The sequence below is a fragment of the Molothrus aeneus genome, chromosome 1 (assembly GCF_037042795.1).
Source record: "Molothrus aeneus isolate 106 chromosome 1, BPBGC_Maene_1.0, whole genome shotgun sequence".
Classification (NCBI taxonomy): Eukaryota; Metazoa; Chordata; class Aves; order Passeriformes; family Icteridae; genus Molothrus; species Molothrus aeneus.
In genome coordinates, this window is record NC_089646.1 from 41371707 (window position 1) to 41493602 (window position 121896).

Genomic DNA, 121896 nt, shown 5'->3' on the forward strand with positions numbered 1-121896 from the left:
CCCAAAATGCAGATGAAAATAGCAGAATCCCTTGCTCATATAAGCAATGCAAATGCAGCTGATGGTTGCTTCACTTTCCGAGTTCTTAATCTTTTACACCGGTGCACTTAATTGGAGATTTGAAAGCTTCAGCACCTTTGAAACAGCTGCAGTTTGTCCTTACGTCAGAAGATAAAAATATTCCACTCTAAATGTCTAATTCTGTTCAGTTACAGTAACACTGGTGCCACATTTAGGGATTCTGTCTTTCAGGTTACCTAAAATAAAAATTAAAAAAAAAATCTGATAAAGTTACATCAACTATGACTTTTCTAGAGTCAAAATAAACATACTTGAATGGCAGAAAGTGACACATTTTCCTTTAAAAGGTTTTTCTGGAATTCACCTTCTGTTCACACAGTCTGCCACACAGCATATACATCTCTTCCTGTTCATGACTTCTGTGGTTTACATGTGCATTGGTTAAAGGAGTATCTTAAATAGCTTTTTATTTGTGTACTGAACTCCACGTGGGACCATATGCAGCAAATCGTAAATGAAGTAATGGCAAAGTTTGTATACGCTTTCCCCCTGCTTCTCTGTCTCTGTCATAAAACAGCTTATTTTTGTTCAGGTTTACATGGCTACCATTAAAATCATCATGTAAAAATCAATTTTCAAAGAATTTACAAATTACTAACCATTTGTAAAAGCAGACACTAAGGATTCACTAATTATACCTCTAATTAAAAAGAAATCTCTCTCATGGAGCTGCAAATAATTCATTTTATGTAATACACCTGGGAAGAGTAGACTCTCCATTTTAGGGAAAAGGATTCAGAGTTTTCTCTAAATGTTACCAAGTCAAGGATAGAAAATACAATTAAAAATGACATTTTGATCATAATCCTCTTTTCTGATATGGTATATAAAAGAAAAGATGCATTTAATAATGGATCATTTCACAGAAAGGCTTAAAATGTCAATGCTGCTCATATTTTCTACCTCTGCTCTGTGTGTGTTGATAAGCACTTGTTCCATTTGCCACCTACACACTGATAAAGCTTTAAGCCCCCTTCTTGGGGTGAAAGGATAATCCAGTGGTAAGACTGAAATTTGAATTTGATGAGCAGCTTTGCCATGAACCTATATCTGGTCACCTGCTGCAAATCTCTTATCGCCATATGCAAACAAAAGGCAGTAAATTTTGCAAGTTTAGCTTTTTTCTGTTGCTGTCTGGCAGACTTACCAGACCTAACTGGGTTGGTGAGATACCTTGCCTGGAGAGAGCCACCTTGAAAGGTGGGACCACTCAGTCTGGGGAACCAGGCTAACTCAAGTATGAGATAAAACACATTAAATGTCTTGCACAGGATCCTTTGCAGCACCTGATTGATCTTCTATCATTTCACTGTGCTCATTAGTGGGACTGACTCCTGAATGTTTCAGCATCTCACCTTCTTTACTGTACCATACTCTCTTCTTGCTAGACCAATCCTGAGATTTTAGCTGGAATGGGATAACTAGGTCTCTGTCTGGATAAAATTAGCAGCTATGTAGGATTTGAACAAAGTGGAATTTGAAATTCCACTGGGCAGGAGGGTCTTCTGGTACTGGTACTTCAACCAGTCTGGTCAGTCACTCACTGCCATTGCAGAAAACAACAGATGGGGACATTGCCTCCTGCAACAGCATGCAGAGACTCCTGCTTAGAGAAGCTTTAAAATGTATTTAAGATGTCTCAACCCAAAAGAGGGACCGTAAGGGACCTGGAGGAAAGATGGGATATTTATACCAATATTCCTAAAGCTATATCCCACAAGTCAGGAGAGTTCACGACTTTGATATTGATCACCCATAGGGGTGTGGAGTGGCTTCATCTGGAGGGGTTTAAAACCAGCATTGAAACTATCAACTAACTGTATAGTGATCTATCCTAAGGTTCAAGGCAGGAAACTGACATACTGAGCACAGGACAGGCAAATGCTTTGCATGCAATGAGCCATGGGCTAGAAATGCCTTTGACAGAGGAAAACTGGAGGTGTGTGGGACAGCTGTGGAGCCCGGATTTGCAGTAAGAGGTGTGTATTGTGGAACTGACTGGGTGATGCTGGGTGTGGATAGGCAAAGCAGTGACAACATGGGCTACTCTGGACACCTTGGCTAAGGCAAAGCACCCACCCATGGGTGGAAACGGCAAAATGAGAAACTTACACACTTCAGTTCCCCAGTGCCAGAATGAATATTTCATTAGCATGTGTGTTGTGAAATGAATATTTCAGAGACACTTGGACATTATTAATGAGATTTGTGTAAGCAAGAGCTAGATATGCAGTGGATAACTATTGGCCCTTGAGTTAGCAACATTTATACATTCTGCTAAACCAGGAAGGATTTAAACAGCACAAGGTCAGAGTCCCTGTTTTGTTGCTTTTTTCTCTTGGATTTAGACCTAACAGCATCTGCTGCACTGCATCATCCTGCTAAAGACATCAAAATAGTCAAGAAACACTTCTGAAAAGCTGGTTGTCATTTCATACTAATTTCCTGACAGGAATAAGGCTAAATTGGTTAGACCTTTTTTTTTTTAAGGAGCATCAGCGTTTGGCAAATAAGGATGCATTAAACTAATTGAATACACTATACATTTCAGTAGAACAGGCTTGACTAGTTCCTGCACTAAATTACATATGTGGATCCCACTGTTTCATCTGAGATCATCTCAGCAGGGATGACTATGGAAATGCAAATTTACACTGCTGCTGAGCCCTTGCAGATTTTACACTGTGTGTCAATGATTCGCTTAAGGATCTTGGCATGGTTTGTATTCTTTCTTAACATTCAGCAACTCAAACATTCTGCTCTCCAAATTAGATAAAATTATTTTAAAAATAATAGCATTTTCAATATATGATCTGGACCTCTTTTTGTTTGAAGCAAGAAGTTCCACATTTCCCTACCTCTCCTTTGTGCAAGGTATGAGTATGCCCATCACTTCATCTAAAGTATAGAGGGGAGTTTATGACAATGATCTTTCATAAAATTTCAAAACATTAATTTTTATTATGATTTTCTAATTTCCCAAAAATCAGAGTCAACATGGTTGACAATTTTGCTTTTTGCACAAAATCCTACACTTCTTCTGCCATCTATTGTTTTTACAAAGTTTCCTTCAAATTCACTGGAAGCTATGCCAAGGTAATGACTGATGGAGCATTCCCTGTATGGAGGTGTTAGGTATCTTGTTAGACTGGCTGATAGAATTGTTAAAAGATATCCAAGTTCTTGCCTGCACAAGCTGTTTTCACATAGTCTCACACAGACTATCACAGCCAGTCTGACTCCAAGTCTGTAACTATCCAAAACTGGCAAACTCCTAATTGCATCAACCCTTGTACTAACGAGGGAACAATGACCAAGTAAATGACCAAGTAAATGACCAAGACTGGCTTGCTGAAGTTAGGAAAGAAAATACATCTCCTAATGACATCATTTTACTTTCTTCCATTAGGAAAAAAACTTTCTGTACTGTGAGCATCAAAAGGAAGAAAACTTACTTTATTGTGAATTTCTTTGGTTCTTGACTTCACAGCCTAAGTTGGGAGGTTTTGCTTAAGCCTTACCAACAGTGGAGTCATTAAGAGGAATTTTTGATATTGCAGACTTTCTGGTATCCTATAAAAAATGCACTTTTTTTTTTCCCTCGTGGGAGGCACTGATAGCCTGACTGTGCCCAGCCTTGATGGCACTGGTAGGAACTCCATGTCTCTAAAGCTGCCGTCACTCTGCCACGCTCGCTCGAGCGTCTTATTGGGGACTGAGTGGGCAGGTAGGCACAGCATTTAACAAGCCTCAGGAGGGTAGGTACCTTACTAACAAGTGTAGAAAACTGTGTGGAGAACTTGTAGCTAGGCTAGTCAAACTCATATTTTGGGACGTACCTGATCGTCAGGGGATTGTTAACTTTCTTCCAGGTTACAGTAAGACTCTGATACATGCTTCTCCAGCTGCTAAAATTCACTTGTGGGACAAATTTAGGGATGTCTAAAACAAAGAAAACCTCAGTCATTCTGAAAAGTCAACTGCATTTGGAAGAATTCTCAGTATAAACTGGTCTTTCTGTTACCTGTGTTCTTTAGTGCTGTTTCTGAGAGCAAAGGTTTTTTGGCAGACACAGTGAAAGGGATAGCACACTTGTGTGGCAGTGCTGAAGGTGCTTTTAGCTTGAAACTCCTGGTATTCCTTGGCATGGGAGATTTGTGGGAAATGTGCTTGGAGGCCTCACTGACTGGAGCATGCTGCTCTGGTCTCCTTAGCTCAAGGGCTGTGTTTTCTTGTAGGTCAAAGAACAGGTGTAAGTCTAGCACGAGAGAATTTCTAGCCATCCCAAGAATAGAATGGGTTGGATATTCTCCAGTCAAACCATCCTTTTTCCCTTTCCCCCTTTTCCTTTTTTTTCCCTTTCTTTTTTTTTTCTTTTTTTTTTCTTTTTTTTTTTTCTTTGTCAGAAAATGGCGACTCATAACATCTGGAATGATTTGTGGAACTCTGTCAGTTTAGCAAACTGACAGAGAACTGTAAGGAGGTTTTCATCATTGCACGCTGTTTCCTGGCAGGAGGTTGTAGAGCCCAGCAAGTCATTTCTTCAGCCCCACAGGGCTTCTCTGGGTTTTTACGGCTGTCAGGATCTCTCACAGGCATTTGGAGGCCAAAAGCCCAAGGAACTTATGGTCCCACTTGGAGTTTGGCCCACTGGTGTGCAGCAGCCGAGAGATCATGCTGGGAAACCCTCTCAGGGCTTTCATGCAGACACTGCTGAAATTTCCCAGAAATAAACTGCTTTTTTTTTCCCCCCTAAAGAAAAAAATAGCTGTTTATTTCTACACAAGAAACTTACAGATAATTTGGGTGGAAAAGAGAGTCAATACATTTGTTTCTTAAAATTACCTAAAATTAAATTTTTAAAAGACCAAAACCCACCACAAATCCTTAAACTACAGCATTTCATTCTGCCCAGAACAATCTTGCTTTCATGTTTGGAAGAAAAAGAGGCTGAGATATTGTTTTCTAGTTTTTGATGGTGGTTCATGTAGAAAGCAGGACTTAAATAAGCCAATTTAAAGTCCTGCTCTGTGTGAGGACCCTGCTCTGGGCACTTTAGCCAATGAGCTGGAATGTTGAATCTTGTATTCCTCATCTGCTGCCTCACTTGTGGAGTCTCAGGGCCCTGACTCCCTGTTGCTACACAAGAAGCTGGGCATTAAGCAAGAGACTGTCACAGTCTCCAGTTTCAGTGTCATTTTAGCTATTTTGAAACAAAATATTTAGGAATTTCTCACTTCCGTAGGAAACTCTTGACAAATGTCTGTATTTTTGTTCCAAAGAGGGAAAAAAGAAGTCTAGAATTTCCTACAAAGAAGAAATTCCAGCTCTTAATATGTTCTCTTCAGGAATATCCTTGCTAGAGGCACTGCAGATTTAGGAGCAATAGAAGCTGGGCAAACTAGCTGGAGGCAATCTGAAATGTCCATTTGGTGTAATGTCATTTTATATATATATCCAGGAACAGTAGAGTGCTAATGCTTTGACAGCCACAATCACCATAATCTCTAGCTCTAATGAGTGTAGGGATGCAGGCTTGCCTGCAAATCATAAGAGGTGTGAGTTTTGAATGCAGTCATCTGTACTGCCAAACCTTACCCACATGTTGTTCTGTTCTCTCATTGGGACTTTTCTACTGTTGCTTCTATTAAGACATAGCATTGCTCTCAGAAACTGCAGAAAATGGTGCCTGACGCCCCCTCCCCAACATCCCATTGTCACCTTTTCCTTCCATAAATGTCTTGGAATAATTAGAGCTTTTTTAACAAATTTTTTTGTCAGTGAGTGAGGCTAGAGCCCTTCAAAAGCAATTATTAGCAGGGGGACATTGATTAGCCAATCACCCAGAGATTTCTTTCCTTTCTTGAGCTTGGAAAATGTTCGTGGTGAGAATAAAATTACATTGAGTATGCTGTTTGCTAAAGAACACCCTTTTGGCTCCATGGAATGAGAGAAGCCTCTTTGACTGTGCTGTCAAAGCTTGTCCTCTACACTCCTAAATTAGTATGAGTCATTTCTGAGAGCATTGAATATTTGTCTGCTAGTGAGGCTGCAGGTGTTGGGTGTTATTCCCAAAGTCCTCTTCACGTTCCATGCTTGCTGTTGTGCTCCACAGAACTGCCCTTCACTCTTTGCTTGTTTAACTGAAACATCCATTCAATTCCTTGCTTGGCCTTTGTTGCAGGGAAGCGTTGATCCAGGTTTTTTACAGTAACTTCTGACACCAGAGATATCCGCATGCTCTTTTTGAAAGCAACCACAAACTTGAAGGGAGAGGCTGTTGTGTGCATTAGACCAGCTGAAACACTTGGAGAACAGAGACAAGTCTTCACACATGCAAATGTTTCCTCTAGCCTGAAGGAAAAGCATCAGGCAGACTCAAACTAAATAGTATTGCTCATGGCTACAACACCACCACATTATCATATTGTAATATTGTTTGTAAAGATGCCAGAGAAACAGAAAATTGAAAGCCGGGGAAGGGTACTTTAAATTTTTTGTGTTCTGCATGAGAAACTGTTCTTCAAACTGAAATAATTTTGCTTGGCATTTTTCCTAGTTTGTACTTGCACAAATCTAACTCTTGAGTGAATATAATCACTTAACAGAGTCCCAACAATATTTATTGGCTGGCATTTTTAGGATTGTCTTCCTCTCTTTTGCCTTCTTTCAGTCATCGGGACACTCCCTCAGCCCTGCAGTGCTTCATTTTCCTTCCAGCCTGAAGGACAGTTCTCAGGTGTTTATTCACATGCAAAATAATGTCATATGTCTCAAAATATCAGGACCAAGAATGACACTTTTCAGTTTGTAAATAAGAGCAAAATCTATTAGGTATACAAGGAAGCAAGAATTCATCATTTAAACAATGGATTAGAAACAGTGGGTACAAAAAGATGCTTGAAACTGTATCCTGCATTTAAAAGAAAATAGACCCTGTAATTTACTCACCAGAATTTAATCTTCTTTTTTTCTCTCATGCAAGGAGTGGGCTTCAGCATAAGGATCATACTAATTATATCTTAAACTTGTCTATCTTAAATATCACCCTTTAATCTATGTGAATTATCATAGTCCTCTCTGGAGATGGAGGAACAGAGACAGGCAGCTCCTGAGACTCATTCAACCCAACTCTCTTAAGAGAGAATGAGTAGTCCCGTGTGACTGGCTTGGATTGCCTGTCTTCAAGATAGCTAAAGCTAGCTGAGATGAGCCCAATTTCCCAAAATGGAACCCTAGATTTTTCCCCATCCCCTCATCCTACTAATTGATATGTTTTTCTCAGAAGCACTAAAGGAAAAAAAGAGTAGATATCGAGTCAGCTGGCAGGATCCCCACAGGATGATGCTTCTCTTCTAATCATATATATATTAAAAAAAACAGAAAAAAAAGCTGCAGTTAATATTGTACTATCTATAAAGAGTTCTCTACATTTAGCAGAAATAAAATGTAAAACATTCATCCTTATATTGAAAAGGCCCCTGGAGCTGCAGCAATCAACACTGAACAGCTGAAGTGGTGTTGTAGGAGATGTGCTGTAAAGCAGAGCCAGACTCTTGGCTATGCAATCCCACGTCTGTGGTGACTTTGATAAAGAACGAAAAGTGGAGATTGTTGTTCCACAAGGAGGTTCGGAGGGCTTAATCCTGGGAATCCAAGTGGTAAATGAAATTTGGTTGGAGAAATTTATATTTGTATTAAAGCCTAGAGAGCACTCTCCATGCTGATGGAACTGGTGGGACACAAGGAAGCTTGTATTTTGCAGAATCAATCCCTCATTTATTGTTCTACTTTTTAAAGAAAATGTTATGAGAGAAAATTCATTTTCAATACCAGTGAAAATGAGCAGAACAGTCCACTTTGAGGGGAGTCTTTAAGTTCCCAAAAGCAATTACCACAGCCTGGCCTGAGTGCAAAGTGAGCAGTGGGGCAGCAGCCCTTCAAAGAGTGTGGGGATCCCCCATGTAGGGCTCCTGTGTGATCTCTCCCAAGTGGATCTCATTGCAACCTATCCGAGGGACTCTGCAAAAATGTTTCCAGTCAATACACAATAACAACATTTGTTGGAGACAGGTGAAGTTTTCTGGATTCCATCAGAAGGCTCTTTCCTTTATCAGAACTGGGGACTGACTCATTTCAGTACTTGAGTGGAGCCTACTCTGCCGTCCCACAGGTATTTAACCACTTTCCAGGAGCCTCAAAACCCACAACATTGATTTCTGGGTAAACCTTAATCCTGAGGTTTTGAAGCAGCTGAGCTTTTTCCAGGGAAAAAAAAAAAAATTAAAAATTGGTTATTCTACTCCGCCTTTGCATTTCTCTTTTCCTTAGGAAAAATTTGTAACTTCAACAATTACACTGAGGCTTTTAAGAATAAATTCACCTAAAGCCACTTCTACAAATAGGAAGTAATTAGACTGTGGTCTTTGCTTCAGACTTTGCTAGACAGCCACTTCATACAGTCATCTCCAGGCAGGCAACCCCAAAACTGTCATATAGACATGTTCTGCAGCTGGATGGAGTGCTTGAACCATTTATGAGTTTTTGGCCAAATCTCATATTCAGTGGTTACCCCATGTCCCTCCATTCTAATGACTTTGATGTGGAAAGAAATGGAAAACCTGTGCTTTCAAGCCAAGAATGCAGGCAATAAATCCAAAATACTTTGATTTAATGCATACTGATAAAGCAAATGTCTTGGTCCCAAAAATAAGTAGTGTGCTTAAATGAGCAAGACTAATAGGCTAAATTCTGTGTAGTTCATTAGAAACAATTGCACCTTATATTGGCAAAGCATGACTTGTAGGAATAAGAAATTCAAATTCTGGTAAGTAGACACCAATTTTATACTCTGATTATATAGCAACAGAAAAGGAAGAAAAATGCTACGCCCTGATATGTTCAGCACTAGTCCTGCTAAATTTCAAGCACTCTGATCCCACAGAATAGACAAATAAAATTAGTTCCAAGTCTGTGGGTAGTCACATGGAATTAATTACCACCATTACATTTCTTTCAAATGGATAATCAAACTGAAAGTTGCAGCTTCTTTTCTGAGACATTGCACCTACTTAAGGGTCAGCCTGTGGAGGTGCTCAAGGTCTTCCAGAAGGCCAGTCACCTAATACAGGTAGTGAATATGCTTCTAATTCTGATCTTCACTTAAATGCCTGGATTTCAGTGGAAATAAAACCAGCTATAGCCTTTTCAGGAGGATATCAAAAGCCAACTGCATATATATATATATATTTTTTTTTTTTTTTTCAAGAGGCAAATCTCATGGCGTCCAAAGTAGGTGTAGAAAGCACAGTGACAGTTCATGAGTGTATGTGACATGCCCTTGAAATTTCTCATCTAGAAACATGATCTGTTTCTGAAGAGGGGAATGGTGCTGGGCAGCAAGGCTGCAAAACTACATGGCTGAAAGAAGCAGTTAAGCTGTCCTGTTGACTGAAGGGCATTTGGGAAAGAATGAAATGGGAATGCCTGAGTGTTAAGTGTGAAGTTTTACAATTGTAAGAGGAAGGAAAATAGACTCTGTAAATCTCTCCACTATGAGGGAAACACATGTAAGAGGAGGTCAGTTTTCTGGAAGACGGTCATTTGAAGCTCATTCTCTTCTCATTTGAACTTTACCTCCCCTTTGCTTCCTGAAATGAGTGAAGATAGTTTCCAAAATCAAAGATGGGGAAAAAGGGTTCTGAAAATCTCATGTCACTTGAGTGTTTTCACTGGTAGATCTATTGTTATATAATCACTATAGGAACAGAGAAAAAAAATCAAACAGGGAAGACACCCTCGGAAGTATTCTGATTAAACTATTGCTCCTAAAAGGCTAGCAAAAAATTTCAGAATTTCTAACTTCAGAATCTTTGTTGGCAGTAGTATAAACTGTGTTCTTTGATTTTGGTCACTGTGGTTTGTGTAGAAACTGAAGAGAGAGATTTTTTAAAAAACTCTTTGATTTTCCTGTATTTTTGTGCTCTGACTGGCTCCCACTGTAAATTGAGACCTCTCTAAAGTGTGTTTTGTTAATGGGCCATGAGAAAGAAAATACAGATTTAGCACTCCCTTCTCTGCCTGTGGCTTTTGTTCCCATTTTAGAGGACTGACATTTCAGAGGGAGCTGAGGAAAGAGCTGTAATAGGGTCATCCCCATAACCCGTGCTGATGGGGGAGGCTCCTTCGCCTTGTCCCGCAGTACCTTTCATGCTGAAAGATAAAAAGTAAACCTTTTTCATGTCTTTTGCTGTACTCCGTGAGACAATACAAAGGACCCATATGTTTAGGTTTTGAATACCTTTCATGCTGAAAGGTAAAAAGTAAACCTTTTTCATGTCTTTTGCTGTACTCCGTGAGACAATACAAAGGACCCATATGTTTAGGTTTCAAATAACTGTGTTTGCTAATACACAGGGCCCAGCTGCATACAAACCTCTGATCTTTGGGGAGAGTTGGAATATACCCACTTCTACTGAATTTCAAATTGGCACTTCATGTATCTCTCAGAAAAGCAATAAGAGGAACATAAAGAAATAAGATATATGTTCCACATCAGAATTTCCCTGTAATTAGGAATATTTCAAGTCCTCTTGTTCTGTATCGCTTATATAGAGTGGAAAAACTCATCATAAGCAAAAGGCAAGAGATTTTCTATCTGCATGCAAGACATTTATCATTAGGAGCTATGAGAGCATGAACATTAATTTTTTATCAAGTCTTTCATATCTTGTGATTTCTAACTCACTTTTGTATTACGTTTTTGGATAATAGTGTTCAATTTGCTACTTAGGGATTGTTCTTGAACTCTTTAATATAATCCACATCCATACAATATTGAAGGATCTGACTTATATTAAATCTGCAGAAGAAGGGATATTCAAAGTTCTCTATTTTTTGAGTGTATCATTCATCTGTTGCATCAGTGTTGCTCAGTACTGTAAGACTGTGCACTTGTCGTGTCCATTCTGAATTACTTACATATCCTTGAAAAGCAAGAAGAAAAGATCAGAAGCAGTGAGCATTTTGTCGTCAACTTCATGGAACCCAGAATTCAGCTTTTAAAAAACAGAGTCCTACTTTTCAGGAAATCTTTGTTCAGTCACCACAGAAGATTAAGTATCACATGAGAGAAGCTATGGAAATGATGCTTTCATTAGTTACACAAATGTTGATCAAAACTATTTTGATTTAATGGATGACTTAACTCCCTGGATTTAAATGGAGGTGCAGTAAGGTCAACCATCTGCCAGACAAGAACCAGGTTCATTAAGTCTTAAGGGAGTCACTTCCACCAATTTTCCAGACATTCTCCCATATCATTGCAGGGTGAATGAAAATCTATAGGCAGCAGTAAATAATAGAAGAGAATATGATAAAGTAGAGGGAAGGTTAAGGGTAACCTTCCTGTGAGTTGTTTTCCTGCCATGCATTGCTTTACCCCATTGGTTTGCCAGTCCCAGAATGTCAAGCTGTTGCAAGGCTGTTTCAGGCACATCTGGCAATTCTCCAACCAGTGTTTGCTGGATCCATGGTGTATGTGCAACCTGGCTCCCAGGTTGCACTGTCTAACAAGGCACAACTGCATATGAACCTGGAATGTTGTTCATAGAGACCTTCAGTGGTGTGGCACCCTTGGGAGCCCAGTAAATCATCTCATATCCATGCACCACTTGTGTAGGAATTTGCTTCTGAGAACGCTTTTGGTGCTGGAGTTTCAGTTTTAAAATTTATGCCGGATCAGAAGTGGGTTGTGCAGTGTATATTCTCCAGAGAACATTTGCATGCTTTTGGTGTAGTTTAAAAACAGATTTGCAGAACAAAATATGATCCAGTATAACTCAGCAGTAGCAACCTGGCTAATTTTTAGAACTTAAATACTTTTTCTATTTCTTAAAGTGAAAAGGCTTGACTTGCTTCACTATGCCTTCTCTCGTGGAGAAATGCTATCATGCATAGGTGATGATGTCTCTTAAGAGCTCTTTTAAATTTATTTATTACTATTTTTCATAGGCATTGCAATTATTAGAATATTTTATTGAGCATTTTTTTACTTTTTACTAATTTAAATAAAAAGACAGAATTTTCTTCTTGTTTGTGCTGCTGTAGCTCCATTGTTTTTAGTGCTTCAGAAGCACTAAAATTTAGAGGATAATTGGACTTTTTTATATATATAAGTTCATAATGAAGTTAATATAAAATTTCATTTCCATTTCCCTTATTCCCAAATAGGCTGTCATAAGAAAATGCACTTCAGAGGAATATAATTTGGTCATGGCATATCTTAGTAATTCAAAATCTTGGCTTTAAAGGGAAAAATAGTAACTGGAGGTGAGGTTTTTTTACTATTCCCCAGTATGTCGCTGTTCTGCACTGGACACATGTGGGTTTTTAACATTCTAGTCTGGACACCTGCAGCTATTTTCTCTGTTAACAACTTTGAAGGCTCCAAAGCCTCAGCAAGCAGAAATGCCTGGCTGCTAAACTGTGTCCTTGCTGCCCAGCTGGGAAAAACTCTGCTTGACTTTCCCATCTGCCTCCCTCCAGCACTTCTGAGAACACCGTGCAGTGGGGTGGAGCGCTCTTCTGGGAAGAGTTAGCACAAAATACAAGGAACCTGAAAAGAATGAACTCACTGTGCGGCTGGGGGAATGTGTGTGCATGAAATTCAAACCAAATGTCTTACGGAATTAAGACTGGTTTGCAGAGAGACCTCCTGTGTTAATATTGTAAGCTGAGTGTGTTCTGCCAACAGAAAGATAAAAAATTAATGTCATGGACCCTGCAGATTTGCAGTCACCTGGGAACTTGGGCATGTGTGAAGCTTCTGACACATAAGCAGCCACATTAAAGTCAGTGCCCACAATTAAACTTCTTCCTGAACTGGGACATGGTTATGAATTATTGGGTTAGTTCTAATTTTTTCCCCACAGGACTGCCTTTAATTCTGAATTCATTCATTAATGTTTATAAGGTGCACTGAGATCTTCCAACATGCATGGCACTATTGAAATGTTAAGTGTTGTTACAACTCATGCTTGCAAAAGCAGCTGAAGATGAATTTACTTTAGGTGGCAGTCAGTAATGGCTCACTTGGAACAGTTGTACATTCTATGGGATAAATAACAGGACTGTTATAAATTGGAGCAGTGCTATGTTTGCATAATAGACAGTAACCACTCCAGAGGTACCATAAGAGTCAGCTTGATAATAGGCATTTTGGAAATTATGTAAATACATTTATATGTGAGGAAGCAAAATGGCTGTAGGAGATAGAAAGCTGACAGTTACTAGTAAATACTGCATGCTTGCAATGTTTTCAGCATTTTAATCTTTTTATGCAAACACATCCCTCTGTTAACCCAACATGATGGCAGAGCAGAAAAGGGGTTGAGTTCCACAGGCTGCGACTAATGTATACACCAGAGCTATTAGATGCACTAGAGATGGACTGAACAGTGTGCTGCTGAGTTTGCAAGTCAGGCAGTGCTGCTAAAAGCTTTCAGGCACATTTGTTCCTCAGGACAACTTCCTTCATCTTCTTATTCCCCTTTTGGCTGTGTACCTTCACGTAAGCTTCCTCCCACACTTTAAAAAATGCAGCCACTTCTTTTCTGCCAAGCACGTTGCCTGTCCTCCAACTGCCCTGCGCATCAGCGGGAAAAGTCCTCCCAGCTTTGTTCCCTGTCTCTACAGCAGTTACCTGGTTGCTTCTCCCTTGTTTTGCCTTATCTCTAATATTCTGGATAGTAAAGTTCTGGTAAGGAATGCTGCTTTATGAGGCAGTGTGAAACTGCCTCATAAGTCTGCCATATGCCATAACCACGCTGTTAATGGCTGTACTCACTATGGAAATAATACCACAGTACCAGCTGTAAGAATGAAACTCTGTTCTTGACTGGAACTGTTCTGTGGGTGATTGCAAAACCCTTTTTCAACAAAAGCATTGGAAAAGCATATTTTGATAAAGATCATTCATTTTGGAAAAGGAAAAGAGGGACCCTATGAAAAAAGCATAATTTAAAAAAAAATACTAGAAAAATTATTATACAACTTTTTATTCCCCAAAATATCCCATCCAAAATTGTCATATCTGTGTTATTCCATAGCCTTGATAATACCCCTACCTTTACATATTTCATATCAGACATTTCCCCATAATTCTTCCACCGTTGTAAGAAAAATCACTCTGTATCACTCTCTTTTGTTTCTCTGACTGTTAAAAAAATCTCTAATAAATTTTTAAGGATTGACTATTAAGGATAAGCTAAAAACATCTAAAAACTTTTTTTTTAATTAAAATAATTTTTAGTATCCAAAAATTACAAGCCCAAAGGTAGGAAAATTTGCCATCTAGGAATTCTGTTAAACCTCTGCTGCAATGGCTGTATGACAGTCCAGGAGAACGGTATTCTTAGTAAGAGTCATTCTAGTCTTTCCATATTTATCTGGCTTCTGTTTCTTCATAAGGCTGTGCAATTTGGACCCTCATGACAGGTTTCCAGTGGGGCAAGCCACATGAGGTGCAGAAATCAAGCTTCCTTTTCAAATCTAAGTAGCACTGTGCAGGGACACAGCCTGCTTGTGTGGCTGCTGAGCTGCATAGGTCGCTTGGTGTGTGCCCACCCTTCAGCCCAGCTCATGCTGTGGGGGCACAGCAGGAAATCCTGTCGCTGGCAGAGGTGTCCTCTCATCCTCCTTGCCCCAGCTGACACAGAGAATGTGATTCCTCCCACTGGGTCATCTGGGGTGACACTTGAGGGGAAAGAAGTCTGGTGGAGCTGGAGTAAGGCACTTTGGAAGTGTAGCCCATTGACAAACTGGGTAAGTGAGTTAATTTTTTTTTTTTTTTAGCTGTAAAAAATTGAAACATTTTATTGAGGAGATTGGGCTGGAGAAATGCTTCACTCCACCAGAGCTCTTATACATCCAGTTTATTCATTAGGCATCCAATCAGAGGATGAACCTGGACTGCAGTTTGAATACACTCTTGCAGCTCAGTCTCAGGATGTGCTCCTTGCTTGCTCCTCTCAGCCATGAAGCTCTCAAGACTCTTCCTCTGCATCTAGAAGCCAGAAAAGCTCTGGAACAAAAAGATCTGGGCATAACCCCAGTGTCAAAGCTAAGCAAGTGGAGAAGCTTTGAAGATGATATGGCTTTCCATGTTCCTAATAAGGATTATTCAGATTTAGACTAAAACTTACTGTAGGGATTTGATTTGGTTTTTAACTTATTGTCCTTCAATAGTATCTACCAGCTAAAAAAAATTTCTACTATTACCTAACTCAGTTGACTGTTTTAAAATCTGAGATAATACTTTGATCCACATTTATCCACAGTTTTATAAATATTTTACATCCTTGAGAATTCTGTTACCAATTTGCAAGTAATATCTCAGTGTTAGAGTACATGGCAGATCTAGAGGTTTACAGTCAATGAGATGAAGCCCAGGGGAGGTGGGGAGTCTGGATTTCATTCTTATCTGTGTGTACAGAAACTGGGTTAAGATGAGGACATGCTCGTAAGATTGATTTTCTTTTCCTGTAAATACAATGGAGGGATGAGTCTTTACAACTACAGAGAAACACACCCTGCCATAACAGGATCCCCACCCTGTCTCTGCTCAGTCCTTTTGATAAAAGCCCCATGCTGTGGGCAATCCAGATTAGTTTTAGATGAAGCAAATTGGAAAGGCTAAGGGGGGTGGGGATGTGCGTGTCCTCTGACTTACAAAGCTGTCCATTCTGGTTTTCTAGGAAAATGCCTAGGACACACATCTCATCTCATCCCAGCAATTGCTAAAATCTCTGTGTCTCATCGATATCCAGTCCAGCTGTGGGACTGGGACAGTTTCACTTTTCATTTGGAATGGTCCGTCTCTTCTCAGAAACATGATTTTAACTGAAATGTGGTGTTTACGGTATATCATTTTCTCATTTTTTGCAACATCAACTGTCATTAAAAGAAGACATTTACAGGAAACATTAGGGGAAAAGGCAAAAGTACAAGAATTTCCATCAGCAAGACACTCACTGGGAAAGTGAGAGACACACAGGCCAAAAAGAAAAAGAGATATTACCAAGCAAACCTAGATAACAGGGGCTGACATTATTCTCTCTAAAGTCAAAATGTCATGGGAGTAGAAAGGAATGATATGTATAGCATGATATTTTAACTGGGCTGATTTATGGTTGACTCACAAGAATTGCACAGAAACAACCCCAGTGACAGATAAATTTTAATCAAGATATAGGTCTTTCTCTTTCCCTCTTTATCCTTAAGACACATCATTAGCTGAAAGAGTGAGTTTTGCTTTCTTTTTCTTCTACAAGCAGTAAGAGAAGCTGGATAGGAGGAAAAATATCTATCTATAGAACAGGCAAAGTTCTTAAAATTTAGATTTTGGAAAATATATTTGGAAGTGCTAACTGGGGGACAAACTGTTGAGAGTTTTTTCTTGCAAGTCCTTTAAGGTCCAATCCAGCAAGATTCTCTGAAGAACAGTTTCTCATAACCAGAGAATCTCAGTATCCAGTGAGGACTGGAATTGGCTTATGCATATTGCTTTAACAATTCATCTGAATTTTTAGAAAAGAAATTTCTCTTTGCTCTCTTCCTAATACCCTTTTGTGATGATGACCTGATTGTAGCCCAAATTTTGCTTGTACCATTTTTAGTTGGGGGCTTCAAACAGCCCAGGCAAGTCTGACATTTCTTGCTACTGCAGAGCAGGGTTAACTGGGAATCATAACTATTTTTATTAGCTTCAAAAACCTGATCTTTTATTTTTCCATCTGTTATTAATTTTTTAAAGAGATTTCATTTTTTGAGGTGTGAAAAAGGCAAACAGATTTTATTGGCTTTTTTTCTTCCGTGCAAAACCTGATTAAAAAATATCTTTCTGCGCAGAATACTCAGAATACTCAGCCTTTGACACTGTGAGTGTGGAACTCTTCAAATCATGATGCAACAGGAGATAGATTTAGTATATAATTCACATTTTAGTAGGGAATATACTTTTATTTCCAAACTACAACTCCTTCTGATAATTTTGGTGACAGCATTTGTCATCAAAAGAAGTGTATGCATATATGTATGTAATTCTGCTGTGCTTGAGAGCATGGTGCTTTATACTGTCTAAAGGTACTGATGTCTGCATTGTAAAATCTAAAAAGAAAGTAAGTTAGCCATTGTGACACAGAGGGGGCAGCTAAGTAACTATTTTCTTGCCTGCCAACCTGCATAAAGGCAGCAGGGCTGGTGTGCTGTGAGACTGGGTAGGACCCTGTGGTGGTGCTGCTTAGTTCCTCAGGTATCCCCATCTCTCATTCCCTTCGCTTCTTTCTGTGTTGAGTACATCAGTTTCAAGTTTGGATATTTTGTCGTCTTCCTTGCAATTTTTACAGGCATTTAAATAAGTGCATTTTGAAGAAGCTCTTTGGCCTGGCTGCAGGAATTGTTCCTTAGAGGAAGACAGCCAGTAAAATACACTAGAAACAAAAGCAGAAAATGAGAAAACCAGCTCTGATGGGAATGATTTACAGGCAATCTCGGTGAGATTAGCAAAAGGAATAAAAGCCAAGTCCACAAAAGGAGAAATGAAATACTGATCTCTTTGCAAGAAACACTGTCCCAGAATTTAGGTCAGTTCAACTGAGCAGCAATAAACAAACAAACAAAAGCCAAGAGAGCTTACAATATTTGGGATCACATCACAAAAAGCTTAAAACTATTCTGAAAGTCGTATTAATACTAAGCCAACAGGAGAAACAGAAAAACTCTTGAGTAAGCTACAGCACACCTCTTAAAAGAATTGTCTTGCATGCCCCTGAAGATCCAACATGAATATACATTATAGGATTTACTTAGCACTAGTTGACCATATCTTGGTATTTTGCAAAGTACTTTACATGCTGTGCCTTGTTTCTGTTAGATTATTTCTACTAGTCAATGCCTATATCTGCTCACCATCCTCATCCCTTCCTGAGAAATTTGTCCTCCAAGTCCACACACTCAGTTCTGTTCTTGCAAGGTAGTTTGAATCTTCCACCACTTTTTTTTTCTTTTTGGTAAAATTAAAACTTCTAAGGACATTTATGACAAAATTTGAATTGGAAAATATTTTTCAGTTCCAGGAACTTGTGGTCCAAGTGTGAGAATAATATTGTTTCAGGGTAGGTTTCAGTATCTCCCACTAGAAAGAGATCCCTGGTTTTCCACAATTCAGGCATGACATCAGTTTTGTTGTCCTGATCTGTTAAAAGAATCTGACAATGGCATAGGAATAACAGGGAACATACTTTAGGCCTCTTTGTGTAAACTGTGAAGATGAATTAATTACATATTAACAAAATACAGTCAAGTCATCTAAAACAGTATTTGGTGCAGCACCGTGATGGATATTTCTGAACTGCCTTGTTCTGCTCCAAATCTGGGCCCTCTTTGCTGCAGCAGACATATGACAAGTTCAGGCTTTGTAGATTTTTCCAGGGTCCACATCTATTATGATCCAGATCAGATTTCTGGATCAGATTTCCACACTAATAGCCACTGCCCACTGATTAGTACTGCAGCCAACTCTTGAAGATTTCTAGTAGTTTGCCCAGTCCCTATTCATATCATGTAGGCAAATGCTCCTTAGTTATGTACAAATAAAACAGATCCCCACTTTACAATCAGCACATCCATTTTATGTTTTAAGAACAGATTGTTCAGTGCAGCAAAGTGCTATTCATCATGGAGGCATTTCCCACACTACAAGCCAGAATCTTTTAATTAGACTCCAGGGATTGTTGCTCCCTGGCCCGCATTTCTAGCTTGAGGGTATGGTGGAGAGAAATTCAGCCTAAGAAACCTTTGTGGCACCTCACGTTCACTGGCAGATCTGAAAGCTTCACCTTCAGGGCCAAAACCTGCACTGTCTTTGAGGCAGTTCTTACTCCTCAGTTGTCTGAGTGCTTGAGTTAGTTCAAAGAGAGTTACGACATAAGGCATAAACGGACTCAAAAATCCAGCTTTTTCTGGTCAAGTTGGAAAGGACTTTAGAGAACATCTGGTTCCAACCCGCCTTTCATGGGTAGGGAAAGCTCTTCCATGTAGTGGGGAAGAAGAAAATGGAACTGCATAAAGGTTAATTAAAAATTATTTGCAGTTATATAATGTCCTAAAATATAATATGGATAAAAAATCAAGACATGGAGTTCTTATATGTTCAGGATGAAACACTTACTGCTCTCCAGTAGCTGGAATTGCTGTGAATCCATTTTGGGTTGAGATTATTTAAAAACAATGGGAAAAGGATAAAAATCAATGTAATACAACAGTTTGGAAAGATTTTTCCTGAAGGAGAGATACACCTTTGTGGAAGTTTCAATCGCAAAATCAACACAACCTTTTAGGGTATTCATGACCCAGTGTTAATTCTACTGCTCTGACAAATGACCTTTTTTTGCTGCTTCAGAGTGAAAGGGAGAGCCACTTTCTGGAGTGAATGGAGCTGGGTGAATCACATGGTCTATGGCAAGCTCTGGAGTGCTTAGCAAATGAAGTCATCCAGACAGGATTAAACACAGTTATGTCTCCGTAGCAGAGCCTTGTTTATGGAAAATGAGTTTGGGCAATTGGCTTAGCCTAAGCACATACTGTTCTTTTTTACCTAGGCACATAAGACTTTCTTCTGTCCCAGGCAGAAAATGTTCCTGAGTTTAATTCATAGAGATGGAGCTTGGAAGAAGGAGGCTGGCCTATCTGCTCCTCTGATTTCCCATAGGCTTGGCAAGCTCCTCAATGTATACAACAGCCTGTGCTGCTTTTTTTTTTCTAATGAAATCCTACACTTTTTGAGGTTCCTGTGTCTTTTCCAAATGAAGCCGCCAAGAAATACATGAAGCATATATCAGCTGCAATTGGTTTAAAATTATGTTGATATTTTAAAGCAAAAATATTCCGATTCATATGCATCTAAAATGCAAAAATGCACCAGCTGTGAGGTCTTTCCTTTACTTCAGCTTATGAAAAACTCCAGGGGATCAGGAAATTTAGAGCACAAGAATGGTTTATTTTTATACCTATTTCCCTTGTCATTTCCTTTTCCCATTCCAGTCCCTCTGAGAGGAACCAATTAACTTGAGACATTTTCCACATTCATTAGTATCTTCATTAAAAAAAGGGCAGAATTGTTTCAAGACTTGTATCTTGTGCCCTCTAAACTGGGATAACATTGCCTGACAGAGTGTAGTGAATAGCAAAACTGTTTGAGATATAAAATCTGTGAATTACTAAGCTGTTACATTTTGCATCTGCACTTGTATCAAAATGGAACAGAGACCACTACAAAACAGCAGGTTAATAAATAAAATGAACTTTAAGAAAGCAGGGTAGTGGCCATAAATTAAAAGGGGATTGTCAATGCAGTTGGAGTTAGTTGCTGGAAAATAACCTGATTAGCACTTTTCAATAGAAGAGCAAGGTGTTGTGACTCCAGCAAAAGGTTTTAACACCATCAGGCAAATAAAAAGTCACCAGAATGTTACCTGGGCTACATGCCACAGTCAGAGAGATGGGGCAGCCCCATCTCGATGCTTCCTGGGGAGTCCTGGACCCACAGATCCCCTGCTGCTGGTACTGGTACATATTTACTCTCCTCTCTGCCTCTCCTCTCTTTTCTCCTGCCATTTAGTGGCACCACAGCTGCCCTGCCATGACCACAACCAGAAGCACAGCCAGGGGATGGGGAGAAGCACAGTACATGGAGGTGCAGGGAGAGCTGGTCCCTTAATATGTGTGGTCTTCTCACCTGATCTGGCTGGTTGGGGATATTACTCTTGTCCCAGAAGGCTTCTTACATGTCTGCTCTGATTTGGGCCTGGTGCTGTTCCCTTGCTTCTTGGCCTCAATAGAAAAACAAGAGGTTAGTAATAGAGCAGAAGAAAATGACTTTTGCTGATATATATCATTCCCTGCTGTTCATCACTGTATTTCTATGGCCATACCATTCCTTTTTGCATACCACCACATCATTGCATACCACTTTTTTATTATTGTTATTTCTAGGGAATACACTAGCAGGTTCTTTTCTGCTGCTCTTTTTTATTTTTTACTACTGAGGGAGCTGGAATTGGCTCAAACTGTCCAGCCAAAATTGCATATAATATTCAGAAGTCCTCAGATTTCACAAGACCAAGGTAGATGGTTCTTATAACCACTTTTCTTCTTTGCTATGGAGACATAAAATCCAGTGCAGATTTTTCCCATCCTTCAAAAATCAAATGTTGTAGGGTCAACATCAGGAACTGAACAATAGCATACCTTGGAGCAACTCCAACAAATTTTCATTTTAGGATTAGGAATTCCTGTGTATCAGCAACACTTCATGCTGCTCTCCATACTCTCTGCTTTTTGCCATGCTGAGCAAGTTGTCACAGAGTTATCAGTTCTCACTAGCAACCCTTCTCTGACCCATTTACCACAAAGAACTCTACAGTCTCTTGCAGTGACAGTTTCCCAGCACACACACGTCTGACACTATTTTTGGTGAAGTTCCAGCAACTTGCTCTGTAATTCCTAGCTGAATCTTTTTTCTTATTACTAGGGTTTTAAAGTTGCCAGGCACAGCCAGCATTTAAGGCCTAGATTTTGTGGCTAAAGGCAAATACAGTCAATTCTGAAAGCAGCTAGGGTCTAGTTGCTGCTTGAATGAAATGACTGAGTCTTTGTCGTTCCATCTCAACTATTAAAATTAGAGAAAGAAAGAAGATGGAAGGAAAATTTAAGGATTTCTCATGAAGCAAAACTGTCAACCCCAAAATAAAATGAAGGAACTTTTCATAGTTCTTAATCTGATCCCCCAAACCTGTGGTAAGATTAGAGAGGCTTTTTGGTTAGAAGTCCTTAGTATCCAAGCTCCTGTGTCTTCAAGACTTCACTCCAAAAATTCAATGTGCTGCTAGGTGAAGGATTAAAGTTTTCCTGAATAAATTGTCAAGATTGCAGCTGCATTCAGCAACTGCTTGCAAATTATTGTTTCTCTGGGGAAAAAAAAATTCCCTCAGTTTTAGGGAAAGGCCTTGCATATGCATAGCAGTCTGTAGGTTCAGATATAGAAAAGAGATTTCTAAAAGCAAAATTTAGTATGGGAAATATAATAACTGAGTTCTTGATAAACACAATATGACATCACAAACAGCCCTGAATATAACCTCCACCTCTCACTCATATCTGCTGCTGTAATTTAGTATCTGTTATCATGTTGCTTTATAGGCTTCATTACACATAGAAGATAAAGCTGAGCCAAGTATCTCAAGCAACTTTCAGAGTATGCAAGCACAATACCTTGTAATAGAAAGTATTTCAGTTTCAGAGTGCTGAAAAATTCTCAAGTTTAAGAATGCTATGTATAGGACAGTTCACCTCAAAAATTATGTTTAGCTTTTTAAAATAACATTTTTCTGATTTTAATCAGCTTAATTCTTCAGTCTCCTGTACTTAAAATACAGGAAGCAAGAATTAGACAATGGATAAAAGAGTTCATAATAACTAAAACAAAATTTCCTTCCATGAAGTTGGAGATCTGAACCTTGAAGGAATATCAAAGTGCTGCATTTATTTTCTGTGCACTCAACATTTTTAAATACCATAAGGCCTTTAAAAAGAAACTTAGAGCACTATTTGTCCTAAAAATATTTTGAACTGACACAATTTTGGTTTTGGTTTCTATATTTTTGAAAAGAAGAAAATTAATTCTGATGTAGTGGAAACTAGAAAACAAAGCAAATGCTGCAGCATTCCTGCAGAAAAGTAAACAAACAAACAAAAAATACTGTAGGCAAAGATGTACTGAGCTATCAGATTGTAATGGCAGTGAAGGGAATCACAGCACACTAGAAAAGGGAAAATACATATAAAGCCAAGTCAATCTCACTACAGAAAATAAAAAAGATAACTAAAGCATGTGCATTGGCTTTACTTGTCCCTGCCACACATCTATGGATTTCAGTTGTTGAGTGGGGATATGGGAGGTTTTTACATTTTCATGTGTCTGCTACTGGCTAGAGGATATAAACTCTCTCCTTAACAGCAAACTGCACATGAGAGATGGAAGCTTGCAAAAACAAATGCTAAGGGTCCTCAAGCCAAGCTCAGAACTGTGCATTTCAGAGTTTTCTGTGGAGCTGGTTGTGCAGTACTCAGTCTGCTCTAGTCATTAGGGATACCTCTGCCTATTCCACAGCTTAAGATGGAGTGATAGAGCCAGAGCACTTTATGTGATGAAAAGTTGGATAATAATATTTGTGGATGTTTTCAAAACTGTTGAATAACAGCTGGGACTGTTCTGACGGCACAGGTGCCTTTGCAGGTGAAAGGTCAGCAAAATTTTTATCCACTGATTACTGACAGAGTAGCTGCAGCTAAATTTTGTGAGCCTTTTGTCTAATGAATTATGACTTCAATGATATGATCATTGGTCCAGCTCCTACTGAAGTCAACAAGAATCTTTCCATTGATATTCAAGAGAAGCTGGACATAAATAGTCCTACAAAGTCAGTAGTCTTTGGGAAATATTTCTTTGGCTTCAGATGGAGAAAGATGCAGCCCAATAAGGCTGTAAATATTTCAGGATAGGGTTATATACGTCTGCTGGCACAGCAGAGACTTTCTTTTTGTCGGACATAAAGAGCACTTCAGACAGCTTCTTGATTTTAGCTGGTTAGAACAGTTTTAAAGTTCACAAAATATTGCATTTTAAGTGGCAGATGTATTCCTCACTGCTGCGGGTCAACAGTGGGAAATTTTTGAGAGAGCTTGAAAGAACTCGCTGTTTGCCATGTTGATGGACATTCATTGATTTGCTGCATATTCTTGGGGGTTAATTGCAACTTTAGATGTAAGCATTTTGACACATCCATGGATCAGCAAAAACTCTGATGCAGCCCTCCTTGGAGTTATTGCAGGACTGAACTTGCGTAGTGTGGATGATTGAGTCAGAGAGGCTGAGCCTCCTCCTTGTGCCTAAGATGATCCTTTAGAGAGCCATTTGCCATGTTTGCTGAAGTTCCCTGAAGAGATTAAATTTATGGACTAAGACTATTAATAGAAGTAGTGAAAGGGGGGTGGAAGAACCTCACAGACCTTCACATCCAGGAAGTTGCTATGGGATTCAAGTTCTCCATCACAAGAACGTGTTAGGAGTGGGCCAAGAAGAAAGACGTGAACAAATCTCTGAAATCGTCAAAGAGACCAGAGAGAATTTAAATAAATGGACACTGGCTACCTACATCCGAAAATAAGCACACTGTATGGGGATATAGAAGTGTGTGCATAGTGGGGATGGAAGGAAATTCAGTTTCCTCCATTATAAGTTCTGTCAATATGTCTTGCACTGACCAATGTTAATGAAGCAGACTGTATTTTCATCACTACCTGGTAACTCTGGCCATGCCAGTGTGTTTGTGTGCATGCTAAGTCTGTGTGTGTGTGGAAAAGGACATTTTTTCTATCTGTCTGCACCTCCTCTTCCCTTCAGTAGACAAATCTGGAAAGAGGCTACTCTCTTTGCTTCTGCATGACCTCCCCTAAGAACAAACACTGTACACTAAAGCTTTGCCCTGAAAATTTTTATAGCTCCTCTAAAAATATTGTACACACACTTTAAAAGACATCTTATCAGAAAACAATTACATAGAAGCCCTTTTAGAGTAAATTACTGCAGGAAAAACATATCCTTCCTCTCCTCACACAGCATCAACACATACCATTATTATGTATGTGTTCCTGTCAGGAGTCCAACCATGTATACAGCTGCATAGTGAAATGTCTGTACATTAGACAGTTACATACTTTGAGCAGCTTCAGAAACTGCAAGCAGATTTTAAGCACATTCTGTGCTTCATCCTTATGGCCCAGTTCCTGTTATCCATCAAGCCTGTTTTAAAATAGGACGCATTTTTGGTACTGCAAAGTCAACAGTGCTGGAAAGTTGGCAGGTAGGCTTGTTTAAACAACATTCCCAAGTAGTCTCCTGGCAGGTGTTTCCAGAGTACTTTGAGCACAATTCTTGGGATGGGAGATCTGCCAAAGTACATAGCAACAGGGAAAGAAGTGTTTTCCTTTTACCACAGTTGGGACAGTGCAGTGTTTTAGATGCTGCGCTGTGCATCCATTTCGGGAGCTTATTTTGGCACTGAGTCAGAACCTATACAATGGCAAAATACACAGCATCTTCCTGCCTGTTTAATGCAAGTGACTTCCAGAATATCGACTGGTAGGTTATCTTCCTGGCCATGGGCCAGCCTCTGACATGCCTCTTGCTCCAAGCTAGTCTGTCCAGCTACATAGAAACCTTTCACATTGGAACTGCTTTCCATAGAGCATCATGCTGCAAGGGTTTGTGCAAGTTCAGAGCAAATGTTCATCTCATAGCTGGCCAAAAGCACAAAATGGGAAGGGTGGATAGGGCAGGAAAGGGATTAGAGAAGCCTTGTCTACCTGGCACTGATTTCTGTTACAGCCAAACCTAACTTTGCTTAATTGAAACCTGTCCTTTGGATTTGAAAAACACACGACTGGTTTTATAATGCTTCTGGCAGCCTGTCCACTTCTCAGTATGTGTCCTGGACCTAAAATTACCTTCTATAATATCCCTGCAGAAACAGTCTCTTAGATATGTGTACTCTTACCTACATACAAATGGCCTCTGACCTAAAGTAGAAACAGGTATGGGGAAGAGTAAACAGACATCAAAGGCTAAAGGAAACATTAACTGAGGGATATGCTGGTTTGAAATTTAACCTTTAATGCTGTACTGAAATAAGCCCTGTTCAAAGACATGGTCACAGCATGTTTGGTTGTTAAGCAAGTTCTTAGAAGTCTAATACCAGAGCTGCAGCTACAGGTGACCTGCACTCATGCAGCCTTGATACAGGCTATGGAGTGTGCTCTATAGCACAAAACTGTTTTCCAAAGTAAGGGCTTAAATCTAAAATCCAATTCTAGTTCTTAGTTGTAAAGGGAAAAAAAAAGAAAAATCTGGGTCAAATCAAAACACCTGTATTTTCCTGGATATGTAGGCAGCCTAATGAAAATGTGCAGATGTGACCTATTCTGATCCCTTGAGAACCTTCCCCCATTGAGGCAATTCAATGTCAGCATCCATACTGCCAGTTATTTCACTTGAGCTGTTGCTGGGCATGTGACACCACTCCATACTGCCTCTGTACCCACCCCCTTACTCTTCCCCATGCTCACCCACCCAACTGGCTAACAACAATGAGTTAACAACACCTTCACCTCTCTCATTCCTAACTCTGCAAGCTGCCACAGGGACAGAAACCTGCAGTACTCTGTAAGCTACAAATGACAATGCTGTGTGCTAAAGTCTGTAGGAAGACAAGTAGAGTGGGTGGTAACTTTTTTCTGTTTCATTTCGTAAAAATCTTCATTTCCTGATTGAAATTGTCTGGCACAGAATTTTCAGGTTTGGAGTGGTCTGCATCAAATCCAGCTGGCCTGGCTACAAAACATGTGGACTGGCAAGGACCTTTCTTTGTCCTCTGTAACTGTCAACCTTCCTGTTTCACTGGGCCTGTCCTGTTTCCCACCCAAAATTCACCTTGGCCTGAGCTAGCAGCAGGCTCTTCTCTAGGGACTTGGCTTCTCCAGTGAGTTGTGACTCCTCCTGTCTTCAAAACTAACTTCAAAGCTCTCATCTTATTAATATTTTATATGTGACTACTTCTATTATTTTTCTTTGTCTTTTATGTGTAAGTAAAAGGGGAATTTTTTTTTAATATTGTATCTTATATAAGTTAGAGAGCTTAGGTATGTGCTTACAGACAGGGACTCCATGGGGTCAGGCCCTGTGCAAACACAACACAAACAGAGGCAACCTGGCATAAGACACCTCCTTGTCCAGAGGTAGAGGGTGAATGAGCAGGAGAGCACAAGGACACAACGGAACATTGAATGGTGACATGGTAGATCTGAGCAGCCCTGCTCTTATTGCACTGTGACATCCTGAGCATTGCAGCAAATGGAAGTTTTCGGCAGAATTCATGATAAAAACTGCCCAAAACAAAGCACAAGGGATTACTTCAAGGAAGCCCAGCCCAGCAAGATAGTTAAATACTATATTTTAGGGGAGAGCCTGCAGTATCTTCTTCCTAATAAGTTCTTAATAAATTGTTCTCCATTACTTTGTGTAATAACTTTTTAATTAATGAAACAAAGAAACATGAAACAAAGAAAATGTGCAATGGATCCAGGGGAATCAGCTATTCCATTTCTAGTTTTGGTGTCTGACTTACAAAACTACTTCTCAGTGGTACACATTGATATTAGAGTAATACTGAGGCATTACAGTGCAAGTTTCTAAGTTTCCTTTTCTCTTTTTTTTTTTAGAATAACCTAGTTATCAATCATTTAATATTCTCAGGGGGTGACATTTACTCTGATGTTGGCTCTGTCCCCAGGGAAGAGAGTAATCCAAGAAAATAAATGCCAATGCTTTAAGTCTGGATGAAGCAAAATTTCAGTGACTATTTCCAGAAATGTTTATAAGTACTTGCCAGTCTACGTTGCTCAGATAAAAAATACAGTGAATAATACCAGTATGGTTTGTAAAAAAAAAGCTATATTCTGAGATGTTATTGGAATCCTAAGCATTTCCAGGTGTTGTGCGTGGCTTACAATAGTAAGGATATAAATTTTCCCAGCCTCTTTTTCCTTTTTTGTTTTGACTTTTTCTGATGTTGTGAAGGATACTAGACTCACAAGCCTAGAGAATATTCATTCGTCCTGAGACAGATTGTGTATGCTCCTTGGACTTTTCCATTCTGATCTATGATCATATTTCTTCTTTGACTTCATTCTTTTATGTTGGAGTTGTCTACCTTCTCCAGATAATGGAGCAAGACCATCACCATTTTCTAACAAAAAAACAAAAACAAAACAAAAAACAAAACAAAAACAAAAACAACAAAAAACCAAAACAAACAAACAAACAAAAAAAAAAAACCCCAAAAAACCAAAAAACCTTGGTTCATTCAAGTTGCATAAACCACCACAGACACCAATGTGAACACAACACCACTTGCAGTGATGATAACACTTTTTAGTCATTACCAAAGTCCAAAGTAGGACAGATGTGTAGTCTAGTGATCTAAAAATCTCAGATTTACTTTATAAATCCTATAAATCTCTGGATTCCTCAACCAGAAGTTGGATCTGTTGCATCTAAGTGATTGTCATAGTGATATACATGCCCGTTCACAGGAATAAAGAAATTTTATTTTGTGACTGGGCATATATTTTCAAACAACTTGCCTTTAATTTCTGGAGTTTGCTGATAATTGTTATTCTTAGCTAGGAAATGCTCCTGTTGGGGAAGGTGCAGTATGCCTGTCACTTTTTAAAGGAAAATATTTAAACCTATGTGATCTCAGAGATCTGCATCAGTCAAACAGGCTCTTGGAAATGGAGCTTTGGAAACAGAAACAGAAATTTTCAGAGCTTTTCTAAAACTCAGGGGACATTGCCTGTCATTCTCACCAGTAGCTTTTGAAAGAGGAATGTTCCTGGATGTTTTACTTCCCTTACAGTTCTGGATGTAATTTTACTCCAATGCTGGCATAGCTTTCTCTAGTGTGGGCAAAGGTCTTGCAACAAAATGGAATTTCTGTGAGTGTGGTTGCAAAATGCTTCTTCTAGAGAACCTGAAAAATAAAACACAGAAGAATGTGCTGAGTTATCAGTTTGGGGGTTTTTTTTGCAGAGCATTCTAATGCTTGTCACCCTCTTTGAACAGTCACTTCTGAAATTTTTGAGAGTTTGTCTGTACCAATGCCAAATTACCAACTAGGATTCTGTATTAAATCAACTTTACAGAATGCAAAGAAAACACATATTTTCCTCTGTTGGGTGAAAGGTGCACAACAGTAATTCAGTGGAGATTTTCCTGCAGAAAATAGAAAGCACTTAAATCCTTGGAACAAAATATTTTCTAAGACTAGCTGAATGGTTACCAGGCTGTTGATTTGGAGCCAGCTTTCAGATCCTTGTTTGTTTGGACCTGTATCTAGGCACAGCAGCTAAATCAGCTTACCAGCACACCTCTGTGGAACAGATCCTCCATCTAGTAACTCTCAGCAGTGTGTGCTGCTGTAGCATTTAGCTGCCAGAGACCAGAGTATCAGTTCTGACACATCCCATTTCCTTTACTCACCTCAATAATTGAAATGTGTCCAATGCTCTACTCTTTGGATTTTGTGACCAATTAATAAAGAGGATAGAGAATGTTAGCTGGCTGATTAGTTTGTTCCATTGCACAGAAGACAGTTTAGGAAATCCCAGCCCATGCAGGAGAGGAATATGGAATAACAAAATTTAAATATAGAAGAACAAGAAAGAAGTAGCACATTAGAATTTCCTGTTGGAAGGCAACTCACCTTCTAGCAAGACATGAGGACAAGGCTAGGAAGGCAAAAGAGATTCCAGATTCTTTGGAAGGGTGCTGTTTCCAGGACTCTTGGGGAAGGATTCTCAGTGGAGATAGTCAGAGAAGACCATGGATGTAACACAGGCTGTTTTATTACAGGATGTTGTCTGCTAAGCTTTGTCAATAGGACATCTCATTTTAAACAGCTATTGTGTATGTGTTCTGTTCTGTGACACCACCCAGTTCTAACTATTCCAGGCCTGTTTTAAAAATAACTAGCAGAACTCAAGGATTTGTTTCCCAAATAAAAATCTGAGATTATCTTCAGATTTCAATATGCAAGTGAGAATAGCTATATTTGAAATGATCTTTCCCTCATAACATCTTTTATACCAGAGACAACCAAACAATTTTCACCACTTTGTTTGAGCAGAAATATAATGGGAATAGCAATGCAACCTTTCCTTTTTATTTTTCTAACCTGGTGTTAGCTCTGTGCCAATGCTCAGCTTCTAACTTGCTGAACAAAAGTATCGACTGTATTTCCAATGCATCATTCTGTTCTACATAATTTTTTCAGGAATATTGCAGCAAATAAATTCACTAATAGTATTCTTAGAAACTATGAATTTTAAATGCTCATTAGGGTTCATCCACAGAAAATATATTTTCAGCTCATAAAGCTTAATTTTTAGACAAGATAATTTCTATCATATTTCAGCATCTTAAATAATTCCATCTCAGCTCAAAATTAATGCCATGCAACTGAGTCATTCTAACAGACCACTGCCATGCTTTTAAACCAGTACCAAGGAGTCAAATTAGTTATTGCAAATAACCTCTAGTTGTATGCTGCCACAGAACAGGGGAAATACTCTGTGGTGAATGAATCCAAACCAGACTAACTCTCAACCTTAGAATTTTAATTATTGAATATTCTTACCCAACTGTCTATAAAAGATGCCGTCACTAAATTTTGAAAAGCATATGCATTGAAAGAAAACGGGGAGGTGTTCACTATTTATTTCCTAAATTTTCATTTCATTGAAGTACATGATTTGTTGCAAATTATTTACCAGTTCCATTAATGAGAGAGAGAAAAAAAAAAGCCATACAACAGCTTCAAAATAGAATATGGAGGTAATGTTGACTGTCTTAGACTGAAGGATAAAGACGACATTTCTCCTTCAGAGCAGGCTTCAACTGGTACAGGAAACCATGTACAATTGAATTTGTGTCATATCACTTCAGTCATCTGGAAAGAAGATGTTTAATTTAGTCACTGCCTCAGTATGCTCTGTAGCCAGCGGCAAGTAGGCACCTCCTGAAAATCCTCATGCACTTCAGATGGGTTGAATACTCCTCCCCAGTGATTACAGAGGAAGCATCAGTAACCCAATAGCACAGACAGCTGCCTTTCAGTAGGTCAATGTCAAGTGAGATGAATCCTCCTTAGGGAAAGGCTAAAATTACAGGTCAAAGTTTATTGTGTGCACGTTTGTATTTTGTCACAAGGGCCTTTGGCTGGTGAGGGACAAATGTATCCATGACATTGTTGTCCTGCTCCTAGAGTGGTTCTCACTCTGAAACAAAACAGCCCTGGGGCTGGCAGCACTGGGAAAGAGCAGCTCAAGGAACAATGGGCTCACAGCTGAGCTGTGCGCAAATGAGGAAAGGAAGCCATTTGTCATCTGTAGGCCTTAATGGAGAGCCACTTCCTATTAATTAGAGAAACACAGAAATTGAAAAAAAAAAGAAAACAAGAAACTTACGTAATATGATCTCAGAGCTGGCTGATTCGCTAATGTAAAACACAGGGTGGAAAAAAAAAAGGCTGATAATGTGGAACAGTAGGGCATGACTGCTGATCTCATAGAAAAAACATGCGGAAAATACTATTCAAAACACTGGCAAAATGACTTCATGTGAAAGGCAGATTTCTTCTCTTCCAGTGGGCAGAATGTTCCAAAGGAACCTGCATGCGTCTGCATGTGTGCTTTTTCCATTAGCAGGCGTGCAGGAGGCTTGGGTATGGCAGAGTTAAATGGGCAGTGTTTGGTTCACACAGTGTGTGTGTTTTTGTCCTGGATTAGGGCGCTGTTAGATTGTATCTGAGACTTTTCCTGCTTCAGCCCCACATGTAAGGCTAGGAGAATTTTCTGAGGTTTCAACAAATTGGGGAGCAAAAGAAAGTTTCTTACCAGATGCAGTCATTCACCTTTAGCTCTCCAGACCCAAATGGTTAGGAAAGCAGAATTAGCAGCAGGACATGCTCAGTCCCTGATTTTTAAAACTGGACTCTGGAGCATGGGCAAATGACCCAAGACACTCCCCACTACTCTCATTTAAACATGTAACAGGTACACTTTTTATTATTTCATCAGTTGTGAATGACTGGAAAAACAGGCATTTGTTCACACAGAACAAAAAAAAACCTAAAACCCTCCCTTCATAATACTATTAAAAAATTAAAATTTACCAGGAAAAACTTCCCTTCTCTTTCACATACTGCAAAAAGGGTTTAATAGTGACTGTTTCAGGAAGAGATAGTTTGCTGTGCTGAAAATAGAAGATGTCCAGTACTTTGCATGAAACGTAGTGTTCAAATTTTTTAGTATTTACTAAAATTTTAGGAGGGATTTCTCTAAATGTTTATGAATTCCGACTCCCCCTATTACACACTCAAGCACTACACTCTTTTGCTTTTATTGGCAGGAAAAGGAGTTTGACAGGGGCTGATCAGAGACTTGGGAAACAAAATTGTTGGCCTCTGTTTCTCATGCTGTTTTTCCTTCCGTCACAAAATCTATAATAAGCCTGGGCATTGAATGAGATTCCACACATGCTGAAAAATGAACCCAGATGTCCATTTGGAGTTGAGCATGGTCCTCTCCCGAACAGACATCTCTCCATCACTTCCCTGGAGGTAAATGTGCCATATCAGCGCTACTTGTGTGAGCACAGTCTCTGTCACCCCCTTCCTTCCTAGCAAACCTATGTTTCTTGTCTGTGTATTTTTGGAAACATCTGAGTGAAGACAAATCTGAAGTATTATGACACCTTTTAATTCTTTGACAAGTGCAGTGGCAAAATTAGTTATTTTATTGCTCATAACTGTTGCATGCACTGTCTTGCCTAGTGTTATTGTCTGGATTAAACTAGTCTGCTTCAGGTAAAATCTACTAGGAGTGCCCATTTTTAGGCAACAGTATTTTTGTTAGGTCAGGCACTGATCTGACTCAGATGTAGCTTACACTGGCTTTGGGTTCTTTTTGAAGAGCTGTGCAGATGCCATGGCAACTGACCCAGGCTAAGAGAGGCAGGCAGGGCATTTCTCAATGGGGCTTTGAGATTTTCAGCGCAGTTCACTGCAGAATAACCTGAAATCCATATATATATATGTGGCACTCAACTGGGATTTTGAAGTGTTTTTTCATTAAGAAAATGTTTTTGCATAATTTCTGACCTTAGGTAAAATAGCCTTGGCATTTGCAAAGGCTCTGAAGATTATATGTATTTGACTAGCCCCTATAACTTCAGCAAATCAAGTATCATGTGCCATAAGGGAGAGTAACAGGAGTTTGTCTTTTTGTTATTCACGTAGGAAACATACATTATTCTGAGTCATTGCATTTCCCAAGAATAGATCTAAGAGCTGCAGTAGTCCACAACAGAGGGTAAAAAGAAGGGTAGGAAAAAAAGATGGCACACAGGTATTCTGTCATGCTGTGTGGTCTAGAGGTAGAAGCAACATCATAGAAGAAAGAGAGATCTGTAAAAGGCAACACCTCCCTGTTTCTGTTTGAATGTAAACTGCACTGGAAACCATTGTCTCATAAAGAATTGAAATAACCATCAGTAAAACATTCTATCTTGGAGGTGCAACACATCCTGGATTTCTGGTGATCTTTTTTTACTAGGCAGGTTTTAATCTCTATTTCGGGGGAAGAAAATTACTTCCTGATGCAACCCTTTCGGATAGGCTGCTGCCACTGGGCAAAAGACTACATTACCTAGATGAGGGGAGTTTTGTAATGTAAATTGTGTCCCACATTTTCTTCTAATAAAATGTCCTTCACTCTCTCTCTCTCTCATTTTCAAAACAGCTGAAAATTTCTCATGTGCCTTAACATAGAGCTGAAATCTTAATCCCAGTTTTATGAGGTCTATTAAACTGATATGTACTGTGCTATGTGGAAATAAATCCCAGGTAGCCTCCAGGAAAGCCTGGTGTCTCCATTTCTGAAGTGATTTTCTCCTGTGCATGTGATCTGTGTGTTTTCCAGGGTGTACAGTGCATTGTGTATTACAATTTAATGAGATAAAGACAAGTGGAACGTGCGCACTTGATCAGTTCAAATGATAGTATTTCCTAACCCATATCACCAAGAAAGGCTCGCAGCTGTTCAGGCTCATTCCAGTGAGTAATAGCTTTCAAAAAAAACGAACCATAAAAAACAATAGAAATCAAAATGTAATTAGAGTTAACTAGTAATCTTTCTGTCTTAATTACAGCATTGTAATTGTCCTTACTTCAGAGAGAGAACTCCTGAGAGAATTTTGCCCACTGGATTGTTTAGAGAAAAAAATCAAAACCCTGTAATTTTTTTCTCTCTTGTGTGGTTTCTTCCTTTATCCTATAAACTGTCAGGTTCATGTATTTTTAATTTCATTGTCTGGGAACATGTTAGCTGTGGTATGGAAGTGACAAAGAAAAACTGAGTATTTCTGAAGGCATATGGAAAAACTGGGCAAAGTTTAAAAAGATCATCGTCCACATTGCTGCAGAAATTAGTGATTGGTTTTCTTCAAGGAAAACTGCTGAAAAAGTACTGGAAACTACTTCCATGAAACAGGGTGTATTACTTCATGTATTTTGAACTTGGTGGATTGTACGTGTTCCTCCAAATTAGTTCTACCTTCCTCTTTGCTCCTCACCCTTCATATCCCCTTAGCAGGACATGTTTCTCTAATGCCTGTTTTTGCCCCTTGTTAGACTGTCCATATTCTGAACAAAGTTCTTCTTTTACTTCCCTTTTCATCTTCTCCCCTCTTATCTTGTCTTCCCTACAATGAGCTGTTTAATCCCATAGGTTTAAACAACATTCTCTCCCATAGAAGAGGATGTTGTGGGTATACTCTGACTGTCTTCTCAAGGCCTTGTCCTTCCACCTCAGATGTCCCTTTGCTCACCAGAACCCTTCTGCTGCTTCATTTGATTGTCAGATAAACATCAGTGTCCAAAGACCTTCCAATGCTTAGGGTATTCCCTAAGGCTTTCAGTTGTCTGTCTTGAAATCTATTATAGGGCCTGTGTCATTTGAGGCTGCCACAACTATGTTTAGGTAACTGAATTGTTCTCTCTTAAACCCTCTTGCTCTTCTCTGGCACAGCAACTTGTTCTCTGTGACAAATGCACAGTGTGTAGGCACAAGACAGCTTGTCAAACGTCTCCACTCTGGCATATCTATTTCCTGGGAAGCTCCAGCTGTTGGGTCCCCTTGAAACTTTTTTCACAGTATCAACTTCCAATATTGAAAGAATTCTAGAAAATGAGGAAGTCATTTAGTCACATCAAGGTTTATCCCTTGATAAACAACATTTGCCAGCAGGATATTGAAGAAAGACAGACAAATTATCACCCATACTTGAATCTACATCCTGATTTATATCACTATATATTATTATAGGAGGTTTGACAGAAGGAAATGCATTCAGGATTTTATCCCACTTGTAGCACTAAATCCTAATTTCTCAGATTATGATTTTCCCTTGCTGGTCTCTGATAACCCTTCTTTTTATGTCTCCCACATGAGTTCCTGTGAAAATGTAGCTCAGTCAGGTGTTTTGGGTGAAAGTCTGAAAGACTGAACAAGTGCAACATGGGCCCAGAGTCTGATACCCTTTTATTTTCCCAAACCATTGCTCCATACAGAGCCTGAAGAGTAACTGTGAAGCTCAGCAATACTTCAGACAAACAGAACTTTGAAAATGGCGGCAGTAGCTTCATTTCCCACCCACTAATATCTTTTAAAACCCCACTTAACATTCTTCCACGAATTTGGCTAAATATTTGACCTTATGTGTCAGATTATGAAACAAATTACAGAAAATGCAATGTTTTTCTAAGAAATTAATGAAATGTAATCATAGAATGTGTCTAATCAGTCTAGAATCTTGTCATCCTGGGATTTTATTACATGTGCAAGTATTACTGGAAGAAGTCTAAAGAACTGACCCTTGGGAACACTTTTTTTATGGGGGAAAACAAAGCCAGAAAATATCAGTTTGCTGATAGGGTTGAATGAGTTTTCTTAAAGACGTTCTTCAGTGAGGTGGGAAAGCATCTATCTGAAAATCAGTTCTTTTGTCAAATTTTGAATCTCCTCCTCAACATCTTTGCAATGACAGGCTGGGAAATCTGTGGGCTGTTGTTACCGGCAGTAGTTTTGCCTTATTTCCTCTCAAAAAAAAAAACCACCAAAAAACAAAACAAAAAAACCCAAAAAACCAAAAAAAAACCAAAAAAACAAAAAACAAAACAAACAAACAAACAAAAAAACCACACCCCACTGTCCCTTTTAGCCTTTCCTGCTTTCAGACACAGTCAACAATTTTATGTAAGTTAAGATCATGAGCACTGACAGGTATTTAATGTCGTTAGCCAGCTATGTACACTTAGCTGGATATGTAACATTGTTCTTGTACTCGCATGTGTGACAAGATTCCCTCTTGATCTCTCCTGAAGACTGACTGAAGTAACATTTAGGGGTCACAGTCTGATCTCAAGGGGCAGTATCATAAGATGGTACAAAACACTTGGCTGTGGACAAATCCTTGTATCAGTACAGGCTGGGGATGAACAGATCAAGAGCAGCCCGGGTGAGAAGGACTCAGGGGTGCTGTGGGTGAGAGGACAAGACCCAGCCATGGGCACTCACAGCACAGAAAGCCATGGGCTCATCCAAAGCAGCATGGGCAGCAGGGCCAGGGAGGGGATTCTGCCCCTCTGCTTCCTTCTGGTGAGACCCCACCAGGAACCCTGCATCCAGCTCGGGGGTCCCAGCACAGGGAAAACATGGACCTGTTGGAGCAAGTCCAGAGGAGGCCACCAAGATGATCAGAGGGATGGAGCACCTCTCCTGTGAGGAAAGGCTGAGAGAATTGGGTTTATTCAGCCTGGAGAAGAGAAAGTTTCAGGGGAACCTAACTGAGATCTTTTAGTACCTGAAGGGAGCTCACAAGAAAGGCTGGAGAGAGAGTATCTACAAAGGCTTGGATCAGATATTAGGGAGAAATTCTTTACTGTGAGGTTGGTGAGCCTCCCTCCCTCTATCCCTCACCCTCCTGCAGATCACTGGTTTTACTTGGCAGCTCAGTGACACTTACTATTGTGGAGCATCTCCCCACTTTGTCAGGTGGCCAGCAGTCAGTCAGCCCTGTCTGAGAAATGGCAGAATTGTGTCTCTGCAGGGTTTGATAACTGAGACATTTTGCAATAGTACTCAGAACCATCAAGGGAAGTATTTATAAAGCAATTGGAATAACTTCCCTGTAGTGCTTTCCCAGACTTTTCCAGCCTCACAGGTCTCTTAGATAACTTTTCCCCCTCATCCATTTTCATTTTCTAGGGTACTTGGGTAGCCACTTCTAAAGTCTATTGCGCAAAAAAATTCTTTCTGATTTGCAGGGGGTTTATCCCTGCACATAGTTCAGAGTCAGAAATCAGTCTCCAGTGATGGATAAAGTCTCTCCCTTAATTGCCTTTTAACCCTTTCCTTAACTTGGGCTTAAGTGTGTAGAGGAGATACGAAGAACCAAGTTGTAAACTCTTAAAAGAGTAAGGAATGCAACTTTTCTGGGAAAATACATTCCAAACACATCAGCTGTAAATACAATGATTAAGAACCAACATTTTTTTTATCCACTCTGACACTGAGTTAGCTAATACAATTTAGTAGGAACTTCTATGTTATTGATTGTTGAGTCAAAATATTTTCTGTGACAGGTCACAAAATGGTTTTGCAGTATTTCCACACAGCTGGAGAAATAAAGAAATAATCATACAAGCAAAAGGGCAGCAGCTGTGACATTTCAAAGTCTTACCAGGAATGGAATTCTGGAAATGTAACAGATGTTTAAAAGTCCCCATCATCTGCCCAGTCCCTCCCCCCCCCGCCCCCCCCCCACCTCCTTCTCTTTCTTGCCTACATATGTATTAAATAACAAGTAAAAGAAATTACTGATACAGTATAGTTCTGGTTTCCAATTTATATTATCTGATATTTTAAAGAAAATATATACATATTTAAAAAAAGTACAGATATTTGTCTTAGGGGTTGGATGCCTCAGCTTTAAGTATTAAATTGTGCTTTAAGAATGAATGAATTGTTGACATCCATTTGAATCAAGTAATTCAAGGCTCTGCTGAGGAAAAAAGGCTGAAAGGAAATCTCCAAAACTGTAAGTTCACAGCAGTAATTGACTAACTTTCAGCCCACCAGACAACTGAATAGACAGCTTGCTTTTTCCAGCATTTATCCGAGTCTCACTCACCATACTGCTTGCATCCACTGTGAAAATTATTATCCTGAGATTGCAAGTTTGAAGACTATGGATGAATTGCAGGAAGAGAAAATTACATAGTAGTCAAGTGTAATCAGCATAGTGATTTTTAGAGCAAATTTTTTAGTGACTTGCTTTCTGCCTATGGAAATAGTTTGTGTTTGCACAGATTTTCTTGAACAATTCTATTTTAGAGCGTTTTTCCTCATGCAAAAGGGACATTATTTTCAGTTTACAATTCTTCAGCTAAAGCAAAAGGTCAATTTATTTAGCATTACTAAATGTTGGTATATAATGTTGGTATATGTATTTCACGTAACAGAATTCGTATTTCTTCCTCTCAGTATATTGCAGCATATTTTTAGCTGTTTTTAAAGATTGATTTTCTTCTTTGATTCATTATGAAACATCTTTGCATTATGGGTATTCACTTTACTAACTTCTGCAGGTAGTTTCTCCATGGTCACCTTTAACAATAAACTCTCCTTGACTTCAATAGCATCAAGAATGTGTGCTAGGCAGAACCAAAAAAGAGCACACAAGCACTCAGAAAGCTGGAACACTGAGCTGATGGCCGTTTCAGACTTGCAATCTGAGAATCATTAATATAATCTAAAAATAGCTAAAGGCATTTATTAGTGATTTTTCTGTACCAAAGTATGAGGCTGCAACAATGAAGGATGTATTCTGAAGGACTTAGCTGCCATGTGCAGGGCTCCGGGTCCTGGAGCTCAGTTCCTTTAGGCCATCTCAGTCACAGACTGTCCAAGGTTCCTATTGCTCTCATTTGCATCAGAGTGGGTTTTGGTTTATTCAGTTTGGAAAACTTCTTTCTGGTTCCTGTGTGAGTGTTTTTGAAACTGTGGTCATTTATTTGAGATGTTCAGACCTTCTGAATGGCAAGTCTGTACTTGCATGCAGTGATTTGCACGCATGTTTATAAGGGGACAGAAGTGTGTGTGGGGAATCTTGCACAGCCTGTTTATAACCTACTGACAACACAGGGTAGACATAGCTATGCTGAAGTAAAGGGAGCCTTCTGATGTACCTTGTGTCACAAGGCCTTGTCCAAAAGGGCTCCAGTAGGAGGCTCTGCCAGTTGATCCCCATTAGCACAACTCAGTCCAGTCTGGACAAGGGAGCTCCTACCAGGAGACAGGGGTTGGCAACTTTTCCTAAGTGCTCAGAGTGCATGGTGAGGCTGTTGGTGTTGCTAAGGTGTTAATTAAATACCTAGAAGGGAATTCTGTCTTAATATAAGTTATCTCACAGTTACCATGTCCACTCAAACTTAAATTGTCTTCTTTGCCCTCCTGTACACCCCCTGTTGAACAATGCAACCACCACCACTTGCACCACATCAAAATGCCCACAGGGAAGTGTGTAGATGAAACACAGTCAGCTCAGGCTGAACCCAGGCAAGACTGAAGTGTGTCTGGCTGAAAGGAGAAACACTTTGAAGAGCTGGCCAAAACATTGTCACCACCTTTCCTCAAAGATATATAGCCTTTATTCATCAAAGTTATGGCTGACTCCTCGTTAGACAGGGATGATCAAATTTGCAGCAATTCCCAGAAATACTTTCTCTCACTTTCAGCTGACTAGGAAACTCCGTCATTTCCTTGTCGATGGACGTGTCGTCCCAGTGATTCATGCAGTTGTCACCTCCATCCTGAGTTCTTGTAGCAGAAGTGGAATCAGAAACCTGTGAATAGATCCAGAAAGTAACTGCTGACTTTTTCCATAGTGTAAGGTGATTTAGCACTGAATGTCTGAACTCAAGTCCCTCAGCTGGCTTCCACTTTCTCTCAGTACCTGTTTACAGCCTGGGCCATAATTTTCAAAGGAATTGAAGAAATGTCAGAATAACCTGGGTACTTCTGATGTGCTTTAGATCATGGGGTTCAGGAAAAAACATGGGAGAACTATTTGCAAAATCAATCTAGTTTTGCTTTGTGATACCTGTACCTCTTGCCAAGGTAATGCTGCTGTGGAATTCTCTTCTGGATTCTGATCATCTTGATGAAATATTGGTATTTTTCCTATGTGATTGTGTGGGTGAGGAAAGGTGCTTATTACCACCTATGACACAATTCAACAGCTGTTTTTATTCCATAATCCCCCCTTCCTTTCACTCCCAAAAAAGAAAAGAAAACAAAACAAAACCAACCTCCCAAAAGCACCCATAACTTAGTAAATATTGATCCCACAAACCATATGCAGAGGTAACCAAGGACTTTACTATTGCTTTTGATTGTTCTGTGAAAGAAATTCAGACAGTGCCTTGTTCTGTTTAGGATTTTAGGCTTAGAAGCTCATTTTTTTTCACCTTCAGGCTCTTTCTAGCTTCAGTTACTTTTATTTCAAGGGAGGCCATAAAGCTTTTCAAATACTCTGGGGTCTAAAAAAATTTGAATTCTAAAGTTCCATGAGTGAGACCTTCTGAGTGCAAAAGTCAGTTCACGTGATTTATTCATGTGGAACAGAATTTGTTTCTGCTTAAATACTGAGAAGTTCTCTGCTGCTTCATACTCAATTTGAGGTTGTTAAGGCAGTGTATTTCTTAAGCAATAACAAAAATGTTGGAATTAGTCAAGTAAATCAACAGTTTCATTCAGAATGAAAACACAGGAGGGTGGAAGGAGGTTGTATTTAGAAACTGCTTTTAGAACAGTGAAACTGTTTAATATTTAGGTTTATTATGACAAGTGAATAAATACAAGGGGATACAGGTTAAACCACTGTAGAGAGGGTGGTTTTCATATGATGGTAAAGAATGTGAATAAAAGTAAATTAAACTGAAAGGAATATTCCATCAAAATGCATGTTTTTATTTGGAAAAGCAGAATAATAAAGGTTGACATACAAAGCTTAGGTGAAAGTGAGGATACACACACTGTTACTGCACTGAAGTCAAAAGGCTTGGAAGGGTGAGTAGATTGCATAGGAAAAATGCTTTTGGTCTTCAAAATATAAATCACCCTTGAGTTAGTATATGTGTCACAAGGAGAATTCATGGGCAAACTGGCTTTCCTGCAACCTTTTTCATTCTAGAACATCTAACAGAGCTAAGAGGCCAATGACCATATGTTTTACCTGGCTGTAAGGACCAGACTCAGGTCTCAGAGATGTGCTTGATCCTAAGTTGTGAAGCACCCGCTGGGAAATGGGCTGCTGCTTTGAATTAAACAGAACAGCAGACCTGACTGGAATTCATGACAGAAAGTCAGCTGTAAATCTGTGGTAGCACAGATTTCTGTGGAGAAGAAGATTGAAAGTTCATTTGCACCAATCATGGATTGTTGTCTTGGTTGTTCATATGACCAAGAGGGCAGTTGTGTGTCTATAAAGTTCTTCCCCAATTTTCTTTTCCACCGCCATTCTGGCTGCATGCATTGCTGACTGAGAGACATACATTGGACAAACAAATCCTTGCTGTGCTTTGAGACAACCTTGCAGCCTATACTGCACATGTGATGAATGAAACTAGTTCACTGAGTAGAAGAAAAGAGGCTGGCAGAAAATGTGTATTTATATATGACTGTCAATCTTTTGGGAATAGAGACTGCCTTTTGCCTCTGCATTCAGCGAGTTGGGCTAGATGATCTTTCAAGGTCCCTTCCAGCCCAGGATGTTCTGTGACTCTATAATGAAATGAATGGTTCACTCCATCTCCTGTATGCAACAACTGCAAAAAAAAAATGGAGAAATTATCGTTCCAAACTGCCATTCTTGTAGCAAAACTGGGGAGGCAGGCAGCCAGGCAGAAACATCTAACACAGATGTTACTGGTGGGAGCCACTCATGGGAAGAGCCATTTTCTCATTCAGAGTGACCACTGCTGGGGAAATTAGGCACCCCAGAGTGCATAGACAGGGCATTAGATGTGCAGTTAATAAATTCACACAAATACTTCAGCATAAATTTCCACATTCCTGTCAGACTGAAGGCAGGGATGCTTGTCCCCAATAGACCCCATGAAGGTGAAGCCATGATTCTTCCCTTCTGCCATACATGAAGGAACTTCTACAAGAAATCCAAATTTATCCATGTAAAAAGAGCCTGGTAGAAACAGCAGAGAAGCTCAGAGAGAAAGACAGATTATTTCAAAACAAAAAAGCTAAAGGATCTCACTTTCTTAGTTGCCATGGATTAGAGAAGTGTTTTGTCCTGAGCCCATAGCCAGTGAGAGGAAGCAGCTGGAACTAGACAGCGAGAGCTGCTGCCAATACTTTTCCTATGATTTTCATACTTTTTTGAAGATTGCTGTAATTTATGGTCAGGAAATAGGATTAGTCTGGCCCATGTTTTCTTTAATTCTGGCTTAGTCCAGTAACTTGTCTTTAGTTGCAACACATTTCCCCAATCTGAAGACGTCAAGAAATACAGAATCTATCACCAACTGGACCACGGTTTTTTTTCCAATGATCAGTCATCCTTCCAATTTTCAAAGGAATGTATGCCATTTCACAAGCATCTCCCTTAAGCTTGTGAAGCTCCCTAAGCATCTCTGGTCATTTATTACATATGATTTTTTTTTTCTGGTATTTTCTCTAGATAAGCATAATTAATGGAGACATCTCAATCTTATTCTTCCCAGCTGAATTAACCTCTGGCAACATAAACCAGGAGTAAATCTGTCTAACAGTGTCCATGGAGAAACAGCAGTGGTTTAACTCAAATAATTCATTTTAGTGTTGCATTTTACTAAGCACAGGAGACTCTCTACCATCACCACCCTTCTTTAGGGACTCGAGGCAGTCACCATAATTATTGCCCAGTGCTAAGACCCAAAAAGGTAATAAAAAAATAGATTGCATATTTCCTTTAATGATAAAGTTGCATTATTTTGAAGATTATATTTTTATTATTACTGTTCAGATCTGGAGAAGATTCATCAGAGTAGTCTGAAATGAAAATTTAGTGGTTTTTTAATTATCCCTTAATTTGATTATTTTAGTGACAAACTGGGGTGTACCAGGGGAAGAGGAGTGGCAGTAAAAACAGCAAGATAAACACTTGTGAAAATTCTAAATATTTTTAAAATATTTTAACAGAATTGGCTTAGGGAATGAAATGTCATTCCCTTTCAAAGCTTACAAAACATGTATTTCTTTAGATTTTCTGAGAAGACTTCACCAAACCTTAGTCTTTTCTAATGTCATGAATAAGGAGAACTCCTGGGAAATATGGAACTAAGCTGGTTTACCCAACAGATCCTCTTAGGGATATCATAAAGAATGTTTCTTGTGCAATTTCCTCAAATCAGGGAAAGCTGCTATATTTGCTGCTTCCCTCTTTTCCCTCCTTTGTGGGGCAGTAACACAGTGGAGTCATTTCTCAGGGATGTCACAAAAAATGAATACATGGATCTAATGGCTATAGCTCACACTGAAGAAAAACAACATTCCTGATCAGCTGAGCAATATGAATTGTTTAAGCTCAGCATGAGAAGAGTTCTTACTACCCAATAAGACTTCAGTACTTTAGAAACAGTTACATCAGAAATTAGAAAAGCACTCAGAGTAAATAGCAGTAATATAATTATAGCCCCTGGGGAAGGGTTTAGAATTTTGCCTTAATCTTAAAAACTGGACCTTGTTAGGTGAGCAAAAGGAATACTAATGCCTTTATCCTTTCCAGATGATTCACACTGAATCCTGATTGTCCAATGCTGTTTGACATTAATGAAGGCAAATAAATCCACAGATATCTCTCTCACTGATTTCATCTAATTGGCTCTGATTGCAAATCAACAGCCTCTGAGAATGCCATCATTTGTTCAAGGAAGAAGGTTGGACACCTTTGAATTTCACTGCCTATATTTTATTCTTGGCCACAGCTCAGAGGTAGACCCAGTCACCTATGCTAACTATTTTGCAAAAGTGCTTGATCTTGAACATTAACCCCATTGCAAATATCACTCAGCTTTAAACAAGGCATTTGTGCAGGGCTCCACCTGAACAAGGAACACATGTGCTGCACTCTTGTCCTTCAAAGGAAGGACAGGTGGCACTGTTGCAAAAATACTTGCTCACTCTGTCAACCTATGTGTAAACTGGTAGGCCTTGAAGAGCTGCTTCTTGTCACTTGTGAGGCATTGTCTTATAAATCTCCTCAGTGAAAATTGCTTTCCTTGCTTTAATCTCTCTGCAAAACCCTTGTAGGTAGGTTTGCTGTCCCAGCAATCGCACAAAATACTGTACAATGCCAAGATACTATGCTACACATGAATTCTTACCACATTATTCTCCAAGAACTTCTTTCCACCCAGTTAAAAAGGTGTGTCACTTTTTCCTTTCATTTCCCTTCAACAGTCTCTTCAGCAACTACTTAAAATAATTCCATTGGGGATTATTTTGCCTAAAATTACTTTACGGAAAATCTTAAATCTCTTGCCTATACTCATACGGTAAGAGCAGTAACAGAACTGAGATGGGACCATAAGTGACCACAGGAATTTTTCCCTCTTTCCTTCCTTATACAGCCTAACCTACATGAATAGTAGCTTGACATGACAGGTGCTGCTACAACTGTAGATTTTCCCAGGGCTCTGTTCTGACCTCTAATGTCTGATAGAGTCTTTTTGCTCTTGCTGGTTTTCTAAGCACTTTAAAAACAGCTGCCATTATCAGCTGCAATGAAAGTCACATAGACGAAGATTTCCTTCCAGCACAATGAAGTTTCACACAGAGACTGAGCTGGTGTGTTTGAGAGGCTGACAAGAGCCCAGGTTAGTATGCAGTGCTAGGTTAGTAATCTAAGGTCACTGAGACTGCTTAGCTGTGACCACAACCACCCCCTGCTACTGTTTCTTTGTACACTGCTGGAGAAGCAATTGTTTATACAAATAAACTTTATCACACTTTTACGAGAAAATTGCCCAACATATCAGAAGATGAGGGTTTTCAACTCAAGCTCATTTCATTTCAAGCCAACTGCTGTTTTGTGCTGCTCAGTGAGCACAACCCATTCAATTTTAATTTTGTTACAAACAAACAAACAAAGATAACTAATAACATGCGCTTTAGAAAGACTCTTTTTCCTAGGGCGAGATGTTTGCTAAAACCCTTCGCAGCAAAGAGCTAAGAGCAAAAACTGTTCTAAAAACTCATGGGTGTCCCTGAGTGCTTCTGAGCCACTCAGTGCACCATCAGCTCTCACCTACCCAGCTCCAACCTGGGTTTTATACAATGGCCAGAATATAACAATCATTTCATTGGAATGGCTTGATAGTCCACTCCAATCTGTTATCCTATCTCTGCACTAAATCTCTTAGAGGAAACAGCCCAGCCCTCCAGAAGCAATGATTGGAAGGTAAAAGGTCAAACTAAACAAGGACTGTCTTTTGGACACATTTCTTGAGTTAATATTAAATAGACGTGTCTATGCATGTAATGTAATACAATGAGATCACAAAATGGAGAATTCTACAGGCCTAGAGTGGCTGATTCCCAACCAAATGTTAGACTTGTTGGAAAAAATTTTAAACATTCTAGTTAGTATTGATCTTACCTATATGGCCTAAGTGCCCTTTTTCAATCTGTGTCAAGAAAGCAAGACTCTACTGACTTCAATGGGACAAACGTCTGGCTTTAAATTTTCTACATATAGAGTTTTCTAAACTAGGTAGAATTGGAGCTAAACCAAAGCTGCAACCCCAGACCCCAAAACTTGGAGGAAGTTTTGGTTGGAATACAAGTTTTGCAGCTGGTCTTTGATCTGAAAGTAGCAAGCCCAAACCTAGGATAAGATCTCCTGTGAATGCTGAAGAAAATTGTGTTTGGATCCAGATTCTGACTTTACAAAGTGAGGCCCATCTCCTAATGGTGCAGGTGAAGGCCAGAAATGGCTGCCTGCTGCAGAGGTAGGCAGGAAGCCCCCAGCATCTGCATGCTCTGAACAGCTGCCTGTGTTCAAGAGCACCAGCACGGCAGGGGTGAGCCCACAAAGAAGTGTCTATGATAAACGGCTTTGCAAAAGCTGGAAGTGGTGTGCACCCTTTGTAGAGAAACAGCAGAAGGTTATCCTGTGGGTGCTGCAACACAACCTCTAATTCCTGTCAAGGGCTGCAAATGCTGCCTTTGAAAAATGTGTGTTAGTCTTTGAAACCAAAGTTCACACTGGTGGCTGCTTATCACATATTGGCTTGCACACTCTATCAACGCCTGCAGTTCTCACTTGTCACCACTCTTTCACACCTGGAAGCTCATGTTGTTAGTCTATGATTGGTACTCAGCTATAAGTAGTAAGTGTATAACTAATAAGTATAATTTATAAGTTAGCAAGCCTTAGATGGATCCCTTTTGGTACTACAGATGTCTTGTTAAGAGTCATCAACATGAACAATGGAAAGAGATGGATGCTTGCACCTGAAAGGCCATGTAGAAGAAAACACAGAGTTATGAAGTACATATATCATTTATGGTGTTTTACACCTGTGAAGTGAATTCTGCCCTATAAATCCTAATAGATAAATCCTATCCACACTGTGGGGTAGTAGTTATTACTTGAGTGTTGCACAGAAAAAAAAGCATGTCCACAGAATTATGAGTTATCCCAATTTTGTCTGCTCATGTCCCATACACAAAAGTAAACAACAGAAATAAGAATAAATATACTTTGTTTAAAAACCCGTTCAGTGCTGTAGGCAAAGCAAATAATTTTTTAGGTCATAATGTTCACTCATGAGAAAAGAAATGTACCCGTTCTTCCTTGGAGCCTCTTTCTCCATGCATTCCAGCTGAGCATCCTTGAGCACTTTGTTGGAAGCAGTGTATTATCTCCTCATGTATAAAAATTAGTGTGTTTCCTCTGAGTCTTAGAAAACATTTATGGCTCCCTGAAGAGAGGAAGAGACTGTGGTCATGAATGGTGCAATTGTGATCCCCTCCAGTGGAAGGTTAAGTCATATTTACATTTGCTTCACCAGCAGTTTGAAGGAGGTCTACATTTCCATGTAGAAGAATCAAAATTGTGCCTTGCTCCCTTCATCACCTCCATGACCTGCCTGCCTTCAAAGGTGTGGCTTCCTTTGCCTTGACATGGGTATACAATGAGCAGAAAACAGGAAGGCCATGGAGCTTGGTGCTATGCTCCAAGCATCATGCAATACGAACTGGCACCATTTGTCATGGCACATGGAAGGGATTGTGACTTTCAGGGAAAGCTCTGTAGGACTGGAGACTTTTGGAGCCTGTGTTCTAAATGATTGGGCTGACAGCCATGTCTGGCTTAGTGTGGGCAAGGAAAGGAAAGGAACTGAAATGTCTGTGTAAAATTTGGTCCTTGACAGATTCTCATTGTTCTCATCAACACCCAAGAGGAGGAACAACATCAAAACTACTCAATAAGCAACAGCTAGATACCCGAGTTCTTAAAGAGTCTAAGATAGCACTTCACATTTTTATGGGTAGAAATTCAGAGATAAAAACTGCCTTGTCAATCATTATTGACTGTATGACTCTGACACCAGCAAATCACACCATTGAAGTGCTAAAAATCCTGTTTACCCTTTAAATTCTCTTGCCCACTGCAGCTAAGTAAGGAAAGAAATTAAGCAGTGACCTAGTAGGTGTTTCAGATAGCATTTTTCCTTTAATGTTTATTGGGTTTAAGAAACTTTACAGGAAATACCACGTAAAATCTTTTACAAGAGCCATGGAGTGTGACCCACACAGGGTAGACAAAGGCATGTACCCCAGCATTTCTTTGAAGGGCACAACAACCCAAAGCAACAATGTCAAACCATGCCAGCCCTGGGGGCTGCTGCCTAGCAAACCATGCAGTGTGCTGAGTGGGCTGAGCAGGAAATGGCAGGTGGCAGGAACTCAGAGGGGCTAGAAATAGCTGCAGGGAGACTCTGAGAGAGGACTCAGCAACTGGAAGGACCAGGTGAGAGAATGCAGTTCGTGTGATCACTGCAAATTAGACACCTCTTTACCATGAAAATAGGAACTGTACTCCCCAACATGCCACTAAGATCCATAAGTAGATCAGACAGGAGTGGAAACAGGTTCTGTACAGGAGACCAAGCTCATTCTGCTACACCAACCCCAGCTCAGGTGCCAGCACCACACACACATATATGATTGCACTGCTAGAAAAGGTGAGACCTCGTGCCATGGTGTTTTTACAGGACATTACATATCAGCTTATCAGCACATCTGAAAATAGCTAGAAACTTTTGAGGGTGGTAATCTGTTGCAGTGACGTGCAGTAATGAAATGGAGACCAGCTTGGGCTGGGACTCTTTATTGTGGTTAAGAGGGCAAGTAAATGAGCTGTGAAGTCTATTATGCTACTCTCATTTCCCTGTGCCCTTTATTCAGGGTTTTGACTAAAAAACACTATGTGAGGCCCAAAGGTTTTACCACTGCTTAATGAAGAGAGTGTGGTAGTTGCTAATTGCAAAACTAATAGTCATTATTTTTTTAGATGAAATATTAATGTGCACACACAAGCAAAGACAGTTTTGAAAAAGCAGTTTGTAAGTCTAACATTAGCATTGTTTGACAGACACAGTAGTAATAGCAAAGATGTTAAAAAATTTAATTTTACATAGTAGTCTCTCATTGACCCCCAAAGGAAACATCAGTGGGGATGGATTATAACGCTTAGAACAAATTAACTGAAAGAAACAAAGGAAAGATTTAATAGAGAATAGGAGAAATGGGAGAAAGAAACCAAAAGAATGGAGGCAAAAATAGGCAACAAAATGAAGAAAAGAAAGACATGCCAATTCAGAACAGCATGCCCTTTAAAGGAAAAACACTGAAATCATATAAGAGCAATGTCATGCAGACAGCTGTAAATTATTTTTCATTTGTGAGGGAGATTATTGAAGTTGATTTTTCCATCTTTTCTTATTTCTGAAACATTAGTATGTTTCAGAAATCATCAAAGAAAGGTAGAGATGAAAACCAGGCTAGTATTTATGGCAAGCACATGCATGCATCAAATAAATAGCCAGAACTACAAAAGTTCTTCAGAAAATTCAGTCTGACTTCAACAGGATATTTTCTCTCCCTAAGGAGCATCACTACACTTCTCTGCACAACATCCCACTCTGCTGCCTGGCTGTCTTGTTTTACTCACCATAAAGCCAACAAACTCCTCAATTTCTGAGCATTTTTTTGATATAAGATTGGCAGAGGTCCTTCAGGACAGGAAGGCTCCAGCTGCTGCACGATTCAGAGATCAAACTATGGTAGCACTGGACAAGATGTTTCCTTATCTATACTTCAAAGCATGTGAAGAGACATCAAATATTCACTAACACTCTCATCCTTCATCGTTGTCAATTGCACCTCCATTTGTAGTAGGCAGAAGAACTACCAAACAGCTTTCTCCAAAGACAGAAATATCCTTACAGACAGGGCTAAGTTGAGCAAGAAATGTGGTACATGTTTTTATGGAAGGGAAAACTGACTTTGAACCAGCAATGTGCATTTGTTCTTGTTCCCTCACTGGAGTCAATATCTGGGCATAGAATTTGGGAAATTGACACTCCAGATAGCCAAATTGACAGAAAATACTGTGTTATTTCTCCATTGACAGTGGAGTCAATATGAATCTTTTACTGACTTCAAAGCATTTAATTCTCTGTTAAGGATTATCTATAACACTTTAATATTGAAAAAGGTAACAAAATGGGTGCAAATTACATTAAAGCTTTCTCTAATACCCCCTGTGTTGTTCTAGTGATGAAGGGAGTGTTGAGTATCACTGAAGCTGTGGTTTAACAATCTTTGCCTCATCCTTGCAGAGGCCTTTAATGCCCCAATGTTTGTCCCAGCTTAGCAGACAGAGTCGGTATCCTTCACATCTGAGAATTTGATGTGAGCATGGTGTAATTTTCACTGCTCAGTGTTAAACTGCTACAGCCAGGAGTTGAAACCACTGGTGGTAGCCTGGCCACTCTGGCCTGAGATGTGACTGGAAATGCTTGCCCAACATTCAAGGCTGATAGGATTGCATGGAGATAATCATCTAACTGGGGAGATGTCACACCAGTTGGAAGATGTGGAAGACTGTGTGCACAGCCTGAAAATGGAGCTTGCAAGCTAGTTTGATGAAGATCTTAGTCACAGAAGAGGAAAATAGCAAAAGTGAATTTTATTAGCTAAGTTATTTGCAAGCCACAGTTAGCTCATTTGTTATGGGGTCAGCTCTGTTGGAACAATATCCAACTCCCAAGGCATTCTGGATCCTCCTGAACTGCTTGCTTTTGACCTCTAAAGCACAGTAGCCACCTCCTGTGACTGCAGATCATAAAGTTGCCTTGCAGATAAAAATTATGGAAGCGTGCATTTCCTTCCTGAGAGGAACAGCTGTGCTATCGCAAATAAATTTGTTTAAAGATCGCGGTCAAATGAGCCACTTTAACATCATCAGTGTGCTGCATTCCTGAACAACACAGACACGATCTTCTGCTTGGTGGGGTGGGAGGAGGCTTTCCTCAGTTCTGGGGCTTTGTGGTTGAAGTACTGAGATTCTTTCAGATTAGATTTAGGGATATATTTTATGATAGATACACAACTCCCTTTTGTTCCTGTGGGAAAAATGAAACAGAAGGGCCTCTGTGTTTTACTACTGAGGTTCTTTGATAGTTTCAGATATTTTCTGAGGCTTGGCATCCAATGTTCAAATTCTTTCTAATGAAGAGCCTATAAAACAAGCTTTGATGATAGTAAATACTACAAATTATGCGGTAATGAAGACAGGTTCCATGGGTAACCATATTTTTGAGCAACTTAAATTATATGCAGAGTACATCTGTAATAATTTGTTTTCATGTCTTTTAAGAATGCCACATCATCTAGACTTAATTTTACAAGTTCTTTTTACATGTAGAAGATTCCACACAAAAATACAACATACTTATGGAAGTGGGCAAGTTTCCCTCCAGCTCAGATACTCATTGTAGAAGCTGAAGAAAACAGTATAAAGTCCCCAAATGTCCTTTGCTTTTGGAAAAATAAGATGGAAGTTTTAGTTTAAAGGTTGTGTGGTGACATTAATGGTGTTTCCTGCCAGAAGCACTGCAGAAAGCTATCTCTTCTGACACTAACATAGTTCTGCTTTCACTGTTGCTGGGTATTTACACAGTCACAGTAAACACAGAGCAAGCCAATTCGGTGAAGCTTAGAAATGGCTGATTTGCATTCTAGCTAAAAGTCAGAGATCATATGAACAGCAGTTCCCTGAGAATCGAGTGCTAATTCAAATAATATTTCAAAACCTTATTTTGATAAGTGTCATTCAGGAGATTTGTGCAGAAAGCTTTACTAAGATAACTCTTGAAGATAACATTATTGTTGTTGCCTCTGATGTATGCAGGAGTTGATAACAAGCTGATTTCCTTTTTCTGATGGATGATTACACACAACAGATGTTTTAATTTGATTATATCTATGAGATAAGTATAAATGCTGTGTTAAGTCCAAACACATTTTATAAGTTTTGAAAAACATTTTACAATGAATGTAACCATTTGTAAATATCCTTGCTTGAGGGTGTGTGTGTTCTCATAATGGTGCAAATTATCAATAACAAGTTGAAACCAGTGATTATACGAAATAAGAAAACTGCATTTAACAGTAGCTGCAATTCTGTGTTCTATGATAACCTAAATTAAAAGAGAAATATTATTCAAACGGTGATACAGGGCACAACAGTTTCACACTGCTCCAAAGAGGACAATGTGTTCTTCAGCCAATGATACACAAGACAGGCAGAGCTTTTATCGAGGATGCTGAAAGGCTAATGCTCCATGCCAAGCACCCTCAATTTGAAAATTAGCAGGCAAATGTCAGTTTCGTGAACAGAGTGCTGCAGTGAATGGAGGTTTTGAGTTTCAAAGAATACAAGCTTACAAAATTTGACTTTGATTTGAACTGAAATGCCAAAATTTCTCAGAAAAAGAAACTTCTTGCCTAACTGTAGTGAAATCAAAGTGTTAGATATTGTTTCCATGTCCTTTTTTTTTCATATGTAACACGGGGAGAACAAAAAAAAATTCAAAACTAATACTCTGCTTCAAAACAAAAGCCAATCTGTATCACAATGAAAACATCAAAATGGGGCATGTCAGTTTTTCCTATCTATATTTTGAAAAGAAAAGTAGATTTCCTATTTTTATTTTGAAAATAGTTATGACAAAACTTGTCCAGAGTCATCAATGTTTTTGTTTGAGTCAAGGTACTTATTCTAGTTACTTCATAAATAGTTTCAGTAAGGCAATATCAGCATACTATGTACCTGGTTGCCTTGTGTCATTCCAAACAAAAATCACAGGCATTAACTCCAATGACTGACAGTGGATAAAGCATCTTGTAGCTTACTTTATGTGATGTATACAATTCAAAGAGCATTTTCTTTAGGATTCATGTAATCTAACATCAGATACCTACCAAGTAGATGTCTGGGCTAATTATGCTCCCTATCATCAGCTCTTTGTGTTTAGAAGGTTTTTAAAATATCTAGATTCCTTTCCCTCCTTGGATGACCAAGGGAATGTGGGTGACCTAATAGCCTGCTGCCACCATAATGGCAGTTCTGTTCATCCAGCATTTGTCCTCCATCCTTTGTTCTTGAACCCAATCTGGGACTATCCCATCACAGTGAAACAAACAGCACTGCTCTATTAGATGATGAGATGGGTTTTCTCAGCCATCTCCTGGAACTTCAGTCCAAGGCTAAATTTATGCAGCTAAAGTAACTTAAGATGTCTCACCCCACACCACATATATCAGCTCTACAGAGGCATGAATATTATATTGTGTTAGTGCAACTGTATAGGCCTTACTTAAATCTGTCTGGGAACCATCTTGTTCTGGGATTGTTACATAAAACAACACTGGAGTTAATAAACTAATCAAAATAATTGCTTTATTGTGGACATCAGCAGCTTGTGGCTGTGAGCAGAATGGTTTTGAGTTGAGTGTGTGTTAAGTACAGTGAAACAACAGCTTTTTAGGAACAATGCATGTTTTGTAGAAGCTTGAAAGTGTTTTTCTACAAGGATAATGCTGTAGTTCATGTGGGATTTTGACAGAAATAAGATACTGAAAGCTAGAAAATAGTTAGAATAACAAAGAGAGTATCATTTATACTCAGTAGTTTTATGGACTGTTTTAAAAGCTGTACTTAAAACCTGCAGCAAGGAGCAGTTAGCATGTTTTCACTGTGAGACACTGAGATACAAGAGGTACTAAATTGTTTGTGTTCTTGGTATATATTTCCAAGGCTCAGAAAGAAAACACAATATTCAGTGCTTTGATATTTTGCCTTTTTAAATGAGGAACTGAAAGTAGCTGTCTTCCCTTACCCTGTCAGGTTGGAGATTATTATTTACACCGTTAATCTCCCACTTTTTGAAGAGGACTCTTCCTCTACCTCAGTCAGGCTGAGGTCAAATACTCACAGTTTCAATTTAGAAGAAACTGCTATCTGAAAACAGGGAACTGGGAGCTATGAACAAGGAAATGGAAAGAAATTACTAGCTTAGTCTTGTTTCATATATTTTGGTTGTTCAGGGAATCCTGATTAAGCTGCATTTGGGCCCTAACAGGGAGGTTTGTAGTACTCAAAAAGGCAAAATATGAGTTTTTGCTGATAAGCCTATCTGGGATAAATCTGTGGCCCAAAGTTGGCTTTACTTTGACTTCCACACAGGCTATTGGGGACAAATATGTAGTACCCTTCCCCTGAGGATATCCAGGTAAGATTTCCTTCCACACAAAAACATTCTAGTAACATCTCTCACTGGGGTTCTCTGAACGCCCAAAGCTCAGCTGTAGCACAATCCTGACTGCATGATGCATCTGTAAAAATAAGGGCAGTTCTTACAATGGAAATATCAAATTCCTAAAGTCCACTTGTTGTAGACTCCTCACTTGCTGGCTAACAAGTGCTGTATCACCTCATGTGTGAGAAGGGGCAGTGATGCCTGGCTGAACTCGAGGATTTGAGACCATTGGAAACCCGAATACAGCCCTTCCCAAAGGCACCATCTCCTGCCAGCCCCTCACCTACTGCCAGACCCTGGATGAGAGAAACTGGGCAGAATATGCCTATATTGGAGAAGAGCCACAGCATTCATGTGAGGGAGAGAGATGCAAGTGAGACAGTGTCAGGCTTGCCAAGTCACGCCTGGATCGTGACAGGTTTGAATAGTAATATTAAATCTATACTTGTTTGCTTTTAAACTTCTTTTTCATCTTGGAAGGTAGACATCAGAAACTTAAAGGAGAGTTCAGCACACACAGCCAACTTTCTAAGCAAACAGCAACTCTTTGGCACCTGCAACTTGACAGCTCTGAGGAGAGAGCAGTGTACAGCACACAGTATATACTTGTGGGAGTTGAGAAATGCTTTTGTTTAAGTGGATACTGCAAACACAGTCACCTTCTAGCACAGAACTGGTGCACAGGAACTGATAAGGACACTCCAGTTTGTGCTCAAAGGGGAGTCTGCAACTTTTCTTGCCTCTGGAGGGTGGTGACCACCACCTGTTTTAGTGAATCCTGACTATATTAAAAGAGGGTGAGGGAGAGAAAAATGCTCTTGGTGAGAAGTTTATGAGACTTTATACTGTAAACTGAGACTTCATGGTGAAAATATGCATTTAGGGAGTGTTTAAAACTAAATTTACATAAATGCACAATTATTTTTTTTAATGTCTGTTATAGGCCAATTAAATTCTTTATGCAAACATTTCCAAATTCAAACAGAGGTGATCTGGGACATTCAGAGCATGAATTACATATATTCCCCCGAGGGCTTAGCCCTCTTTCTGAAATACCCAGATCTGTATCTCTAACTAACGTTGTAACTGAGACAAAAGCGAATCAACAACGTTGGAACAATCACCCTCATATTATCCCCATGTACATCAGTTTACCCTTCAATCAACGCTCAGCCATTTAAATCAGAGAGGAAGGAAGACTGTGAGCTGAAAATGGGTCTCAATACAACTGCTGGCTATGCAGTGACTGGATTTATACTGGCAGAGAGCTCAAGCCTTATTCAGGTTCAAAACTGAATGATTCTTACAGTCTCTAACAAGGCCATGAAAAGCTGGCATCACCAGTGTGATCCTGCTCTCTGAATCCTGGGTGCAACTTCCCTCTTGCAGAGAAGACAAAATCTCTGGTAGAAGTTCCTTTGGAGATGGATGGAGACTAACTTCATTTGTGTCACATACACAGCATTTGAGGTAAAGTAGGGCACAACCAGCCTATTTGGGAGCAAAATAAGCAGCAGGTGGCAAGTTGTTCCAGTCAGCTTCAACATCTGCAAGCTGAGTGCCCAGCTAGTCTGTGTGAATATTTCCTGCTGTTACCCCGACTTCAAACTCCCCTGCTCCCTGCTTTAGTTCATCTGGGGGCTACGTCCTTCTTTCCGAAACCGTTCTGCAGAGGAGGAAACAGGCTGCTGCAGCAGCATCGTTAAGGTCAGGGATACGGATGCGGGGAGGAGGTCTGCAAAGTCCCCGTGTCCCAAATGACTCGACTGGGTCCTTTTCAACTCGCAGGGAGGGAGTAGTAGCCCTCCGAGCTGGCGGTTTCCTGTCGACCTTGAGGCTCCCTGCAAGGCACGGTGCAGCTCCGGGCGGGTGCCCGTGCCCGGTCCCCGCCTCGGAGGGAGGCAGGCGCAGCCATCCGGGCTGCACGTCGGGGCTGGCCCCGACGCGCTTGTGGTGGGAGAGCCAGACCTGAGAGGGGCTGGCCTCTGGCAGATGATTGACACCAAACTGGGTGAGGTTTCATGTTAAAAGGAAAAAAAAAAAAAAAAAAAGAAAAAGGGCGAGAGCAGGGGAGGGGGTGACTGTGGGAAGGGGGAGAAGGAACTACTGTAAGAGTAAGAAAGTCCTGCCCAGCTGTTTGCGAAGTTTAAGATTTCCTGTTTCCCCTGCAGCGCCGAAGTGAAGTTTCAGTGAGTCACCCGCGGTCCCGAGCAGCGGAGCGGCGCAGCCCCGCTCCCCGCCAGCCTCGCCACCGCCGCCGCGGCCTCCCCGCCGCCCCCGCGCCCCGCCCGCGGCTCGCCGGCCGCGCCGATCCGGCTCCGCGATGACTCCCCGGCTGCCGAGGAGCCTGCGGCGGCTGCTGCTGCGCCTTTCCCTCTGGGTGCTCATGGGCAGCTCGGTACCCGCTCTGCTCCGGGGTAAGTGCGCGCCGGCCCGCGCTGCCGCTTGACAGCTGCCGGGGCCGGAGCGGGGCGGGAGGGGACGGGGGCAGGCGGCGAGGGACAGGCGTCCGCCGCGGGAGGCGGGGGACACGGTTGCTAAGAAAGTTTTGAGGCTGGAAACGTTTCGGAAGGGGGTGAGCGTGTTTGTTGATGGCCCTGCGGGAGAGTAAGCGGGGAAGCAAGGACTGGGAATCTCGGGGTTCCGCGGCCAAAGCTGAGGTCCGTCCGTGGAGGGAATAGCGGGGAGAAAGGAGCGGATTTGGCAGGAAATCAGCCGGGTCTGCTCGGGCCGGAGGAGCCCGGAGAAGGCATCTGGGGTGCTGCCTGCGGTGGCCGGGGGAGGGGCTGCAGGCCCTGCCCGCAGCTGATGCGGCGGCTCCCGCACCTGGTGCGGCCCCGTGTGCAGGGCTGTGCCCGGGCGCGGGCCGGGGGAGCCGCGGCGCCTTGGCAGCGCCCTGCGGCCCGGCCCCGCCGCTCGGCTGGGCACCGGGTGTGTGTGCTGCACCGCCGCTCGCCTGGGCACCGGCTGTGTGTGCTGCACAGCCCCGGCCACACGGCCGGAGTGCCTCGGGTGGCCCTCAGAGAGAGGGCCTGTGCGTGGCCACAGAGCCCGCTGCTGCGCGGGTCTGCACTTGGTTACCAAAACTTGGGTTTCTGCTAAGAGCGGAGTTTAGCCGTGGCTGTGAGCAGTTGGACTGAAAAGCACTCATTCCTCCAGCACTGACTGTGCATGTTGTTTGACTCACTTTAAAAGTGACTATTTATAATCCTTACCCTCCTTCTACCAAGACATCCTTAGAAAGGTTTTTGGGGTCTGCAACTTGCAGTATTCTTCATTTCATAATTCATAATATACTATGAGCCTAAAGTTCTGCTGCAAAAACAAGATTCCTGCCCTGAGCAGCCTTCCATCTCTGTCCTCCTACCAGTAGTTACCCACATCTGTGAATTAACATCTGTAATATCAAGGTTAGGCCCTAAAGCACATTGCAGAACAAGTGGTGAACCTAAAAGGAGAACAGGAGATTGCAGCAAACTGCATCTTGTGAACTGCACACTTGTGAAGAATTAAGTAGCTTTCTAAGATGTCTTGTAATGGCACATCTAGTTTTTGTCTTCAGGTAAGGTGTGCACACCTGGGCTTCTACAAACTTTGCCCTGGGCCCTCTGATTCTCCTGTCTGGTCCATTCATGGTCAGTAGTTGATCCCAAATTTTGGCAGAAACATGATAACATAAAGTGGATAACTCTTGAATAGCTACTGCCTTTAGCTATGTGCAGTTTTGACTAACTTCATGCTTCATTAACAGCCCTGTCAAAGTCAACAGGTTTTGCATACCTGCAAAGTTACTCATGAAAACTTAGGGCAGAAGAAAAGAACAGTGTAAGAATAAGAGACTATGGTGTCCCACAACTCAAAGTTATATTAAATTTGAGGTGTGTAGCTTCTTGTTAATTTTTATGTATTTTTCTATAATTTTACATTAGTATAAATCATACTCAACTAGTGATGTCCTTTATTTTGACCCCAGCCTCAAACTTTTGCAGATTCCCATCACAAAAAACTTTAAATGCAGAAGCTCAGCCTTTGTTAATCTTGTATTATTTATCATTATACTTTTTTTTCCCCACCCAATCAGTTATAGACAGTCTCAAACTATGGGTTGATTTTTAAAAGCAGGCATGGCTCAAGAGTTTGTTCTTCTTTCTTGTCATAGGTCCAGTGACGAAAGAGAACATAAACTGGTTACAATTCCAGCATTTTTCATACTCATCTTCATCTACAGCCTACAATAACCAAAACTGAGTAGACCAGTTGTCAGATTATCTATCCCATAGCTCCAAAAGCTGTTTTGATAATCACTGTAGGATTCTATTGTGCCATAGAATTCTATTATGACAGTTGATCAGAAAGCAACAGTTCTGTGGAGCAGAAAGTGTGAGGTTTGAATGTTGGTGGTTATTTGGCACCAGAATGAAAATTAGAGCTGCCAAATGCTTGGGGAAAACAAAACAAAACAAAAAAATGAAAACAAAAAGCTACTTATTTTGTAATAATTCATCACTATAGTGAGGCTGAAAAAAATGGAGATATATCAGTCTCAGAAGAGCTCAGTTCCCAGGTATGCCTAGTAACAAACCAGATGGCTAGTTAAAAAAGCACCAGGTAAAATTTCATTTTAACATTCTTCACAGCAAAATATTAGACAAGAATGACATGCCCCTAAAGATTCTAGACAAACCTACAAATTCACGAACAAGTTCAATAAGAATTCTCTCCTTTGAAAAAGATACTTTCATGTCCTGTACTACACAGAAGAAATTGACTTTTTTTGCATAGAGTGAAGGGGCAAGGTGTGATTTTTTTGAATGATTTCGAATTATTTATTGAGCATTTTATCAATTAATGGCAGTGCAAAGCAGCAGTTGCCAACGTAAGAAATTGGTGTTAGTGTGTTCAAGTGAATATGAATTTGTAGTTTGTCTTTGGGTGATCATAACCAGAAATTTGTTCCTTGGAATCATCCGTGTAATAATTGTTCATCTCTGAACATCAGGAACTTAATATCTCCATTCAGCCAAACTCTATCTGCATTATTGTCTATTTTTTTGAAAGCCATATCACAGTTAGTTAATTTTATAGTAAGAAAATCCAATTCAGAGCTTCAGATGTTTGCAAAAGGGAAGAAGGAGAGCAAACATCTTGTAACGTGATGGAACATGTTTGTAACAGGATTGAGTCTAAAATGCATTCCTGCCCCCCATTAAAACTGGCATTTTTCCAGGTATTTCAGGAGGGAAGTAGGGATGTATCAGAGATGATATAGCATTTTCTTCTATTTATGGGGTATCCTTGAATTGTGAGACTTTTATACATAAGACTTCAAAAAACACTTTTGTTTACTTGCTATTTTTAGTTCACTGGCATTAACAAGCTTCTCTAATACTCCAGTGGTGAATTCCATATCAGAATGGTTTCTATTAAATAATTATGAGCCAGATCTTAAGCTGCTGCAAATGAATATAGTTCCATTAGCATTAGTAGAGTTATACAGAGTGATAGCGGGTTTCCTGAAACAGTTTCAAAAGTAATTTCAAAAAAAGGGCAATGGAGTAATTCAGAGTTTTTCATATTCATAGTATTTTTTCACTTATATTTTATAAACACTTACTACTATATGACCTATATTTAGTCAAACAGCATTGCTTCAATAGGAAATACTCCTTTCTGGGATGAATTGTTACAGTTTGAAAGATGGAGCATCCTATAATGGTGCCGAATAAAAGTTGTCATTGTGACAAGGTTAACTCTGAACATAGGAGGAAATATGGTGTCAGGCTCTTACCAGAAGGAAAATTCCTCGTGGTTTGGTTGTGGGGGTTTTTGCAAGTTTTTTTTCAAAGGCTTTTAGAAAGCATTTGCTCTTTTGAGGGAAAAAAAAAAGAGCAAAATATCACTGTAGCACCAGTTGTTGGAGTTTCCGATGCTTATATTTCCTCTGCAAGATATTTTTAAAGTGATACATTATTGGTTTTTTTGTTGTTGTTTTTTTTTTTTTTTTTGCATTTGTGGCACAGGAACTCTTTTCTCAGTAATGTATGTATGTGCTACTACATGCACTTTGCTAACATTCACTGCCACTCCTCCGACCTCAGAAGAGCTGTGCCTTACTTCCAGTACTGCCAAAATGAGCAAAACCAACAGGTTGTGCCCAATCTGTTACTCTTGGATCTTGCCTAACAGGGTGCATTTATATCAGCTCGGTATGAAACATGCTCACTCGTGCTGTGACAGATTCTGATGAAAGTGATCGTGCAGTCTCCACCCTGGCTGGCATGGCCACAGTGCAGCCCACAGTGAAAGGCAGGGCTTCCAGCCACCTCCGTCGTCCCAGCAGTGGGGACATGGGCTGCTACAGCCCTGATTTGCCCATGGTTCCCACCGCCCTTCTGGCACCTGACAAGCAGAGGAATGAAAGGTGCCCTGAGGCAGGTGGGAGACAGCAGTGTCATTTCCTTTGCCACAGAGGAGTCTTTTGACTCAGGGGAAATACCTAGGTAGGCACATCCCAGGAACATTAGATATTTTGTATGGCCAGAGCCTTGCAAACTCAGTAAAATTGACTGAGGTATCAACCAGTCTCTAAAGATGTTGTAGACTACAAGGGGTTCCCAGCACAAAGTAGTGGAGAGCCAGTCCTGATATGAAAAAGAAAGTTGGCTGAATCCTAGTCTAAGAGTGAGTGCTGGGATTTTGGGTTACTTAATTGATCTTTAGCCTTAAACTTTGTTGGTATTAGAGAGGTTTTTTGTTTTGTGGGTTTTTTTTTTTCCTATAGGGTAACGGGAAGTGATTTCTAAACCCTTATAAAATGGTTTCAAGACTAAAATAAAAGGCGATGAAAAACTACTTGTGCTTTTCTATGAACTCTTGCTCTGGAAGGTTAAAATAGGCTAAAATAAATCAGAAAGAGTATGTCTTGGCTTTGACAGCCAAAGTCCTTTGGAAGTTTAATTTCACTGGCAGGTGTTGTATTAAGAAACAGCAGAGAAGTTTCTTACTACAGGGGATAGATTGCTTTTACAGCAAGGAGTGGGTGTACACACTGGGACAGGGCAAATGCCACTGTAAGCAATGGGCTGGCACTAAACATCTGCAGAATTGGGTTCTCAGTGACCCAGCTAAATCTTCAACAGTTGTTTTTCATATTATGTCTGCACTCTGGCATAGCAACAGAGCAGCAGCACTGGCACTTGTTGAGTACAACATTTTATATCCTACTGCCTGAAAGAACATGGTTTTAGTTGTGTACAGATGTTTAGGGTAAGACATGTAAAGAGAGCAAATTGCTTCAAACGCCATCCACTGATGGCATCTCATCCACAGGAGTAGGTAGAACTAACAAATCTCACCAGGAATTACTTAATTCCATTTTTTTTCCTGGTGACAGCATGCTCATCATTTCTATGTGTCCATTAGCTTCTAGAGATTGAAGCAGAATTGAAATTGAAGCATGTTTTAAGGGCCCTGCCCAGCAGTTCATATAGGCTACTGTCAGCTTGTTTGCATTGCTGCAAAGCTTTAGCAACTGTCCTAGATTTTAAGAAACGATAACATTAGCAGTTTCAGGGGAAGTACTAGTTGCTGATTTGTCCATGTTCATGCATTTTTTTTTTAATATGCCATTTCCTTGCTCTTTCTCTTGCTGTGAATGCCATTGTAGTTGTTACAGCTGGAACTACCTGTCCTTTTTTTCGTATGGGTTTTAAAGCCTTTTCACCTCTGGGAAGATCGTCTCAGGAAGAAATAGTTTTCCCTTGCTCAAACAACTGGTATTTAGCAAGAACTTCCTGCTGGCATTCATCCCTGAGTTAATCTGGTTGGAATTACAGCTGGTTGAGAGTTTTTGACACTGTTTTTCATGGGAAAATGCTGATTTGTCAAAACTGAGACAATTTGTGGAAATGTACCAGTTTCTATTAAACTTTCATCAGGAAACATTTCCTTTTTTTTTGTTGTTTGTTTCTTCCCTAGTCCACAGTGGAATTTCTGATATAGAAAGATAAAAAAATAATCATTAATCAATAATTAGACAAAATACTGGTCAGTGGAAGATAGGTGGGATTAAGCATGGCCTGACTCAAAAAATGCACGTTTGAAACTGGAGCTCCCCCTATCCACTCTCCCCAGCATATTGGAGGGCTGTCACTCTCACTGGGCATGCATATATAGACATCCCCATATCTAACACCTCAAATGATTTTGGTTTCACTCTGTTGTGTATATGAGAATGTATGAAATGTTGAAGCACTTTGTGTGGCAGGAAAAATATTCCCCTGACAGCGTTTTTCAGGTTGACCTGTAGCCTTGTGTTCATTGGTTCTTTATTGGGTGGGAATGGAAGGGCTCTGAATGGCTTGAGTCTTCTAGTCTTTGTTTCATATAGTAATAACAAGCTGTATTGAGAAATTTGTGTCATGCAAAGGAACCACAATTTTGATTATTAACAGTCCTGTTAGTCTGACTCCAGGATTCCAATTCTCTGCTCACTTCACCCAGAGCAGTGTTTTGGCAAAAATTGGGCTGAAATTAATAGATTTCAGGAGCAGGTAGAGGAGTCTGCTTACTCACACTTAAAGCATGCTTCAGTTGACAACCCAGCAGTTACATCCCAACAGTGACAGCTGGGATTAACACTGTGCCTTTCCAATGGCAATCTGAAACCAGAGGTATTAGAAAGCTGCCTTCTGTTCCTACTCTCTTCTGTTTGTACCCAAGCACTTCAGTCCACACCCTCAAATGAGCTGTTTCCCTGTTCTCTTAAGTAGATACCTAAGGTTTTAAGGTAAAAAAGAAAGATTTATAAAGCAGCCAAAGCTATACGTTTAGCAAGTGATTTGCAAGTCACACCACACTCTTTAAAGTGTGTTTATAGTTACCAGTAACACAAGTTTGGAAGATCAATTTTGCCCTCTCTGCAGCTGATCAGTTCTTCCAAAACATTGCATTGGTATTCCCATGGGCTTTGTTTAATGCAGCATTAAAGCTCAGTTAAAAAAACTGGTCTATGCAGGGGACATTAGAAAATGCAGATTTGTTCCCAAGGTCATGGTGGCTCTGTCAGGGCTTAGAGACTTTCTTCTGTGAATTTAAACAGTACACCCAGAGAGCAGCAGGAAGGTCTCACAGTTCTATTCCTCGGAGCAACATTTTGCAAGTAAAGACCCGAGCGTGGTTCTTACGTGCCTGGGGCACTTTAACAGGTCCCTTTAAAAACTAGCATTGTGCAAGTGGAGCGCGTGCAGCCAGGCTGTCAGCTGGCATAAATCAGCTTCCTCTGTTCAAGCCGAGGAACCTGCCCTGATTTATACCAGCTGGCAGAATCTGGCTACAGAATAAATAATAGGCAACTGTATGTTATGAGGCTGTAATTCCCTCGAGGGGACTTTTGTGGCATCAGTCTTACAGGAGCCAGAGTGATCTGGTTCTCTTTCTTGGAGCTAGAGAGTAATTTGACTGCAGTTTTTTGAAGTCCTCAGAACATTAAGAATGGGAGATTTCAGAAAGAGAACGCTTCCGAACTTCTTGTAAGGTATCATTAAGGATTTTTGCCGAAGAGTCATGGTAGGGGAATTTGGGAGGATGCAGATGAATTGATGTGGGATAGGTAGTCCCAAAAAAGATAAATATGTAAGAATGATGATTTCTCATCATGACCAGGACTTTCCTTTAAAAACACTTGTGTGCATTTCCTAAGATGTATGAAAACTGGTGCTCCCTCATCACTGATAAGCTTCTAGTGCTGGTGTAGTTAATAAGGAAGAAAAGTGGAGAATGTGAAATGAGGACTAAAGAACAAATGCCTTCTCAGAATGTGGATGTGGTTTTTAATTTTGTTTAACATTTTACCCAGAAGGATCATAAGTGAGCTGGTACTCAATTTATTGACTTAGCAAGAAAAGGGGTTTCAGTTAGATTTATCAAGTGTTGACCTGTAATTCTCCTGGATCTAAATATTTTAGATGTGAGATGCAGGTAAGCCATCTCCCTCCAGTTTTAATCCTGCTATGGATTCTGCAGCCCAGAATGGGATTAAGTGCATCATGCCTATACATCACCTGTTGGCATGGTTCGATGGTGCCTGGGGCTTTTGGATGATAATGTCGCAATTTTGTAGATTTCATCTCACTAACTAATATAAGCACATCTTTAATGTTGCTGTACAAGGGGCCAAACTTTGAAGCAGACCACAGATGATTAGTAATGGGTTATCTCTTCTGGTTATTTTTAGAGAAGAAAGCAGAAGCAGCTATCCAGGATGTGTGTCTTGAGATACTGATCTGATCCCTGAGCCTAATTAGCAGCTTAGATACTGCTGAAAACTTGTTATCTACAAGTTGCAGTACATCAGTGGTTTGGATAGCACCGCTTGGGCAACAATTTAAGACAGGTCTTAGTTCTCAAAGGAAGATTAAATTTCTTACCATTTTGGCTGCCCTTCTGATTTTAGCATTACCAAGCTGTCCTGACCAACTTCCATATGCTTTGGGAGCTTTGTGGCTGGAGCAAATGTGAAGTCATAGTTACATCAGGACTCAGCATACCTTCAAGTACTGCAGCCAGCAGTGTATGTGAATAACTTTTGGCCACTGAAGTCTGTGCTTGGGGAAATAGGATAGATGTAACTACATCTTTTTCCTTTCCCAGCTTTTTTCCTCCACCTGTCTAGTTTCTTAAAATATTCCTTCTTTATGCACTTCTTTTTGCACTGTGCAAATTCAGGATCCACTTGGGCTGCTCTGCTCTCAGCTCTGTAGCTATCTTAAGCTTTCCTTTAACATGACTGGGTAGTGATTTCAGAGTGTTCCATTCTTCTTGAGAAACTTACAGAAAGGGTGCAGGAAGTAAAGAATAAATCTTTGTGTGTTTCACTAATGGGAGACGTTTCATGAGATTTTGAAAAATTTTGAACAATCTGCAATCAGAAACCAATGGAGAAGAGCTGTCCTTTGCAGGTGGTGGTTGATCTTTTATTCCCTTTGACCAGTTCTGCCCACCAGCATGCAGCAATTACCCTTCTCATTTGTCTCTGGCATACAAGGGGATCTGTGATTCTGCAGTGACCATGCTGTGGCAGGAGGCCAGCTGCCCTGCTGTGTACCTTCTACCTCGCCACAGCTCCTATTACCAATTTTCACGGTTGCCTTGCCTCCTTTTCCTACAGTGGTTAGAGCTTTTGCCCTGAAAGTGGGAGACCCATGGTCATGTCACTCCTCAGCCTGAGAGTATCTAAACTCCATCAATGAAAGGCTCTAGGATGAAGGATCCTTGCTGGCTGAGACAGGGGAAGGCTTTAGAGGCAGCACTTTGCAGAAAAAGGGTTGACATGTGTGTGGGTGGTCCCCCAAAGCATGTCACAGGAGAAGAAAGCCTGTTCCCTGATGGATTCATTCATTATTCCAGCCCCTGCAGGGTGACTGATATTCTCTCCAGGGAGTTCACAGGACAACAAAGAGACGCTCTACATACAGAATCTTTTTTCCTTTCTAAACTGAAAACAACCATTTCTCATCCTCATGAAAAGATCAGAGGGGACCATGTAATAGTCATGACTTCGTAAGCTTCTTTATTTAAGCCTTCACAAAGTAACTAGGTCAGCAATACATGCTTCTGGGCTATTGAATTTCCCTTCTTCCCCTCAGTCTATTCTTCCATTTCCTCACCCAGCTTTACCACAAGGGAATGCCTTAAGTCAAAAATCTGGGAAGCTGATCCTTTTATTGCATTTGTACTATTCTCATCTGGCAAGTACAGTGCCAGGCCATGAGGCTTTCAGAGCTATCATAACCCAAGTTTGCATGTAAACAGGAATACCACACTGTCTGGTTGTAACTAAGGCCATTTCTGCTCTCTCTTTGCTCTGGATAATAGTTATAGGAAGATATCCAGCAGGAAGAGTAACTCTTCTGGAAAAGAAAATACAACCAAAATGTGTTTCCTTTTTTTGTTTTTCTTTCTCCATCAGCTTATTGCTCACACATTCCTTACTTGTCACATTTTATACTTTTGCCTTAAGGTTTCTGGCTGGCTGGGGGCTTTGCTGTTCTCACTTTTCCCTGACGCCACACTGGCATGATGAATATTTATTACTGCAGGAGCAGCCTAGGGATTCTTATACATATATGTCTCCTGATTTTAATGTTTGTGAAGGAAAATAAAAACGTGATTCCAGCTAAATCACCAATATACAGGAACTGGGGTTCAGAATGAAGAATCTGGCATATCCTGTTATTTAAAAAAAATATGCCCTTGACCCTAAACAATTTCAAAGTACCTATATTAGACATGAAAGTTCATCCTGTACAGACTGGAAAGGATTAGAGGCTCCTTATTTCACATGGGAGAAGGATACAAGATTTGTTGGTGACTTACAACTAAGAACAATTTTTGCATCTAAGCCTATGGTTAAAGCAGTGAACTAGGAAATGAGAAGCCTCTTAGTCTTTAGAGACTCAAACACAGATTTCCAGCTTCCCATGATTTCATCCATTGTATTTTTGAGGCTACCATTAAACTTCAGTACAATCATTTATATTAGTATTTCCACAGTTTCAACTTGTGTTGCTTAATATGTGGGAAAAAGTAATACAATGATGTGTTAATTACAGTTTCTATAGACAATTCTAGAAGTTGTGGGAAATGAACAGAGATAGTTTCAACACTTGTCTATTGTGATTGGGAAACTGAGGTTCAAAGAGAGTCATAACCCCTGTTCTTTCTCTACAGAAATTCTGGATTAAATTTAGAGCATCCAGAAATTCCTAACAGTCTCAAACACCCTGTCAAGTTCAATAATATATTAGCACTTTTTTCCTCCCCTGTTTTTCCCGGTTAAGAGGCTGTGTGCCAGGAGCTTGGTGAGGCACATGGAAACTTTGGTAACTTGCTTCTGTTTGACAACCAAAGACCTAACTTTTCTCTCAGCTGTCCACATATATATTATTAATGGTTCAGCCAATTTGCACATTCCCAAACCAGGCTTTTTTCTTCTGGTGGCTTATAGTGTGATTATCAGGCATGTACCTCCTGGTGGTTTGAAAGCAGAAACTTACTGGCCTTCTCATGGGTGAAGGTGGGTAGCAAATGCTTGAAGCAAACCACTAATTATTTGAAGTAACTTACTCTTGAAAGCTAATGACAAGGCACATTTACCACTATCATAACCACATGCCTAGAAATAGAAAGCACTGACACCTGCTTTTCCAAGCTGTTGATGGCATGAGTACATAGACTGCCCATACAATCATCACTTTTCCCTTTAAAAAGTGGATTTTGATTTAAGTTTCCACTGTGCTTTTGGAAATGAGATATAGTTTGCTTTTACCAGGGCATCAATTTCTACTCTATTGTCCTTAGCCTGCAGTGGGTAAGGAAGGAGGGGAGGTACTGTTTGTTTGGAACCATGCTGTCTTTTTTGCATTTTCAGGTGAGAGTTTAGTGTTAATAATTTCCTGCTTTTTCAACATGATGCATTGTTGTGGTTTTGGGCATAGGAAGAGCTAAAGAATTAGGAATAGTACCCACAGCTGCTGTTCTCTGGCTGAATATGAGATATGGTTGGTCGGATTGGTCAGATATGCAGGCACTTTGCCATGCCTTGTTAAGTTACCATAAACAACATAAACACCACTAACTGGGATAATTTGCCTTAAGGCACAGTTAAGGTAGTGCAACCTAGCTGAATCTGCTCTGTCAGAATGCTTAGCTGTAGGTAGCAGAGCTCAAGTGGAAGTTTGCTGCAGTTAGTTGGTGGAAAATAGGATCTTAAGCTGTGCTAACTTGGTATTTTAGACTCCAAGGGGGACGATATTTTGAAAGGTGATAAAGCATCCGTTCTGAAAAATGGAAGCTGTAGGTGAATGAAACCACCCCAGACACAAGGGGTGCCTTTTTACAAACGGGATACTTTCATTATTAGAGTATGGCCAAGACATGTGATGGACTTTCCAGTGTGAATCTCTAAATTAAGACAGGGTTTGGCTTGTTAAACACATACCCGGGTAAGTTAGGGCTTTGCAAAACTAGCTGGGTGGAATGGCTTCACTTTCAGAAGGCCAGTCTGGGAATACCATCCATAGAGTCATAGAGCTCTTGCAACCTTTGACTCTTTGATGCAGCAGGTTTCCACCTCCAGGCTGGTATCACTCACATCCCTCTCAGAATTAAGACTAGCATCTCCAGAAGTAACAAAACAGTTAAACTGCTCTGCTAACTAATGTTGTGCGGGGATATTTCAAATATGCATGAGTTATAAAATTTTACATCCAAGGAATTTAAAAAATGTCTCTACTGCTTTCGAACGCTTTCCTCTGGTATAGTCTAAGCTATTACTGTATTGGGAAAGCTTGGAATTGTTTTGCCTTATGAGAGCACTTTTAAAAACAAACTGTGTTCTACATGAGTGCAGTGTTTGTGAGAAATGCCAAAGTGACAGGTTTAGAGAATGAGCTGCCCATGTCACTGAGCAGTTTTGCCTGAAACCATAACAAAGTATGTAACTGACTCGTGGTGTTTAAAGGATGCTGAGTGGCTCGGCTGCTATGACCATGTTATGCACAGCTTCCTCAATGACAGTTATTGAAATAGTATTTTCATGATGTAATTATTAATCCACTTGGCATTTGATTAAAAAGATCAAGGCATTTCATAGAAGCCCTTAGACATCCTGCAGACTCCAACTGATTTGTACAGTTGAATAAGTACCCTCCAGATTAAGGATGATGATGACCAATATCCAGAAACATTTGATGGCTCTAAAATATTAAACATCAATGAGTATAAGTTGACATAGCAACACTCAAAAATCACTGCATCTGGTGAAGATCTTATCCTATTAAATTTAACTCATATATGTGACAATAAACATCTTCTGTCCTGCAGTAGCAGGAACATTATGTAGTAGCAGAGGAACATAATGCCAGAAATGAACTACACTGGTTAAATATTTATCAAGTGTCATTATATATTGCTTTTCACAGTTCTTAGTTGTTAGGAAAAAAAATGATTGAAGTAATTGGATGAAGTTTGAGGTATTCAGATGAAAATTGAGAGGTAGTGGTAGGTTCTGAGCTGCTGCTTGGCACACTTGCTCTTGTGATTCTGTCTTATCTCTTCCCAGCTTTCTCTTCAATAGAAGGAATTGTTTCTTAGAGACTTAAATTAGTCTTTTCTTTGAAATGTTTCTTTTAAACAAGCTTGCAAGTGTATATGCTGTCTTGGAGTCCTGGTGAAAGATTATGATCTTAAGAATTACTGAAGAGATAGCTGGAGGACTGAAATAGTGGATTTAGAGTAAGCAATTATTACGTAAAGCAACTGGGAGGGGAAAACCCTGGAAATCCAACTTGATGTGTACATTTCAAATTTACAGTTATATTCTGCCTCATAATAAATGAAGTGTAAGAGCCTGCAGTCCCTCACATATCTTCAGGCAGGTAGACTAAACATTTTAGATTGGCAAGTCCCTTCCTGCTGAGCAGCACCTAATGTGGGAATGTCCTCCCCTTACATTGTAATGCAAGCCGTGGTAGGGGCTGGGTGCTGCAAGCAGTGAGTAATGTGTTGTTGTATGGAATGAGAAGTGTATTCCTACATGCAGGTCTTTTAGTATCACAGTTAATTTTTTTTAATGTGGGTGGACCATGCACTCATATAGATGCAAGTGTCCTTAAAATGTCCTTAAAAACTCAGTTCTATGATATAGTGAATGAATTCTCTTTGCATGTGATTTAGAAGTAATGGCAAAGATAAGGACCTGTCAGTGAAGTTTTAAGAGAGGTATTTACGGGTGAAACACCTATTTATTTCAGAATGGGCAGGTTTCACTCATGGCTTTTATTTTCCTTTAAGCTTGGTAAAATTTCAGCCTCAGATAGACATGAAGAAGCTGATCAATTATGCCCTTATTTCAGCAGAGTGGTATTGCCTGCTAGTGATTCACAGTCTCAGAGGTAATGGGGGGAGTAATTTGCAAATGCATGAAAAGGAGCAGCTAATACCTGGGAGATATGTTAGCAAATTTATCTCTGGCAGACAAAGGAGATGCTGCTTTGTTGAGGGAGATAGTTCTTTACCAAGAAATCTGATAACTCAATAACAGTGTGCCACAGCAGTAGGGTCTTTGCAACAGATGTCTGAAAAAGAAAGTTTTCCTAAGGTTGAATATCATTAGAAGTGTGTAGTTTTATGCATATGCCCTTTTCTCAATACTCAGTATATAATTCCCATTAATAGTTGTGGCAGTTAGATGCATCTATCAAGATAGCATGTCCCCAGGGTATTGAATTCTATTATTCTGCTTCTTTGCATGTAACTTGACAGAGACAAATATAACCATCCAAGCTACTGAATTTGAGAAGGATGTGTATTTTTCTTCAAAGCTATTCAAAGTGATTCTACTCCTAGGGGATTACATTTGTGTCTAACTTTTCTCTGATTTACTATTTTAGCTGAGCTGATAGATTATGAAAGAGAGTAATTTCTTTTTAATACTGTTTTCCTGAATCTGTCATTCAAAACTTGCTGTGTGGGGACAGAATGGTTCATAAGCACCATTTTCCTGAAGGAAAATGGCTTCTCACAGTAAAAAGGAGCTCTGAACAGAGCTTCCGCATAAACATGTTTGCCCATCAGTAGCTGACAGAGGAGCCTCTGTGTGTGTGTTAAGGATGTGGACTTGTTAAATGAGTCTTCTTATTTGGAAACAGTTTTTCAAATAGACTAGCAATAATACTCAGTTCTAGAGAAAGAAATTGCATAGAATTCTGTCTTATCATAATTGGTAGATTATATTGTAAACTAGTACCGTAATAGCATCCTCTAGTCATGGACTGTGCCTTAACTTAAATTCCAGATCTCTCAAATATTCCTCAAGTTTGGAGGTCTTCAAAAACCTAAATAAAATCAGGTCTCTCATGCTGCTTACATTAGTAAGTTGTCTTTTTACATTAAGCTTAAACCAAAATCCCCAGGTAACAATTTTAGAATTGTTACTACAATTTTTGCATGCATAACATCCTTGGTTTTGTTTTGTTTTCTTGTTTGTTCATTAATGGCTGGGGGACAGATAGTGGCAGTGAATTCACTTTAAAAAAATCCCACTAATATCCTCCTTTTATCTGGAAAAACAAATATTTATAAATCCCTCTGATTTATGTAGCTGTGTAACGATTGCAAGTTTGAAAGAACAGTTGTCTGGTTAATCCATTTAAATGCTTATTTTGATTGGGCAGCTGTGGGCCTTTGTGTGCACACAGCTTCTCCCCACACTTACTGGAGTGTTACAAAATACCACAGAAATTCTGGTTTGGTTCAGCAGCAACCAGTGCACACACAGAGTTTTCTGTTGTGCAGGTAGAGACTCTTGCCATGCAGACCTCATCCTTGTTTAAGGTGGCCTCAGGAGCTGTGGCTGAAGCCAGTTTGCTCTCTCAGCTCCAATCCTGGCTGTCCAGGTTGCTGAGATCATGCCTGAAGAATGTGGGTTTTGGTTGGAGGCCCAAAGCACCCCCTAACTCACAGCTGGCACAAAAGGTGCACTTGTGAAGGGCCAGTGCAGAGGCTCACTACGGAGCTGGGTGTGGAAAAAGAGTGAGAAACTTCTGTTCAAATATCTCTGCCTAGGTAAGATTAGAACACTGAATGGCAGGCCTGCTATTTGTGTGCTCCAAACCATGCCATTGGACATAAAATCCTTTTATGTCTTGCTCATGCTATTTCTGCCCCTTGTGCTTCATAATTCTGCAGTGTTTCCTACTTGTAAATGTGATGCTTAAACTGATATTTGAACAGATGCAGCCCATTCCAATTACTGTATTATATTTTAAGATTGCTTTTGATTTACTTTTTTTTTTATAAATCCCAAATCCATTATTTGAGTTTGGCTTTGTTTGACTAAAGTCTGTTCGTTGGTCCACAGGCTCTTGATTCCAGTTTAGAGGAAGGAATTGTAGTCAGAAGCAGGATATTTGAAATGAGAGATACAAGTTGCAGTTCAGCAGAAGTTTCAGAACAGAAGGTAAAACTTTTGTCTGGTTTTACAGAGTGTTTTCCCAGACTTGTGCCGGTTTCAGGTAAATATTCATCACACTTTTCCCCTGAAACAAAGCAGAATTGGGGTGACTGGTTGAATTTTATTTTTTGTGTTCACATTACAGAACTGCAGCAAAATCAAATGTTTCACATCAGACAGAGGATATATGCTTCACATACTCTCTGTCCCTTTAATATCCTTCCTCTTGAAAAAATTGAATTCTAAAAACAAGACTGTTCTGACTCTTCCATTATCCTGTGAAGAGGAGGCATCTGATAGATCTCTGTACTGCTGAAGAAACAGTCACAGAGAGTGACTATCTTCTCAAGTCACCTGTCTTCTCAAATACATCCTGTAAAATGTTAACTTGAGGCACCGAAAGTCCTTTTTCTATACTTCAAAATTAAAATAACCTCGAATCCACTTTTACAGTGGTTTGAAACAACTATGAGGCCTGAGGTGCTTCTGCAGAAATGTCTGGGAAGAAACATCAGTCCTTGGAATGCTCCCCAAAGCATCATAAGCCATGCTGATGAGTCCTAAGCAAATCCCATCTGCTCTTGCAGTGATGATGCCTGGCAGAAAAGGCTAACTGCAGAGCCCCTGTTTCCTCTCCTGGAAGGGCTGTGACATCTGTCTCAGGGTATGTAACATTTGAAAGCAGACTGTGGGTTGGAGACAGCAGCAGAAGGCAGGTCTCCCATGTCCCTGGCATGTTGGGCAGCCTGACCTTTCCCCAGAAGTAGCTCCAGTCATAGATCCACTAAGACTTTTCTCTGCCCTTGCTGCTGCAGCTGAAATATGCAGTTTTTCCTTTCCCCAGCTGTGGGTTGCCACTCCTCATACCACATTCTTCATTGTGTTTGTGTTGTCAGATAGATGTCTAGACTGGAGAACTCTTCTGGGTCAGGCTGGCCTTTGGAGGGGGAGGGAGGTGTGGTAAGGTGTGGTCTGATTCCTCTGGGAGTCAGGAGAAAGTGCAGTGGGGGGTGTGAACAAATAACGAGCAGGGGTGCGTGACTGACGTTTTTTTCAAAATTCTTTGTGCAGATAATCCTCTATAGCCTCACTAGAGAGACAGGAAAAAAAAAAAAGGAAAAAGGGAAGATCTGTTTTGTTCACAATGCCTTGGAAGCAAATTTGTAATTTTTCTGAAAAATGATCTGAGGATTTCTCCTTGAGGCAGACAATTGTTGTTCTCAAAATATGCTGTTTCTTTGCATCAGAAAGGAACATTAAAATGAAGATGTCAGATGTGTGTATGAGCAGGCCTTTGCAGTGGCATCCCCAAAGGAGGGATCTGATGAGGGCTCTGTAAAGCTACATGTGGCAGGAGCCTTTCAAAAGGGAAGATGAATATGGCTTTCTGACTTCTAAACCTGTTAGGAAAGTGTGTGTCAGTAGTTTTTAGGGCAGACTAGTAAAGCTAATAAAAAATGAGAATTAAAAGTATAAAATGGCAAATACAGGAGTGATACCTTTTCTGATTCACCGAGCAACCTGGCTGTATCAAAGGGAACCTGTGGGAGTCAGACGTAGCTTTGAATTTCCTGTTTTGTGTGATTTGTCACAGTCTTTATGTCTGTGCTTCGTTTTCACTACTTTAAAAAGCAAGCAGAAGTCTTCTCCCAAACTAATGTATTCTCATAACCTTTCCTGCAGGTAGGTCTCTGAGACCAGAGAGGGTTTGGAAGTGCCTGCCAGTCTTCTGAGTGAACAAACAGGATTAATAAATATCTGCCCACCTGTATTAACTCTTGGCAAGCCATGGCAGCTTCTAGTTAGTATTTTCACAGTTCCCTCTGTTTTAATCTTAGTGTGCTCTTTTGAATACAGTAGAGGATATACATTTGGCAGGAGTTTAGCTGTAGCAAGGGTTAACTAGAGAGAGTTAACTGTAGTTTCAGCAGAAAGATTTGGCTTTTTGCCACCTGATTTTCTGTATGCTGCCAGTGTAGAGAACAGTCTTCAAATAATTTCCATTTTGCATTTGGAAGAGATTATTTTCTGCTATCTATCCAGCCTTCCTTATTACTGCTGAAAATGTTGCAGATAGATAATCAAGTTACACAAAAGCTTTTTTCACGCACAGAATTCAGACCTCTTGAGCTTATAGCTGATTTTAAAGGAATTGAATAAACCACAACAACTTTATGTGTGGTAAGTCTCAATTTTGAGTCTGACTAGACTTGTTCCTAATACAACCTGTACTAAGGAAACTTAACAGGATCCAGCTTTAGCAGGATTTGATAAAAACCTTAAAATCTCAACCGTTTTAATTAATTGCAATGAATTCATGTGATAGTGTGTGTCTGCCAGGCCGGTGCTTAGTTACTTGTAGCTATTCAAAAAGTTAGGCAGGATGAGGCCTTATACTAAATAAGAGTAAAGTCCTGTAGGAGTGTAATTTGTGAGTGTTTGGCCAAGCAAGTATGTTACTATTTTTGATTTCTATATGTCTTTGGTGGTGCATGGTCTATGGGAGTTGAGGGCAGGGCTCCCTCTGCACAGCATGCTCTGCTGTCACAGCAAAGAGCCAGAACAACAGTTGTCATTGTAAGGGAAAAACAGGAACTGTACCAATGTGCCCACCAACTCTGTCCATCAGAAGAACCACAGCTGCAATTCCCCATGGGAAGGATGATAGGGTTTGGCAATACCATACAGCAGGAAGCTCCTAGCACTTTCGAAATTTGCCTCTTTGCCTGTACCATGGATCCTAATGTGTTCTAGTGCCCAGAAGTTTAGCAGAAGATGCAGTCCCTTGATCTGAGACATAGTCTTCAAACCTTCTCTGCCTTCCTCCCACCTGTAGCCTGTCCAGTGAGGATGCACCTAAAAAGGCAGACAAGATTGCCTTTGCATTAAGCAGATATCCCAAGACAAGCATTAAGGACTGCTTGTAAGTAAGAAAGCGATGCCTCCCAATAAGCAGCACTGTTACCTTAAGAATATGATCAATTTCTTTTATGATCTCATGGGCCTTTCAGTTCACATGTGAAATTGAGCACATTCAGTGGCCTTGCAGATAAACTGAAGTGCCAGGGTGTGTCTCTATGGAATACTTCATGGCTAATAGAAATAGCTTAGCCATAACATTTTTAGCAAATAAATTCTGTTCCACCTATACTGGGTGGGCTTCTGAATTTCCCTGTTGGAAACTGGGAGTTTAATAAATAGACCCTTGAAAACAGGGTAAATGGCTCTTTAAGATGGATGTTCCTCATTACTTTTGTCATAAGAGATATAAGGGGAAGAAATATAAATTAAGCTTTCGGAGGCAATATGTGCCTCCATCAGGACAAATGATTCACCTTCCCCATTGCTATTATGAAGAATTAAGAGCTCTATCATACTTTGAAGCAGGCAGGCAGTGGTGTGACTACTGAGGGAACAGGAGTGGAGAGAAGCAGGTTACTATAAACAGGCTTTCTTGACTGGCTGAGGGAAGAGATGCAATGGGTTCAGAAACTCCGTTCAACCTGCATAGAAGGTACAATTGCATGTGTTTGTGGAACCTTGCATGGGCAAGGTTCTGTAGCAGAGAGTAGGGACATATTTGTGTTTTTCTGAGTCAGAATTATTCCTAATTATGTATGTTCTAAATGTTAGGGGGTCTTCCACAGAGACTCATCTGTCATGAAAAAATATTACAGAAATAACTGTATTATGCTTGAATGACTGCTGTCTATTTTCAGACCATATCAGTTGGAAAAATAATATTTGTACAAAGCTGAAGTGTTTATACTCTTTCAGCTCTGTTTCAAGTGAAGTAATGACAGCTTTTACTGAGCAGAGGAGAATACAAAAGGAGGTTTAGATGCAGAATATGCTTCTTAGTGCACAGGTCAGAGTTAGTTATGCAAATGTCAGTTCTGAACCATGAATCATGCTTATTCCAGCAAAGCAGGAAAGCTGTTTTTGCTAATCTTCAGAACCAGATGAGCATTGCTGTGTTCTATGTCCATTGGGTATTTGAAGTCCCAGGAGGGGTTAACCACCGAAGAAAACTTCCAGTAAATTCCAAACTCAATGCATTATGCAGGAAAAAACCTAGACCCTGTAGTCATAATTGAATAAATTGAACTTGCTGTTATTTCACATATGGTTCCCCATTCCTGTGTGCTTTGTTAGGGAGGCTGTGGGTTAAAGTCAGGAGAAGATGAAATGTCCATTTAAGTGCCCTATGGGAAGCCATCATTTAGATTTTTTTCAGCCTCTTTGCTTGGAGACAGTATTCTTTTGTTCCGCCAGCCATGGAGTGCTAAATAGTGGCCAGAAAATGCATTGCAAGTTAAGGATCCGCAGGTGAAAATCTATCTCATTATTTGAGGCATCACAATAATGTTTTCAGAATGCTTTCACACTTCTATTTTAAGTGCTGAGCTGGAGTCTCCTCTCACCTGCACTGCTGTCAGTCAGTCATGACAGTGAGCTCTGTTCTTAGGCATGTTTGAGGCACTGCCGGGCCCTGTACCAGAGAGAAGAGCCTAGCCCATGATTAAAACTGCTAATGATCACTCATTTTGGAAATAGTGGATAAAAATAGTGGTATTTTAATGCCTTAAGTACAAAAATTATCTTCATCTTCGGGATCTCCAGTGTGCTGTTCCCTCTCTTACTTTCTCTGGTTGTGTCCCTTCCCCCAGCTCCTGTCAGATTTGATTCTGTGTCTGTGTCAGTGCCTGCAGCAATCCCTACAGCAAAGTTTTGCCAGTTCCACTTGCTGTTAAAAGCCAGTCACTTCTACTGCAGAGGCAAGTTAAATGGAGTTTTCCAACTCCTGCTCCTTTTCCTTTTGTCTTCTCCCTCTGCATGTACCTTCCCCCTATACCTTGCCTGCTGGTAGGTGAGAAATGTTGTTTTCCCAAATTCAGTGCAGTTCATCAGTGGTTTTCTGGCTTTCCTTTCTTCTGCCTTGGCCTTTCTTCACCTGGGGGTGGCCAAACTACTCTTGCCTAGGTCTGGCAGGTCAACATGGCTTACCCAGTCTGCTCTCTTCTTTCCTAGCAGACTTCTCAGTCATAGCTGAAGAGCCAGTTGCACAAACCTCAAAAAGCCTGTGGGCCCCACCAAATCGTTCTTTGGTGTGATAGGTGTGACTTGCATTTTTTTCATACAATGGGCAAAAGCTTTAACATGACAGGGGGAAGCCATGAGATGCATCTCCTCCAAGTAGTTCACAAAGTACTGTGTTGGAACAGGTTATTTTGGCTTTTATCCACTGCTGAGCCCCTGAAATTTGCAAAAGTGCAATCAGTACACTCAAAGGCACAACTTTAAGTACTGACTAAGGCAGCTGTTGTGCTCTGTGGTAGTCAGTGATCTGTGACTACGCATGATAAAGATCGAGGCTGAGAGATTCTGCAGACCAATCCATAGGAATGTGGTTTCCTGGAGTCCTGCCACAGGGATAGTTAAACATTCATGGAACCTGTTTTCCTCTGACATATTTTAGTTGTACGTAAAAGATAGCACATGTTTGGCTTTACAGAGGCTGTCTCAGCACTCTTGATAATCATTGTTGTTAATCTTAATAGAAACAGTCACAAAAGCATAAAAGTCCTGTACCCGTGGTAATCCTACTGGGGTAGCTCATGGTTGAGATAAAGGACTGCACCCAAAGCTGTGTCCAAGATAGTGTGAACATTGTGAGCTCATACTCACATGGTGAAAATAAGAGTATGTACCAGAGTGACACTCCATTTCAGCCCAGATGACATTAAGCTTAGAAATGGCAGCTGCAACTGAAAAACTGAAAATACATATTTCATAGGGTTTCCCTGAAGTAACCTTATGAAACCCTCCCTGTTGTGATGGGAGTTACTAGGTGATCTGCAGTGTTGCCAGCTCCTGTGATTTTGTGATGAGTAATAGGAATACAGCTATTTTTCTTGAAGATCCACCTCCTGGATCCCAATGATTTATTTTCATTTTATCGTGTCTTTTATTCTAGTTAGACAGTAATTCCAACCCTCCTGCTCATGGCCAAAGTTTCAAAACATGTCTCAAAAAGCACTCTTAAGAGTACAGACAGCAATGGCAAGTAAGGAAGAACCCAACAATTGTGTTTTTTGGTTGCTTGGGGTTTGTCTTTTTGCTTTTCAGGGGGTTTTTGGTTGTGTTTTTTCCCTTCCTTTATTTCCATGATTTGTCTGACAAGTCTTGTGATTTTGTAACTCATGATTTTTTTTATCTTTAGGATTGATTATGTTTCCATCTTCACTTCCTTGTATTACCACACTGGACACAATCAGTATGTTTAAGAGTACCCATCAGGATATACATCCAGGTCTTGAAAGCAAAACTCAGGTCATGCATTTTCCTTGACTCTCTCACTCCTGCAATTAATTCATCAATATGTGTAAGGCAAATTTAATGAAGCTGGCAGTGTCTCCATAATTGTCAAAGTTCCACTAGGACTGTAGATAATGTGCTGGGGATAGTAGTCAAAACAGAAGTCATGCTGTGTTTAGTACAGTTCCTGGCAAAACTTGATGTCTTTCTGTTGGATGAGAAGGCAATACAGTTTGGATGCTCTTCATAGCTGCTACTGTGCTTTCTAAACACAGATATATGATGTCATGGAGCTGTGCTCTTTGGGAGAACAAGGACAATCTACTTCAAGGCTCTCTGATACAGACAATGTCCTCCTGGCAGATTTCCATGATGTAGTGGAATGAAATCTTCAAATCTCTCCCATCAGGTGGAATTATCTCACAGCAGCTGAGTAGTTGAGTTCCCATCCCAATGTCTCTCTCAGCATTTTTTTTTTGGGGGAGGATGGGATCTGCCTGCTGTTTTATAAGTATACATGTGCCAGAGACACTGGATGAGAGAATAGAAGTGCTGTGACAGGATTTTACAAGATAGGAGTAAGAGAAATTGGCTGCTGTTTCTGAAATGCATCCGAAGACATAAAAAGTTTTCCAGTGTAGATATTTCCAAAAAGACAGCATGTTAGTTTGGGCTTTATTTAATGTTGTTAGCTTGTGAGAATTCTGTAATGGTTTTAAAAATAAGAGAAAAGTAAACTACAACGTTAAGCCTCAATAGAAGTTACGTATCTACAGACAACAGATGCAAAGCAAACCACTTCAAGCAAAGTCAATAGACTTTGGGTGAGGTGTCCTGTTTATGACATCCTAGGAAATCATAAATAAAGATGTGAACCGCAGAAGAGAAGTGATATTCTGCAAGCTTGGCTCCACCAGAATCTATGGAGTGGACATTTCTAATGTGACTGCTCTAGTGTGTCTTCTGTAATGTCCAGCCCACGTGTTGACTTGCATGTTCCATACATTTTAACCACAGCGGCTGATCTCTGCTGAACTGGTTGGCTGAAATTTTCATAGCCAAGAAAGCACAGTCTTTTATTTGGAGCCCTCTCCGTGGACAAAGAAGCAAAGAAAGCTAGAATTAGGCTTCCTGTAGAAGTCAAAATAAGAAAACTAACATTAGACAGTGGGTGGCAAATTCAAATTTTAGGAGACAAGCACACACTTTAGGATGGCTTCATTCACCTTTGCAAATCTGTGATTTCTCTTTTAACTTTTTCATTATATCCACTTTTTTTTCTTGCAAAATCAAAGGTTGCTGCTGTCCACAGTATTCAAGTGACTTTGGTTTTCTTAACAGGAGAAAATCTTGAGATGGCTCGTGTGGTATGAGGTGTGCAGCAGGATAGTCAAATACTTTTAGAGGTGGACATTTAAGTGACTACAAGAAGAGGAGCATTCTGCTGGTCCTGAACCACTCCTTGCTTATGAATCCCTCAGGCAATGAGTGAATACACTTTCCTAGGGAAGAATCCTACCAATTTGTCATTCTCCAGGCAGGACTTGGTTGATTTAAGATAGGTGTGAGTTCATGTGACTTGGAAGAAGACCCATCTTTTCAGGATTTCTAAATTCTCAGAGTCTAGTAGCCATCTGTAATCAAAGAGTGACATCGAAGTTCCTATCTAACTCCAGATTTCCTCTCAGGCCATCTGCAGGGTGTGGTTTCAGCATCAGATGGAAAAAGTCAAACATGGCTTTAGTTTGGAACTAGATGGGTTATCACAGTGGACAAGGCCAAGGAGTAATAACAAACAACAGACCTACGTCTGCTAGAGCATTATGACAGTCTTACGGAAAGTAAACTGCAGTACCACTTTAAACCAAGTGTTGAAGCATGGAATAAAATTTGTCCACCTGGGCAGTTTAGACAGTTTTTTGAACTGCCAGAGGCATGAATAAAGAGTCACTGATCTGTCAGCCTCTGTTAGAAGAATTTTGGGGAGAAAATACAAGTGTAGTCAGTTCTGGAAGTCCCAAAACCCCATTAGCTTTTGATAGTAATTAAACCTGATCAGAAATTACTTGGTCCTAAGTGGACAACCTTTTGCTACTGTTGCTAGTGGTTAAACTAATGCCTACCTTAGAAACTTAAGGTTTGTGACCTTACAGGGGATTGCTGCTTTCCAGATGGGCTTTTTTTCTTTATTTATTCTTTTTTTTTTTTTTTAATCAAGTAGTTTGGGTTGGATATCCCTCCTTGGAAGAGGTCCAAACATATTTATTTTCATCCATTTGTTCCAGTGGGTGAGCCTTGGTAGAACCTTGCAAGTCAGGGATGGCATAGGAACCAAACCCTTTCTCTCAACAAATATAATGTGCTTGAAATAGTTTACTTAAGGACCCACCTTCATTTGGCTCTTGGCTCCAGTGCTGTGGGCACTGGAGGGGACTGAGTCATGTTCATGGCACAGGCATCCATCGTGCCACAGCTGCCATGTGAGCTCAGAGCTGAAAGCAGCATAGATGCAGCTGATGCCTTTCCCCTGTGCTCAGTTGCAGGTACCCCTGCCACAGGTTTCCTGTGTACATTTGGGTGAGTCACTTCACCTCCTCAGTATTTGTCTCTATTTTCGTTCCAGGCTTTTAGCACCATGGATTGGGGTTTTTTCTGGGTAGGGGGACAGTCCCTCATTATCAAGTTGTTTGGATCATTACTGCAACCTAGATAAGTTATGACAGCTATTAGTTTCTCTTCAGCATGTGGTAAGGAAGAAGAGATGTACACCATCCAGAAGAGATGTCCCATTTGCTATAGTGAGGATTATGTTGACATGTATTTCATAGAACAGTACATTCAAGACCTTCTGAGTTCCTACCACACTTGCTTCAATGAGGCTTTGTTCTTCTACATGGCTACTGGGAGTTGTTGCAACACAACAGAACAAGAAATGTTTACCTGGGGCTTAAAATTCCGCCAGCCCATAATATCCTGCCAGCATTCTCCACCCATGTAAGAGCTCCCAGTGTTGCAAATGGGGTGGCACACCTCCCTTGGAAAAGTAGCAATGTTTATTTTGACAAAGCTTGACAGTAAACATGACAGTGCTATAACAAGCTTTGATGGCGACAAACACTTGGTTATTTACTGCATTGAGGAGAAGGTGGGACAAACTGTCAGAGACACCCTCACGTTGAGTCATGAGGTTCAGAAAGGACCCCCTCACATTCTTAATCCCTTTCTCAGGTGGTTTCCATGTGTGTCTGGATCCAGACGTAGTTCCAGGCTAGGAACTTAGGTCTAAAGGATTATACAAGCACAAGCAGTCCTTTATCTCACTTAGCTAAGATTTCAAAGTTTCAACATGCTTATTCCCATTTCACTTACTGAGTATTTAGTGCAATAAGTATTCTCACAACTTCAAGAGGCATCCCTGTTCAAGGGGAGATCCTGGCATGCAGCCCACAGCTGTGCAGGAGAGCTCAGCAGACCCTGGGCTGTTCCCTATTTATGGAGTAAGATGATTGACTTATAGTAGTATTTGCATGCCAGCTGTATTTTGCTTGGCGCATGCTCAACTAGACCTCAGCTGCTGAGTAAGTTTTATGGCCCTCAGCTATTGTGCTGTTATCTGTCTTCCCAGAGTCCAGCTTTAAGCCAGGTGCAGCCCTCACAACCACCACTGCTAGCTCTTGCTTGAGCCAAAAGCAGGGAGGAGCACACTGCCACACCCAGTGAGCTCATCCTAACCACCCCTCTGCGTAGCATCCTCTTCTATACCATAGAACCATTGCAAGTTTTGCCTCTGAGTATGGTGGCTGTTAGATCAGAAACCTTAGATCAGTACCAGAGCATGCTAGTGATGAGAAAGATGTGTGGTTTGGATGGAGAGCTGAAACCTTTCTCTCCATCTTTCACAATGGTTCAGAACTCAATTGAAAATGTTAGCAAGAGGCTTTTTTATTTCCTCCTGGAAAAATCATGTGTATTTATTTCCTGTAGTAAAATAGTCTAATGGTAGTAAAAAGTGAAGTTCTAGAAGGAAAAAATTGATTTCTCAGCTAATTGAGTAGAGAGAGGGGGAAATTATAAATCCCTGGTTGCCTATTACAGGTTGACTAGCAACATTTGGCTACAGAAAGCAATATGAACACAGTTTTAACATGCAGGTGGCTACAAGAGAAGGGCTGTGCTGCATGTAAGCCCAGTATCTCCTCAAAGTGGTTCACCCTACTTTTCCAATTACATTGCGAAGTGAGTCAGACTGAAACTGTTGTTGATGGTCTGCTCCACTTCAGATAGTTGCATGTTCGTTTTAGCTTTAGGAAGAATTTTGTGTCAGCATTTTCTGTTCCTTGTAGTTACACTGTCTTTTCAAAATAGTTTTTGAGCTAAAAGGATATTTCCTGAAGTTCAAACAAATAGCGCAAAAATATCTCTTTCCTTACTGCTGCCACACTGAAGCAGATGGTAAGTACTGAGACTCAGAACCAGTAAGCATCTAATTACTCAATTTCTGGGTGCAGAAAAGTAGCTGTTGGGTCAAAGACAGGCTGTCATTGCCAGTTAGTTTGAGTTCAAGTCCCCTGCAGTTGGCCCAGTTAGACTCCTGCAGTAGATCACATGAGCTGCACAGATGCCCTATTGCATTTCTAGCTTTAGTTTCACCCACATCCTCTGGCAGGCCACCTACCTTAAGCTCAAAGTCTGTTCCAGCTCTGTGTTTTTTATGTGTGAACAGTAATCAGATTAGAGATGACACCTAGGTTATGCCTCAGGTTAGGAAAGACAAAATTGCGAAATTCATGCTGATCCATCTTATAATGATGTCACACAGCTAATGTGCATTCTCAGTGTGGAACCCACAGTTACTGTGGCACACAGGCCATGATGCAGTGTTATAAATGGGGGACAGATACACTGCCTGTAAGTAATGCAAATGGGTGAGTGCAGAGGAGCTATTTCAGCGCAAACTGGTTTTGGAAAATGCATAATTCTGCAAATTGCGTAGCAACTTTTGCTCCCTCTGAAGTCAATAGAAGTTCATTTCGCTTTTCAAATTCACTTTGATTAACCTGGTCTTGACATCATGGCACTTACCTTGTTGTAAAGAAAATTGGTAGCTGTGAAAGATCAAAGATTTTCTAATTTAAGGTAAGAGGAAATGTTTGCTGCTGATGAAAACCTTATCTTCATAATAAGCAATAATGCAATCTCATCATCTACCATTATTGAGTTTCCTTTTTTTTTTCCTTAAGCTGAATTTACATCACCTGTAGAAAGAAATAAGGAAAGTGGACTGAAAATGTCAAACCTATGCAAGTTTTGTGATATTAAAGTAACAACCTGCTCAAACCAACATCAGTGCAGGAGTAACTGCAACATCACTTCTATCTGTGAGAAGAGTAGTGAAGTCTGTGTTGCTGTATGGTAAGTTATTTCTTCATACAGGCGGGGACAGGAGCACACCCTCATTCATCGCTGCTTAGTACTTTACTTGATTGCTCTGATATTCAGAATGTCCCTGCTCCCTCATCAGGCTTTGCTCTCCTGCTTCCAGCTCATATCTCTGCATAGCATACCAAGAGTTGCTTGAGGTTAACAATTCTGATATGAAATGTTCTGGGGACTTGTTTTTTTCTAAAACAGTTCTGTTCCAGCTTACGCTGTTATTGGAAAAGAGGCATGGTTTTGTGCAAGCCATTAAGTTGTATCCACCCACAGCACTCAAGAGTAGAAACAGATTTCAGGCTCAAGAGAGGATTGTAGTGACAGTTGCTGAACAAAGACAATTCTCTCTCAGGTTTCAAGGGAACTAGATTATGTAGGTTTATCACAAGAGGCTTATTGCCATGTATAGGTAGAAATATTTCCTCTTAATGGGAAAAAACTTCTGTGTAGGTAGAGACTTTGATGTAGGCATGATGCTTTTTATGTAGCCTCTGTCTAGGTTCAAAGAAATCAAGAGTTTATGAAAATGAATTGTAAATCTTTTTTGGATTTATTTGCTTTAAGCTTGGGTTCCAGTCTAAAAACTGGAGCATCCCTTGCCCTTTCATAAATGGGAATCCAGTCCTACCAAAGAAAGCCAGAACCACTCTTAATGAGTTAATAACTGGACTAAAGGAACACAACAGAGTGTTTGCAGCATTGCTGCTGATTTAGTAAAATAATTAGAACCACTTCCAGAGGGACATAACTAATTCATGTACTGAGGAATTAGTTGTGTCCATTGAATTGAGATGTTCAGCATAATTGGAAGTAGGCATTTCAGTTCAGGATCAGTCCAGTGTGCTTTTCCATATTTCTCCTGTGATTCTTCAGTAAGTCATCAGTGTCTATTATTGCCATAAAAAGGAGCTGTTGTAAAATTTAAGTTACATGTTGGATTTTTCATGACCATTTATCCAAAAGGCAAGTAAGTTGAGAACTGTAAAGTGCTTTTTTGCCAACAAGTCTTTTGTCAATGAAATTAAATCTGTGGACCAGGACAAAGCACAGGAATATGGTCCAGATTATGAGCTGTAAATATTTCCCTGACTGTGAGGCAACTCTAACTTGCATCGGTTTTTATGATTGATATTTTGCTGGGGTGTTTTTGGTTGGTTGAGGGGGGGGTTTTGTATATAACTCCTTCAGTGCACAAACTGTGCTGATTGTAGGCTTCGAAAGCAAAATGAAAAGACCAACTCACTAGAAATTCTCTGATTTTGAGGAAATAATTCAGTTTTTATTGTAATTTCCCACAGATTTTTACTGTCTGCTTAGTGACCGCAAAAACCAAAAGTATGTTCTGAAGTTCACAGCAGTTCATCAAGCATTAGCTTGAATAATTCCAAGTGAAATTTTCAGAAGCACTCTTGTGAGCTTAGCAGGAATATGATACAGGAATAGCTGTGCCATTGTACAAATGTGAGGAGCCCAGACAGTGCCAAATTTTCCCTATTCAACAAAGACAGAGAAAAACATAGGATGCTCTTTAAATGCCATTTATGTTCTCAAAAGAGGTAAATTTTGGCCAGGCGTGGTCCTGTCTGCTCCCTTTATAAAATATTCCTTTTTTGATTTCAGTTTTCTCCTTTTCATTTTTAGGAGACAGAATGATGAAAATGTGACATTAGAAACGATATGCCACGACCCCCTAGAAGCACTGTATGGTCACTTTTTGGATGACTATCAATCAGAGCAGTGTTTGATGAGGGAAAAGAAGGATGATGGGGGATTGATGTTCATGTGTTCCTGCACAGGTGAAGAATGCAATGATATGCTCATTTTTACATCAGGTAGGTTTAATAATTTACCTTGCATTCCTACATTCCTTGCAAGTAATATTAACTGTGTTAATATTAACTGTGTTATACCCATGTCCTTTGGAATTGCATTTTGTGGGGGAGAACTTCTAATGGCAGCTGCTCTTTTAGTCTTTCTTGAATCTTGCAAAATCTCAATCTTTTTTTTCTGTGTTCTGAGGGTACTTCTTCCTGCCAGGCTGTCCTCATTTTGAAGTAAGTCTCATATTCAGCTCAAGATATTGCACTTAAAAGATGATGGAAGATGAAAGCAGGATGTTTTCAGTTGGTCTGTTGGCACACCAAAATGCAACACATGCTAATTACATTATGAAATCTAAAGTAAAGCAAATGCCATTTTTAAGGTCCTACCTTTTCTAAAAGGCTGTATTGCCTGAGTGTGTTATCTGCATATAGAGATGTTACTGATAACCTGATAGAATGTGAATTTTAAGTCAGCTTCTCTGGTGTAACTGACCATCTGCACCTCCCTTGTGGTGAGTGTGAAGAAGCTAGGTTCCTTCTCTGGGGAATGTTTTGCCCCACACCTATATGGCACAAGGCAGTGTATGTGAGTTCAGGTAAACCAGGGAAATGTGAGTGCAGACCAAACCACAAGCGCACAACCCATTCCCCTTCCACTCCACGAGCTCTGATGCGGGCCACTGCAGACACAATGAAGGCAGTACAGGTGTGTGCAGTGTTGGTGGACCTCCTGCTGCACACACAGATGTGTGTGGGTGCACACACCCCTTTTGCTTTGTTTTGTCCTACCTGCTGTGATTATTTTACTGAGACAAAGTCAGGTTTCTGACAGGGAAGGGTGAGGTATCCTATGGAGAAATTTATGTATTCACACTTCTGAAGGGGTGTGGCACACCACACCCATCCCCATCACCCATAAATTCCTCAGAAAAGGATATAATTAGGTCCTTGTTACCTCAGATAACGAAGGCTTGGGATGCAGTTTCCACTCCTAGGAAACCTGGTGTGGGACTGTGCTGCGGTGAATGACTATGTGAGCAATTGTAGCTCTCACTTCCTAGCCTCCAAGAAGGCCAACTAGTTTAGGTCACAAAACCACACCAAATTAGCCAAGAGCAAGCTAGCATGCCTTTGCTTCCCTTGGCCCAGGCTATCCCTTTCTGGTGCCAGCCCTCATCCCCATCTTCCTCATCCCCTCATCAAGCTTGATTTGAAACCAGACAACCTGACTGCTCATCTGTGGTTGTGTGACCAACCCTTACTTGGGTGACCTTTAAAGGATTTGGAATATATACTGGTATTGATATGAGCACAAGTGGTAGACCCAGGTAGAGAGATTGCTTGGTTTTTTTTTTAAAGAATGTGTCCCCAGAGAAGAGATCTTACTCTGGGTCAGCTGCCTAGTGTTTTTGTACAATATGAACCACACCCTTGTGGATTTTGGCTAAATTTTGTGTTAGCCACGTTATAGCTGTTTTTCCTGGAGCTATGTAGCTGAATGAAATCACTAATAAATGGGTGTCTTTGGTGTGTATGGTTATTAAAACCTTTCTAAAATTCAGCACCAAGTGCCTTGATACCTATGAACTCTGCAGCTCACTCACACTTCCAGATCAACCCACAAGGAGTAGTAGAAGTTTAAACCCAGTCTTTTTACCCAAATTCCTTTCACTCTTCCAAGTGAAGCCTTTCCTGCTAGGTCACGTGCTGTGAGCACTTCAGGTGACTCATGAAAACCATGTGCTGCATTCATATGTATTAAGTGAATAACTACAGATAAAAATTAAAGTAATGTAAAACTTCACTCTGTAACATTTCCAGTTCATTCACAAACACAGGCATTAACTCTAGTCAGGAGGGGGGAGAATTGAGGCTTTGTCATTCCTTTTTTATTGTTGTGGATTAGTGTTTCTTTTAAATGAAAACAGCCCCTTTGGGTTGCTTGCCTGGTTAGCCATGGCAGGAAGACAAACGATTTTTACAGTATCAGACATGCGGTTTCCTGTCTGTGTTTAACTTTGAGCAGAACATCACAGCCAGCTGGTCCATGGCTCCTCCAGACAACTAGATAATAGCCTGTAATAATTTTGCCTTTGGAATGACTGTCATCCAGATCTATTCTGTACATTGTTCTTGCAGGTTTTTTTCCCTCTACATTTCTTATACGGCAGAACAAGAACTTTTTTGCAGTGGTTTTGCACATTCTAGTTTTAGAGAGCAAGATGAGAGCTACTCTAAAAAAAAAACTGATAAAACAGTGATTTTAATAATTTATTAGCAGAAATGGAGATAAAAAAAGATCGTAATTTTTCACCTGTTGATCACAGCGTTTCCTTTCAAGGTATTGTTGTAAATGACAGTGTTTTACCTCTTCTTCCTGTATGCACACTTGAGACAGACCAGGTTTAGTTTGTTGCTGGTGTTTCTGAGGTAAGAATGAAAACCCTGGTTAAGACAGCAAGTTCTAATTTCCACCAGAGGTTAGTCACTGAATTCCAGTGATTCACAGCTGAGCTGTTATTGCTTATGGAAGAATTGGTTTATAGCACTATTGGCTTGCATGAGTCTTGACTGTGAAGGGCAAACCTCCTGACTCCATTTTTAGACACAAGCATCTAAAGTTTTGGGTATTGGAGGTGTTGTGACTCACTCAAGAGTGACTTTAGAAATGTTTTAAGTAGATACATGAAAATCAAATGCCTGTTTATTGTATGGATTTTCATTTAAATTGCCAATTTGCAAGATAAGCAAGACACAGTCAAACACATGCCTAAATATGCCTGTAGTTCTGCTATGTCAGGGGACTGACCCTGATTCAGATCCCTGGCACTCCAGGCCACAGGCAGCTGGTGGAAAATACTGAGTGCAAATCACTCCAAATAATGTTCTGTACTTCTTGGAGAAATAACATGCAGGAGACAGGTAACCATTGTAAATCTGACTATTCTGTGTTTATTTTTTAATCACTCTCTTTTTTTGCCAAACAAAATTGTGGGTGACTGGCAAGCAGCTTTCACCCTTGCGGTGGAAAAATGCTTCTCACAGCAAATCTCAATGCCAGTGTTTTGTAATTATTATTTATTCAAAAGTCTAATGTTAGTATTACCAGAAGGCAAAGCCAGGGAGCAAAACCACTGGAAAAGATTAGCCAGAATTGGGGTAAAAGGCCTTGAGTGGCTAGAAGTAGGCTAGGTAGCAGACAGAGGCCTGGTCCTTCTGTTGTGGAAAAAATGAGATCAGGACTAGACTACGAGGGCTTTTTGCACCCTGATGTCTGGTTGTGTCTGGTGAATCTTCTGAATCTTGATTTACCTTCGTCTACTTTGATCTGCTGGGATGAATCAGGTCTGTCTGTAGTTGTTTGCACAGTCCCAGTCCTCCTGTGATGTTTGGGCAGCTTTGTTCCTCTGCTTTCCCTTCACCACACCTCCCAGCCATCAGCCAGTGCAAGCATGACAGCTGCCTAACAAAGCTGGGCTTTGCTAACTATCCCAAGTTCTTTGACTGAAGTTAAGCCTGGTTTACCCTAATGGACCAAGCAGTACTCTGCCCTTTCCAGCCCCACATCCAACCTGTTCTCCATGGACAGAAATGACAAGGTACTCACTGTAGACAAGAAGATGGGATTCCTGCGTGTTACTTAGTGTATGATCTACCTACCTGCTGTGCAATGGAGCTCCTTCCTCTTGTGCAGCTCATTTAGGCACAGTCATTTATCAATATGCAAACCAGCAGTGGAGACTGCAAACAAGAAAACAAATCCTTTAAATACAGTTACCAATATTTATGCAGTTGGTATCCTGGGCATCATGTTCAAATCCAAGCAACGGTGCAGAGAACTCAAAAGTTGGAACCAGGATTTCAACACAGCTCTGTTTTGTTTATAGTTGTTTCATTCTAACAACTGACATGGTGGTAATTTTTTATCCTCACCTGTCTCTTGCCATGCTATGCATATCTCCATGAAGCTTGCAACCAAGGTGTCTGTAAGATTGTTTAGGTCGACTGTGTTCACCTACTGCAAGATGAAGTCATTATTTTGGGCATTCCCACCACACCCAGATATGGGAGAAACCTTAAGCAGCAACTCTGAACCATCCAGACAGCTGCCTTGAAATACCAAAACCTCAGTGACAGAGATGACTGACAGGTCAACAAGAGTTTATGAGAATAATGAAGCTAATTGGGGAAGTATGTCGAGGGAGGGAGGGTGTTGTGCTACTTTTTAGCAGTTTTTTTTTTACTTCATATTGATCACGGTTTTTTACAGAGTTGGCTAATTGAGAGTGTAAGGGACATGCCTATTTGATTAATCAATTGTGGCTGAGTCATTTGCCTGAACAAATTACAGCCTGTGGATTTGCAGTGCTCCAAGTGCTGTGATTTCTCACTGTGTACAGTTGTTACCTGGGAGAGCTGGTGCTGCTCTGCTGCCTGAATCACCACAAGCATGCCTGTGTGATGCCTTGTCCTGTGCCCAGACTGCAGGAAATATGAATAATGTTTCAGAATGTCCTTAACTTCGTACCTCTCATTTGTCTCTAACATGTTGATCCTGTGTTTTCCTTTCTTTCTCTCCTCTTCCTCTCCTTACTAGAGTCAAAGTGTTAGTGATTTTACTTGACTACATAGGAGGATCTCAGACTTAAGATCTGTGTGCAAACAGTCACCAGTCCATAAATACTTGTGTGATGAGTTGTCCGGTGCTCAAGGAACATCAGAAGGGAGATGATTACAGCTGGACTGCTTCCAAGTGAATTTTAACAAAGGCTTTCATTAATCTCTCTTTCTGTTATCCAACTAACATGTTCAGAAGGTAACTGTATTCCAGCTGCCCCATAAAAGAGGTCAGTAACATTACATAACATTGCACAGAGCCTCTCACTGCTTGTATATTGGCTTTGTTCTCTATGTTTCCTCTTAGGTATTTGCAGGCACTGGAGTCCCACCCAGTGCCTGCAGCTGTGTGTAACCAAAGGAGAGGCTGTGTAATGCTGAACATCTGATTCACTTAATGGGATAGAAAGGAAATAGAATGAAAAGAGGCTAAAGGAGCCAAAATTTTGTTTGCTCTGTATTATTTATATTGTTTGCTTCTTAGGAAAATAACCATGCTCAGTTACAGATTTGTGTAAAAACAAACTAGGCACTCCTCTTCCAGTCTGGTTGGCATATTTGTTACAATTTGCATCACTTGAGAGCTTAATAAGTATGGGAATGTGGCCAACCTTTTATCAGGTTGTCACGGAAGAGACTTTAATAATTACAGACAGAAACAAACTGTAACTAACACTGGCAACATAATATTTTGGGAAAGGTTGGAGGGGTGAAACTCAGGCTGAGAATAAAAATAGTGGTTAATGTGTGGCATCTGTTGAAACATATTGAAACTGGAGAGATTGATTTGTTCCAGAAATCCACCAGCAAACAGCAGCAGACACCCAAGCTCTATAACTGAGCCATGTATCACAGAAACTCAGTCACATCATGTAAAGTTAAAATACGTTGGCTTTCATATTGCTGAGTAGGAAAGCTCAGCTAAAAAAGTCAAAGTGTGGGAGAGATGCCATGTACACACAGTGAAGGGACCTATTAGAATGGCAGAGATAAGGGAATGCATTAGTGGGGTGGAAGATTTTAAGCAAATGGGTGCTGTGCCAGCAAACCAAGGAATTATACTTTGTAGCCAGCAGTGGTGAATAAAAGCAGCAACAAACTATGTGTTCTGTCTTAGAGTTTAAGAGTTTCTTAGACCTCCTGAGTGCTGAATAGCATACTTGGCAATCAGTTGAAAAATGAAATCCTGCTTACAATAGATGAATTACCCATTAGGTCATTGCTGCCCAGCCTTTTTGCTGAAGTAAGCCACCCAGAGGCAATGAATTTGCCTCCCTCCCACCCTTGTGACTAAGATGCAGCCATTCCCATCAGGTGACAGATGCATATGCATGACTCTTCTGCCATGTAACACATGTAACTGGGTCATGTAACTGGGGTTTTTCCCTGGGTGTTAAAGAGAAGTCTTGAGTCCTGATCCCCCTAGGCAGTCGTGTGCCAAGGCCAAAACTGCAGGTCTGCAGGGGAGGGCAGCAGTGGGTGTGCCACTGGTCTTCAAAATAGCTCATACTTACTACCTTTCAGGAAAAGAGAGAAGTGGTGGCACTGGGCATTAACATGCATTAAGTGCTCTGAGAGCTGGGTCTGGTTTGCCAGCCATTTGTTGACTGCAGAGCAACATTTAGGCAGTCATATACCCAAAAGAACAGATGAATGAGTTCCCGTACCTTTAAGTAAACCCTTAGGGCACAAAGTGTTGGAACCTGCGCTTGGGTCACAGCAACTCCATGCAATGCTGCAGGCTGAAGGAGGAGTGGCAGCAAAGCTGCCTGGAGGAAAAGGACCTGGGGGTGCTGGTCAGGAGTGGCTGAACATGAGCCAGCAGCGAGAGCAGGTGGCCAAGAGGGCCCATGGCATCTTGGCCTGTTTCAGAAAGAGTGGAGCCAGCACAACCCCCTGAAATCAGCACTGCTGAGGGCACATCAAATCCTGTGGGCCCCTCACTACAAGAAGGACATTGAGGTGCTGGAGCATGTCCAGAGAAGGGCAGCAAAGCTGGGGAAGGATCTGGAGCACAAGTTCTGTGAAGAGTGTCTGAGGGAGTTGGGGTTGTCTGGCTAAGAGAACAGGAGGTTGAGGGGGAACCTTTTTTGGCTTTCTACTACCATTTGAAAGGAGGTTGTAGCAAGATGGGAGTCAACATCTTCCCCCAAATAAGAAGCAATGGAACAAGAGGAAATGGCCTCAAGTTGTCCAAAGGATGTTTAGATTGGATAGCTGGGGAAATTTCTTTGCCAAAAGTGTTGTTAAGCACTGGAACAGGTTCTCCAGGGAAGTGGTTGAATGAGCATCCCTGGAGGTATTTAAAAGATCTGTAGATGTGGCACTTAGAGACATGGTTTAGTGGTAGACTTGGCAGTACTGGGCTTACAGTTGGACTTGATGATCTTAGAGGTCTTTTCCAACCTAAACAATCCATGATTCTATAGCAGGCCAGGCAGACCTGCCAACTACCGGAGGTAGTGCCTCTCCAGGAGAGAGATTCTCTTTTGGATATCCTGGTAATATCCTTTTCAGACTAAAAGATGAAGACATACAGCTCAAGCAAAACTTACAGGCCTTTGACAGACTTTGATTACCTAGTCCAAAAAAAGATCCTGTCACATACAGGAACTTGTTGAAGGGATTCTACCTTCAGGAAAGTCTGCAAGAAATGCCAGGGTTTATTTTCCACTGGATGATAAGATAGAGCCCACTCTGTTTTTAAAATCCAGTAATCTCTCTCTTCTGCCATGAGTTGGCTCAGCATAGAGCTGAAGGAGGGGTGAAACGGATTTCCTGCACAGCAAAACTATTAAATTGGAAAAAAAAAATCATCTCCAGCAAGTATGAAAATTTAAAATGTTTCCAAGAAGCTACCATGATTTAAAAAAAAAGTTAATTTGGAGTGTGGCATTTGAATTTGATTATTACCAAGTATTTTGTGTCAGGATCAACCATTTTCCTAAGGAAACACCCTCCACCCTGAGTAAAAAAGCTCCCCACCCCCCATCTTCAAACTCCCAAAAACAATGCCTGTAAAACTAGCAGAAATTTATAAAAGTTGGATCAACTTTCAGACCACTTTTGTCCTCAAGATAGGGGTTTCAGGGAAAGTATAGAAGTGTCAGAAGCAGAGTTTTTGTTTTGAAAATCAATATTTCCCACCAAAAAATGTTTTGCTGAAGATTTCCAAGCTATTTTAATTCTAAAAAGGCCAAAATCAGGAATGTACATGAAACACTGAGCTACGGAATTTCATTTCCACTTTAGAGCTCTTCAATAGAGGTAAACTAAATTACTCCAAACAGCTGTTCAGAATAAATTTCATTTCACTGAAAGTGAAGCATTTTATGGAGCTAGTTTTCATCCAGACAGTACTAAAGAGATGGGCAGGCTTTTCCATATTTTGTTGCCTAGTGCCTTGCTCAGAAATCACTACACGTGCAAGTTTCAAACTCCCATTTTGTAAAAAGCTCTCCCTTGATTCAGAGCAGGTCTTGAACTTGAAGCTGCTGTACCCCACGCATACCAGTCCCCTCACTGCTGGGGATTCAGCACTCACATACTTCTCTTGCCAAACTGCAACATTTGAACAGAAATTCTGTTCAGGCAAAAGCATTCGAAAAGTGTTGGTTTTCATTCCAGTGTGGAATTCAAATCAAACTTTGAAACCTCAGAATTTCTACAAAATGAAGTTTTCCTCCAGTCAGCTCAAAGGGCTGCTTTGTGTCTTGGGATCTTGCAAAATAACTAGATCCCAGTTCTGTGTCTGGGACCATGTTTTGTGACTTTGTGTTTCTGGGAATTTTTAAGACATTGCACAAGCTTGCAATACATCGGTGTCGATATATTTAGCTTGAGTTCTGCTAATATCAAATATATTCTTTCTCTGCTCTGTGGCTTTGACTAGCAGTTGAATAGGCAGCAGCTTTGGAGCTCACAGGAGCAGCAGACAGCAAGGAAGTAGTTCTGTCAGTACTGGCTGGGCATTCTGCTGCCCTGCCATTCAAGTGTGTCCTCATTTCACTGCCATTGTTTTACTTATTCCTTCCAAAGTTCAGTGACACTAAAGTTGTATCAAAGGCATGAAAACCAACCTAAAGAATTTGCAAGCTCTAGGGCTTTGAAGTTCCCTGACTGAACAGGGGCTGTACAGTGTTTCCATTTTCCTTGGCACCTGAGCCCTATTCCCTCAAGGCTTGGGTAGTGTTAAGGGTTATGCAGATGGTTTGTGCTTAGTTTAAACCACATACAGGAAGCTTTCTTTTAGCTCAACTTCTCCATTGTTATGCTATATTAATAGGCTCTTTTGAAGCTTAAGAAAGGACTGATCCACCCAAATAATAGTTGTGGGTGGGGAAAGTTATTTAGGAGCACGTTTGCAAAACATGAAAGGCTGTTTCATTTAACCATTTCCTTGCCTGCCTGTACAGCCAGGTTTTGCTCATTCCAGTGCTCAGAAAGAGGAAGCTGCACTCCCATTTTTTAAATTACGAGGTTTCAGTCATAGGTATTTATTTATAAGTGAATATATTTATTCTTAGGTTCCTGTAGTCAAATCATAAAATGTTGGCTAGCCACTATGCAAACATACAGCTATGCTCTGAATTTTGATCCTGTCTTGATTTTCTACACAGATTTTGCAGAGAACCCCATCCTTAGTTTGTGCTGGAATGGCTGATTTGATTCGGCTCTTATCATCAGGCAAAATCAAAGACAGTTCCAGAAATTACTTGCTTGGGACACACTTCAGTGCCACCAGCTCTTTGCTCTTGCTATCCCCTTTAATTCTCCTGTCAGGCAGCTTGGTCCCCTCATAAGCTTAGAGTTCAGTCTTGTCAGTCCTGACACTCAGTTCTCCCTGATGTGCGCTCATTCTTGCACTTCCCAAACATTGAGTGGGATTTGCCTCATGTCTTAAATACTGAAAATTAGCAAGCCTTTGTCCCTGCTGCTTTAGGTGGGGTTGTGCTGCTGTACACTTTTTACCCCCTGCTTCTCTGCTTCCTCCAAGCGACCATGCCAAAGCGGATGTGTCACTTTGCAGCAGGGCTGCAGGATGATACAGTGCTCAGGGGGAAGTGGCCAAACTGCTCAGCTTCTGCTTTGATTAACTTTTTTTTACATTCTTTTTCAAGTAACATTTGCAACATTGACAGTTTTTTCCCTTCTACCCAGAAATTCCCCTGCACCGCAAGCAGAGCTTTCTCTTGTGCAGAAAGAGGAAGAGCTGAAGGAGCTGAGAACTCTGCTGGAGAGTTCTCAGCTGGAGAGCAAAATAATACAGCCTGCTCTAGGACATTGTAGGAATGATTGGAGATCCTCACACAGTCCATAACAGTAAAGGGCAGGGTTTGTTTCTCCTCAGTTAGAGCTGAACATGCACCCAGCTGCCTCTGACTGCTTGAAAGACAGCTAATACATCTTAGGGCTTTTGTCACTCATTTTGAAAGATATTTGTATTTCAAGTATCTGGTCTACATGCTGCAGCTCTGTGGCAAAGAAAAATTACTTAAGAGGCCCTAAAGAAACATTTTCATCATTGTGAAAGAGTATACCCTATGTTATAGATGACATGTTACTCATTTCCAAGGTCAGAGTCCAGACTTAAGCATGCTTTTCTGTGTTCAAGAAAAAACACCAAAAAAACGAAACCAGCAAAACCGAACCCCAAATATTCAACAAAATTACTTTCTCTAATTGTTACAGGTCATAGTTGTGTCACGTAGTTGTGACCTGCTTGCAGTCAAAACTCCAAAACAGCCATCCCACAATGCAGTCTGTTCTCCTCCACCAGGGTGTTTCCCAAGTTCTTAATAAAGCAGTTTTTCTAGAAGCAAAGAATGCACAAGGGAATAAGCAATGCAAATCTATTTACCGACAGTGACATTTGACTTTCTAAATATATTCCTCCCGTAAAAGCCATACAAACACAGCAGGTTTTTTCTCCTCTTCAATATGTTTAAAAGCAGAAGAGTTGGCTTTAATCTGTGATGAATTTTTAGGTATTGTTTTGATTTAAAATGTAATAATTTTAAAATTTACTAACATTTTGTTGTAAAGAGAAACTACTGGAGAACAAGGATTTGTGCTATGCATAGGTCTGGAAGGAGGGATTACCTCAAGTTCTTTTGCATAAATAAAGGAAATATATTTTTGTAGGTACTGCTAGTGCATGTCATTGACCTGTGCTAGGCTGGGAATGACAGTGCTAGAAAGGCACTTCTTCTTCATTGAAACCCTCTGAGAGGCTAGGATTTAATTACTCACTTGCATCTGATTGATGAACCTTTTAAACAGGGGAAGCACATCCTGTTTCAGGATGCAAGCCTTTTTCCAAATAAAAAGAATATACTTTTCAGATGTCCTATCACCTGCCTTTGAACAGCTTGTGGCTCCTGCTAATTGCCAGCTGGGTTTACAATGGAATAGTGATTACAAGTGAAATTGGAGGGTCAGAGGTACTGCTTGTTCTAATTGTAGACTTTTTACCCTTATCCGTTTCAGCATTGCTCACCTTTGTTTTGAAAGGCACAGAGTAGGGGAAACAGAGACTTGTGGCTAATGTAGTTAGTGACAGCTTCCCTTCAGAGCTTATTAAACTTTTCCTTTTCATATTGACTTATTTGGTCTGGTGCACAGAGCCTGAGTCAATGACGTGGCTGTGAGCATCCGCCAGAGCATCATGCTTCCACCACAAGCCACTTGCTTAACTGTAGCTGCAGCTTCACTTGTTTTAGTCCATTCAGGTTAGGCTCCCAGGACTTCTTCCTAACGATTCCCTCCCTCATGCAAAGATGATACAGTACATTTTATGTGACTCAAAGGAAGAAAGAGACTAAGAAAATAAATTTCCATTTGTTCAATCAAATCAGTTTCAGATGTAAACTCTGGCCCTCCTTTTATCTCTTCTTGGAACAAAACTGTTCCCTTTTAAAATGGTTGTCTTCCCTAAGAAATACAGAACTAGTAGTTTTTACTAGTAGTTTTTACTAGTAGTTTTTAGAGGTGACAGGGCAGCTCTTACCTATAGGATAATAATCTGTACTCTTCCCAGAACACATCCCTATTCTACGATAGGTCCCTGTTGTTCTTCTATTCTCTATATGTTCCACCTAAGAATATGGTGGAACATATAGGGAATAGAAGAACAACAGGTGGTGTGCAGTGCACCAGGTATGGAGTTTGGAGTGAACATCTTCTTTACAGCAGAAAACCAGTGTACAGCCAGCAAGGAACTCACAGAGGAAATTTTCCAATACATAAATCCATATAGAAGTACCTGGAGGGTGGTGGTGGTGACTGTTCTGAGCCCGTTTACATGCAGATGTTTGAATTAGTTCTAGCAACACTCACATACATCAAAGCATGAGAATGAATTCTGTTTTTTGGGTCTATATGGAAGCATACATATTTGTGCCTAAATATTTTTGTATAGTGTTTGAACAGACTTCCTGAAGATGGCTTTGCAGGGATCCTACTAAAATATACTGGATCTAGAGTAATAACTGGGCAAGTGGAGTTCACAGGCTTCATTGTCTGTTTACTTATAAAAAAATGAATATGTTTTAGTAATTAGTGGTTAAAGGAGCAGTTCTGTCAAGAATCCATTGACAGAGTAAGTACAGGAGACTTTGGCTATTGTATTCAGGAAAGTGAAGATTTCATCCATTATGTATTAAAAGCCTGAGAAAAGAACAAAGCTAATAAATTACATTAGGTTCTTACTTGTTCAGTTCTGGCTTTTTATAAAGTAAGCAGACAGGGAAGTTGTGGTAAGCAGAGGCCTACATACAAAACAACATTTTGAAGCAAGAAAGCAGTGACAATTTTTATTTGCTATTAGTGGAGAAGATAATGTATTGCATTCTGGATAAAAATTATAATTATTGACAGCCTTCTGTAGATATCAAACTATGATATAACTTCATGCATGCCTTCCTTCTGTTCTTTACAGATGACCCCCATAAACCAGAGGAGAAAGATGAAATTTCCAAAGTCACAATCATAAGTCTTGTCCCGTTACTGGTGATTTCTGTTGCTGTGATTGTTATCTTTTATGCCTACCGCACTCACAAGAAGAGGAAACTCAGCAAGGCATGGGAGAAGAATGTTAAGCCCAAGAAGCATAAGGACTGCAGTGATGGCTGTGCCATTATGTTAGACGATGACCGCTCAGACATCAGCTCCACGTGTGCCAACAACATCAACCACAACACAGAGCTGCTGCCCATTGAGTTGGACGTTGTTGTTGGCAAAGGAAGGTTTGCTGAAGTATATAAAGCCAAATTGAAGCAAAACACATCAGAACAGTATGAAACTGTGGCAGTCAAGATTTTCTCCTATGAAGAATACGCTTCCTGGAAAACGGAGAAAGACATATTTTCAGATGTAAACCTCAAGCACGAGAACATACTCCAGTTCTTGACAGCAGAGGAACGTAAGACAGACCTTGGCAAACAGTATTGGTTGATTACTGCCTTCCATGCTAAAGGAAACTTGCAGGAGTATCTCACACGGCACATTATCAGCTGGGAGGACCTCTGGAAACTTGGCGGGTCCTTGGCCCGAGGGATTGCCCATCTGCACAGTGATCACACACCCTGTGGCCGTCCCAAAACACCTATCGTACACAGGGACCTAAAGAGTTCCAACATCCTGGTGAAAAATGATTTAACCTGCTGTCTCTGTGACTTTGGGTTGTCCCTGAGGCTGGACCCTTCCCTGTCTGTGGATGACTTGGCTAACAGTGGGCAGGTAAGTTAGAAGGTTGAAGGGGGAGCAGGTAATGTACCAATTTGTCAGTTCCTGGGCTGAAAAGATGAAAAAAGCTTCTATGGCAGTTTTGACTTAAAATAATTTAAATTAATGTGAATGTGTTTATAAACAAAGAGGCTCTAAACATTAAAGAAACAGCAAGAGGAGTGCAATGTAGGTTTTGTTATGATTGGAGACCTGCATGTGTGTGTGTGCAACCATCCTCTCACTTATACCAAGCATGTATGAGCTTGTTAGCAAATGTTCATGGTGCTGCTGCAATGCACACACACAAATACAACAAGGATCTGCTTCATGTTGTGAGGTTTTGACACAGTTTTCATGCCTGATGGCATTATACTTCTGTGTGACTTGATCCAATCCTGGTCTGCCCCAGCGTACACGAAGTCAGTCTTGCATCCTCAAAAACTGTAAGCACGTAACTACTGATAGATATAATTTTAAAATTCAAAAAAAGAGGCCTCTTTAATGAATGGTACATTCTCCACATCTAAGCAAATACAAGGATGTCAAATAAAAATAATTGCCCTGTTGTGATTTTTCAACTAAGGAGCATGGATAATACTCATCTGCTTCACAGAGATGATTATGAAGGCGTTGAAGATTACCTGCATCTACATATTGTCTCTTTTAATGAAAACTCCCATAGTATAAATTCAGATCATTTGTTAACTTAATTCCTAATAGTTTAATTATACATATATTTGTGTATTTCCATATTTATATTTTTATACATGGGTCACTCAAATCTTGTCAATTTAAACTGACTTTTACCTCACATGGAACTAATATTTTAGCCTAGAACATTTTCAGGGACAAATCTTCAGTCTGTGGTGTTCTGTTGAGTTCACAGGAGTTTTACTGTGCTTTATCAAATGTGGATATGCCTTTGGATGTCTCCTTATTGAAAAGCAACTGTCCTGATCTCATTTTTAGAAGATCTATTAACCAAAGCCAGGAGTGAATGTTAATTAGTGGAGTCATATTTAAAATACTACAAACACCACTCTATTGCATATCATTTTTTTCCAGCATGCCAGATCTTTTTAGAGTTCAATGAAGTCATACCAGATTGTCAGTCATAAGACTGGTCCCATTTGAAGCAAGACAAGGACTCTGAAATTCATTCAGACACTTTGCTTCAAGCAGACCCTTATTGCAAGCAGATTTCTCTGGCAGTGCTCAGAGTCACTTGGAAGTAGGAGGATACTGCCACTTCCACAGTCCACACCAGCTCTGATAACAAAGTACAGGGCTGCCCAGATCAGGTTGTGGCTTTGGAGTTAGTGTCCTTGGGCATTGATGTTGAGGCTGACTGTTTTATTTTGTTTAGCTTCAGTGAATCTGTTTGGGGGTGACCCAGCTGGTGTCATTCTTCTCTGTGACAAGGAGTATGAGTCAATTGATTTGACTCCAACCTCTGCCTTGTTCTTTTTGGGCACACAAGAGCAACCCACTTTAATTCCCCAACATGTCGGCTTCAATGCTGTAGCTTTTATTAAAGAAGTCTTGCACCAAGATTTGCTTTATGCATAATTTCTAAAATTTATCCTTTGACTCAAACACTTGCCACCAGGAGATTCAATTTTATAACTTGTATAATGGAGCTGACCCAATTTTTAATTCAATAAAAACTTGGGCTTTTGATGAAATAAATAAGAGTGTAAGTATTTAACTGTTTTACTGGTCATCCTTAGACACCAATATTGAAGGCAAGTTGTTGGGATTACAAAGCCATCTTCTTTCCAATCTACCCAAATACCTTCCATATCATGCAGATATAGCCATTATTGACTACAATACCAGGCTGGAAACCACCTTTCTCCCCTATAGAACCTTTGCACTCTTTTGAGTTTGGTCATCCATGATGGTTTATATTTGCAGACATTACTTGATGTGACCATATAAATCTGGACCTTCTTCACGCTGTGTTCAGAGAACTGGTAGGTGGCTGCAAGGACCGCAGTTCTGTACCTCAGCAACATCAGCACCCTTGTAATAGATGGTTTCCCATATCAGATAACGGGAAATACATACTGCCTCTCTGACTGATGTACCTCAGGGCATGAAACATCTCTCAGCAGCTTGAAAGAAATGTAAGACCTCCAGTAAAAAAAGATTCAAACATCACATAAATGAAGAGAGATGGTCCCTCACTAGAAGTTTTGGAAAATCAAGAACTGAAAGCAGACTGATATTTGCAAGGAAGAAGCATATCCAGACTCTAGAGGTCCAATCAGCTTGGAATCTCCAGAGTTCAAATACCTAAAAATGCCTTTGAGACTCAGGAGTCACTTGTTTTCAAGATACAGAAAAAGTGTCCTTGGCCAAAAGACCTAAATGCAGATAAAAGGATATAAGCAGAATGGAATATATGATAAGTTCTAAGGAGGATGGATATAAGATTAGCTTGATAGCATTCTTCAAGTCAGTTTTTGTCTGCTCTTTCTTCTGTGCATTTTAGTTGCAGGCCTTCATTCTCCACTGTCCTGCAAAAGTGCAGTATCCTTTCCATTGCTGCAAAGAGCATGTTAAATGCCAGACCAGAACAGAACTTTGCGGCAATGTGAGGGACCTGTGTTTAGGCATCATTAATCTTGTTAAAATCTGCAAGGTTTCAGATGTTTGCCAATGTGCACAGGTAACCTCTTTAAGTTTTCGATGGGATGTGCTTGGAGAAGAAATCATGTGCTAGAGAGTTAATGGTGGGTAGCAGCAACCTCTGCTCCACTGTTTCCATATGTACATTTTATGTAGGGAAGGGAGTTGGTGCTCACCTCGGTGGTGCTGAGACATGACTGTCCCAAGTTCCTTTTCAGTGTATAGCTGCTATTCACATGCTAGGCCTTAAATTCATCAGTGTCAATGTAGCAGAGAACTTAACTTTGGGACTGCACACACTGAATTTTTTTTCTGTCCTCTGTTTATAAAGGCTTTGATCCTAAACCATTCAGATATTTTTGACAGAGAGATTGTCTGCTATTGCAAGGTCCTATGACAAAGCTATGTTCTTTATCTTTCCTTCTTCTTATGATACTTTCCACTTTTTGTGGAACATCTTCCCATTTGCCCTGAGCCTGAGGTCATAAGACATGTTTACAGAAGCTTATAAAAAGAGTATCATAGGGCTCTCTCAAGACTGTACATTTACTATGTGGCTGTCTGCAGTTGCAGACCCAGGAACTGAAATGATTTTTTGCAGCCCTGCTTGCCTCTGGGCTCTGGAGTGATTGCTGTAGTATAAACAGCTCATTTAAATCATATGTCCTACTGCATCACCCATTTATGTTTGTTCATCTCTGCCATTAACCAGTCTTCAACTTGAAGCTGTCTTTGCCTGATGAAAAACTTCTGATTGCAGTTTTTCAAGGGGGATACGTTATTTATACCCTGTGAAGAGTTGGTCATTTGAAAGCAACTGTTGAATGATGCAAGAATTCTTCCTTAAATCCTTTCTTGTGATAAAAACGGACTTTTAAACTTCACCTTCTGTAATGCAAAATCATAATCCAGATCTCAGCAAAGCTGCTAAAGTCATTGCTGAAAATTGCTCAGTATGAATAAAGTTTATGAGAATGTTTTTTTCAAAGGGGCAGATTTTTGGTTTCGATTCAAATGTGTGGTTCTGCATTCAGTATTTGTGTGTTTGCTTTCTTCTCCCAGGCCTGCATTTACTCTCCTTTTTAGCCTGCCATGAAAAGAAACAGCTAACACTGTAATATGCTGTGCAATATAATACAATGTGTTTCTTGCTCATCTGAAAGACACTTGGTCAGCAGCAATTGCTTCAAGCCCAAAGGCTGAAGTTTATCTGTGAATGGCCAAAGAGTGAGAAAATTTATCAGTGTCAAAATTACTTGCTTAAGGAACTAAAAAGGGCTTTTTTTTTTCCTCACCAGGAGAGGTGCAAGTAAGTTGGTAGTCAGGACAATGCCAGATTCCCCTGGCAGCAGAAAATATGGCCTGTGCCAAGTATAGCCTGAATTTTTGGATACATGTCAAATGGCAGTGTTTCTGTGAAAGCTGAAGTTAAATCACAGTGGAATCCAAAACATGAATTGCAATTTCAGCTCATGAGCTCTCCCCAATCTCTTCTCCTGTAGGTTGGCACAGCAAGATATATGGCCCCTGAGGTTTTGGAGTCCAGGATGAACCTGGAGAACATGGAATCCTTCAAACAAACAGATGTGTACTCCATGGCTTTGGTCCTCTGGGAAATGACATCTCGCTGTAACGCTGTCGGAGGTAAGTGCCATCTGTTTTCTTCTCTCTAAAAGTATGTTGAGACAGACATGCTCTCATGGTTGTCTGGGGAGAGGACGATTCTTTTTACCTATCATAAGCTTTTCTGGTGTATCTGGATGCTGTAAATTAACAGTCCTTCAGTAGTGTGAGATGCACATGTGCATGAGCAGGCTTGAACACGAAGCACTGAGCACATGAGTAAACTGATCCTCAGTTGGTGTAAGGATAAGTTTGCTGTTAGGTGGGTCATTTCTAAAGATTACTAAAGTCTGGTTTCCCTATGACATCTTGGGTAACTATGGATGGACTCAGTCTGGTTGATCTCATTCAAAATAATTGGAAACATAAATCAATTTGAAATATTAAACTGAAAAGTGATAACTGTTCCCATTTACTTTCATGGAATGTTAATTCTCAAGCCTAGGAAGGGCCAGTTAAGTGTCGCATTTACTAATTGGTAATTTCCGTAAGAGGCATCATAGTGGGATGGAAAGTTTCCTATTTTCCCAAAGTCACCAGCTGCTGCACATCATGCTTTGTGATTTTGCAAGAGATCATCCATATGAGAAATCAAGGGATGTTTGCGGTATAAAGTGTAGTAACAAAATAAAAATTATTGGAACTGACTATCAGAACAACTCCATGAAAAGCTGATGTGTTTGTTCATATTCAGAGTTTCTTCTGAAACCAAACTCTCCCTTTCTACTTTGCCTAAAGTTGACCCAAAATTCCCAGTGTGCAACACTGGTATGTGCTAGAAATCAGAAGAGTTGCTGTTGGGATATCTACAATACATGTTGCCGTGTTTGAAGTTTTTTACCTTTCTTCAGGAACTAAAATAAGACAAAGTTGCATGTCAAATTCTTAAGCCTTCTGGAATTGTCTAAGAGTCATTCTAAAAAATATTGCTGCACAGTTCAGGGCTCACACAGGCAGTCTAAGGAGCAGGGCTGTAAAAGGTAACACTAATGTTATAGTGGATATGCAACTGTGATTTGATTTGTTATCCTTCTTCCAAAACCACAGAGGCTCCCTTTTCACTGGACTTGGCACGGTTCCACCTTGAAGGGCTGCCATAGACACAGAGACAGGACAGTCTTGCAGGCTGGAGCACTGTGCTATGAGGAACATAGTGTACAGGAGGGAAACCAATGTCCCAGGGGAAGATGTGCATAGCTACTCCTTGTTTCTCTAGCAGCATCTGTGGGATACCACAAGTGAGGTCTCTGAAGCCACTCTGCACAGTGACTGTGTGGTTGCAGCACGATGTCCATGGGCAGGAGGGAGGAATTGCCTCCATCTCAGTCTCCTGCTCTGTCTGACCAGCATTTGGTCTTGCTGGGTGGGCTGTATTGTGGGCAACAGATTTGCCCCTGTTTGCACCCTGCCAGGAATGCTACAAAGTGAGTATGTGTGCTGAATGTGCTAGCATAAAAGCATGAAAAGAACACCAAATTCTTTTCTGGTCAAACATTTAAGGGTAAAACACTTGGTGGTTCAAGAACTGAACCTCAGTCTGACATATTACAAGGCAAACCTGTCCATATTTAAATGGATCATGGTCATGCCTGTTTCTAAGTGCATTGGCACAACGTCAGCCTTTCATTAGCACTTTTGTAAATGTGGCAGAGGAGATTTAAAACCTGAAATAAAGGAACTGTGCCCTGTCTCATGATCTGTCTCTGTTTCTTGCATTTAGGAACTCACCTGAATAGTATAAATATGAGCTGTTCACGGTGGAGTCTTTCAACTTTGACGATGCCTGAGTCCCTTCCTGTTCAGATTTGCTGAGTAGGGCAAAACGAAGATTGCAGCAAAAGCAAACCTTATTGCTGCTGTTCTCAGAAGACAACTGCTAAAAGAGGATATAAAGGGAGTTTCATAAGGAAGGAAAATCACCAGCATGTTTAGCTAGAAGAGATTGACCCATAATAACCTTGAGAAGAAGAGCTGAAGTTATTTCAGTAAAGGGAAATATTTTTCTGGCCCGGCATCCCCTTTCAAGTGATGCTTAACCCCCACCCACATCCTGGTTTTCCCTATTCATTTCATCCCTCAGTCATTCTCATCTCCAGAAACACATTTCTTGAATTTTATTTCCCTATTTTAGTCATCTTTCCTGAGGTGAGGTCCCCAGCAAAACCCCAGGAGCACTAGAGCAGATCTGTAGGGGTTGGAACTTGCTCTTAGCATCTCTGGCTAAAGCAGTTAAACACAACTCCCAGGATGTAGATCCCTTAACTTGTCACTGGCACTGAGCTGCAACAGCAGTGCACCATTACTCTCATTTCCTTCTCAGATCTTCCCCTGGTTCGAGCAGTCTGGTTATCTTTGCAGCCAGCTGGTGAAATACCCTTACAGTGATTCATGACTGCAGCTCCCCCTCTGCTTTCCTTCTCCATCTGTCACTTGTGAGACTCCCTCCTCTCCTCACAGCCTTTCTGAGGAGCTGCCTCTGCTCACGCAAACCCCTCTTTTACTCCTAGACTGTTTGGCAATGAGAAAAATGTCTTTGCACATGAGGCAGAGTAGGCTGACCTGATTGCAGACAGCCTTTTCAAAGGAGCCTAAAAGATCTAGACTCTGTCTTTGCAGGGCAGGCTTGGCTGTGGTGTCAGCTCAGGGCAGTTTTGAGGGTCAGAGTGGGGAGTCTTAGCCAAGACAACAGCATTAACAACTTTATTTAGGGAGGGAAGCATGCAAGGAAGGGGGGCTAATTGCCATTCAGCCACACAGAGGTACAGGGACTTACTTCTTTTTCAAAGGGAGCTCTTGGGATTCATTTGTCAGCGTGCAGGTGTTCGGTGAGTGTGGGAGGTGATGCAGGCAGGTCCTTTCACTACAGACTCTTTGTCAAACACAGCCTCCACTCTATGCCAGGCCTCTTCAGTCAGCAGACATTTAAACAAAAATACCCAGCAGCACAACCCATACTGTGAAGCTGCTGTAGTAAATAAGCAGGTAGGGATTGGCTTTTGTGAAAGGCCACGCTGTTCGTTGTTACTTTGTTGTGCTAAATATGGAGAAGCAGAAATGGGGCTCAAGGGAAAGGGAGACAGAGGCAAAGATCAAGGTTGACTGATTTTTCACCAGAGTATAATTTAAGAGGCATATTTAGAAACTCAGCAATACTACTTTGGGGAGAACTTCAACTGTTCCACACTGCTGTTAACTTGGTATTTCATTCAGCACAACAGCTGTGCACCAGATGCTGCACGTTGCAAGAAATATAATTTTCATCTCAACCACTTGCTTTCAGAGTGACACAGCTTTGGTGACTGAGACAAGTGTAATTTCTCTGACAGCCTCCTAGAAAGAAAAGAAAACCATCTGGTTTGAATCACAACTGCTATGGGTGAGGGACTATTGGGGGGGATAGGGGAGAAGGAGGGGAAAGGGAACTTTTGGATACGCAGGTTTGGTGAAGAGGAAGAAGAGAAAGCCCTCAGAAAATGGCGATGTTGCTTGAGCAATATTGTACTCCTGGAGTGGTGGCTGGCTTCAGTGTGGTAGCAGAGCTTAGTTTAAAATGGCGGCCTTGCTTTACCCGAGCTGTGTTTCATGTGAATGAAATCAGGAGTAATCTTATGCTTACTTGGAAAAAGTCAGCCAAGAGTCACATTTTGGCAACTAAACATCTGTGCATCCTGTACCTCATGAAATGCTCAGCTTCCATCACACTGACGTGGAGCGGTGACGTTCCTGGCAGCAGGGAGCAATCAGATGGCCTGTGCAGCAGGGCTGTGCCTGCACTGTGGGCCCTGAGGTGGCTGCAGCTGAGGGCTGATTTAAACTTCTCCTTCTGTGAAGCAGAGCTCAATCAGGGCATGTCTGCACTGCACTGGCTTGTAGTGGCATACAACCCTGCTTGGAAGATCCACACAGTGCAGTGTCACCCCATGACAGGCACCCCTGTCCTGGAAATTCTCCCAGTGTCACCACAGTGCTACATGTAAGGTAGCAAGTTCTGTCCTTCAACAAGCCCATGTGGCAGTGGATAAGGTGCTGAGCACTGATGTGCTCTGTGTTTGCCACTTTCCCACCTCAAGATTCACTGAGCAGCCCCTAAGCCTGGTGGCAGGGCTCATGCACTCCCAAATCTTTAGAAGGGGGATTGTGTCTTAGATCACCAGATGTGAAGTCACTTAGGAGATATATGTGCACAATGAGTTCACTCATCCCAATGCATCCTTCCCTCAACAGGGAAACCTAAGGAAATCTATGAAGTAAGCATTTGACAGCATCTTAAACTTGTCCTGAAACAGCTTTTGGGCCTCTGTTTTGGGCATTATTTTCCCATTGTGCAACTAGTGCAAGTTAGCAGATTCAATACCCAAATTCCTCTAGCATGAAGAAAGACACTATCTGAACTATCTGCACACACTACCTGTGTTTGCATGAGCTGTCACAGCAGCTCCACCATCAATTGATTTATCCCTTCTTCCCCCTCATAAGCTCTAAATAAAGGGGCATTTCAAAGGAACCTAGAAGTTCCCAAACACAAGCTCACTGCTGTGGACTGTGCCTCACAGTTGAGTTCTGCTGGCCATTCACCTCACTCCTGCTTTGATCCTGCATATAAAACATCATCCAACATGAGAAGTTGTCCCACAGAAATCAGCAAGACAGATCACATAAGGGAGTGTCAACAGGGTTTGTGGTATGCTCTTCTGACCCAAAGAAAATTTCACTGCAAAAAGCTTAGCGTAGAAAAAGACCACAAGTGAGCCAAATTTTCCAAGCTTTCATCACACAGAACAAATAGATTTTCAGTAATGTCTCCGTTTGGAGCTAAAAATCCTATCCCAACCTTTCTAAAAACTATAGCTAGGCCAATGTCAAAAGAAACTAGAGGTACAGCAGTTAGTAGTGCAAGTCAGCTCTCAACCATAAAGATTAAATGCTGGAGGTTAAAGTTGAAGGAAGTCTGCCATTTTTGAATGCTAAAGGTTCTGTAGTTTGTGGTTCCTGACATATTTATGGTACTTCATCCAGTTGTCATTTTTGGTGCCCAACTGGTCTAAAACCAATGAAAAGAAACATATAAGGCATGAGAAATAGAATCAGCATCTGTATACAGCCACACACAGGCATCTAGCCACAAACATCTTAACCTACCTCAAATTAACATCTGTGACATCTACTGCAGCACGTAAACATGATCCACGAATAACACCAGCTATTACTGCAAAACGTGTCTGACACTTGAGATTCCACAGCATTAGGATGACTTACTGCATGAGGATTTAGGGGGCTTTTTTTTTACTTTCCAAGGGAGAGAGAAGCATGATAAAAATAGCAAGGAGATGCCACATGCTTTTCAACCCGAGGGAAGGCATGACTGTATTGGTAGAAAGTCATTACAGTGAATTGGCATCTGGCCTAAATTTCTCTTTCTTTACCATAAACAAAAACAAAGCAACAACAAAAAATCCAAATCTGGAAAACTAATTCAATCTTTGTATTTGGAAGAGGAATGGTCATAACTTACAAACAATTTCTCAAACAGAAAAAATGTATTATGAACCTATCAATTGCCAGGAAGGGTTTTCCCTTCTCCTGCTTTAACCATCTCATTAACTTGAGCAACCTTGAGATTAAATTAGTGAGAGGGACCAACAAGTCAGCACCACAGCACCAGCTTCCCTCTGTTGGCCATTGAGACTCCTTTAACTCCTCACCCTGAAAGATCTCAGAACCTTGGCTGGTGTCCATGACCACTACCACAACTGAACCATGACTGATGGAGATGGTGCAGGAAATGGCCATCTAGGTCATGTGATTTAAATTCTCCTGGTGAACTTTAATATTTTTGTTAGCTTTGAACATATAGGTATGTCCAGTATAATTATTGTGCATCCGCTGCATGCTAACCCAGGTCTGACTAGCAACATGGCAACTTCCCAATTCATTTCTAGAGCTAAAGTTATATAAATTTATTTTGGCTGAGTCATCTCAGACTCAGATTAATGTGGGTGAAACTGGTTTGCATTCTTGCTCAGGAAAGAGAGTGAAGCAGACTTTGGCCCTTGGGTCTTAGAAGATGGAAGTTTTGTTTCTGGACTATAGCCATTCTCCAGAGCATCTTGTGGAAAGTGGCCTGCAGCAGATGGCTAGGGAGAAGGAAGAAGAGCTCTGCAGGAGGCATCTATGGGGTGATCTGCTGCCCTGCACACAGTTGTTTGCAGCTGAATCTCTAAATGCTGAGCATTTGAAGCACGAGGTTTAATATCCCTTCCAAAATGTTTGTTATTGTAACTTGGCTATTCTTTTTAAGCATTAGCCTGATAAAGTCTTCGTCTCATGACCATCACATACAAGTGAGATCTACAGCCTGACTTCAAGGCTTTGGGGAAAAAATCCAAAGATAGTTGTCTTCAATACTACCTTGTTTTTATCATGAGACATGACAGAAGGTTCTAACCTGTGTCATCTTGATCCTTAGTTATTTTCACTAGCATATCATATTACCCCATCCTTACCTTTCTCTCCCAAAGTGAACAAACCCAAGTGTTAGATGTTCTTCCCATTTCTTCTGGGCCTTTAATCCTTATTCATGCATTCTCTGCAATTTTTAGCCCTTTAGAGGAGTGAGCAACACTGGGCACTCAGTTGAACTTGGTTGTAGCATCATGCAGCAGTGGTTTGTCTCTCCACTCATTTGTCTCTGTTCACACATCATCTGGGCATTCACATGCATTCTCCAGACTTCTTTGTAGATTATACTTCAGTTTTTCTTGCCCCTAATTAATTCCTAGAAAGAAAGAAGAGGCAGCAGAACAGGCCAACTTCATAAATCTTTATCTGATAGCAGCAAGTCATTAGGCCTGTGAGTAAAGTCTCCATCTGTTCCCAAAGAAACCACAGCATTTTCTACACTGTGTCAGCATCTACTATAATATTTCCGCTCTCAGAGATTTCTTGAGTTTTCTCCAAGGGTCCCATATGTCTGCCTCTTCCTTTCTCTCTCCAAAGAAAAGCAAAGAAAATATGCAAAATGCAAACAAAAACTAGAGTGGCAGCAGCCTCTTTAGAAAGCTGTGCCCCTGTATCACAGGCCAAAACTGATCCATTTTGGGAAGGAAATCTAAAATAAGAGCAGACTACTACTTTCTACAAAAGAATGCAGCTTAGGAGTAAACAAGAGCAGTATGGCAGCTTCCAGCATTGCTTCTTAACTGTATCTTTGCCCTTTCCAAGCAACTGCTTTGTCCCAGCAATCCTCACATTCACATCTACCATGACCAAGATTTCAGTTTATATTTTACCTGATAGGTGTGTGTGGACTCCCGGAGAGCTAAGGGTGACCAACTGTTCGAAAGCTTAGCTCATGCAAAACTCACCTTAAACCTCCTGTGCATTTACCTCAGCAGAGATTGAAAGGCTCACAAACCATTATAGATTACTCTGCTTCTTGGGCTGTTGCTAATATTATTATGTACTAAAGGGTTTAAATGAGAATTGTTTTGTTGGCTAGGAAACAAAAGGGGAGGGAGGGAGTGTGTGTGAGAAACACATTTGAAACATTTTTGAAAATGCCAACTGGCTTTGCTTTGTTTGGAGCTGGTCAAGCAGAACAGTGGCAGCGAGCAGCTAATCAGTAGCTCCTACTCCTCAGAGAACAGCCAGCTCCCTCCACTCTTGGCACCAGCACAGCCCAGCTAAATACCCTGTGTTTGCTTCTTTCCCAGAAGTGAAAGAGTACGAGCCCCCATTCGGCTCCAAAGTGCGAGAACACCCTTGTGTGGAAAGCATGAAGGACAATGTCCTGAGAGACAGAGGGCGACCCGAGATCCCCAGCTCCTGGCTTAACCATCAGGTAAGAGCACACCACGTGGGCAGTGGGACCTGCACTGTACATTTAGCTGCTGCCTGAAGCCCAAACCTTACCTCAGTGCCCTGCCCAAGAGGCTGCACCTCTCTTTTCATGGAGAGGTCTGTGACACATGGAGAAACTCCATCACAGAGTGGCACTGGTGCTGAAGTGGTTCAGGCACCACAGTTCTCTGCACCATGCCTGCCCCAAAGCCCTGGTATTCCTACTGCACACCAGTGTAATCTAAAAGCAGTCAAAACAGAAATATTGCAAGTCTGAGATCCAAAAATCATCCAGAGAGCCGCAGAATAGTTAAGCCCTTAAAGCACACTGTGTGTAGGCTCTGAAAGGGCAAAGAAAACAACTTCACACATGAGCCTCTGTTGCAGGCAGAATGAGAGCTTCAGACAAAATTTATTAGAGAAGCCCTCCTGTTGAGTCATGAGGTACAGAAAGGATCCCTTGCTTTCTGAACTCCTTCTCAGAGAGGTGTCTAGGTGCGGCTGGGTTCAGTCTCAGCCCCAGATTTTGTCAAGTTTACATTTTAAGGATTATATAGGTGCAATTGAACCATTATACAACTTTGTCCCACATGATTAAGGTTGCCAAACCAGGTATAAAAATATAAATTATTTATTATGGTAATAACTAGACGAAAAGGTCTTAGAGTTATGTACTACACAGTGTAGGAGCTGTAACTACTCATATAGTGTGCACTATGAAACAATATTGAAGCAATCATATTAAAGCAACTGTACTAAAGGTAGAAAAACCAATTAGTAACTTAAGATTGATGTCAGCCACCCATGCCAACAACCTTAGGCAAATCTCTCATGCTCAGACTCGAGGAGTAACCTTGAGGGCATGGGAGTAACCTTGAGGCATTGGACTCCTCAAGGGGAGGAATGTCTACACTCATTTCAAGAAGGGTTATGTTAGAAGATGCTGTTGTTAAAAAGTGGGACTGGGCTTTCATAATATAAAGCAATTGACTGTCAGTCAGATGTCTCCAGGCCAGCTCAGTCAGCTCAGCAGCTTTAGATAAGTTATTAATAGTATCACTTGTTTGTTCCTTTGTTGGGCAGTTCACCAGGTCTGCCACACCTTCACATCACTATCAAGATGTTTAACTTTGAGCCAGGCTGGTTTCAGCATTATTCAACACCAAAAGCAGCATGATGCCCTTCTCCATTCACCACTGGCAGCTTTGCAAACAGGGCACTGTTCAATTTGTTTTACCCCATTTCCAGGGAGACCATCCTACTACAGAGGATCTGCAGCAGAGAAAGAAATCTGAGTACTTTACCATGGAAACCAGTTGTATCCCAGCTGTTGACAGGTTTAATGAAATAGGAAATTAGTCTTCAGCAAGCCAGTCTGGTTTTATTCAGGTTGTGCATTAGCAGTCCATTTCCCTTGCATATCACAAAGCACTTTGTCAGCTTCCTCCATTCACGAGCACCATGGTTGCACTTCCTAGGCAATGGTAGATTTTTCAGTAGAGGAAACTGAATGGAAACAAGCCAAACACATGCATTTCTTCACCTTTGCTCTCCGTAGTTTTATCAGTAGAGATAAAATGTGAATCATATTAGAGGCTTGGTCATTCCACTTCTCAATGAAATATGCTGAGTGGTCTTTAGTGACAAAAGGAAAGTATCAAAAAATTTTACAAAAGCCCAGGCAACCAAGAATATCATCTACTGTTTCCATCAGGAGCAATGTAACACTCCCTTTTTAATTCCATTTGGGAAGTTAAAATCAGTCTGACAGCTACCTAAAAAAGACCAAGTGAGTTGCTAAAATCAATCATCTTTCCAATCAGGAACACCTGCCACCTGATGACTATGGCAGAATGCAGCCCCTTCCTGGACTGCAGGAACTTGCTCCTTATGTACTCAGCTGTGAGGTGTAGGGCTGTTGAGGAGGGGCTTTTAACAAGGGAAGAAAGTTGAATTTTGAGGGAAACCTGGATATCTGATACTACCTGGATATCTGATACTACCAGCACTAAAAGCCCTTGACAGCAAGGCTGAGTGTGCAGAGAGTTGCAGGTTGAGGTACTGGGGTAGAGCTGTAGGATACACTGTGGATTTAATCACCTCTGGGTTTATAAAGCAAGTAGAATGATCATGATTTGGACCTAGGTGTCCTGCATTTGACTTCAGAGGTTTCTTCCCTATATAAAACCCACACCTCAAACTGCCCCCAGCACAGAGCACCCCACCAACAGGGAGGGCCATGCACTTGTGCTTTATGTCACCAGAATGGGCACAGCTGGCCCCAACAGGGTTCAGCTAAGAGTCTAAGGAAGGAGATGCCTGATAACATGCTTAGAGGACATTTAATGAAGGTGGATTTGATTCCCTTTGCCTGAATCCCTTCAGTGTTTCACATTGTGCTAAGATTCAGTGATGCATCAGTTTCCACAGTGCTGTGATGGTTTGCAGCAGCTGAGGATCTGCTTTGAATTCTGTAGAAGTTGTTCTTACTGTAATGGTTCTTCCATATTCATTTCCTTCCTCTGCAGTTGTGTTTTTGTAATGAACTCATTATTCATCATGATAAAATTCTAGAATGGATTTACATATTACAATTACCCCCACACCCCCCTTAATGAGATTTGTTGCACTATTGATTTCAAGTTAATGTTTAATATTTAATTTAATTTACTGCTTGTAATTTCAATGCCAGCAGAAAACTAATGTTATTTGTATACAGACAGTAACATTCTGCTATTAGCATTGACATCAGTCAACATCACCAATTAGGTAAATTATACAATTAATGCAGTGTTGTGAAATGTTATCTTTTTAAATAAGTTTAAGATAAATCCTACTTAATGGGCTTTTAGTATCATAAAACAAAACTCAGTTTCCTGTGGCAAATACTTCATGTTTATAAAATTCATTACAGAGATGCAACTGGGTTTTTGCTCCTGAAAACATTTGCATTGGAATTGAAATGAAGGTTAAACAGTTACAACTGTGAGTGATGTGCTTAAGTGTTTGTGGGACTGTGGCCCATATTTGCACATAGATTTAGGCAGTCTACAAGGAATTCATAAAGAGCTGCCCAATATTGCTGGCAGTCAGAATTCTGTTTGAAAAACCCAAGCAGAATTCAGGCATGCAGAGGCATGGGTTGAGCAGGAGGTCATGTTATCCAAGAATTCTGATCATATTTATTAAACAAAAAACCCTGCTTGATTCTATATCACTGGTCCGAAGCATCGTTGTTCTTGTTATATCAGACCACATGCCCAGAAATGACAGTTCCAACTAAAGCGCTAAAAATACTGTAGTAAGGTTTCTTAAAAAAAAAAACAAAAAGAAAAAAATGCCCCCATGACAGAAGCAGCAGATCTCATAAAGAACCTCCAGGACACACGTGAAATAACCCCCAAAATTCTGAGGGCACTGAAGCAGCTCTGTGAGAGGCGTTGCTGGTGGCTGCCCCCGTCACGGGCGCTGTCTCTGTGCTCCCTGCAGGGCATCCAGATGGTGTGTGAGACGCTCATCGAGTGCTGGGACCACGACCCCGAGGCGCGGCTGACGGCGCAGTGCGTGGCCGAGCGCTTCAGCGAGCTCCGGCACCACGACAGGCTCTCGGGGAGGAGCTGCTCCGAGGAGAAGATTCCCGAGGACGGCTCCGTGACCACCGCCAAGTAGCGCGTGCCCGAGAGCTCCGGGACGGAGGGAAGTCGCTCCTAGGCGTGTTCACCTTGGCAAAGGAAGAAGTCTTGATCAGTGCCTTGACTTGCTTCCTGGAGGACTGAGGCTGTCACTACTCCCTTTAAGCTCCAGCTCTGGACAGGGAGGTGTATTCTGGGAATTACAAGCTGGGGGAGTAGCAGTCATACCCTAGCACTGGCGGCCAGCATCATGTCATAGGAGGAGCTATATATGGTAGCACTTCCTCAGGAAAAGGATTTGAAAATAGCCAATAACATTATGCACTTTATTAATGCCTGTATATAACTATGAAATTGCTATTTTTATATATATATATATATATACATATATATATATAAAAAAAATGTGTGTGTATGTGTATATATATATGTATCTATATATCTATAAACAGTCATGTCCTGGGAAAAGAAAAGTTATTAAAAGAAAGTACTTCCAGGAAATTACCAGTACATTAGAAATCCCACCCCTTAGGGAAGGAGCCTGGGGGGACTGGTATAGCACCACACCAGCAATTGTGCACTAAGCGTTCTGCCAAAAAATAGGAATGAGATGCAATAAGAAGATGACTTTCAAAGCATGTGCTGTGACCACCTGGCTGTCATCCTGCTGTTCACAGGAGCAAGAGCAGTCTCACAGCAGACAGGCCAAGTTGACTTTGCAGTTGTACTTGCATGGTCCTGCAGCACATTGTGGAAAATTCAGGATTGCCTTTTCCCTCTCATCTTAACCCCAAAGTGTTCAAAGTGTTCCAGAACAGGCATGTGAGGAGGTTTGGTCCATCCCACATGTGTGTTTTGTGAGTTCATTAATGTTGTATGTTTATTGCATTGAATTCGTGCTGCTTGCAAACAGGTTGCAAAACATCAGCAGGATCAGTTTTCCCCTCCTCCCATCCCCACCCTCAAACCATAGAGAACAGGACAGGGCCAGGAACAATCCAAGCAGATGTTTTATATTTGCTGTGCATTCTGAGTGTGGACAGTCCTATTATTTTTCCCCTGTCTTTTACCTTGATTGTATTGCTATAAGAACAAACTTTTTTTTCCTTTTCCCTGTACAATGTGTCTAATTGCTAGGCAAACCACAGTGTGACTGTTCCACACTTTTTAAAGTAAGAGGCAGCAGCTGTTGCCTTTATTTTTGCAAAAAGACCTTGGAGGTGAGGGAAAGCTCCATAGCAATAGGTTAATGGCATATCCTGCCCTCAGCATTGCTTGCATTTAGGGCTGCCTCAGCAAGTCAGCAATTCAAAGAATTAAAAAAAAAACAAAAACAAACCAAAAACAAAGAAAGACTTTTTCAACAGGATCTTTCAGACTTTGCTTGCATTCTTTCAGTTCCCCAAAATGCTTGAGACAGTTGACATCACATTGGGCCTATATACTTGACAGCAGTGTGTTTAAGAAGTGCTAAAAATTTTGTCTTTAGGTGTTTTACAGTGATTTATCCACTTTTCCTCATGGCATGTCAGCAGGCCTTGCAATTTAGAAATTTAACCAGCACAAACCAATTCTGGACACATGTATCTCGTGTGGTTTATTAAACACCTTTGACAGATAAACATCAATATTCCTCTCAAAAATTTTGCCATGCAAGTCAATAGGAATCATGCTCATTCAAATAGGAGTTAAGATTTATGATGGCAAATACTTTGTTTGAAATGGTTTTGTAACTGCTTTCTTTTTTTTTTTTTTTTTTGCATTTTAACCAAACTGCTCAGAGATGTTAAAACAGAGTGGGGCAAAACCTCCACACCTACAGTGGAATTTAGAGGATACTATGGCATTTTTTTAGGGATGGAATGTTGTAAATTCACAGGGCCATAGGCAGAGGTAGGAGATGTGGGTGGGGAGTGCATCCAGGGAGGTAGAAAGTCATTACAGTGGTAATGACTCAGTCTCAGCCCATTTCTCTTCCTCCATCCACTCAGAAGGTCAAGGAATGGCAACCCGTAGTTCCTGACAGTACTGACATTTTTATGGGGTTTTTTAACACTACATGTAAAGGAAAATTTTTATTCTTTTAAGGAATACTTCACCTGTACATCATGTATGAAATAGGAATGTGAGGACTATATACTCTTGTATATCAAAGATTTCAAACACTTAACTTGCTTTGTAAACTGTTTTGAGGGGGGTTTTGTCTTGTTTTGTTTTGTATAAATCAAATGTTTATTGGAGCAAATAAAATAACACCAACTCAAGTTCGTCTCTGGAGCATCCAGGATAGGGAGAGGGTTCTTCCTAAAATGAACCCTATCCTAAAATTATTCAAGTCCATTTCTTCCCACCATGGGCCTGAATGTCACTCTCAGTCTGTGCAGTGTGCATGTGATGTGCTTTGCTAAAGACTCCTTTCCCTCATCTCCACCCTGCCCTTCAGCAGAGCAGCACCAGCAGATGGCCAAACTTGCTGGCCCCTTAGCCCCTGCCCTGTTATACCTTCACTAGTCTCAAAGGAAAGGAGGGAGAAAGGGCTTACAGCTGGTGATTTCCTACTTCAGCATTGCTCAGGTCTCACTGTGGATGTGACTCTTACAGACATGGTTTAGTCACAGACTGGGCAGTTTTGGGTTAGCAGTTGGACTCTGTGATCTTAAAGGTCTTTCCAGCCTAATGCATTCTATGGTTCTATATTTAGAACCATAGTTAGACCTCAGTCATTTTGGTGCTGATATTCAGCCAGAAGACAGCCCACTAAATCTGTGTCACTGAGAAGTGCATGATTAATGTGCTTGTGCCTGACAGCTACTGCTCTCCACAAAGAGCTTTCACCTTTTTAAGGTGATACCCCTCCCTTGGAAGGCATGCAGAACACAGATTGAAAAAAAAAGAGCAAGATACCTCCCTCTGCCCTCTTCAAATTGCCTCGAATGTTACTTGGGTTGAATCTAAGCCTTTTCACAGGGTGCCATCCACCAGTGCCTGATATGGGCATCTGAGATGCTCCAGACATCACCATTTTTTTCATAGATTGTATTTTCATGCCAAAACCTCCACTGACCCTCATACTTGGCTGCGCTGAATATCTCCTTTTGAACCTTCAAGTGTGGATACCTCACAGAGGAGCCCATAGATCTTTGTTCATGAGTCAAGCAAAATCACAGAATAACTGAGGCTGACAGGGCATCCAAGTCTGCTCTGTGCTTGTTTGTCATCTGGTCCAGGATCATGTTCAAAACAGGCACCTTAAATCACCTTGCTCAAGGCCTTGTTGAATTTTGAGCATGTCAGTGATTTCACAGTCTCTCTAGGCACCCCATGCTCTGAAAAGAGCAACACACACAGGCAGTGTCAGGTGCACAAAGGACCATGGCCACATCCAGTCTAAAATTGGCAGAATGAGGGTTTTGTGAAGGAGGCCTTGCCTAGGTGCCCCCCAAGCAGACAGCCACAGGTGAGCAGCTCTTCCTTCAAGCCAGCTGCCCTCTGCCAAGTACAGGAGCAGCTCTCAGCTTCCTGACAGGATGCAAAGGCTCACTGCCCACACCTCTGTGGTTTCCAGCAGTGCCCTGCTGAGCCTTGGCAAGCCAAGCATCCTTGTGGCTGGCCCTAGCGTGTGCCAGTGCACTGGTGGCAGTGGCCACCCCTCAGCAGTCCCCACCACTGGCCACATATTGGCAAAGACCTTCAGGCCCTGACATCCTGTTTATGCTGGCTCAAAGTCTGAGTCCTTTTGGCATAACACAGCAAGCAAGTGTTGCAAGTGCCTTTTAAAAATGTAGCAGGCAAATTCCACAGATCTTTTAGTCTTGAAGTACAAGATATCCTTGAAATAAAGTACTCTATATACTTCTAATTATTATTTTTTTAAATTAAGGTTTTGCCCACCTTTCTTATCCTAAATATTGCATTGTACATCCTACTGTGAGCAGCTCTTAATTAGCATGTTGGTCAGCATTTTATCACCAGGGTGCACAGCAAGGAGGCTCCAGCTGTGCAGTGCAGACAGCAGTCCTTGGCTTTACTGCTGAACTTTGCAGTGGTCTCTACTGGATAAGGAAGTTTCCCAGTGCAGCCTGCCTGTGTCACCAGTTCACATAATTTCCAGCACAGTGGGGATTTCACCCCCTTCTAGGATATTCCAAATTGCTACTGGAATAGACACAAATGATAAAAGAAGGAAAAAATAATGACCCAGCTTCTGAGGAGAAAAAAAAGAAATAGAAAAACATTAAGACATCATTATTCCAAATGCACCTGGAAACAAACTGGGCCACATGTAGAGCACCTGCAATATTGTCCTCTTGTCAAGCCAGCTGTACTGTGGCCCAAGGGCATCCTTTGCTCCCAGAGGAACATTGATTAATTTATTTCCCAATCCTTATTTCTTTCTCCCTCTACTGCTTGCTTTTTTTTTTTTTTTTTTTGGCATTATGTTTTTAATAAAATTCTGCCCGTGGCAATTTTTCCCTCTGGCCACAGAAAAGATGGAGTGAGTTCAGTTCCCGACTGTCTGCCTGTTCCTGAATGCAGTTTGGCTGCCTTCATGCTGCTTATTACTTGGCAAATGCTCCTGCAAGTCAGTGCACAGCATGTGTGTGTTGAGAAGGCTCTTGCTGTGGGGGGGATGGCAAAAATTTGAGTCTCAGCCTAGGTCAACGTAAATGATGCACCTCATTGCAGGATTTTGGTGCTTGGTTATTTTTTTTTCTTTCAGACACCTGTGTCCTTCTGGGTTACATTTCCCAGCACAACCCACAAGACTCAGTTGGCCTGAATCCATGGTGCCCCAGCCTGGTTGTCTGGACCCCATTTCCTCTCCATGCCTTGACCTACTGGCTGCTCTCACCTATTTTTGACCTCTGGATGCTGAATGGTGTTGCTCATGGGCAGAAAGCTGGAGACAGTCAGTGGTTTGTTGAAATACAGCCAAATTGTGAGTCTCCTGAGGGGACCAAGCCCAGGAAATAGATTTAAAATTCTTAACTAATGAATGCTTTGAGCACCATCTAATCACTTCATGAAGAGGCAAAGGCAAAAGGCAGCTCATAAATTATCTGTTGTGAATTATTTGCTCAGCTGTAATGGGGATAAAACAATCTCTTCAGATAGTTTCATTTAGGTAGCTAAACTCTTAAAAAGATTAGACAGTCACCTGATCAAGTTTGGCATGATTAAACCCTCACTGCTAAAATGTCTCTCTCTCAAGAACATTGCCATGTGAAACAGGGAGAGCAAAGATCCCTGGCATTTCTTCCCAGGCTAGCCCTGTCCTGTGTCACAGGGGGGAGCACCAACAGCTGAAAACACTTGTTCTCTTTCTCCTCTGCTGCAGCAAGGATTTTCTGTGGAAGAAGAAATAAAAAGCAGTTCACCTTGCTCTTTGTTCTTTCATCCATGGCCTCAAGCCCAGGCTGCCAGCAGCCCCTCCCAACCACTCCTCTTCCCCAGGACCACAGATGCCCAGCAATGGCTGCACAGTGACCTCCCTCTCCCCCCAGTTTTGGATCAGGTGCTGGTCTTCCTCTCATGAAAACTCCTCTGTGTTTGTGTTTTAGAAAAAAACCTGCAGCAGATATTGCACGACCTCCCAAAGGGCACTTCATCATTGTTTCTGATCAGTCTGGAGCTGTGCCCTTCCTCCTGCAGCCCTCTATGCCCCCCAGCCTCATCTTTACCCCAGCAGAGACTGCCCTGACCACCAGGGTCTGTCCTGCAGAAACAGCACCTCAGCAAGCAAGCCCACTGCACACCCCTGTTTAACACAGTGTCCCTTGGCTCTCTTAGGGCAGAAATGATACAGAGGAAGCAAAGCCCAAGAGAACCACACATCAGATGTGTATCCAACGGGCTTGCACAGACATGGTGATGAGGTTTCTAGCCAGGTTCACTGTCTTTCTGCTCCCATGAGTGGTTGCATGAGGCTCCCTGGACCACAATTGTCTTCTTCTCTTTCTGAAGGAGCAGACAACCACATAATCTGCTCCTGGTACCGCTGGGGTGAAGCTTCCATCAGTTTGTAATACACATGAGCAACTTGCATTAGGCCCCCCAACCTCACCCTTGACTCTCAACCCCCTCCACATGAATCCCAGGTGCTGAGCCAGAATGAAAACAGTCCTACAATGCTTCCAGCCCTGCTGGAGCAGGGGTTTCTGTATTTTACAGCTCAGCCACCTGCCAGTGTAACATAAGGCTCTCTGAAACGTCCCAGTTTTTACAGAGTGCTTCAGCCACCAGCTGGCAGTGTGTGGGGCATAGGCAAGTGCTTTATTTTGGTATTTTGGATGAACTGAACCAGCTTGAGATGCAGGACCTATTATCAGAGCTGTATGCTGAGCTACAGAAATAAAGCTTCTCCACCCCACCCCAGCCCCCCCACATCAATAAAGTCTGTGCCGCACAAAGAGCTCCTGAAAGAGATTCCTTTCTGTTAAAAATATGCCAGGGTCTTCATGATTCAACCTTTCAGGACACCATTTAAGGTTATAATTTTTTTTTACAGAATCTATTGATTGCATCTAATTCGTGATTTTGCTTGAAGGCGAAAATTGTCTTTCTAGTTCTCAAACTGAAGCCAGTATAAACTTCTCCTCAGATAAACATCTGTCTCTCTGTGGCTGCAAATGTTCAGCTCTTAAGGCTGGGCTTTATCTGACTTCCTTATACATGTGTGTGAGCGCCCTGCACTCCCTGATCAAGGCTGTCTATGCTATGACGACTCAGAAAGAAAGGATTGGAAAGATATCCATATTAAATTGGAATACATTGTTTGGCAACGTATAAGAAATGCTTCCCCAGAACCAGAAGTGCCGAGGGTTGTTGCTTCAGTGATTGAGATGGAAATACAAGGCTTATTCTGGGGTGTCTCAGAGCATTCTCACGTGACTTTTTGAGAATCATTTAAAGTAAAGTACTATTTTGTGAAAAGGCAAAGCTTTTTGCATGCCTAGAATGACAAAAACCAGTGTTTCATCTTTGATCCAACAAAACTGAAATAAAGGCTGTCAGGGAAAGGATCCAGTGAGAAAACACAAAGCCCATCTGCTCAAAACTGCTGCCACCAAGGAGAATTACAATTTACAGCACATGGGTTAGCAGACAGCATATTCAGGAGCAGACCGTCAATAAGACAGGCACTAAGCAAGTTAAAAATAATAACTGCTGATACTTGAATTCAGACATTTCTGGAAAGATGAGGTTTCCTCCTTTCATCAAATTAAAGTGAAGCTACTGATTCTCTTCAACAAAAATACTTGCTTCCATAAGCCATCTGGTGCTTCTGGAGGCAGAAGAAAATAGGGTATATCTTTAAGTAGCTAAAAAAATTTAGACAGGGCATAAATCTCATACCAAACTTTTATTTTCCAGTTGGTAAGTCCTGTACAATTCTACACAGACTCACTCAT

General features: G+C 40.9%; 1 protein-coding gene across 2 annotated transcripts; it reads left to right on the forward strand.

Annotated features, from left to right (window-relative positions):
- Positions 1-56095: 56095 nt before the first annotated feature.
- Positions 56096-115920, forward strand: TGFBR2 (transforming growth factor beta receptor 2). 2 transcript variants are annotated; one of them, XM_066571467.1, is made up of 7 exons: positions 56096-56242; positions 83397-83568; positions 85231-85421; positions 97969-98768; positions 102893-103034; positions 110726-110853; positions 114342-115920. In XM_066571467.1, exons 1-7 carry the CDS (start codon positions 56149-56151, stop codon positions 114519-114521), a joined length of 1707 nt encoding a protein of 568 aa, XP_066427564.1. In that variant the 5' UTR covers positions 56096-56148; the 3' UTR covers positions 114522-115920. The 2 variants fall into 2 exon arrangements, with proteins under 2 accessions (XP_066427564.1, XP_066427612.1); XM_066571515.1 differs by lacking the exon at positions 56096-56242 and adding an exon at positions 56416-56485.
- The last annotated feature ends 5976 nt before the right edge of the window (positions 115921-121896 follow it).

Excerpts from the sequence above, each read along its gene's own strand:
- TGFBR2 (XM_066571467.1), top strand. The coding sequence starts at position 56,149 with ATGACTCCCCGGCTGCCGAGGAGCCTGCGGCGGCTGCTGCTGCGCCTT. Across the intron at positions 85,422-97,968 it reads TATGCTCATTTTTACATCAG|ATGACCCCCATAAACCAGAG; the intron begins GTAGGTTTAATA and ends TGTTCTTTACAG. Across the intron at positions 110,854-114,341 it reads GCTCCTGGCTTAACCATCAG|GGCATCCAGATGGTGTGTGA; the intron begins GTAAGAGCACAC and ends TGCTCCCTGCAG.